Raw genomic sequence first — 141,857 nt, 5'->3', positions numbered from 1 at the left:
CAGCCTGGGTTGGCTGTGTGACCCAGGGGCACTCACTCCACCTTGCTGAGTTTTCAGTTCTCATCACTGTAACTCCCCCACCCCGGCCTTTCCCTTGACCTTGGTGGAAAAAAGGAGAAAGAAGGAAACTGACTTCAATCTAGTAAGTGCCAACTGTGGGCCAGGAGCTACACTTCCTCTCATCACTAGAAAATTCCTCTCTACTAAATTGGCTCTGTGACCTTGGGTCAGCCACGACCCCTCTCTGGGCCTCAGTCTCCATGCTATAAAATGCCGTGGTTGGTAATGCTTGCCTTCAAGGGTTCATCCAGGGCTAAACAGTGCAAAAAGAACCATTTCGGAGTCAAAGTCCTGGCTTCTGGCTCTTGGGCTGTGTGACCTTAGGCAAGTGCCCCAAACTCTCTGGGCTTCACATTCTTCTTCAAGATGGGGCTAATAACTCCCACCTGGCCAAGAATGGTGGGCACACCAAGAGAAAGCTTATACAAAGCACGCAGCTCATCCGGAGCACACAGAAGCCCCTTCCTATATCTGTGGGGTTGGATGTCTGCATGGCTTCCCGGCGAGGAGCTGGCCCTCCTCCAGCACAGAATGGCTCTGGCCGGGCCCGGGGAGCTGGGGCTGCAGCAAAGGACAGGGCAGCAGAAATGCACACAGGCACCGGCTGCTTGTTCAGGCATTCTGTTTGGAATGAATCTCCTTTTATCCCTGCGACTGAAGTCTCCCGCACTGGGCAACTCGTCCTAGGTGAGCGTCTGCCGTGACTCGGGCCCCCCACTTATCACGCGGGCGTTTGATGGAATATTCCTCCTGAAGGAATTGCACTCCCAGACACTCCTCACACCCCACCAGGGTCTTTGAAACTTAACAGCAGGTTCTTTAAAGGGACAGGAGAGGCGAGCTGCATCCCAATTTGTAGCTTTCAAATATGTCAACATTAATAGAGGTCGCTGTTCCGGGGGACATGGGACCCTTCCCAGGAATAAATCAACAGCTGGCCCTGCCAGCCGACCCATCCATTTCGCTCATGTTTCCTTTCTGATCGTCCGCTGGCGCCTGGGGTTAGAGGTGTGGGGGAGGTGGACATATCTGCACCTCCTTCACTGGGCCTGGCAGGGAGAATCCTGTCTGAAAGATGCCTGGAGAGGTCGTCTGTCGTCCTGTCCCTTCTGCCATGGCCAGGTAGGATGATGGGATTTCAGTTCAGGGTACCACTGAGCATTACGGAGGGTTTATGGGAGCCGGGCACCGGTCTCAGTGCTCAGGGTGCATCCTCTCATTTCATCCTTAGAGCTCCCTGGGGAAACTGAGGCCCAGAGATGGTAGGGACCCTGCCTGAAGTCCCACAGCTGTTAAGGGACTCGGCTGAAACTCCAACTCCGATTCACCTCAATCCAAAGTCTGACCTTAACCACGCACCAGACTGCCTGTCAGAAGGGTTTGGGGGTCAAGAATTGGAGAAAATGAGATTTCCTGACCTGCAGACCCACTGGGTATGATCCCTAGTGACCTTATGTCATTTCAGTCTGGCCTTCCCTTTCACCCAGAGAGGAGGCAGGAGGTTGCTGCCCATCTGACCACCAACTGTCTATCCTGACCCAACTTCCTGGAGAAAAGCTCCTACAGTAGGAAATCTGGAGGCAGCTTGGCTCGAAAATTACACCCCAGGCTTTGCAAGCAGACAGTGCTGGCTCCAATCCCTGCTCTGCTCTGTCCTATCTGTGTGGCCTTGGGCAAGTGACTTGACCTCTCTGAGCCTCAGTTTGAAACATACACTCAGCCTTGGTTTGAACACAGCCCCTCCAGCAGGGCCCCTGCACAGTCACGGGATCGGGGCTATAGGGTCTACGTGACCATCGCCCCCACGGCCCCAGACCCCTCTGACTCTTTTTCCCAGCACTTCACTGTCTGCAATGGTGCAGGCACAGAGCTGCCTGACCCTGTGATGGTCCTGCCACACTTAAAACTCTTGCCAATGCTCAGATGTATAATGTTTTATGTTTCTGTCATTTCTCAGTTACTGATTATTTTATCAATAGTGCCACTTGTGTGAGGCTTATGATTTATCTGGTTCTGCCCCCACCTCCCTGGGTGGCCCTGGGCAAGTCATTCATCCTCCCGGATCACAGAGCACAGGAACTGGGAGGGAGGGACCTCAGAGATCATCAATCAGGCCTTTCATTATATCAATAAGAATCACAGCAGCAACCCAGCCACCTAGGAAGCCGGTGGTAGACCAGTGCACTGGGGCCCCACCCCTCACCGTGCCCCTGCGTCCCAGCCCGCAGCCAGCACCACCTACCAACAAACCACGAGAGTGATGCCATCCTCAACATCCCAGCCGAGTCAAGCCCATCGCCGGCTGCAGCTGCACGAGTGACCCAGACAACAACAGTGACCATCTCGGTTTTCCCTGGGACTCTCCAGTTTTAGCGCTGAAAAGTCTCACCTCCCAGGAACATGCCTCCCCTACCCCAGTCACCCTACTGAAAACAGATGGAGCAGAAAAACCAACCCATCAACTCGTAGAGTTAAGAGAAACAGTAAACAACTGCTGTTTTAAGACTCTTAAGTTTGGGGGTGTTTCGTTATACAGAGAATGGATAACTGAAACCTGTCCCTAACATGTGCCAACCTTTCAACACAAAAAGTTCCAATCTTCACAACAGTTCTTTTGAGATGGTTTTGTTACCCAGCAAGTGGAGAACATGAGGCTCAGACAGCTCACATGATACTTCAAGGTCAGACATTCAGAGAGCGTGTTCGAACCCCAGTCTAACTCCAGCAGCTAAGCCAACAATTGTCATCACAAAAGCCCTGAGTGTTACTACTGCCGTTTAGCAAATAGGAATGACATTTGAGACAGATGTGACTTCTCCAAGGCCACACAGCAGGATAGCGCACAGGGCTGCATCCTCTGACATCCTAAGTTCAATGATACGAACATCTGCATCAGTCATTTAGGCCATAGCAATGCTGTTTAACAACCATAAAAACTCAGTGGCTTAAAACAAGCATTCATTTAGCTCATGAGTCTGTGGGTCACCTGAGCAGCTCTGGTTTAGGCTGGGCTCCTGTGTCTGGGGTTTGGCTGGCTGTTGGTTAATCCACTGGAGCAACTCAGCTCTTCTCCGTATGTCTCCCATCCTCCAGCAGGCTAGCCCGGGCATGTTCTCATGACAAAGCAAAAGTGCAAGGGCAAACAAGTGGAAGTGTACAAGACCCAGCCTTGGAACAGCATCACTCCAGCCACATTCCCACCTGACCACAGCAATCACAAGGCTAGACTAGGCACAAGGTTTGGGGAATTAGACTCTGCCTGTTAAGTGAGAACACTGCAGGGTCTTTTTTTTTTTTTTTTAATTTATGCAAATAAGACATTTACTTATCTTTCCTTATCATAAACACTTTTCTATGAGGACACGTAATGGTAGAAATCATCCTAATGATTGCTAAATAGTTTATTGTAAGAATTGCCATAATGAATTAGATAATGCATTGGTCTAATTTAACTGATTTGTTGCTACATATACAAGTTCATTCAAGAACAAATATTCAGTTCTTTTTTTTAAATTTTATTATTTTTTTTTTATACAGCAGGTTCTTATTAGTTACCTATTTTATACATGTCAGTGTATACATGTCAATCCCAATCTCCCAGTTCATCCCACCACCACCACCCCCAACTTTCCCCCCTTGGTGTCCATACGTTTGTTCTCTACATCTGTGTCTCTATGTCTGCCTTGCAAACCGATTCATCTGTACCATTTTTCTAGATTCCACATATATGCAGTAGTATACGATATGGTTTTTTCTTTTTCTGACTTACTTCACTCTGTATGACAGTCTCTAGGTCCAACCACGTCTCTACAAATGACCCAATTTCATTCCTTTTTATGGTTGAGTAATATTCCACTGTATATATGTACCACATCTTCTTTATCCATTCATCTGTCGATGGGCATTTAGGTTGCTTCCATGACCTGGCTATTGTAAATACTGCTGCAATGAACATTGGGGTGCATGTGTCATTTTGAATTATGGTTTTCTCTGGGTATATGCCCAGTAGTGGGATCAACTGCAGGGTCTTATTGCAAAGGATAGAGGTACAAGAAAGACTGAAAAATGGAGGTTGTTAATACAATCAGTTTATCACAGTAGAGTCTTTACCATGTGCCAAGCAGTGCGCTAGATCGTTTACACTAGCTGTTTATTTCTTGAACCATTTAATTAGGTATGATTATTAGCCCCCATAATCCACTTAGGGAAACTGAGTCATGTGACCATTAAGCAACTAGCCCCAGAATATAGTCAGAATTCAAGGTCAGGTCTGTTTTGCCCTTAACCACTGAGCCACACCAGCTCACCCAGCTTCCTGCAGCCGCTCCAGCCCAGACGTTAGAGGACAAGAGGCTGGGCTCTCTGAAGGCTCCCTCTGGAGTCAGGAACCTGTTTCTTCCCCAGCCAGAAGTTTCTGCTGATGGGGAGGGAAGTCCTGCTCACTGAGATGAAAGCCCTTTGCTGGGAGAGGTTGCTCTGCTGGCAAAGGATGGGCTTCCTTTAGAGTCGGTCCTCCAGGAGGGGAGCAGGTGGGAGCCTTGGGGGTGGAGGGAAGATTCTAGTGTGCAGCCGGTCCCTGGGCATGCAGAAGAGGGCTCAGGAGCCCACAAGCTTCGCCTGCATCGAGGGGTGCAAGGCAGAATGGGGTTTAGAGGACAGAGGCTGCCCGAGCTGCTGAGGCACTAGGGATGGTCCAGGCCCACAGCTTCTGGTACTTATGGGGAAACTGAGGCCCAGAGAGGAGCAGAGACTTAGGGACACACAGCCAGAGGGAGGCCAACTGGACACTGGGCACTCCTCCTGCCTGCTGGTGACCCAGCTCACCCCTGCGTCATGTCAGGGCATCCCTACGGGCTCCCACTGAGAAGGGGGCCCAGTAAAGGCAGGGGACTCCAGGACTTCACATGGTCTGGTCCTCACGTCTCCAGGGAAGTCAGGCCTTGGGGCATTCAGGGCCCACTGAGCTATTTCTGTGTCTTTTCTTCAAGGAGATTCAGTGAACATGGTCTGATCGGCAAACATCATTTATTATGTCCACTGCTCCAGGAGCTCCGCTCTCTGAGACAGATAACGCCCCTTATCTCAGCATGGAGAATGGAGTGGGGGAAGGCCCGGAGTGATGAGCCCCGCTCTAATGATAAGGATTTGGAAGCACTAGCCTCCGTAGGTGTGAGCAAACACAACGCCAGGGACACGCTTGGCGTTTGCAAGGGGAATTTTACAACGTGGAGCCCTCGGCCATGCAGAGGACTCAGCGGACGCACACCCTGGATGCCACGCAGCCTGGGCCTTGCCTCTGCCCCTGACTCCCTGGGTGACCTTGAGCAGGTCAGGGGACCTCTCTGGGCCTCCTTCTCTGCATCTACATGGATGAGAGTAGGGGTTTTCAAAGTAGCTTCCTTGGGACCCCAGGGTTCCCTGGAATAGCCTCAGGGGCATTTTTAAGTGGGGGTGGGGGGCGGGGGAGTAGGGGCAGTGGGGAAAGTGGAGCTCTGGCCCTGACCCCCAGCTGTCCCCCAGACCAGACTCGCTTTTACCTGCTTGTGTGCTGGGAGTCCATGTTAGATGTCATCACAACAAAGGATTCCCCTCCTTTCAAGGAACCTTGAAAACCTGGACTAGACGAGTCGTGAAGGCCCTTCTGGGAGTCTAAGGGAGGAGGATGGGGCGGGGGAGGTGGGGAGACGGGACTGGGGGGGGCTGCATGATGAGGACTGAGAGAAGATACAGCCCCACCCGGCAGACTTCCTGTATCCCCCCATTTCTCCACCCGCTTTCAACCCAGTGCCTCTCTCACGCCTCCCTCCCTTGAAAAATCTATTACCTGCCTCGCACTGGGTGGTCTGGCCCCAGTGACAGGGAGGATGGAGATGGGGAAGGAAAGCAGGAGGGCGAACCAGCTGATGGAGGGCCGCGGCAGGAAGGAGGTCTGGCTGCAAAGCCCAACCCCACTCTTCCGAGCTGTGTGACCTGCAGCATGTGCCTTCACCTCTCTGAGCCTCCATTTCCTCCCCCTATAAAATGGGGAGGGTATAGTGCCTCCCCCATAGAGTTGTGAGGCTCAAAGTATACGTCACAGTGCTTAGCACAGGACCTGGGACAGAACAGGTGTACATTCAGAAGGACACCACACAACCTACATAACGGAAGCCCAGCAGTGGTTGTTAACTCCAGACCATTGGCAAAGCAGGGTACTCCTGAGTACCCATGGGTTCGGGGAAGGGAGAGGGAATGACCAGGCGGGGCAGAGATGCTGGTACTGGACACCTCCTGTGTAGCTCTGCAAGTCCTCTCACCCCCGCCCAACACCCGCCCCTTCTCCAGCCACTGCTGCGGACCGCACGCAGTTTCACGTAGGGGCCACTTCACAGCACTGAGGATGCTGACCCCTCGCTTCTGGCCCCTCTTCCGAAGCTGCAGCAGGACTCACACGCACAGCCACGAGAGTGGGGAGCCAACACCCCTACGCCCACCTCGACCAGTGGGGGACAGGAGCCAACAGGTGAATGTTTCTCCCTCTGCCCCCTAGGTGGACAGTTCAGAGATTTTTTTTTTTTTTTTTTTTTTTTGCGGTACGCGGGCCTCTCACTGCTGTGGCCTCTCCCGTTGCGGAGCACAGGCTCCGGACGCGCAGGCTCAGCGGCCATGGCTCACGGGCCCAGCCGCTCCGCGGCATGTGGGATCTTCCCGGACCAGGGCACGAACCCGTGTCCCCTGCATCAGCAGGCGGACTCTCAGCCACTGCGCCACCAGGGAAGCCCCAGAGATGTGTTTCTTAAGTCTTCTCAGAAGGTTGCAGCAAGGTGGAACACTGATCCCCCGTGCCAAAGGCTAACTTGATAACGCTTGCCTCCATCTCTCTTCTATTCCCCTGGTCCTTGGGATCTGGTCCCAAATAAACCACCTGCACCCAGCCTTGTCTCAGAGTCTGCTTTCTGGGTGGGGGACCCAAGCTGAGACAGATGAGCTCCAGGAGACAGGTCTCTGCAGTGATGAGCCTGCTGGTGCCGCCTGCTTAGAAGGCTTTCGGAGAGTCTCCTGGGGTGATCCCAGGGCCCACCACCAGCCGCCAGCCCCCACGAGGCTGCAGGAGTGGGGAGCAAACTACAGGGAAGCATCATTATCTCTGTAGGGAGATGCCACGGGCCTGGGGGAGGGTGGGAGGGAAGAAAGGTTGGAGGCAAGTGCTGGTTATGTCTCAGGGAGAGTCAGGAGGACCCAGGCCCTCAGCCCTCAGTGGCCCACACTCACCAGGAGTACGTGGTAGAAGCTGATAGAGAATTCCTGCAAAACCCTGAGTCAGCTTCCTCTGCAGGCACCACAGGATCAGAAGAACCAGGGCCCCAGCCCGAGCAAGAAAGGGACAGAGAACGAGAAGGGCAGGGGAAGCCGTGGGCACTCGAGGCAGACAGGCCAGCTGAGTCCTGCTCTGCCACTTCCATGCTGTGTGACCCTAGGCAGGTGATTCGCCTCACTGAGCATCCCCCCATCAGATCGTAGTGAAGATCAAATGGAGTTAAGGGTGTGAAGGGCTAGGATGGTGCCCAGTACATAGTAAAGATTCAATGAATTTGGCAAAAGTTATGTGTGGACTTTGTACATTGTGATCTCTGTAGGGTCAGGGGAGGCACCATTATACCCACTTTCTAGATATGAAGCCCAAGACTCAGAGATAACAAAGGATTTGTCCCAAACCACATAGCCGGTAGCAGGCAGAGCTGGGATTTCAGCCCAAGTCTGTGTGATCCCAGAGCCCCTCACCTGAAAACCAAAGCAGACTTATCCATGTCACTGTCCCTTCTCTCTCACATGGTTCCTGTAAGAGGATCCCCGTAGGAAGTTCAGACGCCAGCTGAACTGTCCAGATACATCAGACGACGGCACACAGGTTCCTCAGGTTGGAGCTCACAGAGCCTTTGCCTCCTGCCCGCCTCCAATCCCATAACCCAAACCCTGGCCCTGTCCCCTAGAGGGCCTGGTCAGGGCTAGAATTCTAGGGCAGGGATCACATCGCCTATTCACAGCCCTGATGGAGTGTGATGAGTATAAACCAGACGGGGTTCAACCCCAAGTTGCCCCCTTACTGGCTGTGTGACCCGGGGTAGGTGACTTTACCTCTCTGAGCCTCAGTTTCCTCAACTGTAAAAGGTGAATTGTAACACATGGCTGATGTGAGATCCACTGAGACAGCATAGAAAGAAAGAGTACACTGTAGGTGCTTAGGACGCCCCCACCGGCTCAGACAAGAGTGGGGCTGGATGTGGGGTGGGAGGAGGCTGGGTTTCCCAGGCCCATCATAGAAGAATCTAGCCTCCAAGGCTGCTGTGCAAAATTCATCCACTACTGGATGCCTCAAGAGGTGGTCATACAGCAACTCCCCAGGCAGAGCTGAGGTCAAGGCCAGGGGGCCCAAGACTTAGTCACCAGAGCAGGGCACTGGCCCATGCATCTGCCAATGGGGAGCTCGGCCCTCCCCAGGTGAAGGGCAGCAGGGAGCAGGGAAGGGGGGCTGATCCTGAACTCCTTCCCCCTCCTTAACCAACCCTGAGGGCTCAAACCACTTCGGCCCCTCGCTCACCACCAACACCCCTCCTAGCCCCTTTACCTTGGGTAAAACAAATCCCTAGTCTGAACCTCAGTTTCTTCAACAATCAAAGTGAGTTTTAACACAGATTAATGAGCTAATACATGTAAATAGGTTAGAATAGCGTCTGGCACACAGTAAGTACTCAGTAAATATTAGCTGTTCCTATTTGCGGCTCTGACCAAAGATCCCCCAGAATCCTCCTTCATGCACCAGCATCTCCACCCCACCTCACACCCAGTCCAGAAACCTGCACTGTCTTGGCTTCTGACATAAGGCAAAAGATGTGGAAGAAGGCAAGAAGGTATAAAAGCAAGGATTCTCACCCCAGACCAGCTAAGGAAGAATCCCTGGGCTGAGCGCAAGAGTATCCGAGAGGGCAGGAAAACGCTAGATTCTAGCAGAAACTCTATACAGGTAGGGAAATCTAAGGCAAAGAGGACCCACCTGCCACTCCCCAATCCCTGCATCAACACAGAATGAGAGCGGAAGACATGTCTGCCTGCGGGGTCCAGGCAGAGGGTGCCTTCTGAGGCACGCCTTCTCAGGTTTTTGTGAGAATTAAAATAAAATCCATGTAAAGCACTTTACAATTCTCAGCCCAACTCAACAAATGGTCCTTATTATTTATTAACAGTATTGTTATTACACAAACGGTTATTATTACCTATCTCCCAGGCTTGACAGTGAGCTCCTCGGTCGGGGGTGGGGGGTAGGTGCGGGTAGAGGGAAGGACAGAGTTTTTTGGCCTTGTGCATCTATTGCAACAACCTTAGTTATCACTGAATTGTTGACTGAGTGTTGCATTTTGCCTCCTTGAGCCTGGTGGCAAGTTCCCTGCAGCCAGGGCTCAGGACTCACCTCTGTGCTCTGGAGAGGGCGGAGAGGTAAGCCATGTGTCCCAAATCCTTCCTCAGAGCATAAATGGATCCTAGGACCTGCCGTGTCTAAGCATCACAGCTGCCAGGAGGCCATCGCCACTCTCCACTTTGGGTGGATGAGGAAACTGAGGGCTGCCATGCTGATGGGGAGGGCGAAGGCCCCAGGGCCCCAGGGGCAGCAGCTAAACAGCATTTGAACTCGGATCCATCGAACTCCAGGGCCATGCTCCCTGCACAGGTCTCAGAGGTGGCGGTCATGGTGATGAGAGGCTTCAATGAGCTCGTGACACACCCCGATGGGGAAAGAGGTGAAGGCAGCCCTAGAGCAGACTGGACTGCGGGTTTAGAGGCAAAGGTTAACATTCATTAATATTGCTGTTGCTATTATTACATATATATATATAAATACTAGATGGTTGCTGCTGCTTGAGGAAAAATGGTCGAGGTAGGGGAGAGTGAAGGGCCCAGGGGATCAGTGGGGAAGAGGCTCAGGCAGGTGGGAGACGAGAGATAGAGAAGTCGAGGCCTCTTGGTCGGGGATGCTGGGTCTCTGGCTCCTGGAAGTTGGACAGGGGAGTGAGGGTCTTGTCCCTGGGACCTCACTGCCTCCCCGCAAGACAGCTCATTCAGAACCAGTAAGATGCCCCCTACACCTGTGCAGACTGTGAATGCACCAAGGGGAGAGTGGCTGAGGGTCTGAGAAGGCCTAAAAGGACCTGGAAAGTTCCAGAATCAGATCAGAACTAGGAGATCAGGGCTCCCCTGGTGGCTCAGTGGTTAAGAATCTGCCTGCCAATGCAGGGGACATGGGTTCCAGCCCTGGTCCGGGAAGATCCCACATGCCGCGGAGCAACTAAGCCCGTGCGCCACAACTACTGAAGCCCGCGTGCCACAACTACTGAAGCCCATGTGCCTAGAGCCCGTGCTCCGCAACAAGAGAAGCCACTGCAATGAGAAGCCCGCGCACTGCAACGAAGAGTAGCCCTCACTCGCTGCAACTAGAGAAAGCCCACACGCAGCAACGAAGACCCAACGCAGCCAAAAATTAATTAATTAATTTTTTTTTTTTTTTTTTTTAAAAGAAAGAAATAAGAGATCAGGGAGGTTCCCTCCCCTTGGACACCAAGAAACAAACATCACGACAGCTGTGGTGACTGAGCCTGAACTCTGGAGAAACCGAGGCTCAGGCAGGCTGAGCAGCTCGCCCGCAGCTGGGCTGGAGAGCTTGCAGCCCGGCCTCTTTCCCAGCACCAGGAGCCTCTCTCTCGGGTGCCTAGTCAGAACCAAAAGACATGGGCAGGCACGGCCCCTCCTCCTTCCCTCTCCCTCACAGGTCCTGCCCAGGGCTGCCCGCACTAAATCGGCCAGCGTTTGGTTCCCACATGTGTCTCCCAGGCCTGCGATGGGAAATCGTGCCCCCCTGCAAGGCCTGGGCAGGGTTGAGAGCCTTAGGACACCTGTTGTACAGTTGAGTACACGGAGGCTCAGAGAGGACCACCGCAGGCCCTGGTCACTGGCTGGCCGGAGGCAGCGGAGATGTTAGAACCCAGGTGTGTCCCCATGCCCGGTCCCTCCTGACTCTGACCTTCCACAGCTAAGAGGAGGCGGCAGGCACCTTCCTGCAGGGCCTGACTGTCTGACAAGGTGGGGGGATCTGGAGCTTCTGAGCAGCTGAGGTTCTCAGGATGTGGAAACACAGAGGCGCGAGGTCAGACGCTCTCCTCCAAGTCTGAGGCAGAAACGACAATTTACAAGCACCTTGGGACAACGGGGGAACCACCTCTGCAGACTCCCAGCGCCTCTAAAAGCCGTATAACTTTCTGTTTCTTCCTCTGTCCCCAGCAGCCATCGATCCACTGCGGTCCCCTCTGCTCCTCCCATCTCCACACCTGGCATCTGCTCAGCTCCCTACCAGCTGCCCCACCCCGAGGCAGCCCCTCTGAACCTCAGTCTCCTCCTCTGAATCTGCAGATGATAAAGCCACACCCCCAGGACTGTTTTGAGGGTGGTCCCTGGCACTTTGTAAGGGCTCAGTAATGTGGGTTTTTTTCCTGTGAAAGAGCAGCCCAAGTCTTGGCCCCGCCCAATACACCAGGCCTGTGAATCCCTCCCCCTCCTCAGGGTGGGGCTCCAGGGACACCCTTGTTGCCCCTTTGCCCCTTGTCTTCCCAGAGCCCAGAGTCAGGAATGTCCATTTCCTCGGGATCATTTCTCCCAGCCCCCTTCTCTGTGGTCCTCCAGACCTAGAGCAGGACCCCCATGAGCTCAGTGAATAATTATTGAATGATCAACCGACAGGAAAAACAGGGTTCAGGAAGTTGCCACCAGGAACCCCCTCCTCCAGGAAGTCTTCCCTGACCCTCTACCCAGGCTGGGTTAAGGGCTTCTCATATGAGCTCCCCTGAAACTCCCAACTATTTTAAGTGTAGGCTCTGGGGTCGAAGCCTTGGCTCTGAACTGGCTAGCAGTGTGCCTTTGGGCAAGTGACATAACCTCTCTGTGCTTCCATTCCCTCACCTGTAACAGGAGGACGATAATAACAGGGTCTGCCAAGGAGAATTGTGAGGGGTCGGGGACAAGCACCACACACAGGGTGGCGCCAGGCGCATTCTGAGCGCTCACGGGTGCGAGTGGATTTTATTAGCGGTCACGAGTGTCACTCCGTGTCGTCTGTTTACCAGACTGCCTTTTGCCACCTGTTCATGAACTCACTGACACTTGTCGCGAAGACGGTTGGGTGCTTCCCAGACCCCCACGGAGCCCCTTCGCAGCTTCTGTGAGCCTCCCCGCTGACTCTGGCCTACCCCTGTGAAGTCTGCCCCCACAGCTCTCCTCCAGAGGCTGCGTTGCTCTGCCCACGTCTACAGAGAGCTGAGCTGCCTGGGGCTGTGCAAGCCCAAGGCTGGCCCTTGGCCAGAGACTGACGGGTCACCAGCTGAGACCAACCGTGAGGTGTAACTTATACTCCAGAGTCCCCCGGGGGGTCAGGCTGAGGCTGCCCCCTGCGGGGCTTTGCCCGAAATCACACTCTGGCTTGGCAGTCCCCCAGCCATCCCCCAAATCCTCATCTCTTGAAGCCACCTATGGCAGTGGCAGGTGTGCTGCCCACCTCTAACCCCACTCTTTTTTTTTTTTCTTTTGGCCTACGGGACCTTAGTTCTCCGACCAGGGACTGAACCCGTGCCCCCTGCAGTGGAAGCACCGAGTCGTAACCACTGGACCTCCAGGGAAGTCCCTACCCCACTCTTAACACAGCGCCCAGACACAGCTGCAAGGTCGCTGTGGGGGAATGGTTGAACTGAGTGCTGCCCAAGAAAAAGATGTAGCGAGTCAGCCAAGGGAAGAATTCTGAGAGGGAGAAGCCAAGGCTGAGAGCCGACGGGTCTCCCCTGGACCCACCCCACCCCATCTGCACACAGCCCCCTCCCCTGCCCACGCTGGGAGCCATTTGCAGCCATAAGTGTTCAGTGGAGTATGTGGTCTTTAATGCACGGGCCTTGGGCTGCATAAACAAGGTTGTAAAATTTAAAGGCAAATCAGGCCGGGATCCCAGGGGCAGCCCCACTGACGTCACAGCTGGGGTCTGGGCTCGTGTGGAGTGGGGAGGAGGGAGCTTTCGACAGCGTCCATTCTGGGATGGAAAGAAGAGGTGATGTGGGCCCGACTGCTGGGGTTGCTTCTGTTTAATCATTGGATCTGAAATGACTAGATGGGTGCAGGCCCACATTTAGACCATACCACAGTCAAGGGGGTTAGATATTTTGTCTCTTCCAAAGAAAATTCATCGTCCTCTCTGCGGATGAATAAGGGACCCAGCACAGGATCATAGGTGTCAGGGCTTCAGCCAAGGGAACAACGTGAGGCCCTGCCCTCCTGGAGCTTTCATTCTAGAGGGGAAGAAAAAACCAGTACACCAGTAAGTCATGACAATTTTAGGTACTGATCAGTGCGATAAAAGTAAGATTGGGAGGGAAGCCTACTTGAGATTGGGGGATCACAGTGGGATGACACCCCAGTAATACCTGTATGAGGAGGGAGGAAAGGGCACAGTCTGCTGCGGACCACAAGGCTGGCTGCCCCGTCAGCAGGCCACTCCAGGCTTCTCCCCCCACCTCCCTGCACTGCAAACCGGGCAGCTGCTTGCAGATAAGACTCATCTTCACAGCCTCACCCAGGGGGATTTCTCACCCAGCTTCCCAACTCCACACGACGCCGATTAAGCATGTAGGCTTTGGAGCCACGGTCCTGGGTTCAAATCCCAGCTCTGCCACTTACGAGCTGCATGCCCCTGGACCTCGTTTCCTGGTCTGCAGAATGGAAGCAGTGACAGCAACTACCTGCTGGGATTAACAACACTGGGAAGATGAAACGAGGCAGCGTGTGGCACAGAGCAAGCCCACGATAGGGCCGGCGATTATGTTGTTTTTATCATTATCACCCCTTCCTTGTTATGACCCAAGATAGCTCTGAAGTCAACATAAGCAGACCCGGCAGATTGAAGACAAAGGGTGAGAGCTACAGAGATGCCTGTTCCAAGAATCTGGCTGAGACCGGAAGAGAAGGAGCCAGTCAGCTGGAGACAGAAGAAGCTGGGATGGGTAGGGAGGGGCTGGGCAGAGGAGGAGGGGCCTGAGGGCCTGGGATCTGGATAAGAATGAGCATGGAGCCAAAGCGGGGGCTGCCTCATCCAAGACACGCCACAGACGGCATCTGAAGGATCCAGTGGGTGCTCTGGGATGCTCAGACACGCCTGTTGGAAGGTACCCAATTTGTAAGATGAGGGAGGCAGCAGAGGAGGGGAGAGGTGTCAGGTAGGCCTGATCAATCCTGGCTTCAGCCATTTAGGGGCCATGTTATGAAACTCCCTAAGCCTCAGTGGTACCGTCTGTAAAATGGGGAGAACCCTAGAACCCACCTCAGGGTCATTGCAAGGATTGAATGAGACGTTGCGTGAGTCAGCACTCACTTAATGGAAGTTAATAGAATTAGAGTGAAGAGTCTCTGATTTTAAGATCCAGTGAACCCAAGGCTCCAGATTTTATGTTTCTACATGGCTCACGAGTTTAAGACTAAATCTTACTAGAATGTCGGCTCTGTGAGACAGGGATTTGGTCTGTTCTGTTCATGGTTTTAGTCCCAGTACCTGGCAACCCGGGACTTGGGAAATATACGAGGGACTTCCCTGGTGGCACAGTGGTTAAGAATCCGCCTGCCAATACAGGGGACACAGGTTCAATCCCTGGTCCGGGAAGATCCCACATGCTGTGGAGCAGCTAAGCCCGTGCGCTACAACTACTGAGCCCGCACGCCTAGAGCCCGTGCTTGGCAACAAGAGAATGAGAAGCCCGTGCACTGCAACGAAGACCCAACGCAGCCTAAATAAACAAATAATTTTTTTAAAAAAATAGGTGAGCAATGTGTGTTTGTGTGTGTGTGTGTGTGTGTGTGTGTGTTGAATGAATGAGTGAATAAATGAACGAATGGATTGGCAGGGCTGACCATTCTCTGGCCAGTTGCACAAACCAGAACAAAGGATGCCATTCCTGACTTTTTCTCACCCCCATCCATCCATCCATCCCGCCTCCTAAGGAACAGCTCTCCCATCAACCACCGAACCTCCTCCCTCGGAGCCGGACCCTCACTCACCTGGAAGGAGGCTGCAGCCTCCCTTGCCTATCCTCCTTTCCCATCTTAAAAATCTCATTTACCAACAGAAAAGTTCATTAGCCAAATTGGGGGCATGCTGCCGCAGGACTGAGCCATTATCAGGCACAAAAGGAAGTCTTATCCCTGTCACTTAGAAAATTAACTCCAAGGAACTCAGGCACTGCAGGCCACGGCACACCCTCCTTCCCAAGAAGTCCTGGAGTGTGGCCAGGGGGTGGCGGCAGTGACCAGGGGTGGTCACTCACAGCCCCAGACCATGACGGAGCAGGAACCCCACCGCGGTCGGGTCATGCACTGACACCCTTCCCCGGCTCACCCCAGGACACTCTGAACATGAGGCCAGCTGCTCCCGTATCATTAAGCAGCTGGCACAGGGCCCTGGGAAACGTCTTAAATAGATGACCACTGGCTCTGATGACCACACTGGTCAGCAGAGCTGACCACGTTTCTGAGAGCAGCTGCCCTGAGCTCTACGAATCAGAATCTAGGGAGAGGTGAAAGGGCTTGTGGCCGGTGACTCCAAGGCAAGCTGTCCCTCCTCTGTGGTCTCTGCCACCCCCAACCTCCACCATGCATTTCATCCTCCTTAGACTGAAGGACCCAGGGGAACTAAAGGTCCCTGAAAACAAGCTGGGTTTCAATCCAGGCTTTGCCATGTACCACAGAAGTCAAGTCACCTGACCTCTGAGAGCCTCACTCTTCTCTGCTGTAAAATGGGCATGACAGTCCCACTTCCTGGCACTGGTTAAATGAGATACACATAAAGCATTTGACACAAGCCTGGACGTAGTGGGTCCTCAGTAAACAGTAGCAGTTACTATTATTACTGAAATAATATAATGAAGCCCCTTCGCTGACTTCGTGTATCCATTTGGAAAATGGTTCTATGGGATAGATGAGCGACTCCTGAGTTTCATGAGACTTCTCTCATTCTGGGTTTTCTGTTCCCTTTGGGATTCAAAGGGTTGAAGAATTTGATCAAGGTCACTTAGCTGGTAAGTGGTAGATGCAGGATGTGAGCCCAGTATTTCTGACCCCAAAGCTAAGCTCTTCTTACCATACCATGTGCTAAGGAGGGGCAGCTGTGCAGACATGTGAGCCTGCAGATGGATGGCTACACCTGGACACATTCGTTTGACCATGTTTTCCTTCTTACCAGTCATCAATTGCATGGGAGACTTCAACAACCTTGAGTTCACACTGGCCATATGCAGTGGGTGGAAAATCTGTCATATTGGAGATCAGGAGACCCCGGGTCCAGGCACAGCTCTGCCACAACTCTCTGTGGCCCCTTAGCTGGGTCACACCCTCTCTCCGAGCCCCTTCACCATCTGTAAAGAGGAAGGAAGGTTTCTGACTCTAAACAATGTTCCAGCCCAATTCCTTCCAAGGGTCCTCCTCTAAGGCACCTGCTCTTAGGTTTGGAGGTGCCTGAAACTTCTTACCATGCATCTTGCACCCCGACACAGTGTCACCCCACGGAGGCTGAGCACACCTGAACCACCTGCGCTCCGTCTCCTCAGAAAGCAGCACAAAGGACTAAAGGTAGACTTCAGGAATTCCCTGACTCCACATAAGGCAGTTTCGTGGGGATGAAAGATTCTGGAAACGGAAGATCTCCTTGGGATGTAAAATCCACAAGCTGGGGTACGTGATAACCACTGATCAGCAAAGAAGAATAACAATGATAGCACGAAGGCTTTTCTTCCCCTCGCTGTAAATGAAAGAGATGCACTGGGTGTCTAATTAGCAAAATATTAGATAATTGGTGTAATCTGGTACTATTCCTTTTTTGACAGCCTCTGCTGTGCTGTCCCATTTCAAGCTAGAGCTGCCGGTAATATCAGCTGATAATTGTAATAGTGAAAATGAAAAATCAAATCAGAGTCATTGGAGGCTCCCATTAGATTGATTTAAGGCTGGAAAAATTAATGGGATTCCCTTGCCTCCCCCGCTCTTCCCCCGCCTGATCTCTGCCTTGCTCTGCCCCAGAGCAGAACTGCCACATGAAGAGAGAGGTTGGGTGGGGGTCTGCCCCTCGGCCTGTGACCCGCTCCCACCCTGCCAAAATGGTCAGAATCCACCTCCCCTGAAGGCAGTGGTGGGAGTCAGTAATGGAATAGGGTAAAGGGCCCAATGCCGGGGCCTGGACAGAGCAGGTATATCTTTCCTTTCCCATGAGGACCAAGCCTCTGAGACAGAACAACAAGTTTGATAATGCCAAGAAGTGGAGTCAGTTCAAGTGACAGAAATCACCTCAAACCAGCTTAGAGATAAAAGAACATTTATTGGCTCATGAAACTTGGAAGTCCAGAGGAAGGGCTGGTCCAATGATGTCACCACACCATCTTTTCTGTCCTCTCCCACGGCAGCTGGAATTGTTCTACAACGAGCTGGTGTGGCGATGGGGGTGGGGAACATGACCACAGACAACTTCTGGATTCATGTCGGTCCCAGTTTAGCAACCTCAGAAGAAACAGCTTCTCTCACCCAGCATCAATATATAAAGCCCAGGGAAGGGCCCTGATTGGTTCATCTAGAGTCACATGCCCATCTCTGAGCCAATCACTATGGCCAGGTGGCTTAATATTATATTGACTAGGCCTGGGTCCCAACCCATTCCTGGGACTGAAGGAACAAGGTGTTAATAGGATTGGCACCCCCACCAGGAGAGCAGGCAAAGGGGCATCCCAAAAGGATGCCTTTACTACCAGAAGAGGAGGAGGCATGTGGTCACAGAAAATGAACCATCCCAAAGTTTAGCATCTTAGAACAACACCCTTCATGATGATGTCACGATTCTGTGGGTTGACTGGATTCAGTCTGGTGGCTCTTTTGCTTGATGTGACATCATCTGGATCTGTAGTCATCTGGGGACTTGACCAGGCGACAGCGTCCAAGACAGCTCACCTGAGTGCGTGGTGCCCAAGGCCAGGACTCTCTCTCAGGTCTTCTCTGTCTCTGTGGGTCTGCCCCAGTTGCCTCTCCAGCAGGGTAGCTGGACTTCCCATACGGCAGCTCAGGGCTCCCGAAAGCATGAAAGAAGAAGCTACCAGGCCCAGAAATGGCTTAGTGTCACGTCCATCATACTCCATTGTCAAGCAGAAAGACAGACTCAGATTCAAGAGGAAGGTAAGAAACTTCTCAGTGGGGACAGTTCCAAAGAATCTTCGGCATTTTGAACCCATCCTGGGAGGACTGAGCAAACAACGGCAGCAGGCATGCCCCCTCATGTCCGCTCAGCTGTGAATTAACTCCAGAAGCACTCATGGAGGCCCTGCTCAGTGCCAGGCCTTGTGCTAGGGTCTGGGCCTGAAGCTGGACCTCCCCACGACCCCCTCCCTTGTCAGGAGGAGGGTCCTATGACTGGGCTGTTGTGTATTTGTTGTCATGGGAGCCAAGCCATTCTGGAGGCACAGGTGCTCCTACAGGTCTTTCCCCATGAGGCAGTCCAGTGAAACATGGGAAAAGAAGAGGAGAAGGCCTTTCCCTGGGAAAGAGATGCTCAGGGGCTCTGAGGGGGACTCTTTGAGCTGTTAAAGGTGGGGTTTCTCACTCTCCCTCATCAGAGCAGAAAGGTTCTGGAACCAAATTGGCCTGTGTTTGAGTCCAGGGCCTCCAAAGACCAGCCTTGAACGGGTCCCTTTGGCTCTCTGCACCTCAGTTTCCTCATCTCTAAAATGGGGTTGACAATTACCCACCTCATTCAGCTCTAAGGAGAAAGTGGGCTCACATGTAGAAAAGCTAGAACAGTGTCTGACACACAGTAGATGCTCAATAATGAGGCCCTATTAGACAGGTTACCACCACTCCCCAATGTCTCAACCTGTTCCAAGGTCTGTGCTGTGTTCCAAGGACACCCTGCCCTGTGGTTTCATCTCAGCTGATTCAGCTTCTTCATACCCAGGCCCCCAGTCCTGAGCATGCCTGGAGGAGCTGGCCCCAGTGTCCTTCCCTGGTCTAACCATCCCCAGGAGAGCACTGGCCCCTCAGCTCCTCCACCCCTGCCTGTGGGGTTCAGGCCAGCTCAGAGGGGTCAGACCCAACATACTCATTTCATTTCACACACATTGAGTTTGGGCCTCTTGAACCTCATATCCAGAGAAACATGCAAATTGATGCAAATGATCCCTGATTTATGCAAAATAGCATGCAAATGTATGTCCCTGGATTTGCCAAAGAAAAAGGCCCGGTCACCTAATTTAGCAGAAATAACAGGGGGATAAAATTGTGTCTGTCAGTCAGAGTTAGGTTCAGGCTCAAAGAACTCTGGAGGCCTTCTGGAATGGAGCTGAGGGATCCCTAATCACCCTGGGCCACAGACCCTGACCACAACCCTTGGAACCAGGAGCCCCCAGCCCTGGGTTTGCCAACAGAGCCCAGCTTCACAGTGGTGCCCTGTTCCCCTGCAGCTGAGCTCCCAGGATCTCCCTTCCCTCCAGATGGAGCCCTGGAAGAGGATGCTCCCCAGCCCCACCTCCCTGCCCACATATACCCACAGGCTCACTACCTATCAGGCCCATTGTTAATATCATTCAATTAAAAAGAGCTACCACTGAGTGGGCAGGCCCTGTGCTGAGTACTTTCCACACACGGCTCCTTCACTCCTGACAGCAGCCCGGGATAAGGAACTGTTATCACCATCTTACAACAGGTGAAACTGAGACCAGCAAGTGGGAGGCCCCACATCTGTGAGACCCCCCCCCAAAACCAGCATTCTCTCCCCTACACATTGGGTCTCCAAGGACCTTTTCTTTTCACACCTGTGTTGGCCTCGAGGCTAGGGGCTTAGTTCCAGGAGGGCAAGGACTGTATCTGCTCCGGAGCCCCGCCCAGAGCCTGGGGCACAGCAATGAATGAAGCCCGCTCTGGGGTATCACTTGCTCAAACACAGGTATGTTTTCTGCAAACTTAAACTGCCTATTTTATGGACCCCTTAAACAGCTCACAATATGATACCTATCAGGACAGTTTTCACTGCACTTTGCCCTTATTTTCCAAAAACACTTGGTGAGAGGAACCAGTTTCTCTGTGTCCTGAGGCAGCAGAACCAGTAAGACTTTCTGCACACACTGCTGAGTTCTCCGAGCTATGCCTCTCTAAAGGAGGTGCTAAGGGCTCACAACGTGCCTGGCACGTTTAGCGCTCTAAAGAGGGGCATCTCAGATACAGACGCCTGGCAGGGCTCCTGTGTGAGATGATAATAAGCCAGTTAATGAGGGCTCACCGTGGGCCAGGGGTTGCTCGGAGTATTTTACATGAATTAACTCATTTCATCCTCAAAACAGCTCATGCGATCAGTGCTGTCACTATCCCCACGTTCTAGAAGAGGAAACCGAAGCTAAAGGTCCGCGTTCTGTGGCTTGCACTGGCACCTGGGCCCCTGTTCTCACACCTCTGTCCTCAGGCAGCAGAGGGAGGGGGTGGGGCCGGGACAGGTGGTGAGGATAGGGTGGCAGGGAGTGCAGGGTTAAGGGTATGGGTATTAAGGCCACAGCCCTGGGGTACTCTTCTGTGCTGTGTGACCCTGGGCAAGTGACTTCACCTCTCTGAGCCTCAGTTTCCTCATCTGTAAAGTGGGGATAACAACAGAACCTCCTTGGGGGGTGGTTGTGCCGATTCCTTGTCATCAAGGTTATAACTCACTTAATACGGTGCCTGGACCCGGACGAAAGCTCAGCACCTCTGGATTACTATTGGGCAGGACTTGGGCTCACAGAGGTGGGCACCTGTGGGTCACATGCAAAGTGGTGACAGAGACAAAACTCAAACCCACATCTCCTGACTAAAGGCCCAGCACCCTCTCCACCACACAGCCTGCCCATCCTGGGGGAGAGAGCCTATAATGGCCAGGCTTCTCAACAGGAAAGCTTTGTGGTTTCTGTTGATACGAAAAGATAACAAGAAATAGCTCAGGTAATTATTTTAATCTTCCTCAATTTACACATTCTCGCCGCTATCTGCTATTTCCCCAGGAAAGTGTAAATGAGGAGTTAGTGCTGTAATTAGGTCTGTGTTGTGATAAAGTTTCTGTTGTCTTTCTTGTTATCAGATCTCTTCACATTGAGGGTCCTGCCTCCCCTGTCAGACTGGAAGCTCACCAAGGGCAAGGGATTACCTCCCACTTCAGGCTGGGGGTCTCCACCATCCGATTGGAGAATCCTCCAAGGGAAGGGATAGCTCTCCCCCATCAGACTAGAGTCTCCTCCTGGGGAGAAACTGTATCTTCCCCATCAAACCGGCAGATCCCTGAGAGTTGGGCTGGGTCTCCCCCATCAAGTTTGGGGGTCCCTAGAACAGGCCCATGTCTCCCTGTTGCTAGTCGCAACTTATCCATCAAACTAGGTGAGAAAGGCTGTGAGTCCTCCATCAGACTGGGAGCTCCCTGAGAATAAGGACCTCTCCCCCATCAGACTGGGAACATTCTCGTCTGGCTCTGTCTTGCCCATCAGACTGGTGGGATCAGTGCTGTTAACATCCTCACATTCTGTGGCTGAAGCTGACTCCGTCCTCGTGTGGACCCCACCCACATGAACACACATGCACGTGCATGGCAGTCTAAAGAAAGCAGGATCACACCCACGAGAAAGCAGGTTTCAGAGGTTCTGTGGCCTCTAAGGAATAATGGGGCAAGTTTACATGTGTGTGTACTGGACTTTCATAGGGTCACACAAAACATGTTGGTGTCAGGAGGGCTGGTTCCCCTCAGACAGGACAAAAAGGAGCCCCACATGGTTCTGGCCTCAGGGAGGGACAGCTGAGGTTACCCTGAGCTGAGCCTAGGATTTGGAAACAGGCCAGGAGAGCCTGGGCCAGAACACAGCCCCAACCCCTAGCCCAGCCCCAGTCCCTCCTGGAACCAGACCTCCCAGAATGGCAGGCCTCTGCCCCACCATCCTCCTCCCCCTCCCCGGGCTGTGTGCACTGTAGCTTACTGTGCCCTCTGAGCCTCCGTTTCTTCATCTCCCTCCCTTTCCAGTTAATTTTGGTTTTTCTGTTGTTGTTTTGTTTTAATATTTAGTTAGTTAGTTGCGCTGTGTCTTACCTGCAGCATGCAGGGTCTTCATTGCCATGTGCGGGATCTTTTTGTTGTGGCATGCGGGATCTAGTTCCCTGACCAGGGATCGAACCCAGGCCCCGTGCATTGGGAGTGCAGGGTCTTAACCACTGGACCACAAGGGAAGTCCCCTTTTCCAGTTAAGTTTGAAGATTCACTGAAATAATGCTTGTAGCAGTAGCAGCAGGACTAGAAGATGTAGTAATGATAGTAATAGCTAATACCTAACACCTACTAAGCGCTCACAGCCACCCTGCAAGGAAGGCATTAGTAACCCATTTATTCAGCTGAGGACGTGGAAGTACAGAAGCCTGTCCCTTGTCTAAGGCCGCATAGTAAATACATGATAGAGCCAAGATTCAAACGCAAATCTGCATCACTCCAAAGCCTGAATCTGCTGCACCACACCTCACTGCCTCCAGAAAGCCTCCCTCGATTGAATCTCCTTGGCACCAGTACCCTGCTTGCTGGACTGCATGTTCCATGAGAACAAGAACAATTTCATATCCCCAGTGATTCTAGTGCAAAGTACCCAGTTGTATAGCAAGGTGATGTGTTTGAGATATAAGCCCGAGGTTTATTTTCATCCCCTATAAATCTTGATGAGTCAACATCTCCCTGGCCCCCACCCCACTAAAACGATGCCAGATAGTGTGTGTGTGTGTGTGTGTGTGTGTGTGTGTGTGTTGCAAGGGAGGAGAGAGAAGTTGTTATGGGCTGAATGTGGGTCCCAACCACCAATGTGATGATATTTGGAAGTGGGGCCTGTGGGAGGTGATTAGGTCATGAGGGTGGAGCCCTCATGAATGGGATTAGTGCCCTTATAATAAGCGGAAGAGACACCACCAGAGCATCTTCTCTCCATCACATGATGATACAGCAAGAAAGCAGCCTGCAAGCCAGGAAAAGAGCTCTTACCAGACATTGAATCATCCAGCACCTTGATCTGGGACTTCCCAGCCTCCAGGACTGAGAAAGAAATTGTTAAAGTCACCCAATGATGGTCTTTTGTTACAGCAGCCCAAGCTGACTAAGACATAGGGGATGAAACCTAAAAGAAACAACCAGCTTTGAGTTCCAAATTAGATATTTTTGTGTCCATAGCAAGACTATCTTTTTGGGCTTCCCTGGTGGTACAGTGGTTGAGAGTCTGCCTGCCGATGCAGGGGACACAGGTTCATGCCCCGGTCTGGGAAGATCCCACATGCCGCGGAGCGGCTGGGCCCGTGAGCCATGGCTGCTGAGCCTGCACGTCCAGAGCCTGTGCTCTGCAATGGGAGAGGCCACAACAGTGAGAGGCCTGTGTACCGCAAAAAAAAAAAACAAAAACAAAGACTATCTTTTTGAAAACCTGGATTTGTTGGGGAAGAAAACATTTAAAAATTATAAAAGCCACAGCCAGCTCTCCTGGGCACTCACTACAGCAGTCCATGCTCTACTGGGGGCACAGGGGTTGCTCGGCCCGAGGCCATCTCTCTGGCTGCAGTGAAGCAGGCTGGAGGGCTGGATGAATGGCTCTGGGAGCAGCCTCAGCCAGGGACCCTACTGACAAGAGGTGGGGATATATGCCCAGTGTCCTCACCCTGAAGCTGGGGAATTCTGAGGCTCTGCATGTCTCCCGAGCTCCCCAGCATGGGTCACCTGCTCAGTTAACACACACTGCTCTGGCTTCTGTCCCATCCCGGTCTCAAGTCCCATCCCAGTGTCCCCAGTTTGAATGAAAATCCTTGTCTCAGGATCTGCTTCTGGGGAAACCCAGGCCAAGTCACTTCCTTCGATGAAGCAAGAGCAAAGCTCCACGTCTGAGCCCAGAGACCCTCACAGGCCACAGAGCAGCTCTTCCCAGGCCAGAAATCCCATTTTAATCAGCAAGTTGGAAATGGGGGAGACTGGAGGAGACAAGCCTGAGGGTAGACACGATGTGGGCTCCCGGGGAGGGAAGCACACGCCCAGCCCACACCCTGGGCCTCACAAGTCCAGGAGAAAGTCAGGAAGATGAAGGGAGACAGAGCCGTGGGCAGGGATCTGTGTCCCTCTCATGCCCACCAGGGTGGGAGAGGGATGGGGACAGCAGGGAAGAGGACGGTCTGGGCCGGCAGGTTTGCGATGGCCCAAGTGGTGAGTGTCCTTGTGTGCAGGGAAGGACAGCAGGAGGGAGAGAGCAGGCTGGGGCACCCATGGGTGGGCGGCGAGCAGCCTGCCATCAGCCTGAGATCCCCCATCAGCAGCCGCACAGAACCCCAGCTGGGAGACGGGTCCAGGTCACAGCTGCCTCCTGATGAGGGTCTCATCTGGAGGCTGTATCTGCTCATCGGGGGTAAAGAAAAGAGTGGTTTTCCCTCAAGCAAGGGCAAGGGGCTAAGGCACATGGTCTGATATGCTCTGGGCCCTCAGAGCTATGGCATCCACACCTGTCACTCCCTCCATCCCAACCACAGGGGCCCCAAGGACCACCCAGGTTGCCTCAGCCTCAGAGCCTCACCCCGGACCCTGCTCCCCGGGCTCTTCGCCCAGACCAATCAGTTCTTCGCCTCCTATTCGACCTTGAACCCCCTTCCATCAGGCCATTCTCCACCACTCTGCCCGAATTCTTCTTGTCAAGGTCACCAATGGCCTCCACGTGGCTAAACTGAAGGTCAGTTCTCAGGCCCTGTCTTACCCTCTCCACAGCATTGGACGTGGAAGATCGTTCCCTCTTCCTTCCAACCCGCTCACGTGGCTTCCAGGACGTCTCGCCTTCTTGGTTTTCCCAAGAAGGAAAGGATGGTCTGGGCCGGGCCTTCTCAGGCTCCCTGGGTGTTGCGTTCATCTCCCAGACCTCCCAACACCCGCCTTCCCTGTGCTGTTCTCACGTCTCCTCCATCTCCTCTGCTCTCCTGAGATACAGCCAGGCTCACACCTGCCTCTAGCCTGGACCTCTCCCTGGACAGCTCCAAACGCACAGAGCCACCGCGCCCCCTGCTTCTCCACTCCGATGTCCAAAGGCAACTCAACGGTAACAAGCCCCAAACCCAACTCCTGGTCTCCCCCTAGAAAACCAGCCATTCCGCAGCTATCTCCAACCCCCGCCCCCACCTCAGTAAATGGCAGCTGCGTCCTTCCAGTTGCTCGGGCCAGACACCTTGGGGTCATCCCTCACTCCCCTTTCCCTCCCAGCCTACCCATCAGCTAACCCTGTGGACTCCAGCATCAGAACCCATCCACGATGACTGGCGCCCTTCACCTCCACCACGCCCACGGTGGTCCCGGCCTCCAGCATCTTGCACCTGGATTACAACAGGTGGTCTCCTGACCTCCGCACTTCTACACCTGCCCCCATGCAGTCTCCTCATCTTAGCAGCCAAGAGTGATTGTTAGAAAGCCAGAGACAGATGGCATCATTCCTCGGCTTGAAACCCTCCGATGACCCCCCCATGTCACCAAGGAAAAGGCAAGGTCCCTCCACAAACTGACCTAGTAATGCAGGACCAGCTCCTACGGCCCCCCTCCCTCCGTTCCAGCTGCCCTCCTGCCTCGGCGCTTTGCACTTGCTGTTCCCTCCGCCCAAAATGTTCTAGGGCCTCATGTCTGCTCCTCCTTCGGCTCTTTGCTCAAACGTCACATCGTCAGTGAGGCTTCCCCAACCACCCGGTTTAACATCACAGCCCCCTCTCTAGTACTTTCTAACCCCCTTCTCTGTGTCATTCCTTTCCAGAGCACAGACGCCATCTGACACATTTTACTTATTTATCTTCTGTTCCCTCTGCAACCCCCGTAGAATGGGGGGCAGGTGCGTACCGGGTGTCTGGTTCACCAGTCTACCCAGTGCCCATCTGGATCCGGGTCCTGGCCCATAGTAGGCTTTCAATAAACCCTGAATGAATGGTACCCAGCTCCCATGGCAGGAACTGTCTACCATCCCCTCCCTGAGACACAGAGAGGTTAAGGTGCTTGCCTGATGTCACACAGCTAGTAAGTGGGTAAAGCACAGTTGGAACTCTGCCTCCCAAGTTTTGCTCTTGGGGGCAGAGTCGCCTGGTGGCTAAGAGTCTGGCTCTGGCGGCAGACAGACCTACCTCAGTCTTGGCCTTGACACTTTTCAGGAAGCTGCTTGACTTCCCTGAGCCTCAGATCCCTTACCTGCAAAATGAGGCAAACAGAGCAGCTGCTCAGGGCTCGGCTATGAGGATGAAATGGGCTGGCGCACCCAGAGCACTTGTGGTTATTATTACTCTGATGAATATCTAAAGTGAGGGCCTCTCCTCTCCTATGCGAGGCACATCCTCCACTCGCCTCGGAGCCGTTTCCGATGCCCCCCGACCCTCCCTCACCTCCCTCACTCTGTTGTCAGAGACTCGAGAGAGGAACTGTTGACTGATATGATAATTTCACTACAGTAGCAGTCATTCAGTTGCTCAGTGACAGATTTCACGGGCCCCATCACATCTCCCGGGTCCTCTTCAGCTGAGCGATCTGCAGGGCTAGGGCCTAACAGACCCACAAAGCTCTCAGACACTAACTCCTGCACAAAAGGGGGGGACTTCTTAATATGAACAGCCTGCCTCAAATCGTTTGGAACAAGGCAGGCTACGACGACATAAGCAATCATCGCAGAGCCGCTGCTGGAGGACCGTTCTGGTGCTTTCCATGGACCTGTTAACACTTGTCCTCGGTAATTCTTCAAGGCATCATCGTCCCCATGTTAGAGGCGAGGAAACCGAGGCCTGGAGTTGAAAGGATGCCCTGGAAGACACAAGGCAGGGCTGTGGCAGAGATGGACGTGAATGCAGGCCTGCCGGATCCTAGACTCCAGGCTTGTCTGTTGTCCCAAGCGGCCTCTACCTATCAGTCGCTGTCCCAGGAAAAGTCCCGTCCAGCTCCTCCGGGGAGCCCCACCCAGGCAGTGCACTCAGTAATTAACTTGAGCAATGAAAATGAAGACATGTTCTTTTTTTTTTTTTTTTTTTTTTTTTTTGCGGTACGCGGGCCTCTCACTGTTGTGGCCTCTCCCGTTGCGGAGCACGGGCTCTGGACACGCAGGCTCAGCGGCCATGGCTCACGGGCCGAGCCGCCCCGCGGCATGTGGGATCTTCCCGGACCGGGGCACGAACCTGTGTCCCCTGCATCGGCAGGCGGACTCTCAACCACTGCGCCACCGGGGAAGCCCAAGACATGTTCTTTATCCCATTTGTACTTAGAAAGGACCCTCCTCTCCCATTGGAGGTAACAAGCCTCCCTTTGATATAAAATGGGAAACTGAGGCCCAGAGAAGATGAGTTCATCTGGAGTGGATGTAGTTGGCCAGTGTCCAGGGCCAGGGTTCCTTCAGACACAGCTTCCCCCTCCTCCTCCTGGGCAACCATGCTGGAACACTCACCCGCACCCCACCCCCCGCCAGGAATAAGCCAACCTGTGCACAGGCTTTTCCCTCCACAAGGCCTTTCCCCTTCCCTGCAGCACCCTTGACCTCCCCCAGCCCTCGCCCACTGGCTCATGCCTGCCCTACCCGCTAAGCATGTACTTCCTGAGGACAAGGGACAGAGCTGGCTGTGGCTTTGCTCGCCTCCGTGGCCCCAGCAACTAGCACGGTGCCTTAGTCCAGCGGGGCTCAAGGGGCGTGTGAAAAGAGCGAACAAGGAAGTGACTCCACCAGTGCACGAGGTCCCATCAGGTAGTCGGAACACAGCTGAAATGTCCCCTCCTTGGCGGCTCTTCCCCTGGGTTCGCGGAGCTTCCCATGGAATCGCATCGAGCCGTGAGGCCGGGTCTCATTTCGAGGTTTGCCTCCCGCCTCGGCTTCCCTCCTCCCTGTATCCCAGTGTGGCCACTGTTACATGTGGAAGGGAGGACAGGTGGGTGGGTGGGTGGTGGGCAAACAGACACGCCGACAGATGACAGAGAGGTGGATGGATGGGTGGGAACACTTCCCTTCTGGGTGGTGGGTTTGGGTTTTGGTGTTTTTTCTATAGGCAGCTCCAGAAACTTAAGGATGGAGATTGAGCCAGGTCCCCACCTGCCAATCCCAGCCCACAGCCTAGGCTCTGCTCCCAGCCCCTGGAACTCACCCCACCCTCCCTCAGACCCAGGGACCTCAGCCCCCTCCCTCGTGGCTCTGTTCCCCTTACCAACAGCCCCAGACCCTCACCCTCCACACAGTGAAGCCCTTCAGTTTCTTTTCCTCCCAGGTTTGCCAGATGGATGCCAAGGCCTGTGCCTCCACACCATTCCAGAGCTGGGGCCCAGCCTTCTCTTCCAAAAACTTTCAGAAAAGAAACTCCCAAGAGCCCCTCCCCGAGCAGAAGAGAACTTTCTGGGGTGATGGAAACAGTGGTACCTGTGCTGTTCAATGCGGTTGGCACTCACCACCTGGGCACCTTGAGCCACACTAGAAATGGGGCTAATGGGACTAAACAGTTGAATCTGTGATTTTATTTCATTTTAATTAAAAAATTAAACAGCTACACGTGACCAACGGCGACTGCACCGGACAGCACAGTTCTAGGGCCTGTTCTCGCGGTGCCTGGCCTGGATCCTTCCTGCTGGTTCCAGAACAACCCCTATCCAGTGACAGCTGCTCTGTCTCTTCGCCCATCACATCTCGAAACAACAAAACAAAACAAAAAAACAACCCTCAATCCAAGTACTGATGTTATTCTTGCCTTTTATTCCAGCATCTCCCAGAGCTCCAATATGTACAGACTTTATACACATATAATATACACCATATATACGTATTTATATATATTCACACACCAGCCCACACACTCTCATACACTCACACACACGCACCCTTCCAGGAAGGGTGCGTGGCCGCCCCTGAGCCCCACTCGGGCCTGGACAAGAGGCACTGGGCTTGCCAGGCAATTGTGAGGTTTTGTGTTTTTTGCTTTTAAAAAGAAGGCCATCTTCTCCAGAGGTGTCCTCCCTCTCCCCAAACCCAAACCACTCTCCTAAACACTCTGAATTTTTTTCTTTTTTTTCTTAAAAAGGAAGAGGTTTTCCTCTGCCCTGCTCAGGTAGTTACCAGAGTTCCAGGCCCGTCCGCATGGCGCCATGCAGGTCCCTGGAAGGCATTGCCACCCAGTGCTCCCTGGGGACCCTGGACCGCTGGGAGGGTCCACAGCAGGCCGAGAGCCTGGCTTGGCTGCGGCCAGGCCTGCAGCTGCGCGGCCTGAGTGGGGGCTATAGCGTCAAGGGCACCTGCCAGATGAGGAGGGCGCTGTCCGTCTCCCCACACAGGGCTGGTTTCCCACTGCTGCCCGGGGCGCCGCCGAAGTTGCGGTAGCCCTGCCCTCCGGAGATGATAGCCACCGAGCAGATCTCCTTGCGGTGGGCGTCACGGGCACAGGGCCGGCTGCGCACCCAGACGTCGGGGTCATCAGCCATTTCGTAGATGGAGCCGTCCTCCTCACTGTGCTCCAGGGCTGAGCCGTCCGTGGGCTCCGGATCCCGCACAGAGAGCAGCGGGCCCGGGAGGTGGGCGGTAGAACGCAGGCGGTACTGCAAAAGGATGCCCTTCTTGCGGATCAGCTCTCGGCCCACGTGGCTCGCAGGCACGGGTGCTGGCTCATGAGCCTGACTGTCTGGCTTGTCCTCCTCGGCTTGTGGCCCCTCGGCCTCCTCCTGGTCACTCCGCAGGATATCGGGGGCCAAGATGCTGGAGGCCACGGCCAAAAAGGCTACAGGTCCACAGTGACCGTTGAGCGAGACCATGCCTTTCCCTGCAGGAAGAGGGCAGAGAGAAGGGGCCCAAAGGCCCAGAGTTTTAAAGACCCAACAGGTCTCTTGGAGAATTTCTGGGTTTTGTTTTTGTTTTTTTGTTTTTTTTTGGTTACTGCAATCTACGTTGTTATCTTCCCAGAAGGCCATGGGTCTGGGGGAGGGCTCTCAATGCTCCAGGGTTACTTTCTTTGGAGAACTGGAGCAGGGGAACACGAATGACTTTATAAACCACATGGGGAACCTCGGTGTGAAAGCACCCGCAGCTCCCTGCCTGAGCCATCCTCACATCTCTGTGCTTTTGCCCAAGCCATTGCCTCTGCCTAGAGAGCCTTTCCCATCCACCTAACTCTACAGCTCAGCCTTGAAGCCCAGCTCAGCTCCTCCACAGGGCACCCTTCTTGCCTTCAGCCATGAAGAAATGATCACTCCTGTCTCTATGCCCTACAGATTCCAGGACACCTGCCATCATAGCACCTGCTACCCTGACTACAAGCTGCCCCTACCAGACTCTCAGCATTTGGGGGCAGGGTCTCTGTCCAATGCATCCCTGCAACCCCAGGACCAAATTGACCTATGTGATAAAATCACGAAAATGGGAAATCTTACAATTTAGGAAGAGAGTCTTCTTTGGCAGAGAGGTTTGAGCTCCACCTGGGGCTGGTCTCCCTCAGGACTTCTCCCTCCCACTGCACTCAGCCCTGCCCTCCGGCAGCAGCTGAAAGAGGCCACTTCGTCATCACCCTCAGGACAGAGGCAGAGAGGGGCCCAGAGCTCTGGGGTCTTCCCTGATCCTGGACCCCAGTGCCACAGTCAGGGCAGCCCTCCCTCTAATCCATGCAAACACAGCTGCACATGGATCTCCAGCCCCAGGAGCCCTCAGATTTCTACCACTGGAGCCTGGACACTTTGAAGCTGCTGTGGGGAGGGGGCAGAAGGGGCCCAGCAGATCCTCTACCATTAGTTGTCTCAGCCAATCCCCAGACCATCTGGCCAATATGCCTACTGTGTCCATTGCTAGGTTAGGTAACTGAGACTCAGAAAGAAGACTCAGGAGACTGCAAGGCCAAGGTGATTTAAATCCACTGAGCCACAGTGCCACCTGCGATGACAGAGGACGTTAGAGAATGGACCCCCACCCCCGTATCAGAAGAGAGCGCAAACACCTGGGCACAAGATCCACCCTTCCCTGGCCGTAGGTAGCTGACTCCCCGGGCCCTGCGGGACTGGCTCCCAGAGCCTCACCTGTGATCTTAGGGATGCCTTCCAGCCGCGGCACAGGCAGCAGGACAATGACACCCTGGTCAGTGCCCACCCAGAGCAGACCCTGGCAGATGAGGAGGCTGGTGACACACAGGTGCTTCTGGCCTGCAGAGGGAGAAGTCAGCATGAGCGGTACATCCTCTTGGGGGGGGCGGGCAGTGGATGGGCGCCACGGCAGGTGAGAAAATGGCACAGTCTGGGCTCCTCTCCTGAGATAAGCAAGAAGCTAGACAGGGTTGTGATTAAGATCTGGGGCTTGGGAGGCTAACCCGGCTGGGGTCTGGCCCCTGGGTCCCCCAGCTGAGGGCTCCCCCGACGCAGCCTCAGTTTCCTCCTCTGTAAAGCGGGGCTGCCTTGAGGATGCTATGAGGGAAGGCCACGGTACCGGCCCATGTGAGCATGGCTGGCTTATCTTGGCACAAGGTGTGCACTAAGGGCCGCCCGTGCCAGGGACACAGCTGGCCAGCTGGGGCGTGAAGGGAGGCCTGGGAAAGTGGGGGTTTGAGGGTGAAGCAGATGGTGCAGACGGGATGCATGGGGAGGGGTTCAGGTGAGTTGGCAGTCTGTTGCAGCCCCTTGGTTTCCAGCCCGGGCTTAACATCTTGCCCACACGGGCCCTTCCTTTGGCGAGGGCAGTGTGCCCTGCAGCCCCTGGTCCCAACAGTGAAACGGGCACTCAGTGTCAGGCGCTAGCATGTTTCTGACGCCAGTCCACATCAGTTCTCATCCGGCTATCCCCGGGGCTGTCTCCTCCTTTTAGTGAGAACAGCAATAGCAGGGAAGGCGGGTCCCCCTGCTCTTCACAGGGAGGAAGCACAGTACGGGATGCACAGCATGGTGACTGCGAGCACAGCTGCGGGGCCAGGCGCTGGGTTCAAACCCCAGCTCTGCTACTTCCTGGCTCCATGTCCCGGGGCCAGAAACAAAACCTGTCTGTGGCATGGTTCCCTCGCTTGCAAAAGGCGACAATGATGATATTTCAAAGCCTTGTCCTGAGGAGTAAATGAGCCAATGATTGTAAATCACATAATCCAGTGGCTGGTACATGGCACTCACAGGTAGGGGCCGTCTGCCATCCTCGCTGCTGTTCCATTGCTAACAATTCCGGTCAACGGGAATGGGCATGAAGGAGGGGCTGGGAGCCCGCTCCTGCCCCTCCAAAGGGCCGTCTCACTTCTGGCCTGAATCCTTCTGCCCAAGGACAGGATTATTCTCTCCTCAAATTCAAAGTCATGCCATGACGTGAAGTGATGCTTAGAACAGGGGGTTCTCAAGCTGGGCATGCATCAGCACCACCAGGAGGGCTGATAACTGAGGGGCAAACCCCAGAGGTGAGCCCCCAAACTGCATTTCCAGCAAGTTCCCAGGTGATACCGATGCTGCTGGGCCCGGGACCACACTTTGAGAAATACTGCTTTGCAGTTTCCAAAGCACTTCGTATACCTGCCCTAGCCTGACATCAGCCTTGCAACAGCCGAGAGGTACGCAAGACCCGGATGCCGTGCTCATTTTCCAGACAAGGATATTAAGGTCCAAAGAGGTCACCCAGCTGGTGAGTGCGGGGTGGGGAGTGGGGAGGAGCAGAGCTCAGGCCTCTGCCGCTTCTCACAGCCTGATGCTTTCACTGCCTGTCTACTCGAGCAAATTACTTGAGTTCCATACCTGTAGGTGTATGGGCTTCCTCTGCAGAGCAGGGTCTCAGAGCAGAATGGTGTGGCTCCATGGTCACCCCAGAAGGAAGGTTACTGTCTTGGGGTTCACACAGCATTTCCTAACACACTGGTCTATACCATCACCCGTCCATTCACTCGGCCCCCCAGCACATCCCCAGGACCTACTGTGTGCAGGACGCTGCACTTGGTGCTGGAGGCACAGGGGGAACCACGCACACAAAGTTCTGCTCCTAAGGAGCAAACGTTCTAGAACTTTCTACAATAATGGAAAGGCTCTCTACCACACTGTCCAGTTTGGTAACCATTAGCCACATATGGCTACTGACACTTGAAATGTGGCTATTGGGACTGACGGGCTGAGTTTGTAATTTCTTTTAATTTTAATTTTAATGGTAGCTACTGTACTGATGCAGCCCTGGGAGGGGAAAGAGGAAAAGAAAACAGAAACAAGGAATATAGCTACCAGGCAGAGGAGTGAAACGGGGCAGTGAGGCAGAGAGCGGGTGGGAGGATGCCAGGGTTTTGTGCCTTACTCTGTTTCCTGGGGGGATGGGGAGGCTGCATCCAATGACAAGGAGGCGGCAGCCAAGCCAAGGCCCAAGCGAAAGCCCTGGAGGCGGCACGTGCAAAGGCCCTGTGACGAGATGAGCTCGCAGTCTGTGGAGGACTGAGCCAGTGCAGCTTGGGGATGAGGGCTCTGCGAGACAACGGGGGGAGGGTCAGAAGAGTGGATGGGCCAGGGCTAGGGCTTTGACTGTTCATTCCGAGCGTGATGAGGTGCCACTGGCAGGTCTAAGCAGGGGGGTGATGCACCTGGATTTTAGAGGAGCATGTTAGCTGCAATGAGACGGAGGACTAGGGTGATGGGGGGAGCAAGGAGACCAGCAAGGCAGGGATGGTGGCATCTGAGACACGGTGGTGGCAGGGAGATGGTGAGAAACCAACAGGTTAGAGACAGACCTGCTGACAGACTGACGGGGAGTGGGGAGGGGAGAGGAATCAAGGACAGTTCAGAGTTTTTTGTCTCAAGCAGCTGGGTGCATGGCAGTGCTGTGGACCGAGACCAAGGAGGAGCAGGCTTGGAGCAGGAGTCCAAGTTCAATACCGGATGTCGTTTGAGACGCACATTAGATACCCAAGTGGAGCTGTCAGCAGGCAGCGGGATATAGGAGTCTGGCGACATGATGCAAACTCAGCGAGTCTTATTCATAGTGTTGATTCAATGTGGAAATGGAAGCCACAGTGGGAAAAAAGCCAGTTTGTCAGGGGCTATTTCACAAACAGTATCTGGGTTTGGGGGAGCTGGGACTCTTCCCCACATCCTCATCAATTCAGAGAGTGTAGGCTCCCAACCACTAGGACAGCCTCAGAGGACAGTCCAGCCGCGGGTGATTCTAGCCCTCGTGAAATCAGAAAGTGCAGGAGGCTCTCACGTCACCACCTATCTTCTCTTCTTGGCTCTGCTCAAGGTCTGTAATTCCTCTATTTCTCCCTTTGCTCATTTACTGTTTGCCTTCCCAAATGTAAGCTTCCTGAGGGCAGCAGCTTATCTGTGTCTCAAAGTTGATTCCCTAGCTCCTGGCCGAATACCCTGGTTCACGGTAGACACTCGAAAAGGACCTGTGAGTTCAGATCTGGAGAACAAACTAGTGGTTTCCAGTAAGGAGAGGGACCGGGGGTGGGGCAGGACAGAGGAAGGGGATTAGAAGGTACTAGCTACCAGATATAAAATAAATATGCTACAAGGATCTATCGTACGACACACGGAATATAGCCAATATGTCATAGCAACTATAAATGGGGTATAACCTTTAAAAATTGTGAATCACTGTTGTACACCGGAAACTTATATTGTAAATCAACTGTACCTCAATAAATATTTTTTAAAAGGACCTGTGAGTAAATGAGTGAATGAGAGAATGAATGAATGAAAGCAGAGAAGTGAGTAAGGACACAGGTGTTGCTGTCACTTACCAGCTGCGTGAATCAACAAGCCACTGTCTCTCGTTGTTCAATGAGTATTACAAACGTCCCTTGCTCGATTTTATGATTATTAGCAATATTATATATGTATATATACACAGGGAGTATGTATATAAATATATATGTCTATACACACACTATAATATATACACACAGTGGAGCACAGCTCTTGGCCCATAATATATAATCAAAAAATGGAGGCTATTAGGACAATATTTGTGATTATTAAAAGGACCTAGTCTCTTGGGATCAGCTCCATCAGAGCCAGAAACCCACAAAAATAATAAAAGCCAAGAGAGGGAGCAGTGGCAAATGTTCCATCTCACACGCCTCCCCTCCTTTTCCAGGGCCCCTGAGGCCTCAGGACCAGCAGGAGACCATTTCCTGATGCCCCTGCCTCCCCTCGGCCCCCACTGGACTGCAGAAACCTGGCAAACAAAAGGAAGGCAGCGAGAAACCAAATGAGATGGCGGAATGGAGAAATGACTTCATCTGCAGACCTCATGCCGAGGCCCTTCCTCCTCCCACTCTGCCTCGAGGAAAAGAACAAGGCCCTTCACAAACAGAACGAAAGGAAAAAAGAAAGTCTAATGGTGGATAAATATTTTATCACAGAGACTTAATGCAGCAGCGTTCAACTCACCCAAGCCATCTATCTGGAGATATACAACTTTAAAAAGCTCAGGCTCCCAGAGAACATTTTATTAATGATCTGTCTAGTTAAGAGGAGGAGGGAGTTTAGGTTCAAAAATGCATTAATTCCAGTTGGGGACGCGAGTGGAGGAAAGGGGTCGGGGAAAGGAAGCGTGATGAATTTTTAACATGCCCTTAAAACATATCCGCACTTAGAGGAGGAACAAATTTATCAGTAATTACACAATTATTTCATTTGGTGGGATGGGGGAAGAAAAAAATACCTAAAAGCCTTTTTAAAATATCTCTAATAAAGAATTTAAGAATCCTGCTCTTTTCTTCTGCCGGGGCACAGTGTAGGGTGGATTTGATGCCCCCCTCCACCCGGGGCTGGCTCCTCTTGGGCTCACGGTGTCCCGGCCAGCAGGGGCCCGGGCTCCCCAGTGTTAGGAAAGGTCAGGCCTGGGGGAAGGAGGCCCAGGACAGTAACTCCTCGGGACCTTTGGGAAGCCCTGAACGCAGGAAGCTCAGCCTCCACTCTGACGTGTCCAGGGCCCAGCTCCGGGAGGTCGGGCAAGCGGACAGGTGGCTTCTGTCTGTGCCGATGTGGTGGGAGGGGCCCTGACTGGAGGGTTGGGGGGTGATGCACGGCCGAAGGGGACCAGTGCAATGAGGGGCAGGGACTGCCATGAAGATAATGATGGTGGACGATACCATCACGCACTGGAGCCGGGGACCGTGGGGCGCTGTCCTCACCACCTCAGGTAAGGCCCACACCTGCCCTGAAAGGCGGGGACGAAAGGTGGGAGAGGCTCCCCACTTGCTTCCGGTCACAGAGCTGGAAGGCGGCAGAGCCAGGATCCCAGCAGGGCCTGTCTAACTCCGGGCTCTGGTCTGCCCTACGAGCTCCGACTCAGATCTCCAGCCCTCGCTGTACAGATGGGGAAACGGAGGCCCGGGAAGGGGGAGGCCACCCAGTGAGAGAGCTGTGATTCGGGTCCTGGCTCTGGCCCCTCAGCGGAGTGACCTGAGGCCAGTTATTTAACCTCCTGAGCCTCCGTTTACCTGCTCATGAAAGCCAATGTCCTTTCTTCTTTAAGGGTAACTGCAAAGAACAAGTCAAGACAGTGGACGTGAAAATGCATCTTAAACCCACAGTGGGGTCGGAGTTGTGCAGCGGGAGCCTGCTGGGCTTCCACCTGCAGTGGCTCTGTCCACAAAGCCTGCCTCTGACTGCGTGATCAACTTGATTCTTTCTCTACTCTCCACCATCCCCACAGATAGACTGAGAAGATGCAAAAGGCCCATAAGATTATCTATTTCTTCCACTGTTCCACTAGCTTGAAATAACTTAGCTATCGGCATAAATGTGGAAATATTTCTGTGATACTGAGAAACTTTTATTGTAGTTAAAATAGATTTACCTCATATATAAATACTATGAAAGACAATGAAACTAAAGCTAAAAAAAGGAAGGAAGGGAGTGAGGGAGAGAGGGAGCGAGGAAGGACCCATAACATAGGTCTCCCAAGCCCCTACCCCAGACCCCAGGAGCAGGTTAGGAAGCCGTTTATTCTCCTCATGGATGCCCCAGACCTAGGCAAGGCGTTTTCCCATGCCTGACGCCATTTATCCTGAGCCAGGAACCACTCTCCATCCCACAGAGGGACCAGAGGCTCCAGGAAGCAAAGAGACCTGCCAAGACCCGACAGTGGCCAAGCCAGGACTCTGGCCACCTCTGAAAACATCTCTTCCCCTGTTACGCCCAGCGGGACTCTGAACTGAGTCCGACCTCATGTGACTCCCTGTCCTGCCTCTGGCCACTTTACCCTGATGAACAAACCTCAGTCTCTGCATCTGTAAAATGGGGACAGTGAGCTCCTGTACGTAAAGCCCTTGGGACCTAGCTCACTGTAGGGCTCCTGGCAGGCTGGCAGCCACGAGGTACTATTGCTGTTGTTGTTGATCTTGTTGTTAGTAACCAGCCCCCACTCCACCCCCTTGGCCGCTTCCAGCCTCTGCCATGGCCCATCTGCCGAGCCCCTCTCACAATCAGCTCCAGGTTCAGCCTGCCACGCCTCTCTGTTTCCCTGGCCCTGGGGCCCTTCGGTGCCCCCAGCTGCTGCACCCAGCCCAGTCGGCTGAGCTTGAACAGGACAGTCCCCACACCCTCCCAGACCAGCCCCGGGTCAGGGCAAGCCCTGAGGGCTGCTCTAAAGCCCGCTGGGGGTAGGGATGGACCCTGAGCACATGTCTGCCCTGGCTCCCAGCACAGCCCACAGGGATCTGGGCGGCAACTGGGGCAGCAGACAGTATGGGAGATGCCTGGAGCCGATTCTACGGAAGCCTCAGCAGATGCCGGGTGGCAGCGGGGGTGCTAGGTGAGCTCAGATCTTAATCCTCTCCGTGGGTCTCACAAACAGCTCTGCAGGAGGAAGCACGGGCCCCAAGGGGATGATGTCCAAGGTCTTCACCCTCCCCTTGCCCCAAACCTGAAGGCAAACTAAGGGGGACAATTGCCTTTCTTTAAAAACCTCTAAGGAGAGCTTCCCTGGTGGCGCAGTGGTTGAGAGTCCGCCTGCTGATGCAGGGGACACGGATATGTGCCCCGGTCCAGGAAGATACCATGAGCCACGGAGTGGCTGGGCCCGTGAGCCGTGGCCGCTGAGCCTGCGCGTCCGGAGCCTGTGCTCCGCAGCGGGAGAGGCCACAGCGGTGACAGGCCCGCGTACCTCAAAAAATAATAATAAAAAAAATAAAAATAGAAACCTCTAAGGAAAGAGACCCTTAGTTGACCTTCTCTCTTTCCCTTAGCCTTATTCTGAAGGTGATTTGAGGCAGAACTGGGTTTTTGGTCAACCTGAGGAGCGGGAGGTATAGATGAGCCTGGCTTCCTGCCCAGCGTGGCTTTTTAGCGGCCGCCTGACTTGGGGGAGTCCCCTAAGCTCAGAGCCTGACTTCCCACGAGCCCCCGTCTGCTGTGCTGTGATGACAGCCAGAAGGGCTTTGGAAGGACAGGCCTGGGTTCGAATCCTGAGCCCACTGCTTCCCCTCTGGTAGGCCCAGTTTTCAAGGCTGACGAAAGGCTGCCTCAAGGGTTAATGAGATGGGCTGGGCTGGCCGTGGAAACTGCTTCCCGGATGTCTGCTCCCTCCCTCCCTTCACAGCCCCAGGACAGCAGGGCACGACGGCCCAGCAGCAGCCTCACCTGGCAGCAGGAAGGTGGTCCTGGTGGCGATGTTGATCTCCTGCAGATGCTCCAGCGTCTCCGTGTGAAAGAGGCGGATGGAGGAGCCGGAGGAGAAGGCCATCCAGACGCCGCTGCCCGCCTTTACCATGTGTGTCACACTCACGGCCGCGTCCTGGTGTGCCTCGAAGCTTTGCTGCGGTACAGAGGGAGGGCTGTCAGTGCTGGGCGGGGCCGGCCAGCGAGGCCTCTGGGAGCCAAGCTAACCCGGCCTCTGCCTGAACCCAAGTCAGAGGGAAGAAACCTCAGAAGCCCGGCAGTGCTGTGTCGGTAAACATTTTAACAACGGGAGGGGGGAATCCTGGTGTGTTGTGTCTGCTGATTCCCGTGGTGTAAATACTTCTAACATGGCCCATCTCAAGCTACCCACGTGACAGCACCGAACGTGGAGCAAGGGAAGACAAGCGCACACCAGGCTCTACCATGACGCTGATGCAAGGGAAAGACAGAGCTGCAAGTCTACGGAAGAGGAAGTGACAGCTTACGTATATAATCTAAAGGTCTGAAGGCACCAACAGAACAGAACTCTCGGGGAAGGCAGGTGGGTGGTGTGAGCCAAACCCTCATCTTCACTGCAGGGAGGCAAGACATTATGTCCAAAAACTGATAAACCCAGAAACAGTGGAGCACACAACTGAGTCACAAGAAAAGTGCCCGGTGGATTAAAAACAGAACAGGTGAAAGTATTTTCTTCCAGGAAGCAGGACTGGAGACGGGGAGTAGGAAGGGCCTTTCCAGATAAACCATTATGTGCTATTTGATTTTTTCTTTACAGTTTTAAATAAAATTTTGATCTTTAATAAAAAAGGGCTTCCCTGGTGACACAGTGGTTAAGAATCCACCTGCCAATGCAGGGAGACACGGGTTTGAGCCCTGGTCCGGGAAGATCCCACGTGGTGCATAGCAACTAAGCCCGTGTGCCACAACTACTGAGCCTGCGCTCTAGAGCCCATGAACCACAACTACTAACGCCCGCGCGCCTAGAGCCCATGCTCCACAACAAGAGAAGCCACCACGATGAGAAGCCCGCACACAGCAACGAAGAGTGGCCCCCGCTCACCGCAACTAGAGAAGCCTGTGCACAGCAACGAAGACCCAACACAGCCAAAAATTAATTCATTAATTAATTTAAGAAAAAAAAAAAAAAACTCTTACAAAGAGAGGAGATAAACATCAGGCTTCCCATCTACTGCCAGAGAAAGTCTAAGTTCCTTAGCTGGGCTTTCCAGGCCTCAGCTCTGCCCCAACTCCCACCTCTCCTGGCAGGCTCCCTATGCTCCAGGCCAACCAGAGCCCGGGCCTGGAGGGTGCTCAGGACGCACTATGCGACCACGCCTCTGCCCTCGAGATGGCCTGTCTGCAGTGTGCACCACCCACTGCCCTCCTGGGAAAAGCTTTTCACCATCCTCAACCGTGAAGCCCACTCCAGCCACCGTTGCACCGGCCACTTCTTCTGCCTGCCACATTCCAGCCTGACAACATCTACTCCACTCTGGCCCTGCTCGGCTGCCTCCCACACCGGTCCAGGCCCGTCAACACCCTCCCTGTTCAGCATAGGGCCCACTGCACAGTGAAATCTGGTCAAAGAGCGAATGGATGGATGCTTGAATTCCAGCCATGACATTGAGTTGTTACTTAAGCATCGACAACCCCAGCGCACCAGGCTAGATAGAGGCCCAAGCACTGGGGACAGTCAGGTAACTCTGGTGCACCCACCCGGTGGACTGTCCTACATCTATTCAACGTCATGTTTACAGAGACTGTGTGATGAACGTAGAAGAATGTGAATGTTATAGCAGTAATTGCAAAAAGAAACAAAAGCAAAAGCCCACATTCAACACTGGGGGAGGGGAAGGGGCAGGAGAGGTGAAACCTGCGCACTGAGGATTATCCCAGGGCCGTACCTGCTGATTTTCCTCCTTTCCAATTGTCTGATTTTCCTTTTTTTTTTTTTTTTTTTTCTTTTTCTATAAAGAGCAGATCTTGGGTGGAAGCCCAGGACAGCAGGAGGTGTTGGCCAGAACATCAATGTGGAATCAGGCCTGCGGTTAAACCTCATTTCCTCAATAACTTCCCAGGTCTGGGCCTCAGTCTCCCCATTTGTAGATGGAGGTTGGCATGAGAGTTATAGGGACTCCTGGGTGAGGGATAGCTTAGCACAAACCCAGTTCCTAATATGGCCTCATTCATCCAACAGATGTTCTTGAGCCCCTACGATATTCCTGGCGTGGGTCTAGGTGCTGGGAATATAGTGATGAACAAGATAAACAAGGGGCCCACACAGTTAAAACAAATAAAGATTACTCCCAATGGTAAAAATACTGGGTGCCAATAAGATTGGGTGACCAGAGAAAGTCTCTCTAGGAGGTAGTATTTGTCAGAGATAATAAAAATGTGAAGGAATCAGATCTGGGATGTGGGAGGGGGGAGGGGAGAGCATGTCAGGCAAAGGGTACAGCAAGTGCAAGAGCCCTGGGGCAGGAATGAACTTGCCGTGTTTGAGAAACAGAAAAGTGGTCAGTGTTGGGGAGCACGGTGGCAAGACAGAGGTGGGAGAGGTGGGAGAGGGGGTCAGGGGCCAGATCACAGCCCTGAAGTGCACGGCGAAGAGTTTAGATTGTATTCAAGTGCGGGAGGGGGCTGAGCCTGGTAAGTGACAAGTTCAGGTTTACCTTTGAAAGAAGTTCAGTTCGAGGGCTGTGTGGTAGCGGGCTGGAATTCTGGGCCTTGCGTGGGCTTAGCCAGTGACAAGTGGCAATAAAAGGACTCGGTTTCTTTTGCCGCTGTCACACCAGCCCCGGCTCAACCCCAACTCTATCCCCGTTCAAATCACTGGAGGTTTCCCACCGAGATAAAGAAGCTGGGGCAGGGGGCTCTCCATGGGGAGCCAAGCCAATGAACTCAGTGCTCACTCCCGATCAGAACACGGGGCCCAGGCTTCCCTGGTGGTGCAGTGGTTAAGAACCTGCCTGCCAATGCAGGGGACAAGGGTTCGAGTCTTGGTCTAGGAAGATCCCACATGCCGTGGAGCCACTAAGCCCATGCGCCACAACTACTGAGCCTGCGCTCTAGAGTCCGCGTGCCACAACTGCTGAGCCCATATGCTGCAACTACTGAAGCCCGTGCACCTAGAGCCCATGCTCCGCGACAAGAGAAGCCACCGCAGTGAGAAGCCCGCACACCGCAAGGAAGAGTAGACCCCGCCCGCCACAACTGGGGAAAGTCCGCGCACAGCAACGAAGACCCAACGCAGCCAAAAATAAATAAATTAAAAAAAAAAAAAAAAAAAGAGAACACGGGGCCCCGTGGAGGGCAAGGCTGTGAGACGGCTGATGAAATGGCTTTTTCTGAGCCAGTCCCTGCAGGCTGAGCTCTGCGGTCCAGGTGGGGTGGCCTGACGGACGGGCTGGGGGGGCAGGAAAATGCAGGGCCCCAGAGGAAGGGCCCCGGGCTGCTCTTGGGAGGCAGGGTCCCAGCACGCAGCTCACCCCTGATGGGGGGGCCCCTCGAGCAGAAGCTGCAGCTCCCTCTGGGGCAGGAGTGCCTCATCTCCTTCAAAGTGGGCGCTCCAGTGGTGAGGAGGGGGTCGCCCATCAGGCCGGGCACACTCAGAGGGCAGGGAGCGATTTCCTCCCTCAGACTGGGGGCTCAGACTAGGGCCTCCCGGGGGGCTGTCTCTGGTGCTTCTTCCTTGGCTCCCCTCCCGTGCCCCGGTGAAGGCCCGGGCGCTGGAGGCTCAGCCAGGCAGCCCTGGGATGTGGGGAGAGGACCGGCCCCCTCACAGCCTCCACAAAGCCGGGCTCAGTCTATGCAGCACAGGGCAAGGGGGGGCACGTCCAAGTCTCCGGCCTTTCGCTCCGCAGTCTACTGCCCACTGCCCCGGCAGTGCTGGCCGGCAGCTCCTTTCCGGAGAGAAGCTCTCCTTCAAGGAAAGAAACCGCTGCTGGGGGTGAGGGGTGGTTATCTTCCTGCACCAGCCTGCATTCAGCTTTCCTAAAGGCTCAGACCCAGGCCGAGCCCATGGTTACAACAGGACACCCCCCCGAGGCGGGCCTTGCTGGGAGAGTCCAGCCGAGGGACCACCAACCCCCATCACAGATGAGACCCTGAGGCCGGATCCGCAGTCCCGCAACGCCCGCCGTCAACGAGCAGATGGCTGAACGGATGGGGCAGCGGGATGGAAGGGGCACCCAACGTGCCTCGTCTGCAGACTTTCCCAAACACCGGCACGCACGTATTTGCACATGAAAGCACAGACACATAGATACCAACAGGAAGATGTGCGCAGGCTCACACACATGCAGCAGACTCCTGCCCGGCTCCCGAAGGAAGGTCAGAAGCATTTCCTGCCTCCGAAAAAGCCAAACCGCACTACAACCGAGAGACCTGGGCCCACGGAAAACTGCACCTGAACCTGCGTGCTGCCGCCAGACTCTCATTAGAAGAGAACTCAGGGCTTCCCTGGCGGCGCAGCGGTAGAGAGTCCGCCTGCCGATGCAGGGGACACGGGATCGTGCCCCGGTCCGGGAGGATCCCACATGCCGCGGAGCGGCTGCGCCCGTGAGCCATGGCCGCTGAGCCTGCGCGTCCGGAGTCTGTGCTCCGCAACGGGAGAGGCCACAACAGTGAGAGGCCCGCGTACCGCAAAAAAAAAAAAGTCAGCAGTGGACATCCTGGCTCATTTCTCCAGAGGCATAACACGTCTGTCTCCAGGCCCAAAGGGCTTTGCCCAAGGCCTGTGCAAAGCTGCCAGGTCCAATGGTAAGGCGAGTGGGGGTGAGGGCAGGGATAGGTGTGAACAGGGGCAGCTCCAGCCTCCACCCCTCACTCCTCAGTTATTCCTGGGCTGCCAGGACCCCTCCCAGCACCAGGAGCCTGCTGGAGGAAGCCGGGTCTGGGGCACTGGGGCTGGGCCTCCTGGGCACGCAGGGCAGGGGTAGGTGGCACCCCGGCATTGTGGGTCCCCCAGGAGGGCGGAGGGAGCTGAGCACAGCACCCCTGGGTGGGAGCAGGCGGCAGTGAGGCCCAGCCCTGGCTGACACTGGGTTCGGGGCTGACAAGCATGCATCTCATTTTGTTTTCCAAACATGGGGTGTTTGCCTGCCCAGAGCCGCGGAGGCTATCAGCTTATCAAGCTCTCCTCTCCTCCCAACCAGGATCAGGTGAAACACTGCCCACCTGGCACCCCAATTCCAGGCCATGGCTCCCCATTCTCACCTCTGGACCCCTCCTCTAAAACCTGGCCAGCCTGGGGGGCCCAGGAGTGGGGGGACCACCTTACCATCTAAGAGGCCTCTACCCCCTGTCCCTGAAGAAGGCCCCCTGCCCCCCTGCACAACCCTCCTCTGGGCCCCAGAAGGCCTGATACTTCCTGCCCACTCGGCCCCTATGGTCCAGGCATGGCTATTTACCGGCTGCTTACCTTGCACCAGGAGCTGCTCTGTTAGGATGATAGTCTGGACAAGAGGTGTGCACACAATGGCCCTCAGGCTACACCAGCCTGCCGCTGGTTTTGGTGAATCTAGTTTTATTGGAACATGGTCACACCCACATAGAAAAGAATCCATTCAAGTAGGTTGGGAACTCAGCACTCTGACTACACAACCTTGGTCCTTGTTCAAGGACAAAAAGATCCACAGAAAAAATCCTGAACTTTACTTAGTAAGCTTGGTGGTGGTAATGGAACAGGCACAGTGATTCTGACACTACACAGCGTGACTGAAGTACACTGATGTTATTATTGGGAACCAGGGTAAACAGCAAGAGTCAAGTGTAGAGTGAGAAGTTAGGGTAGAGCTCTATGACCTTGGACTTGAATTAGAGGTATCAGTATGAACTTGAGATTTTTCTCCTGGCTCTGTCCACTGAAAGTGTCTGGAAGCAATGACACCCCGGCAGCAGGGAGCACACCACTTCTTGATTTCTAAACACCATTCCCCACGAAAGGGAACCCTGGAGAAATGGCTGATAAGAGCAGGGGAAGTACCAGATGAGCCTAGAGCTTCTCTAGAGGCAGACAAGCAAGGAAGTGCTCAAGAATGATGAGGAAGTGTCCACAGGACCCAGAACCCAGCACCAAGGGGCCCCTGGTGTGCAAATCGGAGACAATTTGAACATCAAAAGTAATAACAATGGTCCTGGATGACAGCACACTGGATTTTAAAAATACTCTTTGAATTTGCAGTAGCAATAAAGGAGGAGGGTTAAGTGGGAGGGGAGGAAACTCCTCTTTAAATAAAGTTCGTAGTGAAAATTCACTGAGGAACAGGATATTCTCCCATTTTCCAAGAATCCCCCACAGTAATTACAAAGGAAAACTGGTACCTTTACGATGGAGAGACCTGGCAGACTCCCACCTTAACCAAGTGATGAAGGATGGGACCAGCCTGCATTTCCCGCCTCCCCAGGGATTCGATAGGAAGGCATGGCTTCCTGCACCGAATCTGGCCAAATACTCCAATCTCATCAGGAGGAAACAATGGGGCAATTCCAGCTGGTGGGACCTATGAAAAGACACTGGCTTAGATCTCTCAAAAAAGTCACTATCATGGAGACCAAAAAAAAAAAAAAAAAAAAAAAGGAGAGGAATTATTCTAGATTAAAAGGAGACAAAAGAAACATGACAACCAAATGCAAAATGTGTTCCCAGCTGGATGCCAGAGGTGGCAACGGGCAGTAGCTATATTTTGAAGACAACTGGGAAAACGGGCCCATGGTCGGTAGATTGATGGGCACGGTTATGCTACTGAGGTTATATAAGGGAGCCCAGCTGAAGTATTTACGTATGAAGGGCAATGATGTCTGCAACTAGCTTTTAAGTGAGTTAGCCCCAAAAGGTGTGTGTGTATATGTATAATATGGGAAGAAAATTATGGTAAAATGTTAACAGTTGGTTTACTAGGTGAAGACAATTTGTGCATTCATTGTACTATTCTTTCAACCTCCTGTAGTTTGAAATATTTTAAATTAAAAAGTTGGGAGTCAGGGGAGTAAAGTTATTTTTCAAAAGAAAAGGTTGGGGCTTCCCTGGTGGCGCAGTGGTTGAGAGTCCGCCTGCCGATGCAGGGGACACGGGTTCGTGCCCCGGTCCGGGAAGATCCCACATGCCGCAAAGCGGCTGGGCCCGTGAGCCATGGCCGCTGAGCCTGCGCGTCCGGAGCCTGTGCTCCGCAACGGGAGAGGCCACAACAGTGAGAGGCCCTCATACCGCAAAAAAAAAAAAAAAAATGGTTGGTCGCTGGAGGGGAGGGCCCGGGCCTGACTCCCGGCTCCCAGCTCATCTCTGGCAGGGTCACTGGGTCTCCTCTCTCATCTGCCAATGGAGATACAAGGAGAACCTGCCTTACGGGGAGCTGGGCAGTTCATGGGACGGGGCCAGCACACCGTAAGCGCCCCACGCACGCGGCTGTGGGCAGGAGCGGGTTGGGGAGCAGGGACAAGGCAGCGTCCTGCAGCCGCCCACGAAGCCCCGTCCCCTTCGCCCTCTCCCAGCAGCCTCACAGCAGCCCTGCGGCAGACATTTGCTCAGAGGGTCTCAGGTGAGTAATCCCACCCCAAGTAGTGCTGACACAGCCCAGCCTCAGTCTTACAATATTTATGTGCCTCCAGGTGATGCTTCTGGGCCTGGTTTCCATAAATTCCTGGCGTGAGCAGCTCAGCACTCAAAGTCATTAGAGCTGCAATAACGCCACGGAGCCGGGAAGGGATGCTGGGGCCTTCGGGGGTCAGGGGCTGCCAAGGAAACGGCAGGAGGCTACCGCTCACTGGGCACCTACTGTGTGCCAGGCTCGCTGGGCACCTACTGTGTGCCAGGCCATACCACATCTGGTATTTCATCTTCCCAGAGGCCTTCACGAAAGAAGAGGGAAAGAGCTCAGAAGGGGACACGATGAGTCCAGGTGACCCGCCAGACACGGGCAGAGTTGGGGTGTGGGCCTGACCTGTGGACTCCAAGCTCCAGGCTTGCCCCCGACACCTTCATGCCAAGCTCCCCAGCAGGGTGTGGGCGTGAAGGGGCTCTTGCCTCCTACTCGCTGCTCGGTCACCACAATGAGCTGGCCTGGGAGGCCCGGTCATGGGCCAAGAGACCATCCACGGAGCGCTCACCAGCACTTTGCCAGCTCTGGCTCCGCTTAGTATCCCTGCAACCTGGGATGAGGACACCACCCTTCCATCCTCACCTAACAGGCAGGATGCCGACGCTTCGAGAAAGTGGCGTGGGGTCACTCTGCCAGCCAGGGGACAGGCTGAGGATTGAGACCCAGAGGTCATGCTCCAAGCCGCTGCACTGGGCAGGCAGAGGAAGTCTTTTAAAGACAATTAGGACACAACTCCCTTCCCTTATCTATCTTATTCTTACCAACATTTTACAGCTGAGAAAACAAATTGAGAGGCTGAGTGCCGTTCACAAAGTCACTGTGCTTGGGAAATGGGGGGAAAGCCAGGATTCCAGCTTAGAGTGACCCACTCGTCCCAGTTTGCCCAGAGAGACCCCAGTTGTAGCACTGGAAGTCCAACTCCTTGTCTGGACGAAACGGGACAGCTGGTCACCCTAATGGGACTCCAAAGCCTACATGTGACCTCTCAGCCATGGACAGACATCTTTGTGCGGCTCCGTCCAAAGCTTAACACTCTGCCTTCAGAATCGGACCTCCTCTAGCGGGGAGGCTTAAGATGTGGCATCCACCTCTACCTCTCACCAGCAAGTCAGTTAACACTTCTGGGTCTCAGTTTACTCATCTGTAAAGTGGGGGCGAGGCCATTCTTGTCTAGCAAGAGACTTAATCGGGTGCTGGGCTCTCCTGGCTCAGGGCCACCCCAGGAACCTAGAAGGGACAGAGGGAAGGATGACGTCTCTGCCCTAAGAGTGACAGCCGGTCCCAAACTTGTCTTCAACAACCCATTTTGGAATTGTGCAAAATTTGGTGTGTTTGGCGCATTTTTCTAGAAAGATGATCAATAGTTTTTACCAACATCTCAAAAGAGTCTGTAAACCACTCTTGCCCCCCGCCGCCAAGTTAAAAATTCCTGCACTGAAGCTTCTTTATCACTAGGCACTTAAGGAGGTGGGCACGGACCCTCCTTGCCACCCACCACACCCAGAGCAAGGCCCACAGAAACCGCCACTGCAGGGATGGTTGTCCTGCTGTGGCCACACCAACGTTTTGTCTTTGAAAACAAAACTTCAGTATCCCGTAATAAACTACAGTGGAAAAGAAAATAAAGCAACCAACCAAAAAAAACTAAACCAAACTGACATCCACCTGTGCATCTGGCTGAAAAACATCTCAAAGTGTGGGCTATAGATATTCTCCCCGTTAGTCCTATTTAATTTCCTTCTGTTTTCTTCAATTATACAAGTCAGCACATGCAATGCAGACACCTGAGGAGGGAGCCGGACTGCCGGCCACCTGGGGCCACCGAGCACCCTGGCTGTGGGTCTGCTCCAGCCTTGCTCTGGACTAGCAGGTACCAGGCTGCACCGGGGTCTGCCTGGTGCCTGTCCCTTCCCAGCACCACAGGGACCCCGGTGAAGACCAAGCAGGAGAGCCGGGGACGTGTAGCTCGGCACCTGTGTGCATCTGGGCCGCGCTCACCACAGCTCAGCTCAACACTGGGAGCCCCCGCCGGCCCCGAGATTTGGTGGGACCGCGCGGAGCCTCTGGTCAGATGAGGAAACCGAGACTCAGAAGGGGAGTGGCCTGTCCTGGCAGTAGTGGGGCCGAGCTCGGCTGCCTGGCTCACCTTCAGTGTGACATCACTGTGGCCTGAGGTCATCTTGTCACCTGCCTCCTGCTTTCGAGAGGTATTGAGGCCATGGGCTCAGGACCAGACCATCAGGGTCTGGGTCCCAGTTCCACTATTTCCTGCCTCGGTTTCCTCAACTTTAAAAGGGGGGGGGGGGTAATGAGGTGACCACCGGCATAAAACTGTTGTGAAGGTTATACGGGTTGCTACTCACAAAGAGCTCGGACCAGCCTCTAGGTGAGTCTCGATAAGCGTTAGCTCATGAGGGGGGGTCTCTGTCAGCCCCGTGACCCCCTCACCACACCCACACCAGAGCGGCAGGTCCATGGGGGTGGGGGCCGCTGCTGGAGCCCAGGGCCCTGCACAAGGACTGGAGCCCCAGCCAGTGCAACACCTGAGCTGGGGGCTGGAAGAGCCAGGGAAGAGGCAGCCTGGGTGGTCAGGCTGAAGCAGGGTCAGGTGTGATGGAGCTTTGCTCTAGAAAGAACCCCCGTGGTGGCTCAGCATTGCTTTCCAGCTCCAAGGGGCAGATGGCATTACACCTGCCGACCCTGCCCCGAGCGAGCCTGTGTGGTGCAATTGCAGGCACCCACCCAGCCCTCCACGGCCCCCACCCCTTCACACGGAATCTGCTCAGCACCTGTGGCACCTGCTTAACCAGAGGGGGGCCTCCTGCCTCGTGACGGCCTGGGCTCCAGATTCCCCTTGGGCCCAGCAGCAGAGGTGAGCAGGTTGGCCAAGGCGTCTTCCCCGCCATCCCGCTCAGGGCACGAGTGAAAGGCTCTGCGGAGGGCCACCTCTCGGACCAGGCGCAGATCCACACCCAAGGCGCTGGGGAGCTGTGGCAGCCATGTGAGAGATCAGGGTGACTGTCCAGAGCGGGTGGGAGCTGGGGCTGGGGCCAGGGGATAATGGAGAGGGGGGATTGATTCCAGGCTTGACCCAGGCCCTCAGGTCCCAACAGGGTGCCGTCAGCACTCTCAGATCACAGACAAGGACCTATATGACATTAATATACTCGACCTATTTCCCTCTCTCTCGTGTGCACGACCCATGTGCACTCACATGCCCATGTGCTCGTGAACACAGGCACTGGAGTCACAAGCACCCTGAGATCTGGGCTCCACCACCTACTGGGGGAGCGGGGTCCCTGTGATCCTGAGCAGGTCCTGTAGTCACCATAAAACAGCGGCTCAGCCTGCCCGCCCTGCTGACTCCTCACCAGGCAGAGAGCCCTGGGAGTTTTACGTACATCACGCCACTTAGTCCTGAGGTAGGTTCTGTAATTATCCCCATTTTATAGGTGGGTAAACTGAGGCAGTAGGTGGTGGAGCTGGGGGTCGAAACCAACCAACCTGGCTCCCGAGCCCACACTGACCATCAGCTGAGTCTGCTCAGACCACAGCAGGGGCAGCCGGCAATGCGTCTCAAGGTTCCCACCAGGCAGCCCCTCCCCCAGCCCAGCGGCCAGGCTTGCGAAGGCCATGACATAACTACCGCGTGCACCCTAAGCACCGGGCACTGGCCTAAGCCTCTCCCGGTGTGACCCCTCCCAGCCTCCACTGTATTAAGGCCCAGCCCAAGGCCTGACATTCCGTGGGTCCGTCCGTGGCTCCCTGTGTTTTTGCCAAGCCCCAGGGGATTGGACAACTGCTCCTATGGTGTCCCCATCCCTAATCCTGCAGCAGGGCTCAGAGGGGAGAGTAACCATGGTGGAGGGGAGGACAGACTGACAGCCAGAGATGCTGCGGGACAGAGGCTCAGAAGACAGAGGACTGCCCACTCCCCACACCTCACCACCAGCGCCAACGTCTGCCCCTGCCCCATCTCCAGTCCCAGTCTCTTCTCTCTCCAACGTCCCCTCCCATCTGCCTTCCCTCTACCGTCTCCCTTTTCTCCTCCATGGTTTCACAGAACCTGTTCCCTGAGCCAACAGCTTCAAACAATTTTTTCTTTAACCGTGAAATCCTTTCATCAACCTAAATCTTCCAGGACAGGGGGGAACCAAACATCAGAGACAAGAAAGCCCTGAGCTCTTCTTGGTGAGGAGAGAGGAAGCCTGGAGCCCAGCCCCTTAGCCACCCAAGTCCCAGAGGACATCCCTTGAGATATGTCCCCACAACCCCCAGACCCCAGAGCAGAGGCAGCAACCGTGGCCCTGGACCACTTCTGACCCATCGGTGCCCCCCCCAGGAAAGGAGCCCCACGGGATCCCCAAATCCACCCCCCACATTCTATCCTTCATAAGCTTCCTGAAAGGAAGACCTTCTGAACATCTAACCTCAATTCTTCAGGCTACTAGAAAACACTTGCACTCCTTTGAAACTTGTTACTTTCCTCCTGGGAAGTCTCCACAACCTTTAGAAAGTCGAGTTCTCGAGTTTCACCTGCCAACTTTTAATTAAAGAAAGAAAAACAGGATGACAACAATAAAAATGACACACACACTGAAAAAAATTCAGAGAAAACTGCTGAACTGAGCTGACTCCATGGAGTGTCATGACTCCTGATCCACAAGCTTGGGTGACCTGAACACCAGGGCTCTGGGCCTTGGAGGCTCCCTGGACGCCCGAGGACTTGGTGCATCTTCCCACGCTTACACCAATTTGCATACCATTACCCAAGAATCCCTGCGCCTGGATTTCGCTTTTGCAAATTCCCACCTGTTTCGTGTCATAAATAAGATAGGAGACAGAAACCTAATACAGCCCAGTGATGCATTATTCATGCCACGTCACACTGTTATGATAGATTTACAACAGCTAACACATGCAAACTAAGTTTGGGCACTAAACGTGAAAATTAAGGCTGGGGGGGCGGGTGTGCTTGGGACGGGCAGGGGGCTATCTGGGGTCTGTTGGTGTCCAGGGAACCAGAGAAGTTTCTTCTCTGGCGTGCTTAATGACAAAAAGCATGAGTTCCGGTATCAGAAGCCAGCACCCAGGCACCGGGGTGGTGGCAGGGGGCGGAGCAGTCGGGGCAGACGATGCTGGAACCCCTACAAGGCGGGACTATTGACAACACGCACTTGGGGAAGCACCCGTGCTCAGCACCGAGCTCTGGAGCTGGTCAGCTCTTCTGCCCACCCTGGCCACACGCTCCTTACACACTTAGATCCACCACAGACAGAGCCCACTTCCCTGATGGAAACTTCTTCTCTCTCCACAACCTTTCACTGAGCACCCACTATACATCAGCCTGGTCTTGGCACCAGGAATGTGGTGGGAGCCCACCAGGCATGGTCCTGCCCTACAGGGCCTCGATCTGGCGAATCTGATAATCGTGGCAAGTGCTGTGGAGAAGGGCCCAGTGCCGGTGCTGTGACCCAGTGCACGTGGATGAGGGGCCAGACAGGCTTCTCCAGGGTGGGGCGCCGGGGCCCAATGAGAAACAGCTGACCCAATTACCCCTCACAACAGCCCTGTGGAGTGGGAGCCGGGCCCACGGCCCAAACCGGACGTATCTTGCCCTGTGTTCCGGCACTTTCCAGGCGGGGCTGGGGGAGCCTTGGCCCCAGGCCTGTACTTCTGCAATCACACCCAGGAGGTTCTGGGAAGAAAGGGGGTTGCCTTGGAAACGCCTGAAGGCCGGCGCAGGGGCAAGTCAGAGGTGGGACCTGGGCCCTCGTGTGACACAGCTGTCCTACCCGCATCTGTCCCACCTGCCGAGTCCCTCTGCCCAGCGGTGGTGGCTGCTATCGAGTAGGACCCACCCCTCCCAGCCTCAAGACCCTCTGACCAGCCCTTTCCCCAAATTCCTTCCCACCTCTTTTCTGGTGTAGCCTCCTGGCCTGCTTCCTCCAAGGTACTTCTCCATCTGGCACCAGCGCCCCAAACCTCCTCCCGCCCAGATTTTCAAACATGTAAGGCAGCAGCCAGCCCCCATCTCAACCCACCCAACAGAGGAGGGGGTCCCTGCACGCTCCCACCAGCACCGGCTGAGAAGCTGGTGCAGCGCCCAGCCCTGGGATGCGCTGGTAAACAAAACAGACCAGGTCCCGTTTTCATCTGTTTCTGGCCGGGTGGGTGCAGAGGGACAACAGCAGTCCTGGAGACAATTTCAGACAGTGACCAACGCTCTGATGACAATAAAGCCACTGACGGGTCAAGACCCTGACTGGGGGTGGAGGTGACTCTGGTGGAGCCGCCAGGGCAGGCCCCACTGAGGCCACGGCAGCTGAGCCGAGACTGGGGGATGACAAGCAGCTGCCCGAGGGACAAGCTGTGGGCACAGTGGCCCTGCCCCAGGCAGGGGGACAGCAGAGGCAAAGGCCTAGCGGTGGGAAGAAGCCCGGCATGTTCAGAGGCCAACAGAGGGGCCAGCGGGGCTGGGGAGCAGAGGTCACAGACCACAAGTCAAGGGGCTGCTTTCTAGCTGGCATCCCCATCTGCACAACGGGCCCAGCTGACCCCTGCGGCGACGCGAGGATCCAATCGCATAAAGCACACTCGCAGCCCAGCCCCTTCTCCAGCACCCCTCCCTGTCGCCACTGCCCCCCGCCCCTAAGCCGGGGTGGCGGAGATCACAGCACACGCTGCGCTGGGGAGCAGCCTTGCCCCGGTGCCCTGGCCAGGCCGACTCGGCAGCGTGCACCCCACAAGCCGAAGGCCTCCTGTTGGCCTGTCGCTAATTCATTTTTTTTTAATTAAGATGCAACAGTCATCCCACAGCCGACTTCCCCTCCAGCGATCAGTTAAAATGAAGTCCAGACAACTGGATTAGACTTTGAAGGTGGCAATCCAGATAATGAACATGGAGGATGCGGTGTTGACACAGGCCCTGGTGAGCTCCATTATTATTGAACAGGCCTCGCTGCTGCCTCTGCTGGGATCAAGGAGCTGAATAAGCAGTTGGTGGGCAAGCATCAAGCCCAGAGACAGACCGCGGCACCGGCTCCGCAGGACGGGCTCGGCAAGGTCAGGGGCTGCCGGCAGAGGCCAGGTGGGCCTGATGGAGACGGCAGCTCAGAGACTCCTCCCGGGGAGCCGTCCACCCCCATCCCACACAGCACGGGGCTGGCTCTGCTCGGGCCTGGCCCTCAGTGCTCTCTCTGCTCAGGGCATCCTCCCCGCCTCCCCTCCCCCTTCAGCAACACAGCTGACTCACCTGCCCCGCCCAGGTCAGGGATCCTGACCTCCAAAAACCTCCCCTGTCCTGTCCCTCCTCCCCGTGTCTGGAACCCCTCGCGCCTCCCCTGGGTTCCCACCAGGCCTGGGCCTGCCTCCTCGCCGCACCCCACAGCTTTCCTCCCACTTGGCTGGCACGGACCGTCCTGGGTCTGCTCCTCATACTGGACTCCGAGCTCCTGAAGAGCTAAGAGCAGGTGTCACTTGTGCTCACCCCCCTCAACCCCCTGCACAAAAGGCCTGCAAATCAGGACATCACCTTCCGTCTGTCCACCGCGACCATTTACTATCTACTTAGAGTGAATACCTGCTACGTGAGCTACGTGAGCCAGACGGACATGGGGAAATGAACAGGGTGCAATCCTTGGCCCAGAAGATGTGTTGGTGGAAAAAGCAGGCACTTAAACAATAACACTGCCCGAGAGTGACACAGGACAGGACAGAAACTGCAGGGGGACAATGCAGCTCAAGGGAGACCGAGCCTCTGCCCACCCAGGCAGCCAACACGGCAGTTAAGATTGCCTCCGTTCAGAACTCAGTTGGAGGCCTGAGTTCAGATCCCAACTCTGCCTCCTTCTGGCTGTGTGACTTTGGGCAAGTCACTTAACCTCTCTGAGACTCTTATTTCCTCATCTGTAAAGTGAAATAATAATAGTACCCATCTCACAGGGTGGTTTGAGGATTAAACGAGCCAATACATGTAGAGCACTTAACCTCATGCCTGGTCTGCACTACACACTCAATACATGTTGGTTATTATTACTTCCTGGAGAGTGGGAGAAGCAAGGGAAAGGACCTTAGAGTTGACACAATCCCTGGATGAACACTCAACGTCTGTGCACTTGGGCCAGAGCCACGCGACCACACTTTGGCTGACAGGACACTCCTGGGCCCCTGGCGTGGAGCCCTAGGCAGCTCCGAGGCGCTCCAGTCCCCACAGAGGTTCTCAGCCCTGGGGGAGAGTCTAGCACGTTGCTGCCACTAAGCAATGCCTCTCATCTGAGCTGAAGCATGCTGCCGCTGCAGGACGTGTGCTGAGCCCCCGGCACCCCTTCAGGACCACAGCCGCCTGGACAGCAGCCCAGCCTACAGGCCGGTCCTCGGGTCGTCTGGCCACCAAGCCTAGCGTGGAGCTGCCGGCTGGGTCCGGCGATCATTCGCAGCAGCGAGACAGAGCAGTTCCCAGAGCCCCGGCACAGAGAAGGCTTCCTCTTTCCCAAGCAGCAGTGAAGTGAGGTTTTATTAAATATGCATGGCGAGGGCTTCCCTGGTGGCGCAGTGGTTGAGAGTCCGCCTGCCGATGCAGGGGACACCGGTTCGTGCCCCGGTCCGGGAAGATCCCACATGCCGCGGAGCGGCTGGGCCCGTAAGCCGTGGCCACTGAGCCTGCGCGTCTGGAGCCTGTGCTCCGCAACGGGAGAGGCCACAACAGTGAGAGGCCCGTGTACCGCAAAAAAAAAAAAAATATGCATGGTGATCGCCTCATTACTGTGCAAAGGATTGTGTGTACTGAAGGCGAGTCGCTGCATCACGCCACGCACAAACTTTTCAATTTCCCCGGCTGCAGACGGGGGGTGGGGGGGCGGGCCTGGGCTCCCTCCCGCCCTTCTGCAGAGCCTCCTCCAGCACCCCTTCCTCCATCCAAGCTGTTTCCACCCAGTGCCCTCCCGACGCCTTCCAGGTATGCAGAGCAGGGCAAAGGTCATATTGATCCCCTTCTTAAGGACAGCTGGTTCAGAACTAATCTTAAATCATCGCAGCCTCACGCTGGAGCCTCGTGGCCGATTGGCCCGAGGGACAGTGGGGCTGGAGTTGAGCTGCAGGGCCTGGGTGGGACTGCATGGCAGCTGGTGAGGGTCAAAATCGGACGAGGGCCTCGCCCGGGCCCCATCCTTCCCTTCGTCCGTCTGTCTCAAGCTCCTAGGACAGCTGTCAGCAGAAGGAAGCCTTCCAGCCAGCGAAGCGAGGGGACAGCAGACCTGCAATGCGGACACACACCCCACACCCACCAACACCACCGACTCTAAAGGAGCAGCTTGATTTTCCAAACAAACCACATATACGGCAATAAGGACTTAAGTCAGGCAAACAATTACCACAATAACCGATGCTCATCCAACACTTAGTATGTGCCAGGCACTGTGCGAAACAGCCCTTTATATAAACCCTCCCATTGAGTCCTCTTGTAACTCTACACAGTACTGCTGTCATCCCATTTTACAGATGAAGTGACTGAGGCCCAGGAAGGCCCAGTGCCTTGTCCAAGGGTGCACAGCCTGGCGGGGCAAGGATCTCCCCAATCTGAAGCAGGCTGCCGGCGAATCGGTCGCCTCCAAGGGAGTGGGGTGCCCAGCAGACCCGAGGTGGGCATGGCCGGGACAGGGACAGGGCCTCTGTCTTTGATGATGCCTCCCAATTCCTCCCCCTCTGGAAAGTTTCGTAGCCCTGGGAGGGGCCGCCTGGGGGCCCAGCTTTCACCAGCTCCTCAGGCCCTGCTGCCCACACCGCCTGCCCCAACAACCAGCAGCCACTTTGCTCCCACGGGCCTGTGGTTTCAGGGTCCTACGGCCTCTGGATCCTTCCTTAGAAGATTCTTCCTTGAAAACAACTCTTAGCTCACATCCTGCCTCCCACTTTCCTCGGCTGCCTTCTGCCTCTCCTGTACCGTTTCCCCTGCTGGCAGCATTGAAAATGTCTGCTGGCCAACAGGGAGCCCACAAAGCCTGCTCCTTCCCGCCTCGTCAGCACTCTGCTTTCGGCTTCTTCATGTTTCTGGGCTCACTTTTCCCATATGGGGAACAGAGGGCAGGCTGTGTCTCCCCCATCAGACTAGAGGCCCCCAGGGAAGAGCTGTGTCTCCCCTAACAGACAGGAGGCCCTCCAAGGGCAGGGCTGAGTCTCCCCCATCAGAATGGAGGTCCCCAAAAGTAGGGCTGAGTCTCCCCCATCAGACTGGAGGCCCTCCAAGGGCAGGGCTGGGTCTCCCCCATCAGACTGGAGGCCCTCCAAGGGCAGGGCTGGGCCCGCTTCCCTCTCACCGCTGCCCTAAGCTGGGCCCCAGTGCTCGGCTGCTGGCTGAGTCAGAGCCTGTGCAGGCTGCCAGTCGAGTAAGCTGGGAGGGCACTGGGCCTGGCGTGGTGACAATGCAGGGATGCTTGGGCAGGGGCTGCAGGGGGGCCTCATCCTTTTTCCTGACAAATGTCTTGAGACCCAGGTCAGTTGGGGACCTCAAAAGCCCTGGGGAGCCAGTCCCCACTACTCACCCTCCTCTCAGAAGGCCGAGAAGGTGACAGGCCCTTGAGGGAAGTGACAGGGCAGGGTCCGGGGCAGCAGGGAAGCCCCCAAACAAGAACCAGGGGCTGGGAAGGGAGTCTGTGGCCAGAGCTGCTCAGGGCTCCCCGCCCCTACTCCAGCTCTGCCTGGGAGAAAGAGGACCAAGAAATCCAGAAACTGGAGTGGGGGAGGCAGCAGTGTCCTTCCTGCTGGCATCTCCCCGGCCCCTCCCAGAGCCCACCCCCTCTGTCCAGGCCCAGCCCCGCCATTGAGGTCAAAGGTCCTGGTCCTGTTCAAACAGCCCCTCCAGGGTGGCAGCCCAGGCGTCACCTTTAGCCCCCAGCTCTCTTCTCCTCAAAGGTTGATTATAGTTCAAAACCCAAATCCTCTGATTCTGCCCACGGCGCTGCCTCTCACCCCACCTCCCTTTCCAGCACCCACAAGAGCCACTAATCAAATATCTCCTGGCACTGGCACTGACCAAGCATTATCTCACTCAGCGGCGAAAGGACCGCAGGGAAAGGATGCTTGTTCCCCTTTCACAGATGGGAAAACTCGTGTTCACAGACGGGGTCCCCCCAGGCCCCCGCAGGTGAGTGGGGGAACTGGAAGGCAGAGCCAGGCGTGCACAGCTCCGAACGCTGCACTCACGCTTCAGCAAAGATGGGAAAGTTAGCACCGAGACCCTGAGGTTCAATCCCGGGTCTCAGAGCTCACCCACAGCTCCCTGGGCCTCAGTTTCTCCATCTGCCAAACCAGGACAGTGTCATCCGGGACCCGGCCCCAATCCCCTGGGATCTTACAGTCGCCTGGCTGTTGAGTAGCTGATGTATGGCTGTAAGAGAGAGGATAGAGCGGGCGAGAGAAGCCGTGGAGGCACGCGGGGGCCTGTCTGTTCTGACCCCAAGCCCACACCCACAGCTCCCCTCTGGGCCTGGTGGCCGTTCATTTCAAGTTGATAATCCAAACACATCAAATAACGGCAAACTTCACCAAAATACCATTCAGGGAGCCACACGGGCATGGGAAGAAGCCCCTGGACCAGGCTCTCATCCCAGGGCTGAGGATCCAGCAGTGCTTGTGATGGGCCAAGGCAGGACCTAGCAGGCTCCACGTCCACACTGTTTAAAGAGCCCAGCGCCCAGGATGGCTGCGTTCACCCTGGCTATCCCCTCAGCACAGCTGGGTCCTGGGTACCAGTGGGAGCACAGGGACCCCAGCTCCACCTCCACAGGGAGCAGCAGACACAACGGAGGAGCTGTATCACTGCCCAGTGGGCCGGGAAGCCTTCCCCTCACAGCAGCCCCGAGGGTGCGTGTCGGGGCAGGGGGTGGCCCCCTCTTGCTGCCCAGCAAACTCTGATGATCCCTGAGATGCGGCTGGGAGCCGAGAGCGGTGCCAGGTAGAATGCAAGAAGGTCTGCGAGGGTGTCCCCGGAGATGACCCCCCCAGGGCCTGGACCCACCAGCCACAAGGCGGGGCCGGTACCTGAGTTTGCAAGCTGGTGGCATCCAGGACAGTGACCCGGGGCCCACAGCTGGCCCACACGGTGTCCTCCAGGCTCAGCAGGGTGCGGACGGGCCCAGGTCCCACAGTCAGGCACACAGGCGGGCTCTCCAGGTCCCAGGGGACGCCTCCTGGAGGGAAAGCAAGGAGGCAGGTCAGCAGCAGGGGGTGGGGGATGGCAAACGGCTCAGAGGCCCGGGGCTGCTCAGCCCTCGGGAGCCACGGGCCACAGCGGCGGCCACGCCTGGCTCCGTGAGAGCTCTTGGCCCCTTTCTCTGCCCCTCACCCTCCCCAGTGGCATGGCAGCTGTTCCCATCTGCCTCTGTTTATGTTCCACCAGCTCTGGGGGCTGTGCTCCCCACTTCTCCCTCCCTCCCTTCCTCTCTCCCTTTCCCTCTCTTCTGTGCACTCATTCCACACACACCTAGCAAGCACCTACTCCACGCCAGGGCCTGTAATGGGTGCTGTGAAGACAGAAATAAATCAGACACAGACCCTGCCCTCAAGAAAATCCCTGCTGGATGGAGAAAACAAAGGGTTAAACAGCAGTTACCATACGAAGTGCCAAGCCCAAGTGGCCAGGCGTGCACAGAGGGCCTTGAGAGCTGTTAAGATGGAAGGAGCCAACTCTGCACAGGAGAATTCCAGGGAGGCTTCCCCGAAGAGGCAGCATCCACAGAGCCCTGCCAAGAAGGTGGCACATGGTGGGGAGTGTCCTGGCCCTGGTTCTGCTAGCAGCTAACTAAGGACCTTGAGTGCACCTCTCTACTTCTCAAGACCTCAGTCTTCCCACCTGTAAAATGGGGAGGGTGCTGCGAATAAGACTGTCTCTGAGGACATTTCTGACACCGTAACTTATTGAAAATGAGTCTTGCCTTCTCACACATCTTCTCGCCTACTCCAAGGCACTCTGCCACCTCTACCAAGATCTCTGATGACCTTCCTCCTCCAGAGATGCCACCACCCCAGGTATGGAAGGAGGAAGTCCTGAGAGGCCATCAGTCCCCAGCCCACCATCCCTGAAGACAGGCAGATGAAGGGATCTGGCCCAGCACTGAACGAGGCTCTCTCCCACCACCCTAAGGGATGCTCGGCTCACCCAAGAACATGCCAAGGATCTTCCCTGGCATGAGAGCGGTGCCCACGGAGACTGGTTTTTCTCTGAAGCTACACCCGATGCCATACAGAACCCCAGAGGCTGTACTGTCTGCCAGGCTGCCAGATGGGACACGAGGGTTGAGCAGGAAGTGGGGCACACCTCTGAGATAGCGTCAGCAGTGGGAGGCAGGACAGAGCCTGCCACTGGCTTGTCAGTGCCCAGCCACTCCCGTCCCCCCTCCACAGGGTCCCTGGAAGGGGTGCAAAGCAGCCCCGGCACAGGCCCTCCCTCTGAGCCAGCTGCTGGGTGGTGCGATGGAGCACAGCTGTCTGCAGAGCTGGAGGGGTGTGGCAGGAGGACCCATGGAAGACAGACCAGATTCCCCCACCAGCACGCTCCCCTCCCCTTCCTGTCAAGCGTGTTCTCCTCTCCCCTTCGGCCCTACTTAAACTTGGCAGACTCCCAGCTCAGCTAAGAGTTGGAAAATACACCCCCCAGCCCCCGCCCAACCAACACACATCCAGTTCTTTCCAGCCCATGAATAGGAGCATGTGGGAAGATGCGGCCTCTCAACCTCTGCATTAACTTGGATGGGTGATGGTGACGTCACCTCTCTGAACCTTAGTTTCCTCATCTGTAAAGTGGGCATGATAACCGTGCCTACACCTCGCCGGATGTTGGAGGGATCAAATTAAATGTGTAGAATGTTTAGCACAGGGTGGGCACCCAGTGAGGAGCGTTGACAGCTGTTGCCACATTCTGTTACACGTGGGCATGCCAGGCACTCTTTTCATGAATTATTTCATTACCTCCCACCAGCCTATGTGGAAGATTCTATTCTTATCCCTGTTTTACAACTGAGAAAACTGAGACCCAGAGTTTAGAGAACCAGTCCGAATCACACAGCTCGACGGGACCCACTGCTCATTAGCTCTGCTTGTTGGCTGTCTTTTGACACAACACGAGAGCCCGCGGAAGGGCACTAACTGATGCGACGGCAGACACCCAGGGAGCCCAGAGCTTGCACAGAGCCACCCAAGGAGGGTGGACCGAGCAGGGTTGGAACTCGGCTAACTCTGGTCCTGGCCTCCTTCCCCAGTCCCTGCTGCCCTGTCAGGTTCCAAGGGTTTCCAAAGATCTCTGGGGAGAGTGACCATGACGCAACCACGCCTCCACAAGGGACGCTGACCCCCATCGGGCCACCAGAGCCACAAAAATACGAGGCTTTGCGCGCCCTCCAGCGGCCAGAGGTGAGTATTGCTTGTGGCCAGAAGCTGGCGCTCCCGCCACTAAGGCTAAGGTGGGGGCTGAGACCCCTGCCAGGAAGGAAGCAGCTGGGATACTGGAACCACACCCCCAAAACGGAAATGCGAGCTCTGCCCCGTGGGCAGTGATGACCAGCAGAGCCCGTGCACCCTCTACTCTGTACCTTCCTGGAATAGTACAGCTGCCTGGGGTAGGGGGTAGCATCTGCTACCCTTGAGGGTCACATGTGCACTGACCACTCCTCTGCCTGCTGGGCATCTCTCCTGAATCCAGGAGAGAATGATTAACTGATAAAATAATACCGATATCATTATATCAAAAAGGACACAGGACAGGAGTCCCTGATCCGAAGGCCCATGGCGCGACCCTAAACAAGAGGTTTCCCCTTGCTGGGACTCAGTTTTCCAATCTGCACCCCAAGGGGACAGACCTCTGACCTCTAAGGTTCTTCCCAGCCTCCACAGGCCACAAGTCTAAGACTTTAAACATAATCATTGTGAGCTCTGGGCAGGGCTAGAGCCCTACCCACCCCAAGCCTGCTGGGGGATCCATCCCTCCACCTGCTCCCTGCCCACCAGTGGCTCTAGGTACACATGCTCCAGAACACACATGCACGCCTACAAATTCACACCCGCCCCCTGCAAGACAGCCCATTCGTGAGGGCTGGGCCCGGCATCAGCTCTCACGCCAGATGAACGGAGATGAAGCCCCTGTCTCAGCAAAAGCAACTGCAAGAGGCAGGAGTCCCTCCTCCCCCAGGCTGCAGGGGAGAAAGCCCAGCAGGTGTCCTTGCGGGTCCAGATGGAGCCGGAGCCAGAAGTTAGGATACAGAGTGCAAGTCGTTAAGATCGAGGGGGACCCAAAAGGCAGCCGGTACCCCGGAATTAATAACAACAGTAACAGTGATGATGGTGGAAAGGTAACAGGCATGAGTCTCTGTGCCCAGGCTCCGTTCTGGGCACTTGTGTGACTGACCGCACCTGGCCTTCACAACCACCCGCTGCAGTGGGGCTGAATTCATCCCCATTTTACAGGTGAGGAAACTGAGGCTCCAAGAGAAGCAGCAGCAACAGGCCCGATCTCTCACAGCAGGGACCCAATCCCGACAGCCTGACCACGTCCCAGACCATCATTCACCCATTCCATCGTCTGGTCCCTCCGGGGGGTGACCCTGGCCCACGTCCCCAGCATCTAACCAGGGACATTCCCACACCCCAACCCAGGCCCGGTCACGCTCCTGCCTCTGCTCGGAGCCGGGGGTGGTGGCGGACAGAGGGGGTCCAGGCAGCCCCGCCCAAACACAGGATGGGCAGGGGAAGGGGTCGCCTGGCTCATGTCCCAGTGCAGTACCAGCCACCTCGTGGGCACTGAACGTGTATTTGCTGAGTGAGTGAATGAACGAATGAGGGAATGAATGCTGATAAGAGGAGGCTCCTGGGGGCAGCAGACTGACTGCCACGGCCACACTGCCATGGAGTCGGATTCTCCATCTGTCACCTGGAGCTTGGACTCCAAGGCCCTCCCAGCTCTGACAGCCCAGGACTCCAAGTGGCCTGGTGACCTTAGAAGCTTCACAGTTACCTCACAGCTGCTGGTTCCACAGGACCTCCAGGACTCAGCAGGTCCCCAGGTTGGTTTCTACCTGTTTCACCCAGTATTTCTGGTCCTGCCCTTCTCCAGTGAGCCAAAGCTGGGCCAGGGATGCCAGCTTTATCTGGTCTTGGTCTTAGCCAGACCCAGGCAAGACGGCAAACCTGTCATATGGACACTGACAGATATCTCACCAGTATCTGCTCCACGCCCAGAATAAGGGTCTGGATTATTCAAAATCCCCATGGGGCACCAGAGGTGGGTTCTGCGGGCCCAAGGCCAGAGGCTGGCCCGGGAGCAACTCTCAGCTCCAGCTTCGGGGCTGGGACGGAGTGGGGGTATCTGAGGGGTATCCGAGGCCCCACGGCTGGGTCATGGGCCAGGCTGATGATTCCAGACCCAGCCACACGCAGCCCAGATGAAAGGCGTGTGGTCCTGAGAGCCCCCCTTCCTGCCCTGGCCACCTCTGGAGGACACCATAGGAAGGGGAGGCACCAGGCCAAGGTCTCGCCCAGAGGCCTCCCTGGCCAAAGCCAAACCAAAAGCCAGAGGGTGGGCTCCCATGGACAGAGTGACCCAGCCTCCCCTACCCGGCTGGCTGTGGCAGCCTCCCAGACAGCCTGCCTACGTCCACTCCATCCACCAGCCACAGTGCTCGGCCACTCCCAACACTTCCCTCCACTTCCCATCGACCGAGACAAACCCCAGGTCCACAGGGTCCAGTCCATCTACTCCCAGACCCTGCCTGGTGCTGCTTCCCACTCCGGCTACTGTCCAGCAAGACAGCCTCCCCACCAGACCAAATGCTCTCCTGCTTCCAGGTCTCTGCACATGCACTTCCCTCGGCGAGAACACTGTTCCCCCAACTCCTCACTGGCCTGGCCGCCTCTCTGTCTTCAGGTCTCACCTTCAGGATCTCACTCCTTAGAAAGGCCTTCACCAACCAGCCCACCCCACGCACAGGAGGTCAGGCTCTCACCCGACACCCTCTTCCTCCCCTTAGGACCCTCAGCACGATGTGTAGTTGTAAGCTTCCTGCCTGTTCCTTTGACTCATCTATACATTAAACTTGTCTCCCTCTATAAACTGTGAGGGTGGGCTCACATCTGGTTTGCTGGCCACCATATCCATGGTGCACAGTAGGTGCTCAGTAAATACTTGGGGGACAAATGTTTGCAAGGTGGGACAGCTAGTGGAGCATCTCAACCTCCTCCTCTAGGCAAGCGAGCACCCAGCCAGCCCTGGAGGGAGGATACTTAGGTTCAGGTCTCGGCTCACCTGTGGGACTCGAGGCAGTCCCTCCCCACCCAGAATATGAGGGTGTGGCATCTGATGGCCCCCAATGGCTCTTTTGGTTCTGACGAACCACCAGGCTCCAATCCCAGGCTGAAAGCCAATGCTTAGACCCCATCCCCCTATGGGTTGAATTGTGTCCCCCAAAATTCAGTCATTGAAGTCTTAACCCCTAGTACCTCAGAACGTGACCCTGGTTGGCAACAGGGTTGTTGCAGTTGTAATTGGTTAAGACGAGGTCATATTGGAGGAGGGTGGGCCCCTAATCCAATATGACTGGGGTTCTTATTCCAAAGGGCTATTTGGACACAGGCTCACCCAAAGAGAATACCACATGAAGATGGGGGATATGGTGCCACAAGCCAAGGAACTACCCAAAGCTGGGAGAGAGGTCTGGAACAGATCCTTCCCCAGCGCATTCCGAGGGAGCACGGCCCTGCCGACACCTTGATCTTGAACTTCCAGCCTCCAGAATGTGAAACAATACGTTACACTGTATAAACCACTCAGTTTGTGGTACTTTGTCGTGGCAGCCCCAGCAAACCGATACACCCCCTTGCCTCCTCCCAACCCGGACGCCCAAACTAATGAGTCAGGAACCAAGACGGAAAGGGCTGGAGGCAGCCGAACTGGCGGCTGAGAAGCCAGCGCGGGCAGGTCAGGGCTCTCAGCCTCCTGTGGGAGCCAGAGGGTAAAAGTCCCCTGAGAACCCCTGATCTAGATCTCCGAAAATCTGAGCCCATATTGACATTCACACGCACAGTCTGTCTGATGGTGAGAGGGATTTTTCCCCCTCCCTCTACCCCCTTTAATTAAAAGCTACAAACGCCTTATTGAAAGCTAATTTAAAATACCAACACAGTGCCAAGTGGCAAAAAAAAAAAAAAAGCTCAGTACAAATATCCGGTTATAATCCTGCAACAGGCTGTGATGACGCAACAATTAGAGGCACGTGGGAGGGGGAGGGAGGCTGAGGCTTCGGCACATCGGCTATCTCTGGAGGTGCTGGGGGCAGCTCTCTGCTCTGCCCAGCCCTTGCCATTGGACCGGGAGCTGAACGAGTCACGAGGGGACAGGGGACCACAGCACTCGCGTCCCTCCCCGAGTCTCAGCACCAGCATCCATAAAGGGGAGGCAGCTCTCAAGGGTCGTGGCGAGAATTAAGATAACGCGCCTGCGTAAGCACTTCACCCCATCCCGGCACACGGCAGCTCAAACGCTCTCAGCCCTGCTCTCCAGACGTTATTATCTGTGCCGTCGATGACTTCATAAAATAATGGAGATTGAAATGCCTCACCCCACTGGGCACTCGCTGTGCCGGGTCCTATGCTTTGCCTTCACTGAATCTTTTACCCCACAGGTACCCATGAGCTGTGGGTGTTACCGTGATTCCCATTTTACAGATGAGGAGACTGAGGCACAGAGGAGAAGCTGCTCGCCCATGGACACATCTGTCATCAGGGCAGAGCGTGGACATGAAGCCAGATCCATCTGAGCCCAGAGACCCTGCTCTTATCCAGCAGAGTTTCCCGCCAATGGACTGAGCTGCCTGTATGGTAGTGAGCACCCCGTTCCTGTGGGGATCAGGGATCTCCAATCTCCCCAGCACTTCGATTCCCCGATTTTTTTCTGAGCTGCCTCCCTGGCCTGCCTCCCATAGACGCTCTGGTACAGGATGTGGCTCTCAGTCAGGGCCCAGGGCTGCCCCCATCGCCCCCAGCCCCCCATCCTTACCGCTGGTCCCGGGGTACGCGGCGAGGGTCCCATCCTGCAGGCCGGCAAACAGGTGGAAGGGGCTGTGTCGCAGGCAGAGCACGGGCTGCAGGCCTGGGCTCCTGCAGGTCGCCAGGCACTGGGTGCCCGTGTCCACGCTGCTGTAAACCAGGATGCTGTGGGGAGAGGTCGAGTGACTCACTTAGCCCCCCACGTGCCCTCCTGGTGAGAGGCTCCGAGCCGCCCCAACCAAGCTCAGCGAGCCTCCCTGCTGTGTGAACAGGCCGATGCTCGGACTTTGCCATGGGTGGCCTTTAGAGGATGGCGCCCGTGGAAAACAGGGGGCTCTGGGTGCAACACAATAGAGGGGCTAAGAGAACAGTTTTCAGGGTCACACAGACCCGAGGGTGAATCCAGACGTGGCCCATCCAGCTGACTGACCTGGGCCGCTGAGCCTCGGTCCTCTCCAGAAAACGGGGCCGTGATGCCTACGTCATGGCCATAAAATGGAATGAAGCACCGAGGTGCTATGTGGGTGAACCTTGAAAATGTTATGGGGAGCGAGAGAAGCCAGGCACAAAAGGCCACACACATTGTGTGACTCCGTCTGCCTGGAATGTACAGAAGAGACAAACACAGAGCAATGAGAAGTGGACTAGTGGTTCCCAGGGATTGGGGCAGGGAATGGGGGCTGATATAGGGTTTCTTTTGGGGGTGGTGAGAATGTTCTAGAACTATGTAGTGGTGATTGTTGCCCATCATGAATGTACTGGAAGCCACTGAATTATACGATTTAAAATGGTTAAAGTGGTGAATTTTATGTTGTTTGAATTTGATCTCATTAAAAGCCAAGAGTGTTCACCAGACCCCTGGGTTCCGTGGACCCAGACCAGGACATCACAGAGCCTCTAGTGTCTCCAAGTTGGTTCTATGTATGTTAGCTTTTAGCTCCTCCCCCAGCTGCTTGTGTGGGAAACACTTCATAGTGGGGCTACTGTGAGGCTCACAGCCCCCGGCCCAGGGAGCAGCACACAGTAGGTGCTCAGGAAACATCCTCTCTCCCCGCTTCCCCCGACTCTAGGACAGGCGTGAAAAGCTTGGAGCTATGAGGAGGACGTGGGGGTGTAGCCCATCTCAGGGTCTTGTTCATCACCATCTTCACCTTCCATTTAAGTGGGATGAATATTCATCCTCCATCCACACGGCTGGACCCTCCAGCAGGCTAAACTCTGGCGGGAGTGCCCCTTGCTGCAAGGAAGTATTGCTGACTCACCAGCTCCGGGAGGGTCTTACTGGGGGAGCCCCCTCTGCCAGCAGGTCTCATAACCCGGGAACACCCAGGACGCCTACCCGCCCTGCAAAGCTAACTGAGGCCATAGCTGGGTGGATGCTGTCAATTACAGAGAAGGGACCTAAAGGCTTCACATGTCCCATGTCTTAGTGGACTCTCACCACGGCCCTGCATGGAAGGATGCTAACACCCACTTCACAGACAGGAAACTGAGGCTCAGAGCGGTTAAATGGCATGAGGAAATAGCAGATCCAAACCCAGCTCTGGCTGACACTGAAGTCAGCGTTGCCCTCGGTACCACACTACCCGGAAGGGAGCCAGCTTGCACGAAGCAGCCACTGAAGGGTGCTGGTTAAAGTGCGAGCAGCTCCTGGTTCCCCCTTTCTGCTCTCAACCAGGGGTGGAGAATGTTGGTGGGTGACAAGCCAAAGCTACACGGAGAGCCTCCGATGCACCTGCCCAGCCCTGCCCCAGACTGTTCCCAGCCCCTCCTCCCTAGGCCTCTAACCTGCCATCCTGGAGCCCAAGGCAGACGGTGGGGTGCACTCCAGCCGAGGCGTCAGCAGCTGAGCACTTCTTGTCTCCGTCTCTGCTCTCCTCCTCCTCCGGCTCCGGAATGTACTCCATGCAGAGCACAGGGGCCACCAGTGGGAAGGACTTGACCGTGCGGGGCGCGGGCCGGTTCAGGGAGAAGATCTCGACCTGGCCCCCTGCACCTTCCTGCCCGCCCCCGACCTGGGGCAGAAACCCAGAGAGGCCATCAGGTGAGAACCATGAGAGTAAAGGCAGAGCTCAGCCCCTGCCTCCCAGGGACCCGTCCCGAACTTCTACTTGCCACTGGGGTTAGGTATCAAGAGAAACGTCCCCCCTCCTGCCCACACATATCCTGCTGTCATTGAAGGTCGCTCGGTCCCAGCTGCCATGGCAACAAGTTAGATTCAGGGCCCAAAGGAAATCAGGTAAAGAACTAAGGTGGACTAGATACCCGGTCAGCTTTCTCTTTCCTCATCTCCAGGGTGAATTTCAACCAACAAATAGTGAGCATACACTCTGCGCTTTAAAATGTCCTTCTCTGTCCTGTTCACTGTTCTACCTCTGTGTCTAGCACATGGCAGGCACTCATTATATACTTGCTGAGTGGATGGATGGACAGATGGATGGATGGATGGATGGATGGAAGGATAATGGATGGATGGGTGGATGGATGGATGCACCATGTGCTAGACACTGAGGAAACAGTGAAGAACAAATCACCCTCAGAAGGGACATTTGGGCTGAACTCTGAAGGGTGAGCCAGAGTTTCCCTGCTTAAGTACCTGGAGACAGGAATAAGCAAGAGGAAGTAGAGGATGACCAGAGGGGTGGTGAGGCTGGAACCTCAGGGAATCTATGGGAGGCCACCATCTGCACACCAGGAGCATGGGGGGTGGGGAACACCTATTTGAATCGAGGGAGGCTCTGCCAGGAACCCCAGGGGCAGAAAGGTGGGCTGGGATCTCTGTGAGAGATGGGCGGCCCTTCCCCCTGACTCCTGGAGTGAAGACCCTGCCATCCACATACTCCACACAGCTTCCCGTTCATTTCCGTCATGGCACCAAGGCCACTTCGAAGCTCACAAATAAGTGAGCTTATTTGTCCCTTGGTTTTCTGTTGTCCCTGGTGAGGTCACACCTGCCAACTCTGAGCACAGAGCCTGGCACAGAAGTTCCCAGGAAGACCTTGCTGGATGAAGGTGCAGAAAACGGGGGCCACAGGCAGGCAGCTTTCTCCAGCACCCACCCCGGGTGCCACCCTCCCTGCTCATGCCCTGAGGCCAGAATCCCTGGCTGGGCCTGGGGGTTACTCACCCAGAGGTAGCCCTGTGGAAGGGAGGTGCTGACAGCCGAGAAGCCCAGCAGGGGACAGCTGACGGGGCTGTGGATCAGGGCCCCAAGCTGCAGAGACAGACGGCACACACAGGGTTAAGTGTCGAGGTGACTGAGATGCTGACATTTGACAGCAAGACCTTGGTCTGAACCACCCGAGGGGCTGTTAAACCTGCAGATTCCTGGGTCCCCTTCAGGCCCCGAGTGAGGGCCCTGAGAGTGGAGCCAGAAAGGGGGCAGGTTCCTCCCCAGGCAGCTCCTATGCACTCGCACTTGACCATCGCTCTCCTAGAACCTTCTGGCCAAAAGGAGGCTGAACGAAACTCTGGGCCAGCAGAGGGATTTTCAAACCAGGCAACTTCCAGATAAGATTTGTTGAAAACCACTAATGCCCACCCCCCATATTTTACAAACAGGGAAAATGAGGTCCACGGAAGACACGCAATTGCCCGAGGCCACGGGGATGGTAAGTGCATCCCCCAGGGAAGCACAATGGAGCGCGATCCTCAGGTCAACAGAGCCCCTCTGCAGACGACCCCTCCAGGACCAGAGGGCTGGGTCCGCAGCCTGGGGGCTCCGTCTGTAATGGGTTGTCACTGAGAACCACCAGCCGCTTGCTTCTTGTGCATCTGCTGCCCCAAACCCCATGCCTCTGGTGGCTCTCTGGGGCCTGTGTCCTGAGCTAGACCTGCCCGTCTCTCTCTCCCTGTCCACAACATTGGCCAGGACAGCAATGTGAGGAGATGGCCTGGCCCTTTCATGGGCCTTGCTGGAAACTCCAGCCAGACTGAAGGAGAAGGAGGCTGAGTGGGGAGAGCTCCAAGGTGCCCCGAGGAGAAACGCAGCACCGCTGGACCTTTTGACAGGCAGGTGCTGCCCTCTGCTGGTCCTGAGGGCCCGGCCAATCCCAGCCCTGCTAGAATATTCTAATAAAGTCTCTAATGGCCATGGGTGAGGGGACCCAAAGAGGTCACCGCATCCAGCCCCCTCATTTAGGAGCTGGCAAACTTGAAGTTTGGTGGGTGGGGGGATGTGACTGGTTCAAGGTCACACAGCAAGTTAATGGCAGAGTCGGGGCTGGAATTCACTTCCGAATCCCAGCCCAGCGCTCTTTCTGGTTGAACTCTACCCAGAGGCCAGACTGCCAGGCTGGAGACCTTGGCACTCTGGGGTACAACTTATGCCAGGCCTCCTGGGCACCCTCAGCCCCCTGTTCCCCATCACTTTGCTCCCTGGGGGGCCACATCCAGCTGGGCGCCTGGCCCTTTCTGCCACACAGCTGCTCCTGTCCTCTCAGACGGGGAGGGGGCAACCGCAGCCCTGGCTCAGACGTTTCCATGGCAACTCCAGCAGGCCGGATGTCAGCTCGGTCAACAGAGCCTGGGTCCAAGACGATGGCAAAAACTCAAACGGCTCCTTGGAGAGGCAAGGCCCTGGACCCAGAAGTCCTGTCCATGCCGGGAAGCCAACTCCCCAAAATCAAGGTGCCCCATAAAGAGCGGAGGAGAGCACAGGCTGTAGAAAGGAGGCCAGCTTTGGACGCAGCCAGCGGGCTCCAGTCCCAGCTCGGCTGCTACCAGCTGGGTGACCCCACAAACCCGTTCTTCATGGTCATGGGGACCTTGACATCCTGTCAGGATGGCCTTGGGGACTAGAGATGGTGGACATGAAGCCCAGCAGCGGCCACTGCTTACGAGGACTTCCTGTGGGATGTGTGAGCACTCACTAAGCGGTAACACTCCGTCAGCAGAACGCTATGGGGGAGGGGCTATTCCACATGAGCCTCTGTGACACACAGTTACGAACAGCAATTCTGGCGGATGGAGGGTGACAGCCGGGACAGAGCCCACTTAGCTAGTGTACTGAGGCCTAGGCAAGCCTGCCGACAAGACCCTCTGCAGCTCTGGGGTGCAGCCCCCAGGCCCCCAAGATGCTTGCATGTTAAAGCTCCCCAGAGTGGGCATCCACCCCCTCCCCAAGGCCCTGTCCCCAGCCAGGCCTCTAACTGGACCTCAGCCCAAGGGAGAAGGGGTTTGCACTGAGCCCTCCCCTTCCCACCCCCCTTGCCCGCCAGGGAGAGGCTTACACCTCGGATGGAGCCCAGGTTCAAGAAGAACCTCCCAACACCTGACAGTCAGGCTATCGCAAACCCCCCAAAACAGACACCAGTGACTTTTCCTTCCTGGTGACCAAGATGTCCTCAAATATTTGCTTCCAATTCTTGAACTCCGAAGGCAGGGCACGCAGCAGACAGTAAGCATTTGACAAGAATCGTATCATTTAACCCTCACTACGACCCAATCAGGGAGGCACCACGGCCACCCCAGTTTGCGCACTGAAGACACAGCTGGGACGTGCAGAGCTGGGATTCAGACCCAGGGCAGGTGGCTCCCATGGGGGCTCTTTCCCTCCCCCAAGCAATTCCCTGATGAGTCTGAAGGCCATGGTGCACCCCAGCATGGGGACCGGCCATCCTCAGCACGGAGAGGAGAGATGCCCTTTCCTTCAACCCCAGCATCCCTGCTCCCTTGAGGGAAAGAACCCAGCACACACCCCCATCTGGCTGGCAGTACAAGAGGTCTGAGCTCATCTACGCTGGGAGGGGGTTGGAATAACAAGACTTTCCAGGAGAACAGCCTCGGCTGCAGCTCTCGTCGGGCCAGCCGTGGAGCCCGAGTCCTGGACCCCCAGGACTGGGCCTGGGGAGAGGCGTAGGCAGGGACCCACACGCTCACATCTGTTCGCGGTAATTGGACAAGGCCCTGGAGCTCAAGGCCCTAATCCACCTGCTGCCGGCACGGAGCCGATGGGCACATGTGTTTGGTCCGGGGTGGGAGGCAGGTGCAAGCAGAGGGCACGGTGCCTTGGGGCCCAGCAAACGGGGACATGCAGGCTCTGATAAGTCCCTCGGGAGCTCCACGGGCCCATCACTCGCGGGGATTCCCTCACAGCTCCCTTGGATCACTCGGGGGCAGGGCGGAGGGTGGTGTTCCTCGGGAGAGGTCGGGCAGCGGGCTGGGAGGGGGCTGAGGATGCTTCCAGCCTACACGGCCCCAGCCCCATGAGCTTCACATGAGGAGATTCTGAGGCCCAAGTACCGCCAGGGAGAGGAGGCAGATGGCTGCCCGCTCAAGTGGGCGTTTCTTGCAGGGAGGCCCCGGAGGCAGCCACCTGTCTGTGACCCCACCACCCCGTGTGGCCTGTCAGGGCATGGGCCCGTGTCCTGTACTCCCCAGAGGCCCAAGGCCCCGGGGGGAGATGGGACAATCCATTCCCCACCCCAGAAGTCCTTCTCCACGGGATGCGCTAGGGCCAGGAGAGCCGCAGGCAGGGGCGACCTGAACCGTCCCCACCCCGAGGCCCACAGGCAACCCCCAGGAGGTAAGAGCCTCCCGTTATCAATAAATAAGGACTGAAGTCCTACAAAGGCTGGGACTGTTTGGTGGGGCGATCGCGCTGGGGCACATGCCAGCCAAGCCCCAGGGAGCGGCGGGAAGGAACAGGATCGGGCAGGGGTCAAGAAAACCCTCCTTGCCCAGCGGGCAAGTTATCACTCCTGAATCCCTTCTCTCAGCCGCAAGGAGTAGCAGCCCCTCCTCTGAGGGCAGCTGCGGGGATCAGAGTTCATCGCTGGGAAATGCCCAGAACAGAGCCTGGCACAGATGCCTCTGGGAAGGGCCTGACCCCAAGTTGTCAAGACTAAAGGACTTTAAGTCATATCGCTGTTGCTGTCGTTGTTGTTATTACGGCCACTGTCCACTGAGCACCTGCTACCAGTCAAGCTCAGTGCTGGGAACCTGACCCAGCCTCTCTCACTGAATCCCTAAATCAGGCTGTGGAACAGGAAACAGCAGCCCTCGCCGCTGACACCAGCTTTCGGGAGCGCAAGCCAAATACTCAGCTCACCCGTCCTCTCCCTCACCCTCAGCCCCCGTCTAATCTCTCACCAGTTCAGCCATTCCTACCCCAGAGCGCTGCCCCAATGTTTGCCCACCAGGGCCGGGACCAGGGTGAGGAGAGCGGGGCACTCATCCCAGGGGCACATCTTCAGCGGGGCCCAAACACTCAGAGATATATTTTAACACAATCAAGAAAATATTTTAACACGATTTGTTTACAATAAAAATGCAAAAGAAAAATCCATAGTGAATAATTACTAAGAGTTTAAATAAAGACAGGACGTGCCTCAGCCTCACGCTAATGCTGGCTCTTTATTTACCAAAAGAGCCGGCAAACCAAGGCCACAGTTTGCTGGTCTGATTGTTTTTTTAAGTATTGTGTGAAAATATCACTTATTTCGACCATGAGTGCCTCACTCGTCTCGCGCTAGTCCTCCCCGGCCTCCAGCCTGGCCTCCTCCCCGGCCTCCACCTGCACCAAGTCCCACCCCATCTCAGCAGGACCCCAGCGCCAAGCTCTGCTCCGGGCTCTTGGTCTCCAGCCCTGCTCCCTCCGTGTCCACGGTTCACTCCCACACAAAAGCCAGAAGGATCAGATGATCCTTCCAAAATATAAACCAGATCGTGCCAGTCCCCTGCTTGGAGCCACGCTTGGCTTTTCGTTGCCAAGAATGAAATCCAAACCTGACCCAGCCTGCGAGTCCGGTGTGGCCCAGCTCACCCACCATTGGGCCTCCCCTCCCAGCTCACTGAGCTACAGCCACGCCAGCTGCCCCAACTGCTCCTTTCATGGGCTTCTGTGTCAGTCTGTCTTGTCTTGTCAATATTTGAAATATTCTACCCCTGGGGCCTCAAGGGGTTGGAGCCTCCTCGCCATTCGGGGCTCACTTTATTTTTTTTATTTTTTTGCGGTATGCGGGCCTCTCACCGTTGTGGCCTCTCCCGTTGCAGAGCACAGGCTCCAGACGCGCAGGCTCAGCGGCCATGGCTCACGGGCCCAGCCGCTCCGCCGCATGTGGGATCGTCCCGGACCGGGGCACGAACCCGTGTCCCCTGCATCGGCAGGCGGACTCTCAACCACTGCGCCACCAGGGAAGCCCCGGGGCTCACTTTTAATGCCACCTCCTCTGAGAGGCCCTCTCTGACCCCCTAACTACGTGGCTCCATCTCTGTATCTATTATATCGGATTTATTTTCTTTATGACGCACAGCACTCTTTTCTATTTGCTTTTGTTTGCCGGGGCGGGGGGGTATTACCTGTCTCTCCTCTAGATTGAAAGTTACATGTAGGCAGGAACCTTGTATGTTTTGGTCACCACCATATTCCCAGTGTCTGGCCCAGAGCCTAGCACACAGTAGGTCCTCAAAAATTATATGCAGAACGAATGAATGAATTGGCACCTCAAGGGTATTTTAGCTGTTTAGAGCCCCTATCTACAGCCCAGTTTGTCTCTTGGGGATTCATCTGGGCCTAGATCCCCTCCTTGGAGCTCAGATGACCTCATCTCCTTGGGAGGGGGATGGGCAGTAACTACTCCAGGTGGAGGGGTGAGCTCAGCCGGGACATCGGGGACAGATGACATTGGAAGTGAACATCCTTGTGGTTACAACCTGGGGCGCTGGAGTCAGCAAGGTTCCAATTTCTACAACTCACTCATCCTTACCGGCGGCGTTGTTTTTTTTTAGAAAAATCACGTCACCTGTCTGAGCCTTAGCTTCCTTACCTGTGAAACAGATCTAGAAACATCTATTCATGGGGTTCTTATAAATATTAAAACAAGACAGTGACAGCAAAGCACCAAGAGGCATGATGGCTGTGGAGCCAAAGCTGGCTGCCCCACAGCAGCATCTTAAAGGGTGAAACTCACAAAGTCTGGCACGGCCAGGTGGACCTATTACAGTCTATCTTCTGAGCTGTAGTCACGCCATCAGCTGATGAGATCATTGCTATTTGTTAGCTCAAAAGGATGGAATTTTCTGTTCGATGACCCACAGAGGGCATCTGCCCCCTTTTTTGGGGGGGAAAGCTGACTCAGAGAACAATAAAAAGGCTCGATCAACTCTGTCAGCAAGAAGTCTAGAAGCTGAAGCTGGAAGCCAGGCCTCCCCTGCCGTGGGCACCACCTGGAAACCCCTGTTGTCCCAGGAGCCACCTTCGTGGTGGGCTCAGCAAGATGCGTGCCACTCACCTGCAGGCTGAGGCCCCGGGAAGAGAAGGCAGGGATGCAGCAGGCCAGGATTGGGCACCAGAATGGGGCTTTGCTCTTCTTGTCCTCATCCGGACACAGCCAGCCCGGCTGGTTCTCCTCCCCTGCGGCAAGAGGAAGGAGGTGGGAGGAGCTGGTCAGAGAGCGAGGACCAAGTGGACTTCCTGAAAGCCCAGGAAGCCACCGCGGGCCCCAGAGGCCTGGCCCGCATGCCCCACGGACCCAGCCAGCCGCTCCCCCAGCCCCACGCCTGCCCGGTGAGATGAAATCCAGCCTCACTCCACGGTCACAGCCATGGGTCCCAGGCTGGGAGTCGGGAAACCTAAGGCTTCAGTCCCAGCTTGCCCACCTTCTCACTGAGCAAGCTTGTGCAAATCTACCCGACACTCTGAGCCTCGATTTCTTCACCTATGAAATCGGGACGATGAAAATGCCTTCATCCTGCAGTTGCTGCGAGGATCCAGTGAAATAGCACATGTGACAGGGTTTCAAAAGGCATTAAGACACTGGGCACAGTCCAGGCCCCTGCTACCTTGACCTTACCTTCTAGAGGCGGGAGGCGGTCAAAAACAAGTAGGCGGACAAGAGGATTTTGGATTGTGACAGCGCAGCCATGACACTTTTATACCTGTGATGACGATGGTCAAGAGGAAGACTCTCTCTCCTGCTCCCTTTAAGACCTACCCTGAAACCTAGGAGGTCACCTGCCTCCAGGTCCCCCAGTCGAGCTGGCATCGAAGCTCCTGCCAGCCTGTTAGAAGTGCACATGCTGGGCTTTCCTGGTGGCGCAGTGGTTAAGAATCCTCCTGCCAATGCAGGGGACACGGGTTGGAGCCCTGATCCGAGAAGACCCCACATGCCGTGGAGCTACTAAGCCCATGCACCACAACTACTGAGCCTGCGCTCCAGAGCCCACGAGCCACAACTACTGAAACCCGCACGCCTAGAGCCCATGTTCCGCAGCAAGCGAAGCCACCGCAACGAGAAGCCCGTGCACCACAACGAAGAGTAGCCCCCACTCGCCGCAACTAGAGAAAGCCTGCGCACAGCAACAGACCCAATGCAGCCAAAAATAAATAAATTTATAAATTAAAAAAAAAAAAAAGGAAGTGCACATGCTGCTCAGGCCCAAGCCAAGCCTGGACCCTGGACCCTCACCCGGAGACTGCCGCGCTCAAGAGCATCTGCTCAACCACGTTCTCTGTGGAGTCTCCTTCACATGGGTCTAGGCTCCCTCACACGCCACCACCTCCAAGAAGTCCTCCCTGACCACCCTGGCTACAATGGCCCCCTTCTCTCAGAAACCACACTAAACACCCTGTCTTATTTCCCACACAGCTTTCACAATCAAAAATCATGTTTTCTGTTTCCTTGCTTACGGTCTGTCTCTATATGTCTGTAGAATGTAAGTTCAAAGCAGTAGGGATCTGGGTTTTCTTGTCCACCACTATCTCTCTGGCACCCAGCACGCTGCCCACACATAGTAAGTGCTCAGCGAACATGGGTTGAAAGAATGAATGAGTGAGCAAATGAGTAAACCGCCATCTCTCCTGAGGAATTCTCCCTGCTAAGGAGCCCATATTCTTTATACTCCATCTGATGCCTGCCCTCCAGGGATCCCATGACGGCAGGGGCAGGGCACAGCTCAGACACGCCCAGTACGTGTCCAGGCGTCAGGCACACTCTGAGTGCTTTACATATGCTCCCTGGCTGGTTTTCACCATAACCAAGCACAGTCAGAATAACAATTTTCACCTTACAGATGAGACTGACAATTAAGTAAGTTGAGCAAGTCACGTGCACGGCTAGGCGGCAGAGCCCACATGCGGACCTAGGTCTGTCTGACTGACAGGCTGAGTTCTTTGCACTAATCCAGGCAATCTTCCAGCAATCAGACCCCCACTGACACCCCTGGGCGTGAATGACCCTGGACATGGTGAGGAGGTACTCTGCCCCGAAGATCCAGAGGCACTGGACAGGCCACCCCAGGTGAGAGAGGCCACTTAACGCAATGACATCAAGATGAGGGGTGCCTAGAGCTTTGGAGATGGGAGGAGAGGTCACCAACCAAAGGGTCCGACGGCAGCCTTCCCCCCACCACCACACACATCTACTCAGCTACAAGGAGGGAGCGTCAGCTCAGCCCAAGGGTGCCCCGACGCCACATGGGGACCTCCTGACCAGTCTTTCTGTGCTCACTACTGCCCCCTACAGTTGGTCCTCCCCACAGCAGCCAGAGCCATCCTGCTAAACTTCCCCTGGACCTCGTTGTTCCCCTGCTTAAAAATGCCTACTGAGTCCCCGACCAGTTGGAATAAAATCCAAACTTCCACAAGAGCTGCAAGGACCCTCCTTCCCTCTCAGCCTCATCCCTTGGCTGCAGGCTCCACCATGCTACGCTTTCCTCAGCAACTTAAACGGGACGAGCCCGGAAAGCTCCCTCTGCCTGGAAGGCTGCACTCAGCTCTCTCCAGGGCTGGCTCTGCTCCTCTGCGAGGCTTAGGTTACACCTCCACCTTTTCGGAAAGGCCTTAACTGACCATCATCCCATCCCCCACCTCCATCACTTTCTGTCTCAGCCCCTATTGGTGTGTGTAATGGCCCTGACCACAATTTCCATCTCTTTTACTGGCTTGTCTCTTTTTTCCTCCGTGTGTGTGTGTGCGCCCGCGCGTGCACGAGTGCACATGTATATGTGCGTGCGTGTGTGTGCACATGTGAGTGTTTCATCGTGCTTGTGTGCCCAGAGGCTCCCCTACAACGCCCATGTTCCATGACGGCTGAAACCTTCCACACCATCTCCTTCTGTACCCTCCAAACCCCTCACATGGCGCTGGACACACAGCAGACCATCAACACCCTTGTGTGGCATGAACACAGTCTCTTCCTGGAGCCTCATTTTCCAGATCTGTCAAATCGGAATGATGGCCACCAAGAGCAGTCACCATCCCCAACCCCCAGCCAGCACAGAGCAACACTGCAGAAATATGGTCAACTGGGGGGGGAAACAGGAGGAACCAATCCAAGGGTACGAAGCTTTGCTTTTGCAAGGTGAGTAAATCCTAGAGATTATCTGTACAGCCTATAGCTAACAATTCTGTATGACGTGCTTAAAGATTGGCTAAGAGGATAGATCTTATGTTAAGCGGGCTTATCACACACACAAAAAATAACAATAATAAGGAAGAGGGCGGGAGGGAGCTTTTCAGAGGGTGGGTTTGTTTATGGCGTAGACTGTGGCGATGGAGTTCACAGGGGTATGCTTACCTCCAAAGCCATCAAGTTGTATTCTTGAAATATGTATAGCTCTTTGTATGTCAATCACACCGCAATAAAGGGGCTTTAAAAATGCCGTTTAGGTCTGCATGTAGGTCACAGCAGAGAGGAGCTGGAATGCGGGGAAAGGTGCGGAGGCTCTTTGAGAAGATGAAGACATCCACAAATGTCAGAAATTATTTTGTGAACAGCTGGCTCCGACAGAGGCTCCGGTGCCTGCCCCACCCCCTCAAGTGTGGAGGCGCTGGATAGGGAGCTCACTCCCTAAACGGGCCAGAGGCGTCCCCGGTGTCAGGCCCTCTGCCCCACTGAGCCCTGGAGACAGAGTCACATGAAACCTGGTTCCCGCCACCGAGGAGAAGAGGCCATCAAGGAAAGTACAACGATGGCACAGGATGGGCATCACCGAAACAGAACGGCTGTGCGCTCCTCACTTCACAGTTTACAAAGCTCTGTCCCGCACGTCATCCCACAGACACCAGGGGAAGTCGGAGTTCCCATCCCCGTCTACACTGGGGAAACGGAGGTCAGGGAGTCAAAAACAGGGTCCAGGAGCCAAGCAACTAACCTCGGGGCAACTTGCACTGCGCCCGCGGCCGGGCCGTGACAGCCGAGACAAGACCGCCCGCCCTGGGGGACACCACTTCTCCTTGGCAGGAACTCACATCACAGCCACCGCTCTGCCTCTTGGACAAGGCTCCGGGCAGTGAACAAAGATGATCGAGATTGGAGAGTCTGGCCCTGCTCTCAAGGAGCTTACAGTCACGCAGACCCTCGCCTCCCCAGGGGCAGGAGCCCGAGAGAGCAGTCAAGCCCACCTGTTCGCCTGGAGCTCAGCGGGTGGAGATAAGCCCCCGTGCCCAGGCTCATCCCTCTCCTCCCGCCACGCACCCACAGCCCATCAAGTCCTGACAATTTATCACTATACGTTCCTTTAATGATCTGACCTTCTGGTTTCAGATGGTGCCTTCCCTGCCTGCGACTGGGAACGTTAAAAGAAACTGGAGTTGTTGTTCCCCATCTGCCACTGCCATTGTTCCCCTCACAAAACCAAAGCGGCTGAGACCACATTAGAAGGCTGTTACCACTGGAAATTGAAAGCCCGCTTGGGATAAGTGACATTAAGAACAGGCACCAAGGGCAAAGCTGCGATTTCCAACTGACGTTAAGTGGGGGCTTATTTAGCCTCCAGCTCTGTTTGCCAGCGCCCACCGAACTCGAGAGTACTCCAGGGGGCAGTGGGAGCAGCTCCAGGGCCGGAGCCCACGTCCCCTCTCGCCCCCACCCCCACCCCCTGAGCCCTCAGGACCACCCGCCGGCTGCAGGAAGCCGACTCTGCCGGAAGGGCCCTGCGGGGTACAGAGCTGGACACTTAACCTCTCCTAGCCTGTGGCCTCGTCTGGAAAATGGGGGAAATAATCCCAACCATTTGGAGTTGTTGTGAGCACTGGAAAGACTATATTTAGTACCTAGTGTACACCAGGCACTCAAGGAATAGTACCCATTATGACCACCGTCCTCATGGTTGAAAAGCTGCCTATTACTATGCCCGAGGTCAGACCACCCGCCGCCACTGGGCTGAGCCTACCACCTGCGCTGGCCCTGCCCCGCTTCTCCAGCCCCACCTGCCTCCCAAACTCCTCCTGAGTCCCAGCACCATGCCCTTCCTGTCACTTCTGGCCCAGCAGACAGTTTGGACTGCCCTTCTCTTCCTTCTTAAATCCAAGGCCCCTCTCATACTTCCCAGCACCACGGAGATGCTACTGGCCATGGCCACAGACATCAGGGCTGCTGGGACCTCAGCATGCATCTTATCCTGCAGGGAGAGACGCTGGGGTCCAGGGAGGCCAGGCAGTGGCCATGATCACCCAGCTGGGGTAAAACCCAAGTCGGGTTCCTGGGCCAGTACCCTCGGTCCCCCTCCTGGAGGGCAGACCTACCACTTCCGGCCAAGGGCTTGGGCAGGTCCCTGGCTCTGGGACGGTTGAGGGCTAATGGAGATGAGAGATGAGGGTTGGAACATGCTCGGCGGCACGCAGCCTGGGCCACGCTCAGGACTCCGCAACCAGATCCGTCATAAGGTGGCGCATCAGTGTTACTGTGAGGAATGAAGGCTGGAAAACTAACCAAGCCACAGGCAATGGGGAGAGCCAGCCAGGCCACGCCCAGCGAGGACCTGTCCCTGGGAGCATGGGATTAGCCTGGGGCCTGCCCAGCCCAGGTCCTCCAGGGGTGGGAACCAGGAGGGCCATGGGGGGAGAGGCTGCAGGGGTCCCTGGGCCAGGGATGCAGCACTTAGAGCTGTAAGGGTTGTGGGGAGGACGCGGGAAGGGAGAGCTGGAAGCCCCAATCTCCCCTTTCCCCACCCCCACGCTTGGAGCCTCCTATCTGCATCTCTTTTCTGTAGCCTTAATGAACAGAGACTAATTGGCAGAGAGAGGGGGAGGGCATCCTGGCACATGACTAAATGTCATGTGACCCCAGGCCAGTCACTTCCCCACGGTGAGATGCAGACACCCCTTTCCTAGGAGCTTCTCCGGTCTGCCAGGCGCCTTCTAGGCACCATCTCCCCATACGCTCACAAGATACCCTATGAATATCCCCATTTTCTGATGGAGAATCCAAGGCATGCAGAGGTGAAATCGTTTGCCCAAGATCTCGGAGCTGGCAAGCGGCAGAACCAGGAACTGAACCCACGCTGTCTGGCCCCATTTCACGCAGTGCTAAGATCCTGAAATGCAACAAGGAAAAGGCCTGTGGAACTCTAGGCCAAGTTACTGAGGAAGCCTGCCTTTCTCAGGCCGCACAGCACAGCAGTGGCCACACTGGGATGTAAACTGGGTCCCCAGATTCCCCAGGACCCCTGCCCTTCCAAGGGACAGAACTGCCCCCGCCCTCTCGGATCCCAGGCACCCCCAACTCCAGCCCTCTCTTTAATCTTTAGTGGATTATGATCTCAGCACGCTGGAGTCAGGGAGAGAGAAAGACGCAGAAAGAAAAAAAAAAATTAAAAGAATAACATCCTTTGTGCATAAATGTTTTTAACGGTTCTGTTTCTAACGGGCCTATTTCTAACGGGCTTATATTGTTTTCCTCGGCACCAGGCACTGAAGATAAAAAAAAAACTGGCAAAATAGAAGAAACAGATTATTCAAGCCCCAGGGGAATCCAGGCATTCAAATAAGATTTCAAATGACTCTCTTTCCATTAAAACTTTTGCTGCAGTGAAACCATGTGGAGATAAGGCAGCCGAGCGTCTTCACAGGCCGCCAAGAACAGAGATGCTCACATCTGTCGGCTCCTCTCCCACCAGCGCCAAGGCCCACTCGGCAAAGCATCTGGGCTTCAAACGGGAGATGCACCTGCCTTTAGCGGGTGTACAAACAGGGCTCGGGAGCTTGCCCTAGACGCACTGCTCCACAGGAAGGGGACAGAGCGGAGTGGGTGGCCCGAGGCCCAGCAGGCAGGCCACCTTAACCTTTCCTCGGCTGGAATCTCCGAAGCCCTCTGCCAGGGCCGGGGCAGCCTCTACCTAAAACCCTTCCTCCACCCTCCGCAGGCCTCCTGGTCGCCCAGAAACATCCAGCGGAGGTCTGTGCGATGTCAACGCCCGATCCAAGAAGGGGCTGGCTGAGCAGAAGGCTCTGATGCCGGCTCCTCCAAAGCCACAACCTCTTCCCCGTTTCCCTCCCCAGTCTCCACATGCCTCTCTCCGAGTAGCAGCCAGAATGATCCACTTAAATAGAAATCAGTTCACGCCACTGTCCGGTTCTCTCAGCTCTGCAACCCACAGCCCCACGCGTCAAGAAAGAGCTCCACGCACCTCACCCTGGCTTTCTGGAAAACCTGCTCCCCACTTCCACCTGTTTCCCCCCACACCCCACCATTCACCAACTCTGGCTACCTCAGGACCTTTGCACTTGCCATTCCAAAGCCTGGATCGCTTTACCCAGACCTCTGCACAGCTTCAGACGTCACCTCCTCAGAGGCCCTCCTTGACAGCAGTCCCGGCCCCCAGGCTCGATGCCAGTCACACATCCAGCTCTACCCCCTCACAGCACCAACCCCTCCCTGTTGATTTGTTCCTCATGTAAATCTCTCCCTGCCCCTCATAAACTGTAAGCTCCTTGAGAACAGCGACCTTTCTGTTTTTGTCATTGTTCTTTTCCCCTATGCCTAAAATTACTGTAGTGACTCAATAAATAGTTTTTTTGTTTTCTTTTGTTTTGTTTTTTTTCGGTACGCGGGCCTCTCACTGTTGCGGCCTCTCCCGTTGCGGAGCACAGGCTCCGGGCGCGCAGGCCCAGTGGCCATGGCTCACGGGCCCAGCCGCTCCGCGGCATGTGCGATCTTCCCGGGCCGGGGCACGAACCCGTGTCCCCTGCATCGGCAGGCGGACTCTCAACCACTACGCCACCAGGGAAGCCCAATAAATAGTTTTTTAATTGATGAAAGCCATTGACGAAGGTCCTGACTCCTTTCCAGAAATGTTTTAAAATCTATCGGAAATACATATCTATCTAGATAAAGATCACGCCAGAAATAAAAACAAACAAAACCCCAGAAATCACTGCTATTGACTGGAATCGGCAAATGGGAATTCTAGTTGGTCACAGCAAATAATGGTCCTGATCGGCAAGAAACTAGGCCTTTTGCCAATTCAGAAAAACACAAAGTAATTATAATTTAATGAATGTGGTTTGGCAGACAAAAGCTCACTAACTTGAGGAAGCAGAATGGACAGGGATTGAGAGTGGGCTCTGGGAGCCGACTGCCCAGGTTCTGAACTCCTCCCTGCTGTGTGACCTCAGGCAAGCCACTGCACCTCTCTGGGCCTCAGAATCCTCAGCTGTACAAAGGGATTCACAACAGACTTACCTCATAGAGTTATTGTGAACGTGAAATGAAAGAGATGTGTGTAAGATGCTTAGAAAAACGCTTGCCCCTCAGGAAGCACTCTATAGATAGAAATACCCATTATTTATCTGTACCGTTATTAGGGGGCGCCTAGGAGAAAAGAATTATAAAGAGGTCTTTGCTTGAGAATCAGTTTAGTCTAACCTGCATCATTCTTTATGTAACAGTTTTATTGAGATATAATTCAGCTACCATAAAACCCACCCCTTTAAAGAGTACATCTCATTGGTTTCTAGTATATTCGCAGACTCGGGCAACCGTCACCACTATCTAATCTGAGAACATTTTCATCACTCTCACCAAAAAAAAAAAACTTTAGTGGTGACTCTCCATTCCCTCCTCCTCCCAGGCCCCTGGCAACCACTAATTTACTTTCTGTCAACTCCCACCATTTTACAGATGGGGAAACTGAGGCTCAGAGAGGGGAAGTGACGTGTCCAAGGTCACAAAGCAGAGCCTCTGGCCCCAGTTGTTTCTCCGCCGCACCATCTCCCTCCACTCAGAAGCCCCCCTAACTGGATGATGCCCTCTGGCTCACATATACACTCCCCAGACCTCCCCTCTCCACACTCCTGACCCCCGGGGCTTTACTCACGGAGTCCGATCTTGGCCAAGTGCAACCTGTTGACCCAGGAGATCTTGCTCAGGGGGTTGGGGGTGATGAAGACCACCATGAAGCTGATGGGACGGCCAGACCTGTGGTGAGAGGGCAGGAGCATGAGTGCTGGAACGGGGCCTGGCTCACCCGGGAGGTACGCAGCTCTTCCCCCCAACCACCAGCCCTGGAGATAGAGCGAGGTCTGTGCAGAGCATCAAAGCATGGCCAGAGAGGCCAGTGTCCTGGCAAAGCCTCAGTCCCCTGGGGGAGGACTCCCTCCACCCACCACAGCCCCGGGGAGGGGGCCGGTAACTCCCCCGAGCGACCAGGCCACGGCTCCCAGTCCAGCCCAGGCACACCGGCGTGGGTGCCTAGCAAGGCCACGGGGGGTCTGGCCCTCTGCAGGCTGCGACTCGAGAGGCCCTCCAGGGCGCCACCTGGTCAGGGCTCCACAGGCCTCGTCAGACACCTGCACACGCCTGACCCGGAGCCTCTGACTCGGGCCTGTTCCCAGCACCTGGCACAGGGCACTTGCTTGATAACTGTCTCCTGAACGGACACATGAATGAATGGCGGTATGTACAGGCTTGGGGTGGCCAGAGGTCACTGTTGTCAACACACTGTCATCTCACCTTAGAGCAGCGGAAGCCCCTTCATTGTTCTCCGGGGCCCATTTCCCCGCTGTGAGCCAACCCGGCCCCCGGGAGGTGGACAGGAAGGTGAGGAAGGGGCGCAGAGAAGGGGAGAGAGCCGCTCAGCAGGACACTGTGAGCCACTGTGCGAGGGCACCCAGAAGGTTCCAGGCTGCTGACCCTCAGACTCCAGGCCTGGGCCTTGCATCCTGGCTCCCGGACCTGCCTCAGACCACAGCGCCCCAGTCTCCCCTTCCCTGCAGCCACTGTGCTTGTAACACTGTCCCCGCCCAACCGAGAGGTCAAAACCTGGGCTCTGAGCCCCTCACTGCGCCAGCCTAGGCTTCGGAGTCAGACTCCTCAGAACCCAGCTCTGCCACCTACTTCTGAGCCTCACCTTCCTCCTCTGTAGAGTGGGGATCAGACAGATCGCCTTCCCCATCTCTGCATCAATTCCACAAACATCAGCTGCGGGTCGACTGAGCGTGAGCTCCTGCGGGAGCATTTGCGGGGAGGCTGGATCCATGAGAGGAGACCCAGGGCCTGGCCCCAGGGGACTGCACAGTCTACCAACCGCTGGCAGGGTGTCCCAGTAGCCTAACAGAGGACAGGCTCACCCCAGGTACGAATAGGTCGTTCGTTCATTCATTCATTCATCTGACCACGAGCACCTGCTCTGTGTCAAATGCTTTGCCGGGCACGGCCCACGATGCGTGTACGCCCACGCCCACCCCCGCAGTGCTGGCAAGCAGGCTGGTCCCGACGCCCCTCTCCAAGGCCCCTCTTCCTCTCACTTGTCGGGTTTCCCGGGAAGCAGGAGCCTGAGACGGCACTTGTTGGCCGAGTGGATCTCCTCCTCCTTCACCCGCATAAGCCTCTGCAGGGCCAGGCACCAGTCTTGAGCCACGGTCATGTTCAGGTTCTAGGGTCAAGGAGGCCAAGGAGGTCACCATACAGCCCTCTGGCTCCCCGAAAGCCGCCCCAGATCCCACAGCAGTCGGGGCCCCAAGGGGAGAGGAGCTGGGGGGTCAGTGCGGGAGCTCGACCTGGGCGGCTCACTCGGCCACAAGCGGTGGGGGGATGCCGACTCCCCGGGCTCCAGGCCCTGGTTCAGACCTTCCCCCCTCCATGGCACCCCTCCTTTGAGAGGGACACACCCTCCCAGCCAGCTTCCTCTCCAGCCTGGGACGAGGCTCGGGAAGGAGCTGCAGGACAGACCAGACACTGAGCAGAGAACGAAAAAAAAAAAAAAAAAGTGCCCATAGCCGGGCCCTGCTCAACTCGAACCAGAGCTTCAACCCGAACCGGAGGCCGCCCACCAGACTTCCAGGTAGCGACAGGAGCCTCAGACGGTACTGCTGCTAGTGGGAGCCCAGAGGCCAGGGCACATCGGGGGACAGGGCGGGAGAGGAGCCCACCCACACTTTCCTGCCGAGGCCGGTGCTGGGTACCTGGTAGGTGCCATGCAGCGTGCTGACAAGCAGGGTGATCTGCTCCACCACAGCCAGGTCCTTCTGCAGGTCCTGCAGCTCCTGGAAGAGGCGCGGGGGCCCGAGGTACACCTTATCTGGGCAGAGAGAGACCCTACTCAGCCTCAGGGGTGGGGAAGGCACCACCAAGGGCCCAAGCAGGTACTCACTGCAAAAAAGAAGAGCTGTCGCCCTGGAGATGTGGCACTAGAGATACAGAAGGAAATGTACCAGGCTCTTGTCTACTAGCGGGGACAAATCCAATCACGGGTAAAGTCTAGCGCCTAGGATCTGGGCCACTCTCAGTCTATACAAAGTGTCACAGGAGACCAGAAGACTGAGAACCAACTGTGCCCATGAGAAGCGAGGAGACTTCACAGGCCCAGGAGAGCTGTGGGCACTGCCAAAAAAGGAAAACCGCAGGTGCAAAGGCACTGTGGCATAAGGAAGCCCAGGAACAGTAAGTTGTTCAAAGATATGCTAAGCACCTACTATATGGCAGGTTCTAGTCTACATGTTGGAGAGACAGCTGCAAATGAGACAGACAGGGTCCCTGTTCTTGTGGAGCTTATGACCTGGTCAGGGTCAGGGAGGAGTCAATCAACAACCGCAGATGGTGGGAGGTACTGGGGAGAAAGATATCGGGGTGATAGGACAGAGATGGGATGGGGGCTGAGGGTGCCCAGATCTCTGGTGATGATACAAATGCAGTGTCGGGGACGTGGAGGGAGGGCAGCGAGAGACAGAGCGGGAGGGCCCAGCAGGACTGGATGGGGAGGTCCCTGAATGCCAGGCTAGGGAATTTGGGCTGTGTCCCCTACACCATGGTTACTCAAGCTGAGATCTTACAGAATCCCAGGGAGGGGCGGAGGCATGTAATTTGGATTTCCCTCGAGATGATTATCTAAAACTCAGACGCACATCCTCAGTCACCTGGATACAGTAACTTTAAAGCCACATGCCGCTGCGTGGTATCAGGGCTTCCGTGGACTCTGGGACCACGCGATGGTCGCCAGGTAATGAACACAGAGCGAGGTGGGCGTGGGCGGTAAGAGATACGCTCACACCAAACGAAGGGCAAAGAAGGGCTCTGCAGTGCCCCAAACGGGGTGAGCTGGTGGGAAATGGAGATCACCGTGAGGCACTCTGGGGTACAGGGGCAGAGAACTCAAAAGAACCTGCCCCATAAGAGGACCACGTCTATGTTGAGAGCAATTTGGTGCCAGCAAAACAACGTCATCTATCACATTAAATTAATGCTGTTACTTGAGTTTTATTATTTTGTAGCATCATTTTTATTCCACTAGTGATTCTGTTTTGGTTTTATGGTTGTTCAAGGGATGCAAGCATAAGGAGTTTATGGTACCTAGTCTTATACTTGCACATATTTGAATAACAATATAATAAAAAACCATTCAAGGCCAACTGGGGTTCAACAAGGATTTCTTTTTTCCTCTTTCAAGGGGGTCTGGCAGCCTAGTACTCTACTTTGAGAAATGTGGCCACAGATACAACAGTGGCTGAAGGAGCACTGCCAGAGCAAGAGTCCGAAGGGTGGGGGGAGAGTGGAGTGGAGCCAGGGCTAAAGGCACCTCTGAGGGGGGCAGATGGGCCAGGAGCCCCTCCCAGGGGGCTTCTGTGAACAGAGAGCCAGGAACACAAGACAGCCTCCCATGCCTCCCAGGCCTGGGGAGGGGGACACAGCAGCTGAAGTGGGCGCAGCCATCCGAGGACGAGAGTGTGTGGTGAGTCCCTCCCTCAGAGCCACCTCCCAGGTCAGGGATGGACAGAGCTGGCCAGTGGGGAGGGGTGACAGCCAAGTGCCTTCCTCCTGGCCATGCAGTTACGTCCTTCGTTCATTCAACAAATGTCTATTAACACCCACCACATACCAGGATCTGGAGGGCTACAGTCACACCAAGGGAAAAGACAAGATGGAAACCAGACCATCACCATAGAGGTGAAAACATACCCGGGCCTTGGGAGCACTGGACGGGGACCTGGCAAGTCCAAAGGAATCAGGAAGGGCTTCTCTAAGGAAGTGTCACCTGAGCTAAGATGAGTAGGGGCAGATAGACAAAAACAGGATGGCAGGAGAACACTCTGGAGAAGGGCAGAGGCCGGGAGAACGCCCTGGGGCAGGAGGGGGCTCAACCCCCCAGGAACGGAGAGGTCAGGGCAGCCAAGCCCAGGGAGTGAAGGAGCGGGGAGGGCTGAGGTGGGGCACAGGTGGGCCCCCAGGACGGGAGTGTGAGCCCGGGCGAGAACCTGGGACTTCACCCTGAGAGCAGTGGGAAGTCACCGGCGGATTTCAGGTGGAGGGTGACACACAGCTCTGATATGCATTTTGAAAAGTCGGCCTGGAGAGGGTAGAGGACGGGACGGGACAGGACAGGAAGGCGCAAAGGGGAGGGAAGGGCAGCACCAGGAAGTTCCTGCCACAGCACCGTGGAGATGGAGAGGACGGGGCGCACGGGGGAGCCTGCCACCCCGAGTTCTCACTGTCCTTGTTGTCCAACAGTCTGAGGGGATAGCATAGGGGAAAGAGGATCCAGGCAGAGCCAGGCAGCCCCGAGCCTGGGCCCTGAGGGTTTCAGGGACAGGGTGAGTGTCACCGGGGCCCCTCACTGTATAGACGGGCGAACTGAGGTCCCACATGGAGGCAAGCAATGGCCAGGCAGGCACTGGAGGTCACCCTTTCTGATCCAAGGTCACTGTGTGTGCACGCCCGCCAGGGTGTACAGGGCTGGGGTGGGCAGGGGCTGGGAGGTGTGACTGCGTGCAGCATGCGTTTGCACACTTACGTAGGGATGTGGGTGTGTGTTTGTGTACAGTTGTGTACAGCAGGAAAAGTCTCCGGGCCAAGTGCCCACGGGCCTGGGGGCCGAGCCCGGGCAGGTGCTCCCAGGGCAGTGTCGGGCAGGTACTCACTCTGGGCCTGGCCCGCAGCCGAGGCCTTCTTGGCGCCGGCGTGCTGGATGAGTACGTTGTCCTTGTCATAGGAGCTGCCCTCCTGGCCCACCTCCATCACCTGCACCTGGGGCAGCGCCGTGTTCCACTTCACCACATACTTGGGCCCCAGGGGCACCAGGCTGCTGATCTCCAGCTGGCCCCTGCCAGGAAGAGAGGACACGGCCCTGGAGATCCCGTAGCACCCAGCCCCAGGGCCAGCCAGAGCCGCTCCTCAGCAGGTCAGCTCAGCCAGGCATCTCACAGCCCAAGCACAAGCCCTCAGGCCAAAACCAAGCCAGGCGGAGCGGGGAACGGAGGAAGGGGCAGAAGCATCAGGGCGTCCAGGCCCCAGCCCCATATCCAGAATCACACGCCCACCCCAAGCCTTGGCGCCCCTACCTGTGGTTGGCAGGCCTGAGGAAAAAGACAAGAAGGGTCGTTATCGTTACGGAGTGGTTTCCGTAAAAAACACCGCAGCCGCTGAGACCCCCCTGGGGGTCGGCCACTGGGCTGGGCCAGGTGTGGGCAGAGCGGAGCACACGGAGGGCCTTCTCCCTGGACTGGGCACTGGCCTTCCATCACCTATTCCCACAGCGGCCCTGCTAGGAAGCCTGTACTATTCCAGAAAAGGATACTGATGCTCAGACAGGTCACGTGACTCACCCCAAGTCACCCAGGATGACCCCCCAAAAGTGGGCCACTAACACCCTCATCACACTTTCATGCCATGCTAGGCTCCAAGCAACAGGAGGGCAGAGAGGGTGTAGGTCAGATCCCTGGCACCTGCACAGAGCCCAGGATATAAACGGGACTTAAAAATTATAGTGCTGGGGCTTCCCTGGTGGCGCAGCGGTTAAGAGTCCACCTGCCCATGCGGGGGACACGGGTTCGTGCCCCGGTCTGGGAAGATCCCACATGCCGCAGAGCGGCTGGGCCCGTGAGCCATGGCCGCTGAGCCTGCGCGTCCGGAGCCTGTGCTCCGCAACGGGAGAGGCCACAACAGTGAGAGGCCCGCGTACCGCAAAAAAAAAAAAAAAAAAATTATAGTGCTTGAATGAGGGAGGGAGTGAATGAACGAATGAATGAATGAGTCAGCCATCAGTACCGCTGCACTGATCTGGGACAGAAGCTTCCTTGCCCAAGACCCCTACCAGGGCCGGATCCTGTCCAGACCTGTGAACTGACACCAAGTAAGAGTTCAATAAACATTTGATGGATAAACAGACTGAAGGATGAGTGGGTGGAGGCTGTGTGTGAGCCCCCAGATAGCCCTGCTTGCTCCCCACCTTCCAGGACACGTGATCCACAACCACGGATAATCCCCAAATCTGCTCCGTGGCCATGCCCAGGAAGGCACAGCTGACTCTGGGTGCAGAATCTAAACCAGTCTCCTCGGGCGCCCCCCGCCCCACATGTGCTCCAGCCAGGCGGTGGGAGAGCCAGGCTGGGGTTAACGCCCATCTACAGGTGACTGCTTTCCCTCGTGGGTCTGGGGTGTTGCTGCCATCTGCTGTTTCCGTGGTTTTTGAAACTGCTGCCAAATATTGAGAACCGAGATTCTCCTCCACTCGAGTGGATACGAGTATGGCTGGAAAGGTCACAGCTGGCCTTCATCTGGTAAAGGGTCACAATCCCTGACGCCCACAGGACCAAGCAGTGGATGCGAGTGACCCGGGCCAGGTGGGAGCCCCAGTAAAGCGTTCACGCAACCCAGCTGCAGGCCCGTGTGGCCCCAGGCAGTGTGGGCCCAGAACACGAGATCTTCACGTTTCTAAGAGAAGCCAGATGTCTCAACCTTTGTGTGAACTCCCCGTAGGAGCCAAACACAGGATTTCCAGAGGCCTAGTGCAACCCACGGGCCATGAGTTTGCAGACTCTGGTCTAAAGAATCACCCTCTCCCCACTGCAGGGCTCCAACTCCAATCCCGACTCCAGGCAGCACCTGGCAGCCTGCCTCTGGGCATTTCTACAACCTCTGACCCAGAACCGGGAAACCAGGCTCCTGCAGGGAGTTGGGGGAAAGGCAAAGACTCATGTTGAGAAACACTCAGATCCGGCCGGAGGAAAATCTATTTGACTTAAAGCAGCAGGGATTTGGGATCTGAGCTGGGAACAGGGAAGAATCTCTTGAATTTCAAAGTGGTCAAAACTCAGCAGACTGTTCAGTTCCGACAGCAGAGTTCCAGAACAGTCCACCCTGTGCAACAGACAGCTGTTTGCCCTCAGTGACCTCTGCAGGTGCTTCCTAGCTCTGGGGACCAGGGACAGAGCAGTCACAAAGGGATAGAAGAGGAAGTCGGGACGTTGGAGGCCTCCGATGAGCTCACGCAGGACCCCAGCTATGACAGGCTGGGACATGACAGGAGGGGTCCCCAGGGAGGGGCAACAGCCAGGCCTGCTTACTTGAAGTTGATGTTGGCGCAGACCAGCATGTCGCTGAGCAGGAAGACCCTGCGCTCCTTGGACTTGATCAGCTGCCCGCGGTCACCGTACACGGTCTCCGTCAGCGTCTCACACAGGAGCAGCTGACGCTGGCCTGAGGTCAAAAGCTGGGGGGAGGGGACAGAGCAAGGTCAACACCAACATCGTACATCGCTGTGCCAAAGACCCAGGATTCTCCCTCCACATACAAAGGGGACCACAGCTGGGAGAGGTGGAGGATGAGGCAGGGCCACGCCCTCCATCCCCGGGGGACAAGAGGCACTGACCACCCACCGGCCCCAGCAGCCAGCACCCCTGCTCAGGTGAGCCAGCCACTGCCAGCGGCACAGCTCCAGAGCCGCAGACCCGTGTTCTGACCTCGGTTCCCGGAGCGCCCGCTGTGAAGCCCTCTGGCAGGCGCCGTGTCACCTCTCCACACCTCAGCTTTCTCAGCTGTCAAGTGGGCGATACCTCTACTGCTCACATCACCAAGGCAACAACGTGTGACCGGACCTGGCTGCATGATCCGCAGAGCCCAGCAGAGGAGGAAAACCCGGTGCTCGCTCAGAATTATTAAGAATTTCAAGGGCTTCCCTAGTGGCGCAGTGGTTGAGAGTCCGCCTGCCGATGCAGGGGACACGGGTTCGTGCCCCGGTCCGGGAAGATCCCACATGCCGCGGAGCGGCTGGGACCGTGAGCCATGGCCGCTGAGCCTGCGCGTCCGGAGCCTGCGCTCCGCAAACGGGAGAGGCCACAACAGTGAGAGGCCCGCGTACCGCAAAAAAAAAAAAGAATTTCAAGATGGCAATGGCAGAGCATTAAGCCAAACGTGGGGCCCTTCTGAGTGCCCACCCTGGTGACGGCACAGGCCACACACCCAAGGAGCCGGCCCTGCGACGGGACACCCCGCAGATGGCCACTGTCCCCACTGCTGCCACTGTTCGTGTGGCCTCAAGCGGGGAGACTCCTGGCCTGAAAGTAGGTCCCATTCGTCACCCTGACCTATTGAACAACCTCAGCTACTGGCCTCGGGGAAGGCCTCGTGTGGGGCTGGGACAGATCTGCTGGTAGACAAGGCAACCCTCTGACAAGGCTGAAGGCCTTCAAGCCTCCAGCATCCGAACAGGTGTCTGCCCATCTCGGGCTGGATTCCAAGAATGCTGCCAGCCCCGGACCGCCATCAGACCCAGAGACCCGCTGGGAAAACGTCTCTTTACTAACTAAGGATTTTGCTGAGGAGGAAAAGGAGTATTCAGCAAAATTCCTTCCCAAAGCCCGTGATTCTGATGACAACAGCTAGCGCCCCTCCGCCCCATCCTCACAAGGGAAAGGGCGGGTCATCCCCAAACCTCTCCTGGACAGAATGCCCTCTGTTCTGTGAAGAGCAGTGTCTCTCCAGGCGACACGAAAGCCCGAGTGACACCGCATGCCACTAAAGAGTCCACGTCTCATTTAATCACCTCAAGAACGCTGAGGCCTCCCCACTCTTGGACAAGGGGATGGAGATTCCAGAGGTAAAGAGACTTGCTGAGACCCAATGCCGGTTGAGCGGCAGGGCAGGACAGAGCCAGGCCACACACGCTGCTCCCAGCACCGGGCGGCCAGCCACACGCCCTCTGGCTCCTGACTGGGGGTTAGAGGAGTCAGAGAAAGCCCACTGCTCCCAACACACACAAAAAGTCTCAGGGTGCCCCAGGGATACCCCCATGACTGCTAAGATTGGGCTCCCCCAGCCCACAGCTTCCACCAGCAAGCTGACTGCCAGCTCGTGTAGACACAGCTGGGACCCTGAAGACAGCAGGCCCCTCAGAAGACGGCCAAGTGTGCCGTGACCCTTTTCCTCAGGAGAGAGGAAAGTCCCCTGGCTTCCGAAAACCATCCTCCTGCCACTTAAGCAGATTAAAAACAAGAAAGACAAAAGAAAACTCGGATATTGCACAAGCAGCCCCCTGCAGCCGTGTCCCGAGCAGGCACATTTTGAAACAGCCGACACCGTTCCACTTCGGGCACACCCAGTTTCATTTCCACTTCTCTCTGGGTGATGGGTGGCAAGAGGGAAATCACTGCACTGGCCTCAGAACTGGCCGAGACTGCCCCAGGGGGGCCCTGGCAGGGGAAGGCGTGGTGTGCGGCCACCATCACTCTCTCCACGACACCATCCCACACGCATCCGACACACCCACTTGACAGGTGGGGAAACTGAGGCTTGGGGCTGTCAGTTCCTCGCCCAACACCCAACAAGTCCCCCTGACCTCCAGCCAGTGACCACTGCTCCTCACAGCCCAGGTCCCCCCCAGCAGACAGAGCGGAAGGGAACAGACAGCTCTTCCCAGAGCAAGTGCTAAGGAGAAGGGTTTCCTTCTCCCGAGTGATCTCACAAGTGTGTGAGCCAAAGCGAGAGAAACCCTCTTGGTTACAGGAAAGGAGCTAAAGACAGAAGAAGATACTTCCCAAGGGCAAAGACCATCAAACACTAGCACGGTGGCCATGGCTGGGCTAAGGTCTTTTTAACCCGAGAGACATTTCAAAATAGAAGGCTTGGGACTTCCCTGGTGGTCCACTGGCTAAGAATCCGCGCTCCCAACACAGGGGGCCCGGGTTCGATCCCTGGTCGGGGAGCTGGATGCCGCAACTAAGAGTCTGTATGCCGCAACTAAAGATCCCGCGTGCCACAACTAAGACCCGGCGCAGCCAAATAAACAAATAATTAAAAAAAAAAAAAATAGAAGGCTTGTGTGGAACTGGCTGGGGAAGTCCTGCCTGGAGGCGGGGAGGGGGGATGACCTCCACCCTTCAGGCCCACCCTGAGCAATCCTGGATGGGGATACACCCCCGGGAGGGGGCTCCATCCCCTGCCTCATCTTTTCTTCCCATCTCTATACTCCTGGAACAGGCAAAGCAAACCCAGGTGCCTGCAGGGCCAGAAGTAACCTCAGTGGGAAGACCTGGATGTGGACTGAGGGGGCAAGGGCAGCCGCTACTCAGGTGACTGGTGCCACATAGGAGGGTGGGCCGGAGTGCCAGCTCTTCCGACCCTTAAGAAGATACATGAGTCTAAATGTTGTGGGACATTTCTCCATTTCTAAATGTTGGCAATTAATTCCATTTTCCTAAAAATACTGTGTGGGCCTAAATACACATGTGCAGCCTGAGTTTGGCCTGAGGTGGGACAGTCTTAAGATGCAGGACCCTGAAGCTTAGAATTGCAAGGGACCCTGCAAGTTCACTTGTCCGGGCCTTGTTTTGTAGGCCTGTGGTGAAAATCAAACATGACAACGCAGTTAGTGAGCATCATGTACGGTAAAGGGCGGGGCCACATGGGAAGCGCTGTGGTGCTCCTGGTGACACTCCCCAAACATTAGAAAGTTCCACCCCGTGTGGCTGAAATCTCATCGGCCTTAGTCACTGGCCTTAGTTCTGCTTTTGGGGCCACAGAGCCAGGAGGCTCCCAGTTTTCCCCCAAATACCTGAACACCTCCCTGTGACTCCACAGGATGTCCCTTCCCCAGAGAACAACGCTTGCCCTCGCCAAGTGCCCTGGGGTGGGGGGTCACCTCACCCCGAACCATCGGGGCCAAACCCCACACTCTGGTGGGTGAAAGAAGGCGGGGCCCGGGGCCTCCCAGATGTGGGTGCAGCTGCAAGCGGCTCATGTCACAAGCCACTAGGGAAACAGAGGACTAAAGTTCACCAAAGGGACCTCCCTGGCGGCGCAGTGGTTAAGAATCCGCCTGCCAAGCAGAGGACACGGGTTTGAGCCCTGCTCTGGGAAGATCCCACATGCCGCGGAGCAACTAAGCCCCTGTGCCACAACTACTGAGCCTGAGCTCTAGAGCCCACTAGCCACAACTACTGAACCCGCATGCCACAACTACTGAAGCCCGCACGCCTAGAGCCCATACTCCGCAACGAGAGAAGCCACCGCAATGAGAAGCCCGCGCACCGCAATGAAGAGTAGCCCCTGTTCGCCGCAACTAGAGAAAGCCCGCGCACAGCAACGAAGACCCAACGCAGCCAAATAAATATACAAATAAAATTTTAAAAATAAAGTTCACCAACAGGTGACTCTGGAAGGTGACTAATTTTTTTTGTACCAACTTTGTGTTTTAAAAACAGAGTTCCCAAGCTTCCCTGGTGGCACAGTGGTTGAGAGTCCGCCTGCCGATGCAGGGGACACGGGTTCGTGCCCCGGTCTGGGAAGATCCCACATGCTGCGGAGCGGCTGGGCCCGTGAGCCATGGCCGCTGAGCCTGCGCGTCTGGAGCCTGTGCTCCGCAACGGGAGAGGCCACATCAGTGAGAGGCCCGTGTACCGCAAAAAAATAAAGTAAAATAAAATAAAAACAGAGTTCCCTAATAGACCCATTTGAAAGTTTTTCAAGATTTTTTTTCTTGCTAGAATGTTCCTAAGCTGCAATCCCAAAACATGGCGTGGATTTCTCTTTTTGCTTCTTAAAAAATAACACTAATAATGACAGCTGCCACCTTGTATTAAGGGCTCTGGGTCTGCCAGTTTGCCACCTCACTCATTTGCCTCGCAGAAGCCCTGAGGGTCAGGCGCCATCGAGCTCTTCTCATTACAGAGGAAGCAACTGAGGTTCAGAGAGGTTGGGTGATTCCCCTGAGGCCACACAGTAAGCACCAGTGGTAAAATCGGGATTCAAACCCAGACTCTGACTCCACGGCCCACTAGTTTAAGCACAACACTAGGCTATCATTTCTGGCACCTTTACTGGCGATCACACCTGCTGAATTAAATCAGCTGGTATCCCAAAATCACATGAGTAGTAACGAATGTGGAGGTCTAGTCAAGATTAATCCTTAAGGTAAGGTCTGCGGGCTCAGAGAGAAGCAAAGAATCGCCTCCCTCGGAGAACACTGCCACCTGGTGGGTGCCACAGGGCAGGAGGCAGAGCGACAGGCGAGGCCGGCTGCAGGGCAGGTACGCACGCACCTTGTTGAGGCTGCTGCGGTCACTGACGCTCTTGGTCAGCTGCTGGATCTCGGCCACCTGGTCGGCCAGCCGCTTCTGCTCGTTCAGCTTCTCGGCCAGCGTCTCCAGCTCCGTGAGCGCCAGCTGCAGCGAGAGCCTGTCCGGGTGGCCCCTGGGGGTGTTCTTCAGCATGTCCTGCCGGGGCCCAGAGGGAGCCACGACTGAGACCCCCACCCCAGCAGACCCTCCCCCGGCTGGGGTCACAGCCTCCGCCTCCACACTCGGGCCTGAGAAGGGCCCAGCTTGTAGCCAGGACAGGCGGGGCCTGACATAGAGCAAGGCCTCAAGAAGCAGCTGGTGAATGAAAAACTAAAATAAAACAGCTGTGCGGACCGATCCCTGATCCACTGATGAACTTTACACTGAGACGAGACCCACTCCTGCTGCTGGTCGCTCTGAGAACAGAGAGGAAGCCCCGCTGGGGCCCTTGGGCTGGCAGCCAGCCTTCCCCCCAGGGGGACTCACCCCCTGACTGAGGACCCCCGGCAACCAGGGGAGGTGCCTCAAGCTCTCAGGGCCCAGCGTGGAGGCTAACGCTCCCTCGGGAAGCCTGAAGTGCCAAGATCAGAGCATCCACGGGGCATCTCCTCACTGCCAGGGGCCCCACGGTCGCCCGGATTCCACGTGCCTTCCCACAACCTGGGCTAACGTCACCACCGGTCACCAGGTTCCCACCAGGGGAGGCGAAAGTAAGCTCAATGGGCTCCACCCTAGGAGTGGGGAAAGAGGGGGCCGGGGGGCCAAGGCCCTGCCCACCGTGCACAGATGCGTGGGTTGTGGGTGACGGATGAGAAGCCAGGCCTCCTGCCCCAACCCCATGAGGCTCGCACCATCCCACGCCCCACCCTGCAGGTTGGTGGCCGCCGGAATCCCCCGTGGTACCTGAAGCAGGAGGATGAACTGAGGGAACCTCTGGATGGGCTTCACCATCAGCCCGTAGAGCGTGACGCGGTCGGGGCTACACACCTGCCGCCGCTGTTGGAGACGAGGGGGGATAATTCACTGAGCCTCCGCAGCAAGGGCCCAGCACCCGGGGTACAGATGCGGCCCATCCCGGGCTCCCCTCCCCGGACCCAGGACCCTGCTCAGCCTTGGGCCCAAGAGAAGAGCCCAGGAGGTCCCTGGTTTCACAGTCAGGGGTCCCTGCCACCACAGGGCTCCCCGGTACAGCCCCTCACCCTGGAAAGCCTAGAGCATCACGTTAAAGTCTCTGGACTAAAAGCATAAGTAGGACATTTCAGCAATTTATCCAAGAAGTCAGGCTACTGAAAGTAGCCGAGACAACCATTCCCTCCACCTAAACTAAAGCGGACGGGCCTGGGCCGGGGTGAGGATTGGCAGGGGGACGGTTCTTACTGTCCTGTCTCTTGCTTCTGTTTCCACCTCTCCATCCACACACCTGTCACCTTGACCCAGGCCCTCAGCCCCTGCGACCCAGGCTGCCGCCACAGCTTCCCCACCGGCCTCTGCCTCCATCTGCCTCTACCCAAAACTTCAGTGGCTCCCCGCTGCCTGAAATAAGACATCCTAGCCCCTGGGCCAGGAGGTCCAGATCCGCCCAAACTGAACTCCACTGCTCTGGGCCTCTCTCCCGGGCGCCCAGTGCTCCCAGGATCCAACCAGACTTGCCTCTGACCTTTGCCCCATCACCCTTGCACCTGGAACACCCTCTTCTCCATCTCTCCATTTCAACCCCACTGACAGCCCCCAGGACCCATGTCAGATGGCACCCCATTGAGAAAGCCCCCGATCCTCTGGGATCCAGGCTGTAGGCTCCTGGCTGAGGCCGGGGGCCCTAGCCCACCTGCGCCCTCTGCTGGGTGGCACGTCTCTGACTCACCTAAGTGTGCGCCTAGGAAATGGGGATTGGGGACCTGGTCCCACAGCTATTGAGGCCTATAGTCCTTTAAACTCTATTCTCGCACGTGATCCCCAAAGCACCGCTTTAAGAAAAGGGATCATCCCGGCCACAACCTGAGCCACACCAAGCCCAGCCACCATCTGCAGATGTCACAGGCCTACGCTTCCACCTGTCAGAACTCCAGGATCCCAAGCGGCTTACAGAAACTTTAACTCTTCTTCACCCTCCCCTTGGCGGAGTGGGGAAAGGAGAGGCAGATTTTCTTCCCGTGGGACTGGGGATGGCCCAAAGGAAAGAAGAGAGGCGTCTGGGCCAAAGAAGTGATGCTGCAGCGATCCCCCCCTCCTGAGACACCTCCCTGCCCCCCCCACCGACGGCCGGGGCTCCATGGAGAGGGGCCCCGGACCACCCTCGGGCCCACCTTGAGGAACTCGAGGAAGGCGGGCTTGGTGAGACAGGCCTTCTTGATGATGGACATGGCATTGGTAAAGTTGTTCACGTAATCGCTGTACACGTCGAGCACCACGGACTTGGAGAACTGAAACAGGTGTGGGCGAGGCCCGGGAGGGTCACATCCATGCGAGGGGGAGGGCGACCAGCACCCCACCCTCACCGGCGACCACAGTCCTCCTCTGCTGGAGGGTCTCAGCTAGCCTTGAGGTGAGGAAACCTGTCACCCGGTGAGGGGAGGGGACAGGGCTCAGAGAGGCGAAGAGACACCAAGGTCACAGGGAGGAAGAGGTGGTGCTAGGGAGAGCCCGGGGAGGTCCCTCGTCCCGCAGCACGGCAGCCTGGCCCACAGGCGAAGGGGGGCATGGCGGCCCTTTGCTACGCCCCCCAGCCCCCCACCCTCAAGGATGGTGCTGCTGACCTGAGCCCCATGGACACACCGACCAGGGTGCTGGGTTTTTTGTCTTTTAGCAGAACCCAGTTGCCTACAACATATCGAAGCAGTTTCCACCGATCTGACCATCTCTCACCCCATGAATCTCTCTGGGGCCCACAGACTTCAGTGTCAAAAACCATGAGTCCAGCACACCCCCTTCCTCCACAGATGGGGACCTGAGCCCCGAGAGGGCCCTGGAGCTGCCCACGTTTGCACAGCTGAGCTGGGACCAGGCCAGGTCTCCGGGAGCACGACCCAGTGGCCTGGCCCCGACACCCTGCGGCATCCTCTGGGGCCAAGGCCATGCTCTGTGTGGGCGTCGCACAGTGGTCCCTCTGCGAGCGCTCCGCAGGGGGCACTTGAGATCGGCCAGGTGGCTGACCGCAGTGGCCAGTCTCCTAGAGGCACTGCCACCTAGGCGGAGCCAGAACAGTGAGCGGGCGGCACGCAGGCGGACATCTCCAAGGACACGCTGCAAGGTGTCACGCCCACCCCCACGTAGGCCAGGCCGACTCAGGCCCTGCCACCCTCTGACCCCGCTGTCTGGGACGAGGCGACCAGGTGGAGGCAGGAGGCTGGCCCGGAGAACATCCAAATCACGGCCGCGGTTGGCACCTTGGCAGGCTGGGGAGAGTCTGGGGACACCTACCGAAGCCACGAAGAGGTCCCCAATCTTCTCGGTGGAGTCCCACTCGGCCACGCGGGAGGACAGGGCGATCTGGAACATGGAGTGGCAGTGCAGGATCTCCTTCACGCGAAAAAACACCACCTGGCACTTGCGGGCACTCAGCGCCTTGGGCTCCATCTCCATCAGGGGGTTGCGGTAATCCTGACGGGGGGGGCGGGGCGCAGGCAGGTTGAGTACCCCGAGGCCACGCCACAGCCCCTGCCCCCGCTGCCCTCATGGCCACCTGGACCGGGCCAAGCAGAACTCGGCAGACCTTCCTGCGGGAGGAGCGCCCACCCCTCACACTTCACCTGTCCTTCTGGAAGGATCTCCATGATCGTAACACTCCTGACCCTTCTGCCCATCCATAACCCACCCTCGTGACTTATGTGTTAAGCTGGGTTTTCGGGCAGACCCCTGCCTGCAAGGAGCTCCACGGAGGCAGTCCCCAGGGGCCGGCCCAGATCGGCTTTGCCCACAGGTGAGCCAGTCTGTCTAACGGAGCAGTGGCAGTGATGTCACAGCAAGACCTAGAGCCACACTCTCCAACCAGCTTTGTCAGAAACCCAGGATATTTTTGTCTCCACCTGCCTGAGGTCTGGGCTCCTCCACTGTGGATCCAAACTCAGGAGGGGAAATGAGGTTGTTACTAGTACCCTCCCACCCCTACAATTCCCCTCCCCGTTGTCCTCCGCAAGAGCCCACAACATCCCAGAAGGTTCACCTTTTCAGGAATGCAAACTACAGACCAGGCCAGCACACCTTAGTCACGCAAGCATCTACTTAGCAATTCCTGTGCGTCCGGATCACAGGGGAGAGGGCGCACCCAGGGAGCTCCAAGATGACGGGGAGACATCAGCCCCTGCCCCGGGGGCTCCCAGAGCGGCGAGGGAGGCACAAGAGGCACCACATGCCCTCAAGCCCATAGGATACAGCTCATTTTATTGAACCCCGACATGGTTTCAGAAAATGCAGTCATCCTGTGAATACCAAGGCATCTGGAATTCTTGGTGTCCCCCATTTGGAGGTCCTGCTGTTTCCATAAAAGCCCTGGCCTTTGGCTCCTTCCCCTTAAAAATGCCCACAATCCCCAAACGCTCCTTGTAAAATGTCCCTCCGGGGTCTCCCCTGCCCTCTCCCCAGACCCCCCAGAGTCCTACCTGGAGTACCCGTTTCAGAGACTCCACATAGCTGCCTTCGCTCTGCACGATGGAGCCCAGGATGTGCCTCCGGACCACCTGCTCAGGCAGAAAGCACAGTCAGCACCTGTGCCAACCATGGCACAGAGCGAGCTCCGGCTGTGTGCGGAGCCCCGGGTGATGGGACGAGGAGTCATGACGCCCAGTGGAGCTGCCGGCCGCGGGACAGAAGGAACTCGTCTTTCCCAGAGCTGCTCCTGGACCACTGGGGCCTGGCAGGCCAGCATTCCCTTCCAGAGGCCCTGCCAACCCCAGACAAATGCCCGTGCTCCCCAGACTGCAGCATGGGGGCAGGGGACGCTGGGACTCGAGTCCCCTGCCTGGTCTCTGCTCCCACACATCCAGGGATGGGAAACCACCACTCTCCTCCATGGGGACGGGTGGCCTCCTCCATCCTTGGACAACTTTAGTAGAAAATTCTTTCTTAGATGAAATTGAAGTCTCAGCTCCCGACACTTAGAGACCCGATCCTTAACCAGTCTCTCTCCCGTCCCCGCCAGGTGGGCTCTACTTCAAGCTAAACGTCCCAGCCCCTCATCCTTCCCTCTTGCCCTCCCTGTCTCTCCTCAGCTATAATTAGTGCATCTCTCAGGAGCAGACCGACCAGCACCCAGTCGAGAAGCCCTCACCTGGATATAGCAGCATGCGGGCTGGGGGTGGGGGGACTCACTGGAATCACGTGGCTCCCACCCCAGACGTTCTGAAGGAATCGCTATGGGGTGCAACCTCGGTAACAGTGTTTTTTAAAGCTTCCCGGGTGATTCGAGCGAGCAGCAAAGCTGGGACAGAGCTCATGAAAGGTATCGCACGTGAGAGGTGTCCGAGGGGGGAGCCTATCCACCTTGGCCCAGAGCCGGGAGGGTGACTGATCCCCACTGTGCCCCCAAAGCCATCCTGAGAACATCGATCCAGGCGCCCACCACCATCTCCCCTGCTCCCCTCTGTTTCCTCCCTCCTGCCTCTGGCACACCTTTGCATCTCCTCCCACTGCCCTGCCTGCGCCCAGGCCTGACCATGGCCCCTGTCCTTCAAGCTGCCCCACAGCGGGATGCCTTGTCAGCGATCCCCAGTTTCCCAGGTGTCCCCAGAGCAGCGCTCTCCACCTCAGCGTGCTGACGCTTGGGGCCGTCCCGTGCACTGTAGGACATGGAGCAGCGTCCCTGGCCCCTACCCACCAGATTCCAGCAGCACCCGACCCCCCGCGAGCTGTGACAACCAGAAGCATCACCAGACATTGCCAAATGTCCCCTGGGGGACAAAATAAACTTGGTTGAGGGCCACTGGCCTAGAGTAACGAACATTGCTGATCCAAGAAATGCGAAAGGCTCCCGAGGAGACAGACCCGACCGACATCAAAAAGGGGAACCCCGGATTATGAGCTGGAAACCCGGGGTCCTGCCTGGCTCTGAGCTCTGATGGCTCTGACAGTGACTCACTGCATAGGGGAGGGAGCAGGGGGGTCACCACCTCAGTGTTGCCAGGGGCCAGGCAGGAGAAAGAAGGAAGGAAGGAGGCGGATGGACTCCCAAGACGAGAGGTGTGGCCGTATCTCCGATTTTCAAAAGGGGCCCATCATCAGGATTTCCTGCCACCTCCAAACCGGCCAACCCCCTCATTGCATTTGCTTCCCCGACATGTCTTGCTCAGAGCCCTCATGACCAGAGGGAGGCAGGGGTCTCTCCCTCTGCCTCACGGCTAAGAAAACCCCAGCAGGGAAAAATTCAAACCTGACTCTGCAGAGGAAGGTCCCAGAGCACAGCCACCCCGATCTCAATGTGACACTTCTGGAGAAGGAAGACATCGCCCGAAGAGCCCCGCTCCTGGGATGCCTGCGGTGACTCTGGGGTCTGAACTGATGACAGGTGGGTGGATTGGGGGAGGGGGGCCGGGCACCTCCAGGGTTCCTCCCTGAACTGGATTAGCTCGATGCTTCCCAGAAAGGGACTGCGGGCCCTTTGTTCAAACACCTTCGTTTGACCCGGTTACACAGGAGCTACTCTGGCTGCCACAGGGCTGGGAAGCAAGACCTCCACATGCAGCCCCACCGCCACCCAGGATGATGGCATGGAACCTGCAGGGTCCAATTTGGAAAGTCTGTGCAGCAGGTCGAGAAGAGACCCCAGAAGGTCCCCCACCCAGCTGGGGCTCTGTCAAGGGCCCCCTGATCATCAACTCCCCTTCCAGACCCAGACCTGCATGGTCCCAGGTAGCAGGCTGGGGTCCCCACCATCCCTCCCCCTGAAGACACCCCGCTCCCCCCACAAACCTGCTGTGGGCTCAGGCCGTCTGGCATGGGGCCCAGCTCCGGGGCTGGGGGCTTGATGTCCGTAACGCTGACCTCCAGGAGCCCCATGTCCTCCTCCTCCGAGTCACCTGGAAAGTGAGATGGGCTGGTGACACACGCAAGGCAAGGATGACACACCTGCTCAAACTCCAGGAGCTGGAAACCACCCTCCCCCCCACAGACCGGGGTCCTGGGATGAACGGCTCCTGGGGCCACAGAAGATTAGGGCCTACTCACTGGCCTCCTGGCTATACTCTGCTAGAACAGTCCACCCGGAAATAGAAGTGAGGGAGGGATGGAGCGAGGGAGTAGGAAGCAGCACGCAGCAGGGGCTCGGCTCTCAGAATCCACCCTGCCAGGAGTCTCTGTCCCCGCTCAGACCCGCCCGCTTCTGGGCTGGCAAAGGCCAGGCCGCCCGTGTCCCCATCACTAGACACTAAAAATAGTTTTCTTCTGGTTGCCAAAAAGGGGGAAGAAAGTTAACCCCGAGAAGAGCAGGGCTGTTTGGCTTTGTGTTTTCATCTTTCAAAACAAGAGACCCAATGGGGAAAAAGTCCAGCTGCTGTCCAATAGGGGAACGCAGACATGAGTGGGGGCAGACCTCAGAGGACAGATCGAGACAGACAGAGGCCGGGGTGGAGAGAGCGGAGGTCAGGCGGAGCGCAGTAACCCGGCCTCGCAGGGCTCCCGCCCCACGAGCTCCAGGCACAGGCACAGGGAGACGGGACCCCGCTGCTTGCGGCCCTGAAACCCGGTGCCGGCAGCCGCAGGCAGCAGGAAGCGGGTGCTAAGGGGAAGCTGGGAAGAGAGAAGTGGCGGTGGCTCCAGGGGGCCGAGGGAACAGGGACACGCAGACGGGCCTTACCTGAGCAGGAGACAGAAGAGGAGGAGGAGGAAGGACAGTGGATGACAGTATGGGGGTCGGGGTGGTGGCGGCCCTCCTGCCTGGCCCACATGGCACCCCGGGCATCACTCCGCACCCACCCCAGCCGCTGGCCCCGCGGCTTCCTCTTCCCCCATGCGCCACTGGGTAACATTCTTGGCCGGTGATTCGAGCCTTGCCGTGGCTATTAATAACGCCTCTGGTGGGAGGGTCGCTTTAGGAAAGGCTCCGGGCTAACAGGCAGGGTGGGGAGGGAGCCTGCTGGCCGCCCGGCTGGCCTGGGGATGGGGAAGGGTGACCAGGAAGAGTTCCCAGCCAGCCAGCATGTCCAGCCTGTCCGTTCTCCAGGCCACTCCAAGTTCGGAATGGCTCCTCAGCCCATCGTCCCCTCCCTCGTCGGGGGGTAGGGCTTCCCCAAAAGTTTGGTGCTGAATCAAGTGTATGCAGTGGTGGGGTTAATTAAACCCGCTTCACAGATGAGGAACCTGGCAGTCCAAGAGGGGAAGAAGTGGGCAAGGTCACACAGCCAGGAGGCCGTGGAACCAGGATCAGATCCAGATCAGCAACGTGCTGTCCCAGCACCAAACACCTCCTTTCTGGGGCTGCCACCGGGAATCACAGCTGCCACACAGGGGTCAGGAGCTGTGCTGGGCTCTTTCCATGTACTACTACTGCTCGGTCATCCTCACCAAAGCCCCCTGAGACAGATGCCAGATTAGCCCCATTGTACAGATGAGGAAACTGAGGCACAGAGAGGGGGAAATACATAGATTTCAAGAGGGTGCAGAGCCTCAAAGTCCTCCCTGGCTTGAATGCCTGTGCTAACGGGGCCCTGATCTCTCACCCCTGCCCTCACTCCAGCCAGAGGAAGCCTCTTCCGTCCCCTCCACGCCTGTGTGTCCCCAGGCGAGACACTGAACCACTCTGTGCCTGTTCCCCCATCTCCAAATGGGAACAAGACAGTCCTCTGTCCCTGTCTGGTGTTTATAAGTATTAAATGAGAAACTGTAAAGCTCTTCAGAGAGTGCCTGGCACACAACAGACACTCCATAAACGATGACCATCGTGAAAATCACTTCTTGAACGTCTCATACCTTCCCACCTCTGGACCGTTGACATGCTGGCTCCTCTGCCCAGAGCACCCACTCCCTGCCCCGTTCCCTGGCCTGATGGACCTGGGTCCCCTTCTCCTTCTGCTCTCAGCCCTTCCCTGACCTTTCATTCGTGCATTCCACGCTCACTTCCCCCACGCTCCCACCGTGGCAGCCCACCATGCGGCTGGTCATTTCCTGTTTGCATGCCTGTCTCCGTACTGTCCCACGTGCTCCTGCAGGCAATACTGCCTGACTCATCTTGGTGTCCCTGCACCCAGCACGGGGCATGGCACTTAGTAGGTTTTCAATAAATGTCGGCTGGTGGAGAAACAGGTGCATGGATAAAGAAGGGAATGAACAGGCGCGTTCAAAGATGAGGTCAGGTGAGCATGGGAGGCAAGAGGCCAAGGAGGCCACGACAGAGACCAGGGCAGGGATGCTGAAGGGAGAGGCCCACATTTCCCGGAAGAGATGGGGTCCACCTGCCACAGGCCGGGACACAAGCTGGCACATTTGGGGATCAGTCCCCGAACCCCACCGCCAGAGGAGCCCGGACACCCAGTGACCTCGCCCGCCCACCCCTGCAGAGACTGAGCCCGCCCCTGGCCCGGCCCACAGCTCCTCACCGAGGACGTCCTTCCTGTGCAGAAAGGACACTTTGCGCATGACTGCGATCCTCGTCTTCTCCAGCCCGTCCTTGGTCCCGCTCTTGGCGGCCTTCATGAGCTGGGTCATCTGAGCAAAGGCAGGGGGGCTCATCAGAGAAGCGGAAGGAGGCCTTGCGACATCTGCCACCAAGGGCCACCGGCCCTATCCAGGCCTCCCGGCCGGGGCTACAAACATGAGGACCCCGGAGCCCACTGCCTCCCAGGGAGGTGGCAGCAGAGGCCAAGAAAGACAGCAGGGCAGTGCCACCCCGAGACCTCGTGGGAAGGGTTGGAAGGGCATTCACGCCCTGGGGGACCTTCCGGGGGGAACCCTCTTTACTAACCCAATTTTTTCCCCTTGGGTGTCAAATTAAGGACATGGTGTGACACTGGGGAAAAGTCTGGAGGCCTGAAGTCCTAGGCCTGGTTCAGATCCCAGCCCTACCGCTCCCCACCCGCGTGACTCTGGACAAGACCCTTAACCTCACTGAGCCTCAGTTTCCTCCCTGAGACCCGCCAGAGCCTGTGAGGACTAAACAGGGTCTGGGAAAGCACGCTGGACAGTAAAAGGAGCTGCACAGATGCCCAAGCTTACTTTAGGAGCAAGTATAAAAGGAGGGGAGCAACCCCATCCCATCAGTGGAACCCCGGCCCCACCAAATAGCCGGGTTTCTTACTGAGCCTCTGCCCAGGAACAAGCAGGAGGCTGCTGCCTCCACGGAGCCGGGCGCAGCTTCCCTCAGGTGGGGAGGACCCGTGGGCACAGGCACAGCAAGCGAAGCAGACACAGGGCGCGGGCGGAGGCAGGCCCAGGACGGGGAAGCGGCACCTTGGGCCTGCAAACAGAGCTGCCGTCCCCTAACTCACTGCTTTGTCCCCTCAGCCCCCGGCCCAGTCCTGGAAGCTTCCCTGACGTACAGCCAGTGCTAGAAGTTTCCACATGGTTGGAAATGTTCCCTGTCTGCGCTGTCCAACGTAGCAACAGCCAGCCACACGTCGCCACTGGGCACCTGAGAGCTGGCGGGTGTGGCTGAGCACCCCGAGTGCTGGTGATCTTTAATTTTAATTAACTTAGATGTAAAGAGCTGGGTGGCTATCATAATGGACAGTACAGTTCTAGGAAAGCCCCTTCTCCCTGAAGCTCTCTGCTAAAGGTGGGAAGCACTCATCTGGGGGTCCCTGGTCTCTGCTCTCTCTATCACCTTCCTCCAAACACCCGCCCTGGTCCCCAGCATAAGGGCCCGGGCACTTCTCAAGGGTCTGGGTCAGGAGGGCTTGCCGAACACTGAGTGGGCGCTGAGGCTGGGGGCAGGGTGGTAACTTTTCAGGAACAAGATGACTTTCTGGAAACAGCCAACAGCCAGCAGGGGAAAGGGAAGTCCCGGGCCCCTCCCTGCCTCTCAATGGTATGATTCTAGAGCAGCAGTTCTTGGTCTTTCGGAGAGGTGGGTGGGGCTGTCATAAACACCTGTGAGAATCGAATGAGAGGGACATTCGACCCCAGACCCCGGAAACCGTACGAAGATGCTCACCCTCCTCTGAGGGGGTCATAACCCCCACAGTGGAAACCTCTGTCCTGGAGCCCAGTTCCTGTCTCAGCAGAAAGCCGTCAGGGGGGTTGTCCTAGGAACCCCCAAAGTGGTCTTTGGGGGAACCATCAGAGACCCTTCCTGGGCCAAAAAAGAGCAACAGGTGAGCACCTGGAAGGCGTCCCTGGGTCAACCTGCCACCTTCACTGGCTCACAGCACTTAGGACAGAGCCCGATCTGGGGGCCGACTCAGGGGCCGGGCTGGGGAAAGCACCCTGGTCTCGACGCCGCCCTCCACGTGCTCCCTGCTCCTCCCTGGGCCGCAGCTTCCTAAGAAGTTAAATCTGCCCCCACCTCCAGTCACAGGGCTCTCAGAGGGTGTCCATATAAGGGTCTTGCAAACTGTAAAGGGTCTCTCCGCCTCCTCCAGAGAGGCCTCCAGTTCTGAGGAAATGGGCAGGGCTACAGGATAGAGGGCGGGCAGGCTCTGGCTTGCACAGACCGAGGCTTGAACCCCAGTTCTGCCGCTGGCCGCTGGTGTGGCCACCAGCCAGTTGCCTCACTTGCTGGCCTTACTAACGCTGAATGACGGCAGTAAGACAGCGGCCTGCTAGGGCGTCTCAGGGAGAAAACGGTCAGGCACACAAGTAGTAATGGTCACCATCCACTGAACTCTTAGGCTGTGCCCGGCGCGGCCCTAAGCACCTGACAGTTCTGAGCTCACATCCACCCTGGGGGCTGGTACTGTTCATGCCGCCATTTCCCAGGCAAGGAAACTGAAGCTCAGAGAGGTCAAGAGGCCTGCCCAGGATCACACAGCGAGGAGGTGGTGGGGCTGGCGTTCAAATCCAGGCCTGCAGGCCTCCAAGGCCCACAGCACACAGTAGGTGCTCAATGAATGGAAACTACTGCTGTCCATATCATCATCCTTATGCAGAGGTCGGAGTCCCATCTGAGAAGAAGGCACTGCGGTTTCTCCTACTGGCCTCCTTACCCCGGACCTCTCTGAACAGCTTCGAGGCGGAGGAACGTCCAATGTCACCAGCAAAGTGTAACCCAAACCCACCTGCCATAGTTACCAAATTCATAGATTCCTAGGCCTCGGCCCAGACCTGTAGAATCAGCTTCTCTGGGGATGGAGCTCACGAATCTGCATTTTTCAAAGCACTCGGGTGATTCCGAGGGCCCTAAAGTTTGAGAGCCCACACAGGAATTCTTATCGACGGTTAAGGTGTCAGTTGAGGGTGGGAAGAAAGAGAGGCGAGGACATGGACAGGAGCAAGCCAGCCTTTGGCATCAGCCCGCGAAGCCGACGAAAGATGCCACCAAGTTCCAGGGCTCGAGGCAGCTCCGGGACTCAGCCCCGCCCCTGCGGCCCCAGAAGCAGCAGGAAAGGCCCCGGGAGCCCCCAGGACTTGGAGGGACAGACAGACAATACCTTATAATCGTACTTGTGCTTCAGCTCCTGCATGTCTCTCCCCCCAACTCTTAAAGCCAAGATGTCTCTCTTAGTCCTGGCGCATCGCTCCTTTAGCCTAGTCAGGTCTGGAGAAAGCTGGAGCCCCCAAGCAGCCAGGCAGAAGGACAGCAGGTGAGAGAAGCAGGCGGGGAGGGCAGGAGACAAAACACCGGCAACAGAGTAAAAAGGAGACTCAGGTGAGGTGGTGGATAGACAACCCGGGGCGGGTGGGATTGGGCATCTGGGGACCACCAGGCCCCTGCCTGGAATGAGCTCCAGCAGCATCCAACCCCAACATGCCAAGCAGTTGGGGGCTGGGTCTCTGCAGCTGTGGGGGAGCAGAGGTGGGAGGGGAACAGCCCAGGCCCCCTCCCAGTGCTCAGAGGACAAGGACTGTGTCTCGGTCATCTCCCCATCCCAGGAGCCCAGCATGCGGCTCTCGACATAAGAGGCTCTTGGCAAGTTTCCGAGATGGATGAATGGCAGGTGGACGGATGGGTGGAATGGGTGGGCAAGGGGATAAATGGATGAGTGGGCAAATGCAGAAAGATGGGTGAATGCAGAGAGGGGTGGATGGTTGGATGGACAATAGACAGATGGGTAGATGGACAGGCTCACAGATGGATGGATAGACAGATAAGTGGATGGATGGGTGAGCAAATGGATACATTTAGTTGGATGACTATACAGATGGCAAATGGGTAGAGGGATGAAGAGACAGTCAGATGAATTAATAAAAACATGGATGGTTGGAAGCAGTGCTGTGCTGGTAAATATTCAACGAGTGGTTCTCCAGGAAAAAGAGCCCTGCCTTGTAGTATTTCCACGGCGTGAACACGCCCACCACAGCCAATTTCAGACTACCAATGTGACATCACTGAGTGTGTAGTTGGAAAGGGATGTGCACAATTGGTTCTTGGGTTCTTGTGAGCTAGTTTGAGCTGGCTCGAGCACACCACTGGAGGAACAGAGGGAGGGAGGGATGATGGGCGGGCAACTGGATGGAGGGGTAGGTGGCTGGCTTACATACTATCTGGGAAGACGGACAGATAAATGGACACACAGACAGACATTCAAATGCATGAACTGTAGGAGCAATAGTGACATTTGGTAAAATATAGAGAAGACCATGACTGGGATTACTTGTAGAAAAGTAGACAAGCAGAGGAATCAAAAGCACGAGCTTCGAGGCAGGTGGGCCTACATTCAAAGCACTGCTCCCCGCGTACTAGCTGGAAAAGTCTCCTTCCCTCTCTGAGTGACAGCTTCCTCACTGGTAAAGTAGCCATAATAATAACTACCTCATAGTATCACTGAGAAGGTGAAATGGACAAAGCATGTAAACCCCAGAGCTTAGTGAGTGTTCAAAAAAATGGAAGCTTTTTTAGATATTAGACTATCTTTCAAATAATAAACGCTCAATATTTGTTGAATGGATGGACAGTTGACTGGATGGATGGATGGATGGATGGATGGGCGGATGGAGGGATGAACGGATGGACAAGGTACTTCCTTTCCAGTCCTATGTGATGTTGAGCTACAGTTCTACCACCTATTTGCTGTGTGGCCCTCACCACATCATTTAACCTCTCTGAGCTTCTGTCACTTAGGTTCTCTGATCAACAAAATGAGACTCTTAAAGCAAGTAATACCAACCACTCTAGGGTATTAGGAACAATAAATGAAACTGCTCTGTCAGCTGTACCACACTGGGCAAATATTCACTATTGTTATACAAAGAAGTAGCAGGACAGGGATCCTTCTGAGAGTTACTCAGACTCCCCAGAAAACTGGAGTCCTGTTTCATCTGTAAATAAGACTGACATGATAAATCATAAAGGACCTGGGCCTCTGCCTCTCTCAGGGTCCGAAGAACTAGATTCGAAGGTGAACTGCAGAATTAGCCGGATCAGAGTCAACCAGCTGAGGTCAGAGCTGGCATTGCTGCCCAGGCCCCTGGCCAACTGGATCACGGTCACCTTCGTTATGAAGAGATCACAATCAGAAAGTGGACAGGTTCTGTGGAGCCCGTTTCACAGCTGGGGAAAAAAAGTAAAAACCTCCCACTGACCATGGGGGGTGACCAGCAGGCCCTCATTAATCAGGATCAGGCTCCCGGTCACATCTGGGTCAAGGGCTCCTAAGGAGGTCCCCCTGCAGAGCCTCGGTCATTTTCTTTGGCAAAAATCGGCCCACTGAGGGCTGGCTTGGCCAGACACCTGCAGGAGGGGCTGCACGAGTTCTTTTGCAACTGCACAGGGTACCAGGCTCCTGTTAGACTCTAAGGACAGGACCCGACTCTGCCCAGATCTCTGCTGCCGGACGCGCCACAGCACAGACTACATACAGGCAGGCGGCGGCGGCACCGGAAACACGCAGCGGCTGCAGCACGACGCATAGGAGCAGATGCGCCCCAAGCAGCTCAGGAGGGCAAAGCCCTGCAGGTGGGGCTGTGGTGGGGCAGTTCCCAGGCAGAGGTGGGTGTCAGAAGAAATACCCCCCTACAATCCCTGGGGGCCTGCTGTTCAGGGAACAGGCGGGCCTGGGCCCATGGCCGGAGAAAAGTCCTCATGGTCAGAAATTCCAAGAACTCTGCACGTCGTCTGCCTGCTGAGGAAGAGTCCCAAGCCCCCAGCTTGAGGGTGTGCGGGACACAAGCCCAGGGGCAGCCCCCAGAGACCCCCACCCCTGGGGCCAGGCCAAGGTGAGGGCCCGCCCAGCCTTTCTCAGAGTGCTCTGTGGGGCCCTTGCATCCCCAGAGGACAGAGCGCTGTTAAAAAGCAGATTGCCAGGCCCCACCCAAACCCTGAACCTGGGAGCGAGGCCACGACATCTGCTATTTCAACCAACTACCAACGTGATCCTGATGCCTGTGCAAGTCTGAGGACCACCATGGAAGAGCCCAAACTCAGCATCCCCACGCGTCCTGCCCTGAGAGGTGCTGACGGTTCCCTCTTGGTCCCCAGCAAGAAGGCACGGGGCTGGGGAAGTGGCCGTGGGAGATTAGGCAGGACAGTCAGAGGCTGAGAACAAGGGCTGGCCCAGGCCTGGAGCCCCACCTGCTCACACCCTCCAGAGGAGGGCTGGGACACACGAGTCCCGCCCCCGCTATGCAGAGGCTACCCAGGGCATGTGGTGCCTTCATAACCAAAGCCCCCTCTCTCCCCTAAACTAGAGCATGCTGTCCCTTCTAAGGACAGAAGCAGGAAGAGGCCTATTCCTGGGCTTTTGCCTGGGTCATTCCTCCAACTGGGGACACCTTTCCCATCTCCTCTGGCTTCTGCACCCCAGCTCCCAACCCGCCTCTCTTGGAAGGAAGCCTCCTGTGATTAGGCCCATCAAATCCCACCTGTGTTGGGCAGGCAGCCATACGTACACGGGCTCGTGTTCACAGAAAGACACGTTTTCTTCATTTCTGACAAAGCGTTTCATATTCGGTGTCTCCTCCTAGACCAAAGGTTCCCCAAGCCTGGGCTGGGTCTTCCAGTCTCCCTATACCCCAACCCACACCCTAACATGTGGACTGGGCACAGAGTAGGTGTCAGAGATGCTTAACTTTTTTTGCTAGCAGGAGGTCAAGGCTGTTTTCCGTGGCGCCACCCATGGGGTCCCAGCCGAGAGGAGAGCAGGGGTTCAGGAGAGACCTGCTCAGCCCCCAGGCTTCCTGAGGACTTAGGGAGCCCTCTTCATCTGAGTAAAGTCTGTCTGAAGACTCTTAGGCGTAGGCGCTGCTCTGGCCTGTGCCCCTCTCCCAGAAGGGATCCCCAAACTCAGAAAGGGGCAGGAGGCACTCAGAAAAACTTGGGAGTTGGAGGCCCCTGTAATCCAGCCTGGGCCTGGGGCCCCTGCCTGGTCCCTGCCCCACCTGCAGGCAGGAGTCGCTGACAGGTTGAGCCCACTTGCCTGCCTGTGTCTTTTCAAAAGGACCCTTACAGAGACCCAGTCACCTCTGGTCGGGCAGGGCCCGTCTCTAAGAGGCTGCTCCCATTCAATCCCAAATCTCAGCATGGATAGAACCTGCCTTCTGGTGGCTTCTAGAGAACACATGGGACAGGCAAGGCTGTCACAGCAAAGGAGGAACCAAACAATCCATCCTCCTCTTGGCTTCCGTGGCTCCTTCCGTGAAATCAGCAGAGTGAACTCTGTTCCAGGCAGAAACACTGGAAGCAATCAACGCATGGATGGCCCCTTGAAAGGCTCTGGAAGGAAGCCTCCCGGGCGCCTCTGACTTAGCCCGCTTGCTCACCTCCCCAGAGCAGAGGGTTGTGGGGGTCTCGGATCGATCTGAGAAGCCTGCTGTGAGGCAGGGAGAGCAAGCTGACTTGATCCATGTGTCCACTGTAGTCACTTAGTTAGGCCGCCCAAGCACTGTGTTCAGGAGGACTCTGAAGCCAGATCTGAGCCCGTGAGCAACGTCATCAATTGCCGGGTCTGCCACAGGCCTGGAGCAGGGGCAACACCTGTGCCAGACACTAACCACGCCCATCCTAGGTTTAGGGCTCTCCACGGCCAATCAGCAATGCGGGTGGGTCACTTCCTGTCTCGGGATTACATGGGCCACTTCTCCCTCTCTCACCATACATCCCTGGGAATCAATGAGGTTTAGGTACGAGTCTCAGGCCTGGCCCTCACCACCCCACTCGCAGGTGCCTTGGCTGGGGCGAGAGACGCCTTCCCCCTCACCTTGGGCTGGAAGGACACTCGGTGCTTGGCGGGTTCCGCCTCCGGCTTGGCCTCCTCCCCGGAGTCCTCGCTGTAGCTCTCAAACTCACTGGAACTCCAGCCTAGGTCCTCCGTCTCCCGGGGTGCCCCGTCCCGGCGCACATCCTCGTAGAGCAGCTTCCTCTCTGCCCCTGCTGGCCAAGAGACAGGGCTGGTGAGCTGAGGCCCTGAGGCCAAGCCCACCAGCCCCAATTTCTGAACCCAGGCGGGCAGGTGGGGGCGTGGGTCAAGGTGGACCTTCAGCTCCACTTCCTGGTCCATAAAGCAGGAGGCAGTGAGAACACGACATCCACCCCGCAGAGTGAGGAGGATGTGAAAAATGCAGAGAAGCATAAGAAATGTGCCTGGCACACAACCGGCTCAACAACTTCCCCATCCACATCACCTTGCCAGGATCGGAATGCTCATTTGGGGCTTCTGTGGCTTTTTATTTTATTTTATTTTTTTTTTGCGGTATGCGGGCCTCTCACTGCTGTGGCCTCTCCCGTTGCGGAGCACAGGCTCTGGACGTGCAGGCTCAGCGGCCATGGCTCACGGGCCCAGCCGCTCCGCGGCATGTGGGATCTTCCCGGACCGGGTCACGAACCCGTGTCCCCTGCATCGGCAGGTGGACTCTCAACCACTGCGCCACCGGGGAAGCCCTTCTGTGGCATTTTTTAGAGGAAAAGAGAAGCCCTAAGACCAAGCCCTGACTCAGGCCCTCAGCTCTGGCCTCAGCATGCTAGGGGGGAAAATGAAGATGGTCCGGGGCATTGAATGACTCAGATCCCTCACCCCAAATCTGAGTTCCCCGTGAGGGTCCAGGATGGTCCAGTAGGGGGCGCGCCTGGCCCAGCGTCCAGGAATGTTCTCTTTTCTTCCCCGGTCCCACAGGAAATGCCTTGAACGGGAAACTGGGGGACAGAGACCTGACGGTCCACTGGCCTGGAGGGACAGGTGCCACCAGGGCCGGGCACTCTTGGGGGTCCCTGTCAACTCGGGTTTGAGATGCTGTTTCTAGACTGAGGTGGGAAAGCCAGTTTCCCGGGCCAAGAACACAGGGTCCCAGCCCTGGCCCCAGCTCTACCTCTGGGAGCTCTCGGCCTCACCTTCACCTCTGAGCTTCACTTCCTGGGCTGTTACCTGGAGAATAACTGAACTGCAGGCCTCACAAAAGTAAGGGCAGACTCCAAAAAAGTGCACGAAGGTGAAAATGCTTTTCATTAACACAGACAAAATATGGCACTGAGAAGCGTTTAAAAAAAAAAAATCTGCTCAGAAACCACGCATTCTAAAGAGCAGAGAACTTTGGTTATTGGAGCCCTCTCTACAAAATGGGGATAATAAGCTGAAAGGTGGAGTAAATATAATATTTCACAGAAAGCTCTTAGCCAAGAGCCTGGCACATGGCAGGCGCTCACCAAAGAGCAGCTGATCCTTACTCGCGGGGGCTCTGGGTGGGCTTGAAGGTCTCCACACTGACCCCAAGCCTCCACCTCCCCCGCACGGGAAAGCCGGGTGGGTGAGGGGTCGGGGAAGATTTTCAGCCAAAGAGCAAAACAGACACACTGGGGCTTAGCTGGAGACTCAGGTCCCAGGATCAGGAGGAAGCATGGGGTTATTTTTCAGCAAAAGATGATAGTGACTAACATCTGCAGGGAGTAGAGCAGCTGGTGACCAGGCTGTGACCTTCACAAGGCTGGGCTGACTGTCCTATTACTGCAGTGGAGGCCCCACAACCCGTGAGTCAAGGGGCAGAGCCCAGTTCTTGGGGCTGCCCCAGGGGAAGAACCACGTGACATCTACTTCCCCTAACGTCTGGCCCCGCCCACCTAATCTACATGCCAGATTCTCCCAGCAGCCCTGTGGGGCCGGAAACTATCACCGCCTCCCATCAGACAGATGAGAAAACGGGGCCCAGGGAAGACGTGTGCTTGCCCGAAGTCAGGCAGTGAGCGGGGAGGGGGCTCCATCCACTCACCGTGCTGCCTTCCACAGAGGCACCACCGTGCTGATGACCCCCTGGGCTCGTCCAGAAATACTCTCTCCAGTGGAGACAGCATCACCAGATTCCTAAGTCTTCAGAGACCTAACAGTGGCCTGGTCCCCACTGCCCCCCCTCCCCCCGTCTCCTGGGGCCACGGTCTTCACTAATGCTCAGGAACATGGCTCCCCTTTCAAAGCACTTACCACCACCCACTCAGTGCTCTACATCAACTATCTCACGGCATCCTCCCCACAACCCAAGGAGGAAGCTAGCATTGCCCAGTTTTACAGATGCATCGACTGAGGCCAGAGAGATTTAACCAGAAGTTCTGCGGCGTGACCCTCCCCAAAGTCCTGTGAGGTCAGGACGATATTCTGATTTCATACGAAGAAGCCAAGGCCCAGAGCACAGAGCGCTGTGCCCTAATTAATGGCAGAGCCGGGATGAAAGCCCGAGGCTGTGTGGGTCCACTGGCCTGTGCGGCCTGCACCTCAGTGGACAACCTCCACACTGAGCGCCGGCTGAGCCCACAGGCCGTGTGGGTCAGTGCGGGGCCCTGGCAGGTGTGATGTTCACAGCGCTCCTTGTGGGGTGCACCTGCTGAGGGCTGGGCCCGGCCTCACCGACTCAACCCTCCCACAGCCCCGAGAGAGAGTGGGGGTCTCAGGGCAGGAGTCCTGGTCCTCAGTCGGCAGGCTCAACTGGCTCCCAGACTACCTGCTCTTGCCCACCTCAGGGTAAACCACAGGACATGCCATATCCCCACACCCTGGGGACTCGAGGCTGCCCAGTGAAGACTGTGACCAAGTGATTAGTGGCTTCATTGGATTCAGGAGGGAGAACAGCCCAAAGCGGTCAAATAATGGCCTCAGGCCACTCCGATCTCCTGGCTCTGGGACCTTCATCCAGCCACCCTTTCCCACTCTCCCAGATTCACATGAGCTACAAGCAGAAATGGGTTCCAGGCTCCTCCAGGGCTTGTTAGATGGATGGGTGGATCATGGGCCCACCCGCCCTGCTCCTGGGACAGGTATCAGGAGTGTGCCCCCGGGGAACGTCAGGCCTCATCATGTTGTCTCTCCCGTTGGACTATATGCTGCCCCAGGATGGTTACGGTCGCCCCTGTCAGACCAGGAGCTCCACAAATGCAGGGGCTGTTTCCCCCACTAGATGGGGAGCCCCTGAAGACAGGCAGAAGAACAGTGTTGTAGAAAAAGCAGAGTCCAGCAGATGTCTATTCAAATTCTGGCTGTGTGATCTGGGGCTGGTGGCTTAACCTCTCTGATGTGACTGTCAACTGGAGCCATAGGCCCTGCCCTACCAACCTCACAGGGTTGACTGAATAGGGGAAGCAAATGCGTTTCATCTTTCATAAAATGCCACCCAAGTCCTTTTGGGGGGGGAGCAGAGCACTGGACTTGGAGTCAGAATGACCCAGGTTCGAATCCCAGCTCTGCCTCTACAGTTTCCTCCTCTGAAGAATAAGGAAGTAATACCCTAAGTCAAAGTTTCAAAGCAGATTACAGGAGACAAACCATGAAGAGCAGCTGGCAAAACGTGTTTAAGCAAAGACGGCTCTTACTGTGAACGGATATTAAATATCCCTCGTCCCTGGGTAGTCCTCCTTCCAGCTAGGTGAGTATGTGGGCCCAGTTCCGGCAGCACTCACCCTCCTCCACCCTGTTTCTCCTCTGCGGCCCCAATCTCCCCGGCAGGGCCCAGGCTTTCCCAGGCTTTCTCTGCTTCACCACTCAGCAAGTCTGGACTATTGACCCATTTTCAGGAGGAATGGAGGCTTGGAAAAGTGAGTGGTTTGCCTGGGGACCCACAGCCCAGCAAGTCCCTGCCCCTGAAGCCCTAATCCCTGCGCTTGAAGCGTTAACTCCTCCCCATGAAGCCCTAACCCCTCCCCATGGAGCCCTAACCCTGCCCCATGAAGCCCTAACCCCGCCCTAGCCCCAGCCTGGCCACGCCCTCAGCCATCTCCAGACTCTCCCGGGAAGACGGCCGTGGTTTTTGAAAGCAAGAAGGAGGGGCCGTGGACTGGGTGGGGGCCGGGGAGGAAGTGGAAGGACAGACCCTCCCCATGCCCCGCCCTCCCGCCATCCCTCCCACCCCTCCTCTGTCCGGAGAGAAGCGGGACGCCTGAAAGAGGCTTTACCGGGTTGATGGGCGTCCAGGTTCTCGCAGGGGACGTCGTCGTAAATCACATCTTCTTCCAGGGCGGGGAAAGTAAACCGGTCGACTGGGAGAGAAGGGAGAGGAAAAGAGCACGAAGGAGGCTGTGGTGGCCCAGGGCGGCTGCCAGACTGACAGCAGGACTGCACCAGCTGGCAGCTTCGGCCGCCCGCCCGCCCGCCCGCACCCCCACGGCTCATCTGGGCCAGCATCCTGCAGCCCAGCCCCTGGGGAGCCCTAGCCTGCCACTGCTCTAAGAGGACGCAGCTTCCGCTGCCTCTTCCCGCTCCCCAGCCCCTCCAAGGCGCCCTCCCAGTGACTGCGGCACATGCCCCCTGCCGCCCCGACACCTGCAGGCCTGCCCCTCTGCCTGATGGCACCTACAGGGAGCATGAAGCAAACCCAGCACCTGTGCCCCAGGGCCCGGAAGCCTCTTCAGCCGCCCAGGCCCCCAGGACTACCCCAAAAGGAGTCACCCCCCACCCAGAGGTGGGGGAGGGCAAGGCAGCCATATCTAATGAGCACAGGACACGGCAGGGAGTGGGGGAATGGATTTGGGGAGTGGGGTTAAGGAGAGTCCCCCAAAACTCAGCCAGCGGGGGCCCGATTGGTAAAAAGTTCTGCAAATGAGCACATCACTCCCCTAACATTTTGCCGGGTGTGCTATGAGCGGGGCAGAGAGCACATCCTGCCCATGTTAGCAGCTCCAGAGCTGGAATATTTAAAGAGGTCTCCCCCCATAACTGTGTGCCCAATCTCTGCCCTCTCTAGGGGCACGTGGCCCCCGCAGAGCGAGGGTTTGGGAAACCAGGCCCCACCCCTGATGGTAGCCTGTCCTCACCCCACAGGCCTTCCAGGAAGACAGAGGACCAGATGGACTCTGAAGTCCCCGTTCCTAACTGCGTTGCTCCCTGCGGTCCCAGGGCCCCCAGAGCCCTATAGGAGCCTCACCGCCCCCTCCCCACCGACACAGATTCTGCCTCCCACATGGCTCAGACCTGCCCACCTCTCTCCAGGTCCCTGGCTCCAGCCATCAGCCTCCCTCCCCTGGACAGCCTCCAGCCCACCACCTTGTCTCGGAGCATCAGTGATGGGACTGAAGTGCAGACGTGGTCTCATGGCTTCCCCTTGGCCTCTTATGGCTCACTGTCACTTTTGGGAAAGCACGGCCTCCGGGGGCACCCCACACACACTCTGGGAGGAACTGGGGAGATGGCAGCCTCACCTGGCCCTGCTCACCCCTTAGACCCGCCCCTCCACCACACCACGGCTCACTGCTTCCGAGGTGCCAGGCATCCCCTCGCCCTTGGGCTCCAGCACAGGTTGCCCTCTCAGCCTAGACACTCGTGCCCGGAGCCCTGCTGTTTCACTCTCTACCTCAGGACTCGTGGCTCTCCCAACCCCACCTCCCCATCCTGGCGCCCGCTCTCTGCATGGTAACCGCCCGCCTACGTGTCTGGTTCTGCTGCCAGAGGGGCCTCGTCTTGGTCACCAGTGTACACCCACCACCCAGATCACCCTGGCCCGCTGTAGGAGCTTTGGAAGTATTGGGGGGACAGATGAGCAGCTGAATGTGTGATCTACTCCTGGATCACGACTCACATCAGGTGGCAAAGGGGGGCAACTCTCAAGGGTGGGCAGTGGCCAGTCCACCTCAGAGCTGCCACCAAGCCCACAGCAGCCATGCAGCAAGGACAACCCCTCGGCTCACACGAGCCCACATCAGCTCTCTCAGCCTAGAGAAGGGGAGGCTATCCTGACACCAACCTCCTGGGGCTGAGACCTGGGGGGCGGGCGGTGGGGGGGGGGCGGTGCGGGGGACTTACTGCGACGGGAGCTCTTCCGTCTCCAGCTGGAGCGCCGGACCCCAGAGAAAGCTGTGTCCACGGCATCCCCATTGCTCACCACGGCCGGCTCCCTGCGGGCGGAGAAGCAGGGCCAGTGAGTCAGGAGGATGGGACAGCTGGTTCCTTGAAGCGTCAGACAGCCCCTCACCAGGTGACAGGGCCACTTGACCCCAAGGCCGAGCTGGGGAGGCCACAGCTGGGTTGGCCTTGGACAAGCCCCATCCCCTCTTGGTTTCCTCACCTTTAGAAGGCACCGTAAGGCCGACCTGCTGCTTTACAAGAGCATAAAGGTCAAACGTATTCACGGTGATAAGTGATAGGGATCAGATGTTCTTCAGGCCAGGGCACCCTGTCTCTCCTCCTCCAGGGCAGACTCAGTGGGAATCTCCATCTCCCCAGTCTCCACATGCAAAATGGAGGAGAGGACTGGGGGGCCTTGCGTCTGAGAGACAAGGACCTGCAAAGCTTCACAAGACCATGCACAGAAGGCGGGGCTTAATTCCCACACACACTTGAGGATGGGCTGGACCAGAGACACGCTTCCCAGGAGCAGAGAAGCAAAGGGAAAGCAGTGGAGAAACAGCAGACACCACCTTAACCAAGCGGTCAAGTGAGCACCCCCAGTGCCATCACTCGGGCATCACGGACTCCAGATACAACGTGATGAGAAGGGTGCTCACCTCTGTGGGATTCTTACCCCAAGTCCATAACCCCAGGCGAATCATGAGAGAAACACCCAACAAACCCAGATGGGGGAACATGCTATAAAACACCTGCCCACTACTTCTCAATGATCATGAAAAACAAAACTGAGGAACTGTCACAGAGCAGAGCAGTGTAAATGACAACTGAATGCCACGTGGGTCCTGGATGGGATCCCGGGACAGAAAAGGAACATAAGCAGAAAAACTGATGAAATGCAGATAAAGTCAGGAGTTCAGAGAACGGTAACGTACCGACACCGGTTTCTTAGTTTTGATAAATATCCCGTGGTCGTGTAAGATGCTAACAATGGGGAGAACAGGATGAGGTGGTATATGGAACTCTATGTGCTACCTTTACAACGTCCCTGTAAATCTAAAACTATCCCAAAGTGAAAGGTTTTTGTTGTTTTTTTAAGCCCATGCTCAAAAAAAAAAGCCACATCTGGCAACCCAGAGGGTAGACGCCTTCTACTGTCCAAGGCAGCTGCCACTGTTATGAAGAATTGACTTGAACTTGCCAGCACGCAAGCCCTTAACAGAGGAGGAGGAGAGGGAGGGGGAGGGAAGGGGGAGATGACAACCGGAAGTGCAGGGAGAGGGGAGGGAGGAGAGTGAAGTGTGGAACACCTCCTGTGAGCAGGCCCTTGGCCTCGCCTTCCCAGTAGCACTGACAGGTAGATCCTGGCATCCTTCCCACTCCGGCAGGTGGCGGGCAGAGGAACCTGCTCAAGGTCACCAGCCTGTGAGTGGCAGAGCCGGACGGCGAAGCCAGCCTGCTGGGCCCCTAAGCTGGGCTCTCAAGATGCGTCTCAGGTAACAGAGCAAGGACGGCTGTGACGGTGGCAACATGCCACGTCTGTGCTGTCCAGTGAGCCACGCGTGGCTACGGGGCACTTGGAAGGTGGCTAATGGAACTTAACTTTTCGTTTTAGGTCATTTAATTTTAAATAGCCACATGTGGCAAGCGACCCCCGAACAGGAAAACGCAGGCTGAAGCCACCAGCACTATTGGAGAAGCAAGACTCAGCTCCGGTTTTACTGCCAGAAGTCAGCAGTGTCGCCTGGCGGGGAGGGGCGTGTTTCAGTCCTGGGGTAACGCTTTCCATCAGCGGGAAGTTAAGGCCAAGAGGGGACAGGGCTGGTCTGGACCAGGACGGGTGCTGGGCTGGAGCCACCTGAGCCCCAATCCCTAACAGTGCTTCCCTGAGTCATTACCTTCTCAACCTGGAGGCGGCTTCAAGGTGCTGAGTGCAGCTGCTCAGAAATGCTCAGACAGAACCGAATCATTCCAGCGGGAGCTGACGTGAGACTTCGGCAGAATTTGGTTTTAAAGTTTGCTTTGCTACGTTAACCGTGACAACTGGTGACTCCTGGAAGAACGCGCCAGGTGCCGCTTGCTGTACTTTACCTATATTTGCATATTTCACAACACAAGAGCCCACGTGAGGTAGGCAGTGTCGTCCTCATTCTAAGATGGGGAAACTAAGGCTCATGAAGTCTTGATGACTGACTCTACTGAAGTCACTCGGCTCGTCAGAGGGAGCTGGGATCTGAAGCCCACCTGCAGAGTCTGCTCCTTCCACCAGACCATGTGGGAGCAGGGAGCCCGCATTCAAACATTCACCGACATCACAGACTCGCTGTGTCACGACATCACTGCACCTCGCTTGACGACTCTCCCAACCGTGTTTTTAAAAAGGAAAGAGAGGGCTTCCCTGGTGGCGCAGTGGCTGAGAGTCTGCCTGCCGATGCAGGGGACACGGGTTCGTGCCCCGGTCCGGGAAGATCCCACATGCCGCGGAGCGGCTGGGCCCGTGAGCCACGGCCGCTGGGCCTGCGCGTCCGGAGCCTGTGCTCCGCAACAGGAGAGGCCACAACAGTGAGAGGCCCGCGTACCACAAAATAAAAAACAAAGGAAAGAGAGAAAGCGCTCTTGGCATAGTCAGAGATGCATGATCGAGTCTCTGTCGAGGAGAAATCGTGACACCAGCTCCAAGGGCTGAACACCCCAGAAGGTCCCGGGTGACCTCTAAAGGTGACATGGAGGCAGGATGGGCATTTGGGGGTAAGCCAGGATGGGGCTGAAAATATGAGCCTCTGGTTTGCACGTTACCAAAACACAGTGAACTTATTTTTTCATTGTATTTCATTTTGAACAGCCACACGTGGCTAGTGGCCCCCGAACAGGACAGCGTGGGTCTAAGCCACCGGCACGACTAGAGAAGCTAATCTGGGCCCGTGCTTCTGTTGAGCAGCCCCCGAGCAGTCCTGGCGTCCCGGGCGGGGGAGCAGGGCTCACACAGCACAGCAGTCACCTTTATGCCCACCCTGAGAGCCTCAATGGCTGAGGCAAGCTGAGACACCAGGGGCCCCAAGGGAGGGAAGAGGCCAGTGTCCGTGCATGGACAGGTCTTCTCAGGCTTAGTCGGAGACCACCAGCACCCCTGCCCTGCACTTTGCTGGTATCTTCTCTGCGCCCAGCCCTAGGCAGAGTGCTTGAGGACAAGTGCGTGTCTCATTGTGACCATTTTACAGATGAGGAAAGTGAGGTTCAGAATCGGCAAGTACCTTGCCCCAAATCACCTGGCCAGCAAGTGGCAGAGTTGCACTTTGCCTGCAAAGCCTTGCTCTTGACACCAGCTCTGCTGCCCTCAGACGGGAGCAGGTGTTCCCCAGGCAAACGGGAGGGGGAAGAGCCTCCCAGGCCAGGGAAGCAGTGGGCATGGCAAGAAATGAGACTGGGGCTGCCTCCTCCCTCCCCGGCCCTTCTAGCTGCCTGCCAAGGCCACTGACCCACCCTGAGCCCACCCAGGGGCAACCTCTCCCAGCTGCTGCCTGGCTGGAAAATCTAATTCGCCTTGTGAGCAAACACTCCTGGAGCCTCCCCAAAGGTTTCAGATAATAAAAGAGCCATAAAAAAGCAATAAGAGGCCAATTATCTCGCCCTTATCTGAGCTTCCTGCACTTCTAATGCCTCTCAGCTTGCACAGGCAAGAAAGGCCAGCCACTAAGATGACACCGTCTTACAAAGTGAGGCCACCGCCACTCGAATGCCAAGAAAAGGAGCCAAGTCCGTGGAGAGGAACAGAGAACAAGAAGCTGGGCAAAGAAGAGGAGGCCCCCCCATGACAGCGTTCACCGACCAGACCGAGGTCAAGTACACCAGGAGTCCACCACAGAGCTCGAGGCACATTCTGAGCCCACCTCCTCTCTCTCCAGGGACACGCCGGGGACAAGAGGGGAGTGAGTTTCCTGTGACAGCAGGGACCTGCTCTGGCCTGGTCACCCCATTCCGTCAGCCCCTTCACACGAGGACACTCAGTGATGATGGATGCCCCGGCCCCCCGGCCTCTTTTAAAGACAAGAAGCCCCACTCAGAATGGCGGGCCCGGTTGCTCCGCAGATTCCACAAGGTCCCTTCCCAGAGGCTACACAGTGTGAGTTATCAGAGAGAAGACCCCCAAAACCAGTATGGTCAGAGGATCCCTGGCTGGCTGGGTGGCTGGGTGTGTGTGTGTGTGTGTGTGTGTGTGTGTGTGTGTGTTCACACGTGCGCACACACGGTATTCTGGATGCCTTTTCCAGGACAAGGTTTGAAAAATATGAAAGAGGAAAGAATTCCACCTTTGGGAATTGAAAGGACCAAAATAACATGAGCCTTATAAGGCCTTGAGTAAAACCCAGTCTGCAGCAGACCGAGGGCTGGGACAGCAGGGCTTGCCCAGGATGGCCCGACTCAAGAGCATCACTTCCCTCAAGAAATTCCCCAGCAGCACCACTACCACTATCCCTAAATCCAAGAGACACAAAAGAAAGGCAAAAACATCAAGCCCGGATTAAGCCTGCTGCCAGTTTTCTTTTCAGCCCTGGCCACTTTCTAGTTCATATAGCATGTTAAAGCCAGAAAGGGGGCAGGCGGGAGGGATAAAATGGGAGACTGGGATTGACATATACACACTACTATATATAAAATAGATACTTAATAAGGACCTACTGTATAGCACAGGGAACTCTACTCAATACTCTGTAATGACCTATATGGGAAAAGAATCTTAAAAAGAGTAGATATATGTATATGTGTAACTGATTCACTTTGCTGTACACCTGAAGCTAACACAACATTATAAATCAACTGTACTCTAATAAGGATTTAAAAAAAAAAAAAGAAGGACTTTCTTGGCGGTCCAGTAGTTAAGACTCTGCGCTTCCACTGAGGGAGCACAGGTTCGATCCCTGGTCGGGGAAGTTCCACATGCCGCACGGTGCACCCAAAAAAAAAAAAAAAAAAGGCAGAAGGACCTTGAAGATCACCTAGTAGGAGGATTCAAAGCAGCTGCCCACGGCAGTCACCTGGGAAGCTCCTCAGAGATACAGACCCAGAGCCCCTGCCCCAGTGATTCTGACCCATCCGTCAGGAGGGGCCCAGCATTGGTGTTTTTAAAGCTCCCTGCTGGCTACAATGTGCAGCCAGGGTTGAGAACGGGGGAATCGTGGGCTTAGGGTGGGCACAGACATATGCTCCAGAGCCAACAGACCTGGGATAAGATCGCAGCTCTGCCACTTGGCTGTGGACCAGGACAGTGGCTAACCGTCCTGGAGCTGCTGAGGGACGGGATGGATAATCACTCTACTTCCTGCTGTGAGGATTAAATGAGATAACACAGATAAGGCACTTAGCACCTCTCTGTGCCTCAGTTTCCATATCTGTGAAATGGAGCAATAATACTTCCCTCTTAGGGTTCCAGGAAGGAGTAAATAAAGGCTTGTAAAACTCTTAGCAGAGGGTCTGGCCCACGATAAATACCCCCGGTGCACTGTTTCCCTTCCCCCTCCTTCCCCTCCACCCCTCCTCCAGCTAACGGGGTCCCTGTATGCACTCACCTCTTCACACTGAGCCCGGCCACCCCTCACATATGGAATGGCTCTGGGCCCCAGTCTGTTTGTCCTGTGCCATCCCCCACATGGTCACAAATCCACTTACTGAATGAGCAGAGTGGGGAGGAGCCCCCAGGGAAGTCGGAGGAGGGGACCCTGACTTGATATCTATAATACAGTCCTCAGTGGGGAGCGAGCATCAAGGCCACAGGGGAACCATCTTTCCCCACAGCCATAGACAATAACCCAGACGCCACCTTGGCCTTCTGCTCTGTGGTGCACGCACCTCCCTCCCGTCATCTCGAGGGCCCCAGGCTCAGCAGTCAGACCCAGGACAGGCACTGTACCCCCAGCAATAACTTATCAAGAGCCTTGTGGGGTACTGCAGAAGTTCCCACGGGAAAATGCTCACCCTATGTAATTAGGTCAAAAGGTGAGCTGGGGGGCTTCCCTGGTGGCGCACTGGTTGAGACTCCGCCTGCCGATGCAGGGGACACGGGTTCGTGCCCCAGTCCGGGAAGATCCCACATGCCGCAGAGCGGCTGGGCCCGTGAGCCATGGCCGCTGAGCCTGCGCGTCCGGAGCCTGTGCTCCGCAACGGGAGAGGCCACAACAGTGAGAGGCCCGCGTACGGAAAAAAAAAAAAGGTGAGCTGGGAAACAGCATGTACAATAAAACCACAGTTCTATAAAATATTGATATATATACATATGTACACTTCTATAGCAAGGAAGCTGGGTAGGAACACACAGTGATAGAATTAAAGGTTGCTTTTAGTCTATCATTTTCTGTACTTTCCAATTTTTCTACAATAAACATGCATGACTATCAGAAAAAAGGAAAGAAAGAAAGGGAGAAGGAAAACACATCCCAGGCAACGCTGAGCAACAGATCGGCCAGCGCGGGCTCCCTTGTGCCCTGGAGTCCTGCTCCAGGCAGACCCACACCCCTTGAGGACAGCATTAAGGGCAGCTCGCTGACGGAGAATCTGGTCCTCACATCTCATTTACCCTCCACTTTACAGAGACGACAAGGAAGGTTAAGCAGATCAGACAACGAACGGGTCCTCGGTTGTGGAGCTGATGTGGAAGACAGGCAAGGTCCAAACCAGATCTATGCGGGACAGGGGAGGGCAGGGGTTAGAACACTGGGTCTGGAAGCCAACCGGGTTCAACCGTGGCTCTGCCTCATCTCAGCTCCGTGTCCGGAGGCTGACAGCGTGTGTCCTCTGCACCTGCTTCTGCACCTGCTTCTGCACCTGTAAAATGGGGATTACAGCAGCAGCCACCTGTGAGTGTCACGAGCATTACTGGAGGCGGGAGAGGCTCTTAGAACAGGGCTTGGTGAATAATAAGTGCAGAAGACGGGCAGGCCATTTTTATCTGGCTACAGAGCCCATAAACACACCAAGGCACAGAATGTCCGCTCTCCCCCGAGGGCAGGGACTGTCTGCCTCGGTCGCTGCAACGCCTGGCACATTGCAGGCACTCAGTAGAGAGGTGGAGGATGGAGGACAGAGGGGAAGGCAGGGGGACTCCCAGCAGAACGCTGGCCTGGGTGGGCAGGGGGCTGCTGGGGAAGAGCAAACAGAGCCCCGGCCCTCTGGCTTTGAACCCAAGCGCCACTACCTGCCACTCGGCTCCCTTGGACCAGTGACTGCACCTCTCTGGGCCTGCACAACGGGACCCATAAGAATTCCCTCTCTCCAGGGCTGCTGTGTTAGTCTCCTACTGCTGCTGTGACAGTTACCACAACCTTAGTAACTTCAAACAACACAGATGTATATTCTCTTACAGCCATAAAGTTCCGAAATCCACAAGGGGTTTCACTAGGGTAAAAGCAAGGTGTTGGCAGAGCTGTGCTCCTTCCGGCAGCTCTAAGGGAGAATCTGATCCCTTGCCTCTTTCCAGCCTCTGGAAGCAGCCTTGGCTCGTGGCCCCTCCTCCATCTTCAAAGCCAACCGCACAGCATCTCTCAATCCCTCTCTGACTCCACAGGCCCCCTTATAAGGATCCCTGTGATTCCGTTGGGCCCGCCTGGATAATCCAGCATCATGTCCCCATCTCAAGGCCCTTAACTTCATCACATCTGTACCAGGTCGCACATTCCCAGGTTCTGGGAATTAGAACATGGAAGTCTTGGAGAGGGACATTAATCTGCCTGCCACAGTTGTGCAAATCAAAATGAGATGCGTGTGGAAAGGGCTACATCAACTGTAACGTCCGTGTACACGTAACCTATTAGTACCATGTCTTCTTTGTGCCAGGCACTGGGATGGAAGATGCATAAGGCAGAGTCCGGTCACTGCAGGGATCCAGGGGTGGACGTGACACATTCCTGAAGGGGGACTCGATGTAATGGATGCGAACCTGTGTAAATTTTTTCAGGCCAGAGGCTGTGTGGCCTTCATACTGTACTCAAACTCATAGCTCCTATGACCCAAAGACCATAGCTCCTATATGGAAACCCCTTGTAGCCAGGGGTGGAAAAGGGGAAAAACAAAAATGCAGCGTTTCCAATTTAGGGACTGGCAAGGGGCCAGACAGAGGTCTTTCATGGGAAAAGTGTCCCCATAACCCTCCCATGAGGGACTCCACTGGGAGGGAAGCTTGCCTCTGTCAGTCCTCGGGTCCCATGGAGACCCCGCAGGACAGGACACAGGAGGCTATGAATGCTCTGGGTCTGGGGAAACAGCAGGTTAAGGGCGAGCTCGGGATGCCAAGCAACTCCAGACTGGGTCTGCAGCCATCTCACAAACCTTCAGGGACACCTCCATTTCCTCCCGGGGCCAGGGGATACTCCAGCCTCATCGAGCTGCCCCCCAAGAGCCCCCATGCTCCCCAGACCCTCGGCCCTCAGAAGCCACAAGGCCAGGCTGCAGGCAGGGCCTCCAGCGCCGTTTCCATCCTGTTCAAACACTGCTTCCCCAAGCCTGGTCTGATCTTCTCGGCACCTGATGCGTCCAGGGAGGATGGGTCTCCTTGGCTCTCCCAGCTGCCCGGCTGCTTCCCTCAGCCTCCAGGCCCGGGTGAGAGATGCTGGCCAGTGGGCAACACAGTCCATCTTGCCTAGATAAGCCCAGGAAGGGGCAGGACAAGTACCTCCCAGGAGCCACTGAGGGTCCCTGCAGCCGGGCCAGGAGCCAACAGGAAACGCTGAGGCTGCAGTGGGGCCAGTGGGGATGGCAGCGAAACTGGCCAGGAAAAGCAAACAAATCCAGAGGGCATGGCGCGCTCAGAGGTGAGAGACACGGCCCGAGTCCGGGAAAACACAGGGAGCGGGCGACCTACGCGCTCTCATTTCCCAGCAAGTACTTACTGGGTGCTCAGGGTGGCTGTGAGTTCACAGGTTTCAAAGTCCACCAGAAAGGCCAACCCTGTGAGCTCCAGCGGATGGATGGCTGTGGAGTCAGACGGGCCAAGCTGCAGCCCTGCCATTCACCAGCCCTGCAAGATCTCGGGTAAACTACTTCAACTCTAAGCCTCAGTTCCTCATCTGCAAAATGGGCATAATCAGTAGCCCCGCCTCCTAGGGCTGCGTTGCCTAGGAGATGAGATCTTGTGCAGGAAGCACTCAACTCGGACGGTGACTCAGGAAACAGCAGCCGACATGAGTGGCATCGGCGGGATCAGCCACTCAGCCGCTTGAGGCCTCCCTTCCCGCGGGCCTCTGTCCTGGCCTCAGTCGGCTGCCAGAGTCAGAACCCCGGGTCAGACATTCTGTTTCCACACGGTTTGTTTTCTCTTCATTTTCACGGAGACAGAGAGTCGCCTTTCAGACCCGGCTCCTCCTTCTGTCCATTGGAATCCATCGTTCATTCAACGGGGAGGCCTTCGGCACTCGCCCTGTGCCTGGCACCATGCTAAGCCGGGAGGATATGGCAGCAAACAAAATACCCGCCTCCCCCGCCAAGAAAAATCCCTGGCCCCATGGAGCCGTCCTGCAGGTGGAGACGCCCTTCCACACCCCTCTACCATCACAAGACCTCTGTGTGGGGCAAGAGAGGAGGGGGCTGCTCTTACCCTGCTCCCATCTCAAGGGAAGGGGCGCCACCCAGAATCACACACAGGCAGGGCCGAGGCCACTCTGCTTGGCTCCCCAGGTGGGGTCTATGGAACATTCCAGCAACAGCTTGGACACTACTCTCCCAAGAGCTCAAGAGGCAAAGTTAGATCTCATAAGAGGCAAAGTTCTTACCCCAATAAACACACAGCGAAGGGGATCATTCCTATGGAGCCAGCCACCCCTCCCAGCATGAACCGAAGTCTGAAGTCCTGAGCTTGGATCCTGAGTCCCCAGCGCATCCCTGGAGGGTCGGGTGATGGTCAAACACCTGGCCTCTGGTCGGAGAGGCCCTGGTTCTAAGTCTCTGTTGAATGAACATGTACCATCTATGTGTAACTCTGGCCACCTAACTTCCCCAAGTCTCAATTTCCCACCTGTGACATGGGTAATGAAGTGTCCACTTCCTAGAGACAAGAGATGGGACTGGGCATTTAGCTTGGTGCCTGGTACACAGTAAACACAATCACTGTTATTACTATTATCATTCGCTATTATTGCTGTTGTCGTTGTTGCTGTTATCTGATAATACGTCCCGTTTCGGAAAGAGAAAGTGGCAGTAGCTAGGCGAGCAGGCTGAAGGTTCTTTTGCCGGCAGCAGGACGGACGAGAGCCCAGGCCCCCTCATTCCTTGGGATTCTGGAGCAGCAGCGGGGCCCGACCCTAAAATCACCCCGTGGGCCTCGGCGCCACACACACTCAGCAAAGCCAGCAACTCTGCCTACCCCATAACAGCCTGGCTGCCTCCTCTGGGCAATCCCACCTACCAGGGGAAGGGACCCGGAAGTCCACAGGCCTCACAGCCAGACAGGGACCCGGTGCCCCTGCCCAGGTCACCTGGACTGCCCGTCAGCCTCAGCTGTCCTCGTAACCAGTGATGCAGCACCGAATAAATGTTAACTTGCCCAATGACACACAGGTATTAAGTAACAGGTGAGACTCGAAGCCAGCTCTCTGCGGCTCAGAGCCCGAGCTCCCAGGCCCTCGAAGACCCGGACTCCAGCCCTCACTTTAGCCGCGGCGCTCCCACCCACTCCCCTCCCCAGCTGTGGATGAGAGCTGGGGAGGGAGTGAGGTCACTTTGAGGCTGCCCGGATCTGGGCAGTGGTTCTAACTGTGCTGTCAGGAGCCTCGAGTCAGGCAGCCCTTGCTTTTCTTGTGGCCAGGTAGGCAGCGAGGCAAAGCCCAAGGCCATTTCCAAGCCTTCAGGCAGAGGGACCGTGAAAGAAATGCAGTGAGAAGAGATGAAATGTCCTCCGCTTGGAGATTTGCTTATTCAAAGCAATGTCTGCTTAGTGACTACCTTTGGGGAAATTTTTTTTAAAAAAACAAAAGAAAGAAAGAAAATCAAGATATTTTTTTTTTCCCTTTGTCTTGGATACCAAGGAGAAGGAAAGCGATCTGGATTGACTCTTCTCCCAGAGGACTCCAGAGTGGAAATTCACCATCCGGGGAAGGAGGTGGAACTTAAGTAAACGGAGACCTGGAAGGGAGGGGACAAAGCTGGGAGCAGCACAGAGACACTTGACGGACAAAGAGTCAGGAGGCCTCCAGCGTCTCACTGGGGGACTGTGGGAAAGCCCCACCCCTCAGTTTCTCCATCTGTAAAATTAAGGGGGCGAGAAAGGAAGTCTCTCGGGAATCCTTATTGCTGCAGTCAATATTCTGCAGGGGACTCACAGCCCATGAATGCCCCATCAAGGGCTCTCAAAGTGATGTTTATTCACACCTGTTGGCAACCCAGGCCCAGCCCAGGAGTCAGAGGCACTGGGCACACAGTCTCCGCCCCTTCGGCCCCCATCGCACTGGAAACATCCAAACTGGTCAGGAGGCAGGAGCAGAAGCAACCAGCCTCACTTATTCCTCGCGACGCTTAGTGGCAGAGAACACGTCCATCTTACAGATGCAGAAACTGGGGCTCAGAGAGCTTCACAGAGCCCAAAGCCACCCAGCTAGTGAAGGGCTGAGTGAGGATCTGAACCTCCAGGAGATGGTGTTCAAGGGAGCTGGGCCAACACCAGGACCAGGTATAGGATAGGTGGGCATGCTACGGAATGGCGGGTGGTGGGTTAAAGGCAGAGGCCGGGCCCCTCTCCCAGAAACGCGTGGCCCACACTGAGTGATTCTGACGCAGTGTAGCACCAGCTCTGGGGGCCACTGCAACAAGGCCTCCACGGGGCACCAGCGCCAGCCAGACACAGCGTCTGGCCGCAGTCACCAGGTCTCCAGGACACACAGAGAGAAGGCGGCAGTGGCCTGAGAAAAGCAAGTGCCAGACTCCCGGAAGGGGCGCACTTACTGGCTGCCCACACCGTTTCCCAGCCCCCTGCCCCCCGTCCCTGCTCAGTGGCTTCCTCGTGCGGAGACCTCCTCTCTCTCCCCCGGTGAATTTATGCTCCCTTGCTCAGCCAAGACCGCCCCCCCAGCCCCGCTCCAGTCAGTGTTCCCTGGGCACCCTCTGTCCCACCTGGATGAGTCTGCTTCCCTGTTCAGACTGAGCTTCTGGGTGGCTTTATCCCTGGCCCAGCCTGGAGGGATGTAACCCCTGGGAGATCACAGCAATGTCAGGACTTCCCAGCCCAGGTGCAGTTCCTAACCAGGGAGGAGAGAACCTGGCCCCTCTTCTGGTGGTAATTATACAGTGGCAAGCCCAGCAGAAACCCTCCCAGGATCCACCCACTCCAACAAGCAAATGAGCACAAACAAGGACTCTTAGGCTTGAATTTGAATCCAGAACTGCCCTGGCTCCCGGACCCAGGGCCACAACCTGCATCTCTGAGACCTCCAGCTGGGTGACACCTACCTGAGAATTAGCCTCCGGATTCAGCTCACTCTAGAAGAACAAAGGGAGGCTCGGACACCCCTCCCCAGACTAGGGCAGCCAGGATTTAAACTCAGGACCCCAGGGGCCCCCCCGGCCATCAACTCCAGGGCCTAGATCCACCACTGAGGCTTCCCTTAGAAGAGGACTCTCTAAACACCCAGGTCCTGAAAGCCGAACAGTGAGCACCAGTGAGCAAAGCTCCAAGAGGCCTCAGCTTTCACAGCCCCCGACTCCCAAATGTGCGGTCCAACTTGCTGAAGACCACAGAGGGAGTGGTGGTAAAACTGCCTTGATTAGGTGCCTGCGGTGTCTCTAGGTGTCTTACCCAGCAGTTCTTCATTCTTCTATGGAGGAAGCAGTGGCCCATTTTACAGACGAGAAAACCAAGGCCTGGGGGACTGGGACTTACACAAGGACCCATGACCAGTGCTGGGCCCAGAGTACGATGCCGGCAGTCACCCCAACACCCAGGGGTGTTAGCCTTTAGGCTGCCCTGACTCAGACAGACTCCCAGGTGGAGAAGGGCAGAGTCCCCAGCAACAGTCACAGGAAAGGGAGCAGGAACGATACTGGCAAAACAAATGGCGATGGCAAAGACAATTACAGAGGGCGGCACCGCGTGGAGCCCCAGAGAGCTGTTTAATTCCCAGCCGCAGCCCAGTGGAGTGGGTGGCTACTTCACTGTTTTCATTTTGCTTGTAAACAGACTGACTTTGGAGGGTTTATGTGACTCCTTCTAGCCACACAGCTGGCAGGGGACAAAGCCAGGATGTGGAGCCAGGCCTGCTTTCTACTTCACATGCTTGTGGGAAAAATAAAGGAAAAAGTAACACGTTTTAGGGACTGACCTCTTCCCTCCAGCCCGGGGATCCTGAAATGCGTTTCTCCTTAGCCAAAGACCTGTCCTGAGCCCTCACAGCCGCAGCTCCACCCCTTCCCACACCTCCTGCCCGGTCTCTCCTCGTTTTCCAGCTGCCAGAGCAAAAGAACGAGGCTCACTTACTGTGTCTGGGGTGGTGCAGCTGCTGGGTCTGGGTCTGGGTCTGCGGGAGGAGAGCAGAGGCAGAGCCCGTCAGGCCAGCGGCTGGCCCGAGGGACTCAGCGCATCCCCGCCCCCTTTCCCAGCTTCCCCGGGGGCCCCAGAGACGGGGCCGCCAGCCCGGTGCCTGCTGCGTCCCTGCCTGCCTTCCCCCAGCCCCACACTATCATTACGCTCCCCTACCAGTCCTACCTGCCTGTCCCCACCCCCAGCCCCCTGGCCCACATCCCAGCTCCGACCAAAACCAGTAACACTGCCTGCTCTGGGCCTGCCCTCACCCGCAGCCCCTCAAGGAGCCCCTTGTCCCCAAGCCTGCAGGAAGTTCCTGCCGGTCCAGTCCCCAGTCCCTCCCGATGACAGAAGCTGCCATTTAACGCCCCTTATCAGGGCCTTCCTGCCCCCAGGGCTCTGGGAGGCTGCTGCTCCAGCGGCTGTGATTCCCTGGGAGAGGCTGCGGGGAGAGGGGAGCTTCAGAGAGACAAGCTCTGGGAAGTAACTGTCACTGAAGCACAACCGACAGCCGACCACTGCCACTGACGGCCAACCACTGCCATTTAGGACGTGCCAAAGGGCGCCAGACGCTGCAGGAATGCTAGGAATCTCCAATTCCCAATGGGAGCGATGGAATGCAGCTTCTTCCCAGTGGCCTGTCTTCCCTTCCTGCTTTCTGGGGACAGTGGAGGAGCCACAAGGCATCACTGGGAGCCTGGAGCCTCCATGCAGCCCTGAGCTCCCTGTAGCCCCGGAGGCCCGGAAATGGGAAGACCCTGGGCTTCCAGAGCACCTTACCAGCGACGGGGGCGGAGTCCAAGTGGATCAGTGGGGCGTCTCCTGCCTCCTTCTCTGGAGCAGCGCCTGGGACGCCCAGGCCAGCACTGGTGTCCTCGTCATCATCGTCACTGTCATCAAACTCAAAGGCCTCGCCAGGGTCGTCCTCTGCCTCGGGGGAGGGGCCTGGGCCTCCAGGAAGCAGCTGATCTCCTGGAAGGGAGGAGGAGTGAGCCTGCTGTGGGGTCTCAGGCTTTGGTCCAGAGAGAGGGCTGGAAGTGGGGAGCAGCTGGGGGTCCGAGAGAGAGCACGCGGGCAGTTCCCAGAGACTAGATTAAACCCATGCCCGGGCCAGGTGGCCCTCCTGTGCCCCGAGGTTCCCGTGGGTGGCTTGGGGCTCTGAGCAGGTGGGCAGTAGAGGGAGGGCAGGGAGCAAGCTTCTAAGGCGAGCGTGTGTGCATCTGGACTTGAATGGAAGTCTCTGGTTGTCTTGTTTTCTACTTTCCTATTTTGTAAGCAAGGGGGGGTTATACATGCATCTGCCCACGTGCGTCTGGGCACACACCTTCGTGCGTATTTCCATGTGTGATACGTCTTTGCATTTTGCATATATGCGAATGAGCTCGGCACCCCGCGCTTTATTTGGTATGCCCGGGGGAGGGGAGCCTGAAGGCAGCCAGCTTTCGGGTACCAGGGCACAGACTGGCTGGGGCAGGGCTCCCAGCATGAAGGTCAACCCGGCCTTACTCCCTGCTTCTCTCCCCTGGGAGGACCCCTGCCCACATCCCTTCTCTGTCTTAGCCTCTTGTTTTCTTCATCTGTTCCTGTAAAATGTGTAATGATTTATTTTGCCCCTTTAAGGGGGCAGGTCCTGGCCTGGGGTATGTCGCCAACTGCAGCCACCCCAGTGGTGCACCCTGAGGGGATTCAGGACCGAAAGAACAGAACGCTGGCCCCAGATAGCTAAAGCGCATATCAAAGGAATGATTTCAAAGAGCCCAGCCTCTTGCACTTCCCATATACAGAAGAGTGCTAACTTCCATTAACTTGAGATGCCTGGTTTTCTTTAGTTAACAGTAATCTTTCGATGTTCTCACTACCTGACCTTTGTTGCAAAAACTCCTCTATATCCTGGCTCCCCCCTCACCTCTTAGGAGCAGTCCCTCAGAGCTATCTGAGAGGTTGCCTCCCGGGCTTAAGTCCTCAGTAAGTCCGTCAAGTAAAACATAATTCTCTCCTTTTACGTTGTGCATTTTTTTTCGGTTGACGGGCAGAATTCAGAAAACTTGAACAAGAACTTCACTTGTTTCATTCAACAAGTGAAGAAATGGATCCTCTATCCTAGAGTATAACAAGCCCTCGCCTTCGGCCCTTTTCAGCAAGCTGAGATCCCCCAGTCTCCTTCCTTAGAAGACTTCTTTTCTAGAATCTGAGCCTAAACAGAACCTCAAGCGTCCATTTAGCCCATCTCCCTACCTCATGCAAACCCACTCCCAAACCAAGGGACAATGTGGGCTGGTTTGAAGCTGATCGCCCCTCCCTGGGCTGCCCGGAGCAGGCCTGTCACAGCTCATGTCACACATTTTAGAGCATGAGCTTGGGGCCCACCCATTCACCTCACTGAACCTTGGTTTCTTCCCTGTAAACTGGAGAATGAGACAACAGCACCTACCTCATAAGGCTAATGTGAATGGGACGTGAGATGTGGGTCAGGGTTTCTCGGCCTCCTATCGGGGCTGCATGGTCTTTGTGCTGGGGGGCTCTATAGGATGTGTGGCAGCATTCCTGGCCTCTACCCTCCAGCTATGACAACCAAAAATGTCTGCAGACATTGCCAAATGTCCCCTGGGGGACGAAGCTGCCCCTGGTGGAGAACTGCTCTGGTAGATGTAGCTCTTGGCATAGTGCCTGGGATGTAAGTGTTACACAGTGACACCTGCTGTAATTTCTGTCCCCTCCCTGCCCGAGATCCTTGAGGACAGGACTGTCCACTGATGGATCGATAAGTAAATGGGTGGGGAGGTGGATGGAGCAGAGAGACAGCTAGACGGGCCAACGGATGGACAGAGGGACATATCTGATTCTAGCAGTCTCACTGACCAGAAAAATCCAACCCCCCCCGCCCCACCCACAGTGACCTGGGGTTTCCAGAGCAGAACATTTTAGGCACAAGTGTATCAAATTCAAGAAGACCCTTCCTCAGCAGCAGAAACCCGGAGCTGACAGGCCGTCCCCAGTCACATTTGGTATTACTTTTGATATTGCTTTCAACACTTGCGTTGTGGATATGTATATGTACACACACATATAAAATGTGCGTGTACAGCATCTTCTACTGTTCTCCCCTTGCTCGTTCCACTCCAGCCACACCTGTACCGTGTACCGTGTAAAGCGCCAGCTCTGTTCCTGCCTCAGGACATTTGCACTTTCAGTCCTGGGGTCCAGAATGTTCTTTCCCCCAGGCGTCTTCTCCTGCTCTCACCTCCTTCAAGTCTTTACTATACGTCAGATTCCAACGAGGCTGCCAGGACCAAAGCTGCCCCCAGTGACACCCGGGGGCTCCCGATTGGCCATGCCTGCTTTCTTTTTCTCTGTGGCCCTTATCAGCATGTGACACACAGTATGTTTTATTTATTTTACTGTCTGTCTCCTCTGCCAGAATGTAAGCTTCCTGAGGGCAGGTATTCTTGTCTGTTTCACTGTCATATTCCCAGCATCTGGTAATGTGCCCGACATATGGTAGGCACATAATTATTTGCTGAATACACACACACACACACACACACGCACACGCACACGCACACACACACACACACACACACACACCTATTGTCAGGTCTATGGGTTGCAGTTTTAAAAGTTTAAAAAATACTGGAATAAATGACCCCAAAGTCCCTGCCCACTATTTCTGGACCACCAGATTCAGACCTATCCTGACCAAAGGGGCTTCAGTGCCCATGGTCCTGCCCTCTTGAATCTGCTGGGCATACGGTGGGGGGAGGGTTCCCTTTGCACGTGGCCTGTATCATTGTAGTCACTACGGTTTCACAGTCAGACCACCGGGGTTCAGACTCCAGCTCTCCCTTATACTGGTTGTGTGAGTGTCAAGTGATTTCACCGCCCTTCCTCCTACCCCACCAAGCTGCAGTTTCCTGATCTGTCAAATGAGGACAATAATAATAACTGCCTTACAGGGCTGTTGGGAGGATGGAATGAACTGACAGACATTAAAGCACCCGGTGCGAGGTATGGGCTCGCTACATGTTAGCTGTTCTTACAATGACGATTCTACTTACCATCACTGTCATTGCGTCGTCATTATCGTTAACGTTATTATTATTGCCTTGAGTCATAGCCCAGGCCCTGACCCTGGGTGAGATGGAGAGCCCCTCCCCATTCACAGGCCAGGCCCAGCCCCAGGTGACCCGGCCCCCAGGCTGTGTCCAGGGACTTAGGTTATTTCTGCACCTTCTCCCTTTAAGAGTACAAATAGCTTCAGTTAGCCCAGCAATCAACACAGTCATGCCCGCATCCAGTGAACTGTCCCCGAGAGCCCCTGGGCCGGGAGGGTTCAAGCAGAAGACAGACATGGCCCCTCAATGTCAAGGAGCTCACTACAGGGTGAGGCAGGCAGATACAGCCAGAGAATAATGTAAAAGCCCAGAGACTGAGCCGGTGCTAAAGAGAGGAGGGGGCTTACGTGGGGCGCGGCTTCGGCACAAGGCTCCCCTGTGCAGAGCCTTAAACGGGGAGCAGTGGTCTGACAGGCTCAGGTTACGGGTCGGGGGTATTCCAGGCTGAGGCCAGAGCAGAGAACAGCAAGTGGCCCAGTGGAAGTGAAGACGTGAGCAAGGGTGATGGGGGTGAGAACACGGCTGCGAGGTGCTGGGGGGATCTGAATGTATTCCTGAAGACCATGGGAAGCTCTCAAAGAGTCAGAAAGTGGCAAAGAGACTAGTTCAACCAGGTGAAACGAGCCCGCAATGTCAGATACACCCAGAACAGTAAACTTTCATCAAATGTTTGCTCAACGGAACTGCATTGATTTCATCATAAGATACTTTCGCTCTCAGTTTGCATGTCCGGCCCCTTGGTGTGTAGGAAAAAGGGTTCAGGGTGCCTAGGACAGCGGCGAGGGGTGCGGACTTCCTGGGACCCAAGGCCACGGCCATGAATCAGAAAATGACCTTGTTCCCAGGATCCTGTTCAGACCCAGGCAATTAGGCACAGCTCCTTATCAGAAGGAAAAATCAGGAGGCCCATCCCTGGATAATTGAGAGCTGAAATGAGCCCTTCCCACCCATCCAGACAGTTGGCAGGGCTGGAGGTGACCACACACGCCTGTGATGTTCATGGACGTGCCCCGTCCTCGGGAGAGCCCACCCCAGCGATTCCCCAGCGAATCCAGAAGGCCGGGACCCAGGAAGCCACCCACGCTATGGAGAAGGTGTGACTACCGTGCTGGTCCCCCACCCTTCAGAAAAGAACACGGAGGCTCGGGGTGGGGTGGAGGGGGGGAGAGTCCTCCCTGGGCTCTTCCCGGGGGCTCAGAGCACAGCACAGGCGGCCCATCCTGCCAACACCCCAGTGATAGCAGCTGCCATGCACTGAGCCATTGATTACCACATGCCAGGGTCCCACCTGCATTTAAACCTCGAAACGTCACAGCAGTGGGTATCGTTATTATCCCCATGTTTGTGGGTGGTGAAACAGAGCCAGAGAGACACCAAGTCCCTCAGCTGAGCTCACAGTGGCAGTGGAGAAAAAGCCCTGGCTTGTTACCACTCTGCTAACTGCCGCCCCCCAAAAAGAACAAGAGGCCAGGAAGCTGGGCCCAATGGGAGAAATGGCCTTGCCTCCAGCTCCTCCAGGATGGGGTCCCGATTCTACCAGCAGTGTCCAAGGCCCCACCGTTAGGGTTACCATCAGGACATCAAATTGAATTTCAGATTAAAAAAACAATATTTTTTAGTATAAGTATGTATTTTTCTGCTTTTTTTTTTTTTTAACTTTAGCAGCCCCACCACTGCTAGATGACCCGGCCTCCTCGGTTCCTTAGCAGATGGAGATGGATGGCCCCGCCCTTCCCCTGAGCCCCAACTCCCCACTCAATTCATAAGCCTTACCCTCAAGCACACCTCAGTCCCCAGAGGGGCTCTGCTTGTCTCTCCAGGGGACCTCAGGGAGAAAGGTAAGGCGTCAGCCCTTACCTGGAGCCCGCTCTATGAGGAGGAGATCTTTATTTCCATGTTGTAGGCAAGGAATCTGAGGCAGAGGGGTGAGGCCACTTGCCCAGGGGCACACAGCTAACCGCCAGTAGGGCCAGATTCATACCCAAGGTCAGCCTACTCCAAAGCTAGTGGCCCTGGGGCAGGCCCCACGGCCCGTTCAGAGGCGGGAGAAGCAGGCACCCGGAGTACCATACCTGTGGCAGCCTGTGGAGGATGGGAGGAAGCCATCAGACAGGGTGTAGCTCACCAGCACCGTCCCAGCGCTCACCTGCAAATACAAGGCCAGAAATCTGATCAGAGGGCGTTCAAGGCTGAAGTCCCAGCGACAGAGAAGGCTCACTGACTCATGACCTGTGCACGCCAGCCTGCCGGCTCTCACCCTGTTCCCCAGCCGCTTCGGGAGCACAGGACAGCGCCAGCAAGGGCCCAGCCCTCACCTTCATAAATCATTAACCTGCAGAAAAACCAGCAGCGGCAGAACCCTAAGCCATCTTCCCAGAAGGCCCCTGCCTCCACGGACCTTCCTCTGCCCAACACCAAGGAACCTCGGGAGACTGCTGGGTCCAGCTAGGCTGACAGGTGGGTCCCCACTGGCTGACAGGTGAAACTGCAGCCTCAGAAGCCAGGATCACACTCAGCCCCCGTGTCGCAGAAGCTGGATCACACCTGAACTGTCACGGACGTGGCCGGACACTTTCTCCTCCACGGGCGCCCTTGGGTCCAGCCGCCGCTCTCCCCAGCTCCCGCCCCAGTGGTCCCACGGAAGGCCATTCACTCTCTCTCTGTCTCTCCCTGTGCTGCATCCACGAGGTTGGCCACTTAGCACGTGGGTGTGAGGGAAATAAAGGGCTTCATGGAGACAGGTTGCTTGAGATCGGGGCGGAATCCCAAATGCTGGGAGCTGGGGGCAGTTTCTCCAGGCCTCGCAGTGGAGGATCCCGCAACCAAGAAGCCAGTGCCTCCACCGGGCTTCCCGGGCCCTGGAGCCAAGCTTGCCCGATGCCTCCTGCAAAGCAGTGACGGAAAGAGTTCTCCCCACTCCCGGTTCACACCCCCGATTCTGAGCTAGAGGCAGTCCTTCTAGACTTCCTGGGGAGGAGGGGATGGACCCTGGAGGGAAAGCCCCAAGCCCTCCTTTCTAATCAGCGCCTGACACAGACTGGCTGCGAGCCTATTTTCCTTTCCAATCCTTAAAGCCTCTATTTGTGTTAGCTGGTTTCCTAAGTAAAAATAGGATGCGTGTAAAGGGCAATTAATTAATAACAGCAAACATCTATGCAGTGCCTACTATATCTCCGACATTATTCTGAGCACTTTACAAATGTGAAAATCCAAATTATGAGAAAATGAGGCCCAGGGTGGTTAAGTAAGTAGCCCAAGATCACACAGCTAGTAGGCAGCAGAGCCAGGGGGTGAACCCAGGCCATGGGCCCCAGTGTGTGCTCATTATGTAACCACCATCCTCTACCGTCTCTCAAAGTCCAAAACAATACAAAAGATGTGCAATGAAAAGTCAGTCTCTAATCCCCCAGGACTGACCACTATTACTGGGTCCTTACGAATCCTTCCAGAACTATGCCATGGATGCACCAGCTTGTTTATCCGTATATATGCCTTGTTTTAGACAGGAGGAAGCACACTGCACACCCTGTGGTGCAACCACGTTTTTAAAAAATTTTTTTAATTGAAGTATACTTTATTTACAATGTTTCAGGTGTAGAGCAAAGTGACTCAGTTATACACGGGCACGTGTGTGCATATATATTCTTTTTCAGCTTCTTTTCCATTATAGTTTATGACGAGAGATTGACTACAGTTCACTGTGCTATACAGTTGTTTATCTATTTTATACATAGTAGCGTGTTAATCCCAAATTGCTAACTTATCCCTCCACCACCCCCTTCCCCTTTGGTAATCATAAATTTGTTTTCTATCTGTTTCGTAAATAAGTTCATTTGTGTCGGTCTTTTTAGATTCCACATATAAGTGATGTCACATATCTGTCTTCTCTGTCTGACTTACTTCACTTAGCAACCACGTTTTTTGCTTAAGAATCTCCACGATCAATTCAGAACAGTACACGGAAATCAGTCTCACTTTTTTAATGGCTGCGTAGTATTTTGGGGCGGATGGGATATACCATAATTGACATAACCCCTATCAAGGGACACAGGTTGTTTCCAGGCTTTGGTGTTATAAAGCCTTCCTCCATACACTTGGCCTTGAGCGCGTTGGTGCATGAACCTGTCAGTCACACTCCTAGGTGGGATCTGCTGGGTCAGAGAATTGCACTTTTCATTCTGACTGAATGCAAATTGCTCTCCACTAAGTGTGTGACTGAGTCTTTTACCCACACTGAAAACTCTCAGCAAAGGTTGGGGAAAGCAAACTAAAATGTGTCTGCAAATCCCTTCGCAAGTTGAAAAGTCAAACAACAGCTGCATAGCAGTCCCCCTGCAGGTCCGTCCGTCCTGTGGGCTCATTCAGAACCACTGAAGAAGGAGCAGGGAGACATACCCATCTTGCAGGAAGAAAAAGGAAGGCACCCAGCCCAGGTTCATGTACAAACTGCTCCTTAAATATTTTCTTTAAGGTATGTACATTGTGTTTTAGACATAATGCCATTGCACACTTAATAGACTAAGGTATAGTGTAAACATAACTTTTATATGCACTGGGAAAAATAAAGCGTGATTCGCTTTACTGCAATATTCACTTTATTGCGGTGGTCTGGAACCCAACTCAAAGTATCTCCCAGGTACGCCTGTACTAGTCATGGTAACTTTGACCACTTAGTTAAAGTGATGTCTCCCTGAGGTTTCTCCACTGTAAAGTTACTATTTTCCTTTGTAATTAATAAACATCCTGTGGGGAGAAATATATATATATATATTTTTTTTTCTGATCAAGCAGAAGCCCAGGATCCTTCCCTCTAGGCCAGAAAGTCCAATGTCCTCTCCTTTTTCCTCATTTTCAGGAATGATTCCTGCCCTCCCCTCCAAGCCCAAGGCTTTCCCAGAAAGGAACAGAGACATCAACATATAAGGAGCCCAGAGATTTATCTGCATTATTTCGTTAACAGATGAGGAAACCAAGGCTCAGAGAGGTAAGGATTTTCCCAAGGTCACAGAGGCTAGTGAACAAAGTGACAACACTAGGATTCAATCCAGGGCTATTGACTCCAAACCCTAGTCTCAACTCCTTAATCACACGGCCTCCCTGGACTTCAGGGCTGGCATCTGGGAGGCGTTTGC

The 141,857-nt window shown here is 55.9% G+C and overlaps 1 protein-coding gene across 5 annotated transcripts; it reads right to left on the bottom strand.

The window, feature by feature from the left end:
• Positions 1-29,410: 29,410 nt before the first annotated feature.
• ARHGEF10L (Rho guanine nucleotide exchange factor 10 like) lies at positions 29,411-138,831 on the bottom strand. Of its 5 annotated transcripts, XM_065895797.1 has the most exons (28): positions 138,798-138,831; positions 133,394-133,585; positions 132,569-132,602; positions 119,080-119,171; positions 117,237-117,320; positions 113,071-113,240; positions 108,367-108,483; positions 105,379-105,487; positions 102,758-102,864; positions 100,453-100,530; positions 99,275-99,454; positions 98,161-98,277; positions 96,761-96,853; positions 95,840-96,013; positions 90,869-91,014; positions 88,865-88,879; positions 88,445-88,626; positions 85,496-85,611; positions 84,839-84,966; positions 83,410-83,510; positions 74,604-74,725; positions 68,498-68,584; positions 67,159-67,385; positions 65,381-65,535; positions 58,381-58,529; positions 38,708-38,882; positions 31,193-31,315; positions 29,411-29,949 (listed from the first exon to the last, which is right to left on the bottom strand). In XM_065895797.1, exons 1-28 carry the CDS (start codon positions 138,829-138,831, stop codon positions 29,411-29,413), a joined length of 3,846 nt encoding a protein of 1,281 aa, XP_065751869.1. The 5 variants fall into 5 exon arrangements, with proteins under 5 accessions (XP_065751869.1, XP_065751879.1, XP_065751888.1 ...); XM_065895807.1 differs by lacking the exon at positions 108,367-108,483; XM_065895816.1 differs by lacking the exons at positions 88,865-88,879; positions 108,367-108,483.
• Between the last annotated feature and the right edge of the window lie 3,026 nt (positions 138,832-141,857).

The sequence above is a fragment of the Phocoena phocoena genome, chromosome 1 (assembly GCF_963924675.1).
Source record: "Phocoena phocoena chromosome 1, mPhoPho1.1, whole genome shotgun sequence".
NCBI classification, from domain to species: Eukaryota; Metazoa; Chordata; class Mammalia; order Artiodactyla; family Phocoenidae; genus Phocoena; species Phocoena phocoena.
The sequence above is the reverse complement of the archived record's forward strand: the minus strand, read 5'-3'. Positions and strand labels throughout refer to the sequence as shown.

Coding starts and splice junctions, on each gene's coding strand:
- ARHGEF10L (XM_065895797.1), bottom strand. CDS start 138,831: ATGGCTTCCTCCCATCCTCCACAGGCTGCCACAG. Junction 119,172..132,568: donor GCTGCACCACCCCAGACACA/GTAAGTGAGCCT, acceptor CTCCGCCCGCAG/GGAGCCGGCCGTGGTGAGCA. Junction 117,321..119,079: donor ACGGAAGAGCTCCCGTCGCA/GTAAGTCCCCCG, acceptor CTTCTCTCCCAG/TCGACCGGTTTACTTTCCCC.